Here is a 133,840-nt window from a genome sequence, read left to right on the forward strand (position 1 = left end):
AATTAATGAAATATTTACAAAAACAAGACGAATTATAAAAAAAACACTGTATAGTTTATTTTGTGCTTTTAAGTTATGTGACATGTTTTCTTTTCTTTCAGGTGATATATTTACACTTTTAGAAAATTAGTTAATTTGGTATATAAAAACACTTAACGTCTGTATCGTTCAGTACAATAAAACACCTAATGACTGGTTGTGCGGGTAATAGCAAGTTTGTTGTCCCTTCGCATACCAATTATTGCTCTCGGCTTTGCCTCGAGCAATAGTTGGTATCTCAGGGACAACAAACTTGCTATTACCCTCCCACCCAGTCAATAGGTGTATAATATTCGCGCATATATTTAAAGAACTGAAGTATAGTAACTTATTAATAGTATGGGTTTGGTTATCATATGCTAAAACCGTATTTTCGTTTGGTATACTTTAGCTAGCATTTATTATATGCCCAGATGTTTAACACAAGTATTTCTAGTCTTGATTGCAATTAATGCGATGCAGTGCAATAAGGTAGGCATGAAAATACGGATTTTTTGTCTTATTAAAATTTGCTGAAAATAAATGTTATACATTATTATTAATTAAGGAATGTATCTCCCTCATGCAAAGCTCTGATTCCTTCCATGGATTTGGCTATACTTTTTGGACCTTTTGGATTATAGCTCTTGATCTTTTAGATAAGCTTTGGATTTAAAATATTTTGGCAACGAGCATCAGTGAAGAGACATGTATTGTCAAAATGCGCATCTGGTGAAAGAAAATTGGTACCGTTAATGTTATTACTACCACTGGGTCGATGCCTCTGCTGAAGGAATATAAGTCCCCGAGGGTAACACCAACCCAGAAGCCAATACTTCGGTACAGACATGAAAATACGGATTTTTTGTGTTTTTAAAATTTGCTGTAAATAAATGTTATAAATTATTATAAATTAAGGAATGTATCTCCCTCATGCAAAGCTCTGATTCCTTTCATGGATTTAGCTATACTTTTTGGACCATTTGAATTATAGCTCTTCATCTTTTAGATAAGCTTTGGATTTCAAATATTGTGGCCACGAGCATCACTGAAGAGACATGTATTGTCGAAATGCGCATCTGGTGCAAGAAAATTTGTACTGTTAACTAGATTCCTTTTACGCAAGGACTTGCTTTTCTCCCGATTAACAAGCTTTAACGATCGGGCAGAGTCATTTCATACTTGGAAAGCAAGCTTCAAGAACGTGACTGATGAGTTACAAGTCTCTGACTCAGAACAGATCGATTTACTGATCAAGTGGCTCGGTCCAGAGTCTGCTAAACACGCCATTAGCATAAGAGCGTCGAACGCTAATAATCCTACCATAGGAATACAGAGATTATGGCAGAGGCTTGACGAGCGGTATGGTGCTCCAGAAATGTTGGAAGCCTCTCTCATGAGTAAACTCGTCAACTTCCCTACCTTGACGAACAAAGATAACGCACGTCTTTATGACTTGTCTGATATTCTTTCAGAAATCGAATATCACAAGGAAAACCCCAAGCTGGGATGTTTGCTTGCTTATTTCGACTCTTCGTCCGGAATAAATCCTATTGTAGAAAAACTGCCATACGGACTCCAAGAAAAGTGGATTACAAGGGCTTCAAGATACAAGTCTAAATATGAAGTTGCCTTTCCACCTTTCACAGAATTCTCTGCCTTCATCAGGGAAATTAGCAAAATTAAGAACGATCCTGGGTTCATCTTTGGCTCAAAAGTAACACCAAATACAAAAGAATCTATGCCAAGGTTCACATCTCAGACGTACTCTAAAGTCAACGTTCATAAGACAGCTGTTGAACAGCAAACTGAAGACACCACAACAAGATATGTGTATCCTACACAAGACAATGCATACCTTGAATGAATGCCGAGCATTCCGAGCCAAACCGATCGAGGAACGCAAGGAACTGTTAAGACAAAACAATGTGTGCTACAAGTGTTGTGAGTCAACCACACACAGAAGTCGATACTGCAACGCAAGTATCAGTTGTAACGAATGTGGAAGTGAACGACATACCACAGCACTTCACATCACTAGACCACAACAATCTGAAGGTTCCCAGTTTAGCTCACCCAGACCAGCCTACGGCGGGGAGCTTACACAAGTCTACGGCGGGGAGCAGACAGAGTCCGCTGAAACAAAGTTAACCTCTGTGAGTTCGATCTGCACAGAGATCTACAAAGATCATAAGAGCGAGAAATCTTATGCCAAGATATTACCTGTGGACGTGTACCACAAGGACAAGACAGACAAAATTATCAGAATGTACGCCATTATTGACGACCAAAGCAACCGGTCTCTTGCCTCGCCTGAATTCTTCAGTCTGTTCAACGTTCGGGAAAAACCTGAAAACTACTCACTTACAACATGCTCCGGCAGAATAGCTACCTCCGGGAAAAGAGGAAAAGATTTCGTCATAAAATCTGTACATAGTGACGTACAATTTGATCTGCCTACATTAATTGAATGTAATAATATTCCCAATAATCGAGACGAAATTCCTACTCCTGAAGTTGCAATGCATCATCCTCATCTGAAAGAACTCAGAGGAAGCATTCCACCAATAGAGGAAAGTTGTCAAATTCTACTCCTAATTGGAAGGGACCTTATAGAGGCACACCACGTCCTTGAACAACGCCTAGGACCATCCCGAACTCCATTTGCCCAAAAGTTGAGACTTGGTTGGGTCATAATTGGAAATACATACATTGACAAGCAAACTGTTCCTATTGAAGTCAACACAAAGATAACCAACGTTTCAATTACGGAATCAAAACAACGTCTTGCCTCAAGACCGGAAATAGCCATCATCAAGGACAATAATCCAATTGTTGTTCAGGCTAACGACCAATACGTTCATTCGAATGCCAAGCTTGCGAAGTCGTATTCCGTACAATTCATTGAATGTACAGAACCTAGTTCCAAGCCTGGTAAACGCACAAATTCCTCTAAAGGGACAGCACTCGTGTCACTAAAAGCAAAATCTGTGACTTCTATAGAAAAATCTATAGATAAAAAACGTTTCATTCCGAAATCAACAGAACCTCAAGTGCATGGAGAGGAAATCAATAGCATTCACAAACCTATTCCGATAGAAGGACATATTGCCAATATCAATCTGCCATTGCATGAGCAACGTCTACTACGAGGAGGAAGCAGTATTGTCAACTCTGACTTGAATTTTAGTGAAAAGGAACCAGTAGTCTTATCTGGACATCGTCACAGAGAAACACCTTTTCTTGGACATTACTACGACAAAATCAAATATAGAGGACGCAACACTACAGATAGAGCGACTAGATCTGCAGGATTGAACGTTATGACGAAACGCCTAATTTCGTCTGATACTCACAAAGATGTGTCATTTCGCCAAATCGGAAGACAACCAACTACGAAAACTTGTTATACTTACCGGAGGACCATCTTCGATCGTCATCGCCGTCTAACAACGGTGGAAAAAACAGTTCCCATTATCGATACAGCAGTAATGGAACATCCTACAGAACAAAACAATGCCGTCCGAGACACCCTTCTTCTAAAGGACAAGAAACTGTGCCTACCCAGTTTCCCGTGGAACGTACTTATTCAGGAACCTTTATAGTGAAAAGTCGCTGAGATCTGATATTTCTCACACGAAATAGTGGACATTTCACCTGTATATATTCAATTTATATTGGGATTAATTCATTTGTGTAAATCTTGTATTCATATTCGAAAAAATATGGAATAGTGATATCAGATAGACATCAGCCGGGGAGTATTCTGTTACACCGTTCCGTTATTTATATAGTTCGTTTGATTATATTCTTAATCTATTTATGTGTTCTAGTCTAGGAGGATTATTCATCCTTTACGTTAAAACATCGTATCATCGCTACCTTTCCCTCACTCTCACGTATCCGTTACAGGAAAACTGCAAGGTCATTACGATCACGTGGAACATTTCGTTGAGACGTCATCTTGGACACAATTCGTGGCTAACCACAGAGTGAGTTTATTATATAACATTGTATTTAAAGCCTTCAAATTGCCTTTCGTATAATTGAACCTTTTCTCCGTGAAATACTGGATATGTAACCGTTCTTGAAAGTACAACATTTTGTCGGATTCAACGGACTGTGCTATCAATTATTTTGGACATTTCATGCACTAGAAACATTAATTCAACACATTGTAAAATTGTATTTTATTTGTTTTTCAGCTTTTTACCATTTGTTAGATTGACTCTTGATTAAAGTATCAGCACCTGATAGTCTTTTCTGCTTGAGCCCTATCGTCGGTTATACTTAGTGGTGAGGCCATTACAGTAAAAAGTCTACAACTTGCCTGTTGTGTCTCACAGATAACGCCACTCCACATTAGTTCTACAGCTACAGAACAACCTACCCGTTTGAACCCTGCATTAACGCGTCATACCTTGACGTACAGTAAATTGACGACAACCTGTCTTTACATATCCAGACAAGGAACGACAACGCTACATATCTTGCGTATACTCGACAGCAACCTAACAACGTTGAGTCAACATGGATCCCAGTCATGAGGAACAACAAGAAGAGGTACAGCCCCAAGAAGGAGATGTCCCTGAACTTTTAGAAAATCCGTCTAATACATCTCAGTCAGATGAAATTGCCGAGGCTAGGCGAGTTCGTGACCTCACGGAAAAAGGACAAGGAGCTTTCACCGAAAAATGTGACAAGTTCTGTCAGGAACTAGAGGCTCTCTGGACAGACATTGAATCCCAGTTATTGGAAGTAACAACGCCTCCTAACGAGCTCCAGCAACTCCTTACAGCTCAGGACAAACTAGTTAAAGCCTGTAATAACTATCGTAGGCTCACAGATGAGTACCTTGACTTTCTGAAAAGGACCAGAACACTGGAGAGTCAAAAAGAAATAGACGCGTGTAAACTCTCTTTAGATTTTCGTCTGTCCAAAGTGGAACTGGTCATGGAAAAACTACACGAGCATCGCCTTGCTCTAACAAAGTCCAAATCCACTAAAACAAAGACCTCAAAAGGTAAGAAAACCTCACGCAGTGGTAGCTCTAACGTGTCAGACATGTCAAGCCTAGCACGGAGAAAGCGTGCCAAGGCAGAGGCTGCCAAGTCTAAAATAGCCTTTGTAGAGAAACATGCCATTATCCTACAACAGGAAGCAATGTTAGAGGAACAAGCCCTGTTCAGACAAATTGAAATGGAACAGGAAGCCACACGTAAAAAGGCAGAAATGGAGCAAGAAGTCGCTCAACGTAAAGTGCAATTAGAACAGGAGGCTGCTCACAGAAAAGTGCAATTAGAACAAGAGGCTATGCGCAGGAAGGCTCAAATGCAACAAGAAGCCGTACGGGTAAGCCGTGAAAAAGCCGAGCTGAAAGCCAGATTGAACCTTCTTGAAGCACAGAGAGAAGCTGCAGCCGCAGAAGCCGAGGCTCGTATCCTGGAATACGATGACAGCCAAGCGTTTAGCGAACTACCTGACGAAAAGGAAGACCCGCTCCAGCGTGTGCAAGATTTTGTCAACAAACTTCCTGTATCAACAGCTGTAAAGGAAGTAACAGCACCTCAAAAGAAAAAGCAATTTCCTGTTAAAATTGAGCTGAGCCACGAAGCACCAGCGTTCGTGCCGTCCGCGGCACTGAACTTGCTGTCACAGACATCTGCTGTCTTACCTTCCGATACTAAGTCACCGGAAGTTACCTTTATCCCAGATCTGGGATTAGTAACCGGCATACAAAAATTAGGTCTTTCAGATGAGAGCCCCACTGAACATCAAAAACAGGGTGTTAAAGAAGCGATCCCTGTCTTACGCATAAAACAAGACTTTATAGAAGAGATCCCTGTTTCACACCAAAAACAAGGCATAGTAGAAGAGATCCCTGTTGCACACCAGCAACAAATCAACTTTACATCAGAGATAACTAGATTCCTTTTACGCAAGGACTTGCTTTTCTCCCGATTAACAAGCTTTAACGATCGGGCAGAGTCATTTCATACTTGGAAAGCAAGCTTCAAGAACGTGACTGATGAGTTACAAGTCTCTGACTCAGAACAGATCGATTTACTGATCAAGTGGCTCGGTCCAGAGTCTGCTAAACACGCCATTAGCATAAGAGCGTCGAACGCTAATAATCCTACCATAGGAATACAGAGATTATGGCAGAGGCTTGACGAGCGGTATGGTGCTCCAGAAATGTTGGAAGCCTCTCTCATGAGTAAACTCGTCAACTTCCATACCTTGACGAACAAAGATAACGCACGTCGTTATGACTTGTCTGATATTCTTTCAGAAATCGAATATCACAAGGAAAACCCCAAGCTGGGATGTTTGCTTGCTTATTTCGACTCTTCGTCCGGAATAAATCCTATTGTAGAAAAACTGCCATACGGACTCCAAGAAAAGTGGATTACAAGGGCTTCAAGATACAAGTCTAAATATGAAGTTGCCTTTCCACCTTTCACAGAATTCTCTGCCTTCATCAGGGAAATTAGCAAAATTAAGAACGATCCTGGGTTCATCTTTGGCTCAAAAGTAACACCAAATACAAAAGAATCTATGCCAAGGTTCACATCTCAGACGTACTCTAAAGTCAACGTTCATAAGACAGCTGTTGAACAGCAAACTGAAGACACCAGTCAACAACAAGATCTGTGTATCCTACACAAGACAATGCATACCTTGAATGAATGCCGAGCATTCCGAGCCAAACCGATCGAGGAACGCAAGGAACTGTTAAGACAAAACAATGTGTGCTACAAGTGTTGTGAGTCAACCACACACAGAAGTCGGAACTGCAACGCAAGTATCAGTTGTAACGTATGTGGAAGTGAACGACATACCACAGCACTTCACATCACTAGACCACAACAATCTGAAGGTTCCCAGTTTAGCTCACCCAGACCAGCCTACGGCGGGGAGCTTACACAAGTCTACGGCGGGGAGCAGACAGAGTCCGCTGAAACAAAGTTAACCTCTGTGAGTTCGATCTGCACAGAGATCTACAAAGATCATAAGAGCGAGAAATCTTATGCCAAGATATTACCTGTGGACGTGTACCACAAGGACAAGACAGACAAAATTATCAGAATGTACGCCATTATTGACGACCAAAGCAACCGGTCTCTTGCCTCGCCTGAATTCTTCAGTCTGTTCAACGTTCGGGAAAAACCTGAAAACTACTCTCTTACAACATGCTCCGGCAGAATAGCTACCTCCGGGAAAAGAGGAAAAGATTTCGTCATAAAATCTGTACATAGTGACGTACAATTTGATCTGCCTACATTAATTGAATGTAATAATATTCCCAATAATCGAGACGAAATTCCTACTCCTGAAGTTGCAATGCATCATCCTCATCTGAAAGAACTCAGAGGAAGCATTCCACCAATAGAGGAAAGTTGTCAAATTCTACTCCTAATTGGAAGGGACCTTATAGAGGCACACCACGTCCTTGAACAACGCCTAGGACCATCCCGAACTCCATTTGCCCAAAAGTTGAGACTTGGTTGGGTCATAATTGGAAATACATACATTGACAAGCAAACTGTTCCTATTGAAGTCAACACAAAGATAACCAACGTTTCAATTACGGAATCAAAACAACGTCTTGCCTCAAGACCGGAAATAGCCATCATCAAGGACAATAATCCAATTGTTGTTCAGGCTAACGACCAATACGTTCATTCGAATGCCAAGCTTGCGAAGTCGTATTCCGTACAATTCATTGAATGTACAGAACCTAGTTCCAAGCCTGGTAAACGCACAAATTCCTCTAAAGGGACAGCACTCGTGTCACTAAAAGCAAAATCTGTGACTTCTATAGAAAAATCTATAGATAAAAAACGTTTCATTCCGAAATCAACAGAACCTCAAGTGCATGGAGAGGAAATCAATAGCATTCACAAACCTATTCCGATAGAAGGACATATTGCCAATATCAATCTGCCATTGCATGAGCAACGTCTACTACGAGGAGGAAGCAGTATTGTCAACTCTGACTTGAATTTTAGTGAAAAGGAACCAGTAGTCTTATCTGGACATCGTCACAGAGAAACACCTTTTCTTGGACATTACTACGACAAAATCAAATATAGAGGACGCAACACTACAGATAGAGCGACTAGATCTGCAGGATTGAACGTTATGACGAAACGCCTAATTTCGTCTGATACTCACAAAGATGTGTCATTTCGCCAAATCGGAAGACAACCAACTACGAAAACTTGTTATACTTACCGGAGGACCATCTTCGATCGTCATCGCCGTCTAACAACGGTGGAAAAAACAGTTCCCATTATCGATACAGCAGTAATGGAACATCCTACAGAACAAAACAATGCCGTCCGAGACACCCTTCTTCTAAAGGACAAGAAACTGTGCCTACCCAGTTTCCCGTGGAACGTACTTATTCAGGAACCTTTATAGTGAAAAGTCGCTGAGATCTGATATTTCTCACACGAAATAGTGGACATTTCACCTGTATATATTCAATTTATATTGGGATTAATTCATTTGTGTAAATCTTGTATTCATATTCGAAAAAATATGGAATAGTGATATCAGATAGACATCAGCCGGGGAGTATTCTGTTACACCGTTCCGTTATTTATATAGTTCGTTTGATTATATTCTTAATCTATTTATGTGTTCTAGTCTAGGAGGATTATTCATCCTTTACGTTAAAACATCGTATCATCGCTACCTTTCCCTCACTCTCACGTATCCGTTACAGGAAAACTGCAAGGTCATTACGATCACGTGGAACATTTCGTTGAGACGTCATCTTGGACACAATTCGTGGCTAACCACAGAGTGAGTTTATTATATAACATTGTATTTAAAGCCTTCAAATTGCCTTTCGTATAATTGAACCTTTTCTCCGTGAAATACTGGATATGTAACCGTTCTTGAAAGTACAACATTTTCTCGGATTCAACGGACTGTGCTATCAATTATTTTGGACATTTCATGCACTAGAAACATTAATTCAACACATTGTAAAATTGTATTTTATTTGTTTTTCAGCTTTTTACCATTTGTTAGATTGACTCTTGATTAAAGTATCAGCACCTGATAGTCTTTTCTGCTTGAGCCCTATCGTCGGTTATACTTAGTGGTCAGGCCATTACAACATTCTATATTGCAACTTCCAGTTTCTCCGTCCACATGGTAATGGAACCTTACGCATGATTTTTTTTTATAAATATTCCAATAAATGTGCTTTTAATATAACACAAAACTTCTCCATGATAATCTAGCATAAAAAATCTTTCAAAAAAAAAATGTGATGACTTATCAACATTAATACAATAGATCCAAGAAGTAAATGTAACTGGATGCTGTTTCGAAGTCTCTCAAACAAAGCTCCTATAACTAGTCATTCCCATGGTCACATATTTCATCACATTTGTTTTTATTATATCATACAAGCATATATAAGGCTTAGAGGTGGGGATCCCTACTGGTTACAATTTCAAACAGGCGGGTGTAGGGTCACAGACGTCCCCTATACTTGGTTTGATTTGTTTTATCGTCCCATACCAGATTATATACGGATCTCGACAGTTTACAAGTTTTCACTCAAGAGAGGGAGGGGTCAACCCAAAGGACTTCCCTTAATTTCAAATGTTTCGATTTGTTTTATTGTCCATTGCAAGAATATATATGGTTAAGGGATCGATGGAATCTCAATCGTTTATAAGTGCTTTAACAAAAGGGGATGAAGGTGACTCCCAGGAACTTCCCTTTTATTGTCTCATACAAGAATATATGGTTTAGGGATTGAGATCTGGACCGTTTACAAGATAATAGCTAATTCTTTATTCAAAAAGGTAGGGTTACCCTCAGTGAGTCATCCTATGTTTCATTTGATTTGTTTTATTATCCTGTTATCATTTCTGAAGACTGCATGTGTTTATCACTTACAGGTTTAAAGTTATAGTCATTCGATTTTTTTTTATATCCCATAGTTAACCCCTACTTTCTTTATGCCCCTCAAAATACCCCTTAACAGACTTAAATGCACAAACAAAAACTGGATGGCGCACCTCGACATGCTCTTCTAACAGATTATAAAATTTTTAGTAAATCTGACAAGCCGTTTAGGAGAACCGTTGCGGACAAGTTCATCTTTAGATTAGCGAAAGAGGAAGAAGAGGAAGAAGAAGAATAATAAAAACTAGATTTGTAATTGCTAGCAATAACGGATGGCACCCTTCCCCCATTGCCAGGTGAGCGGCAGCCAGTTTGAAAATTCCAAAGTCAAATAGTGCATCTACAGATGTCTAGTAACATTTTTGCAAAGTTTCAATAAGTTTGAAGCATTTTGATATTTGGATTTATTTGCTGTTTCCATGGTAACGGCGGCCATTTTGAAAATTCAATACTCAAAAGTCAAGTCTACATAAGCTAGGCAACATTTGTTATAAGTTTCATTAAATTTAAAGCATTTTGAAGTTTTTCATATTTTTGCTGTTTCCATGGTAACGGCGGCCATGTTGAATATTCCAAAGTCAACCCCCCGCTGCATTTTTTTCCCTCCACAATCATATACCATTTAATGTCTCTAGAATACATTTAACATTGATGTTCTGGAATGTTCTGTGAAAATTCAAAGTTTTGACCTTTTAGCATTGTTTCCATGGTAACAACAGATATTTTGGAAATTCCAACGCCAAATTCCACATCTTCCAATGTTGCTCATCATTACTGTGAAGTTTCCTGAAGTTTGGAGCATTTTGAGAATTTTGAAATTTTTGGTGTTGTTCCCATGGCAACATAGTAGTTCCAATGAGTGCCAAAATCATCCAACACCTGTATATAGTGGGCACCTACATTGTATTAAAATATAATGATTCTGAGTTCTAGCATATCCAAACAGTTCACCAAAACAAAAAACTGGAATTTTTCACATTTGTTCCGTTTCCATGGTAACGGCAGCCATCTTAAACCATTCCATGCTTCGTGCACAACTTGATCTGGGGGTCCTCACTATAGTAGAGTTCCATCAACATTGGTCCATTGGATTTCGAGAAATCGCCTGGACAAAAATGTGTGGAAGAAAAATAAGAAAAAAAAGAAACGTAGAATAACAATATGTCACCCCAACTCCGTTGAGGGTGCCATAATAATAAGAACTGACCAAAAACAATAAGTCTCCAAACTTAAATATTAAACTACAGAAATAAAGCAAGTGTCTGTTCCAGTTACAGAATATCATATTCTAAGCGATATTATCATTTGACCAACTTAATTACCTCTCTCTTTGTTTTCAGGTTGCATGACATTTTAATTAAAACATTTATTTTCTGAAGTTCTTATAAATATATCATGTAAACAGGATACAACTGACAATGAGAACTTGCATGTCACTGGGACTTAATAACAAAATAAATAAGAAACATATGGTGTTTATTTATATCCTTGTTTAGATCCGCAGCGTTTTTTGTACTCATGGCATCATTTGTTATTTGCAGGTTATAACAAATAAAGTACCCTAACAAATTAAGACGGTGTTTAATCGTTAGATACTGTATCAGTTGTTTTGTTTTAAATCTGCTCAATGGTATGGCATGTAACTTTTATTTGACACTATAAAAACATCGATTATTAAAGGAAAACGTAATGGTGCATTCCTGACACACATAGCTGTCGGTGGGAGTATGAATTAACATTATAATGCATCGCTTGTTTAAGTTTTGGTAAATGATAGTTCGAAAGAAATATTGCAATGTGTTTATTTTTGTTTAGATCCGAAGCGTTTTTGGTACTCCTGACATCATATGTTATATACAGGTTATAACAAATAAAGTTATCTACAAACAAAGGCGGTGTTGTATCAGTATGTTGTTTTGTTTTAAATCTGTTCAATGGTATGAAATGTAACTTTCATTTTGAAACTTTAAAAACGTCGATTATGAAAGGAAAACGTAACTGTGCATTCCGGACACACATAGTTGTCGGTGGGAGTATGAAATAACATTAAAACGCATTTCACATTTAAGTTTTGGTACATGATAGTTCGAAAAACAAAATGCCATGTTCACGTTTTTGTTGCTTACTTTTTAGCTATGTATTAATAATGAATTAAGCCCATGTCTTTTTTAATTTTCATAATTTGATGTAATAGAGACAAAGGAATAATGTATGAGCGCCAGTGAGACATCCAAGTCATAAGCTGTAAAAGTAAACAATTACAGTTCAAAGTACGGCCTTCAATACAGCACTGTAGCTCACAACGAACCACAAGCTGTAAAGGGCTATACAATACTATGTAACCGAGTAAAATTGGAAAAACTACAGTCTAATCTATATAAAAATAACTAAAAACGGAAAACACTTATAAAACACATCAACAAACGAATACAACTAAGCAACAGGTTCCTGACTAAGAACAGATGTAAACAAATACAGCGGGTTTAATCTCTTTAGATGGTGTTAACCTTTCCCCTTGCCTGAATAGCAACAATACAACATGAAGAGACACACTATAAAATATCAATTAAATTGGCTTCATTTAATCAATAAAGCATATTAACAAAAACATGCATTCACTAAAACAATATATCTGAAACATGACAAAATGTAAAAAGGTCAAAATAGGAAAACATAAACAAACAATGGTAAAAAAAAATATAATAGATATGGGAGAGATGTGGTGTGAGTGACAATGAGACAACTTTCCATCCAAATAACAATTTTACAAAAGTAAACCATTTTAGGTCAATGTACGGCCCTCAACACGGAGCCTTGTCTCACACAGAACAACAAGCTTTAAAGGGCCCCAAAATTTCCAGACTAAGTGTAAAACCATTAAAACGGGAAAAAATGTCCATGTCTTCTAGATAAAAGTCAATTGATAAATTACATGCATCCAAATCCGTCTAAGATTGGTCTTATATATCAGTTACAAATGTTACTTATGCAGTTTTCCTCAACGTTTCACATTGGACGCTTCGAACCAATAGTATTGCTGTCTTTGCTTTATTCGAATAGTAATAATTCATGGGGGCTTTAGTTTGTAATTATTTTACTACAGTTTGGCTCTTTGTGTTGATATATTACCCCTAGCTGTCGTTCATAGTAAAATATTTAGCATCAAGAGCCACCCCGTGATTTCAATCCCTAAGAATTATTTCGTAATTAGTATTCACGTCTGTTTGATACGTTTTATATGAAGGCCAGTAATTAATTTGTTTATTATTTTTATCGCCCATATCATCAACATGTGTCACAATTGCGTAATACAGTCCACTGTACATAACTTACATATTTTTCTGTTATGAACATATCAATTATGACATTGCCTTAGAATTACTTAAACACCTAATCTTATGACAATGTTTTGGATTGTTTTGCTTTGCGTACTTCAATATTCACATTCACAAGTAAGTTTTGTTAACTTCTTAATTTGTTTGAAAGTTACTCTTGTTTCTTTTGCCCCTCTGTTACATTGACATTGTTATTTAATGTTGAATATATAGATTCGTTAAAGTTACCAAAATTCTACTTTGGTACGCTAAATAGTGCCTAAACATTTTTAATTAAGCAAGATAAGAATCAACAAAAATGAGTCTCCATTTAAATTTACTTCACACAACTTATTTTGGTGATGTTTAAGATTCTAATTACCCTTATCTTTGCATAACTAATTAATTTGTAATTAAAATTTTTCGTTTCAACAAATTTCATAATGATTGCTGTTAATTTTACATTCATAATTTATATGAAACTATTAACAGCATCCTAACTTGTCTGGTGATGTTGATTATAGAGCCGTAAACTAAGAATGACAATATACACTCATTGATCCTTTGAATATACTAAATCTTAAAGGTTATCAATTCAACACAGTAGTGTGATCATACAAAATTGTTTTATCGGTACCAAAATGATTATACTTTTTTGATAAATTTAAACATATGTAGAATTGAGATATCACAATACAAATAAAGATATTAAAGTAAGTAGATGTAGTATGGTTGCAATTAAGATAACTCTACATCAAAGTCACAATTTGTAAACGTAAATCACTGATGAGTCTTTTGTAGACGAAACGCGGGTCTGGTGTTGATATAAAATTTCAATCCTGGTATCTATGATGAGTTTATTTACAACCAATGGGTCGATGCTACTGCTGGTGGAGTTTTAACTCCCCGAGGGTATCACCAGCCCCGTAGTCTGAACGTCTGTGTTGACTTGAGTTATCATTGATATGTTCATAATAATGAATTAACTGTAAACAAACAAAAAAATTATGATAAATATATAACAATCTATAAAAATGAAATTGTGATAAGATTGACCATTAAAAATCTCCACAAGAGACTAAATAACACAGAATTTAACAACTATAGGTTATACTAAATTGCAGGATCAATATGTTTGTTTTAAGCATTGACTTGTTTACATATAATTATAAACAGACAAGGGTTTTGAGATGTTTGTTATGCTGACATGGCATTTGAAAAAAAGTTGCAGACTGTGTTTATATTCTTAATAGGATGCAATTAATACTATAACATGTCCATTATGTGTGCCAGGAGCTAACTCACAATGTCCAGTGTGTGTCAACGTCAGGCATCAGTGTAGCACAGATACAGACTGTGGAATAGGTTAGTGAATTGCTGTATTACTGTATCTAGAATTGGCGTTTAACTCAATTCTGGAAACCACTCGATATTTCCAGCATGTTAATGGAATGTTTTTTTTAAATTAATTTCTACAAATTTTAAGCCATGAAATTTCACAGTAGTTGAGCGGATTTTTGGTTTGGTAAACGTCAAAAAAACACTATAATAATTTAAGCCTCAGTCAATTTAAGTTAGTCAGCTACCTCTCCCACGGAACGCAAAATCGAAAAGCAATTTTGTGAAAGCAAATTTATTAGGCCAGTGAAATAATCTTTCTTTTACCAGTTCTCTTTGTGTGTGACATGTGCTTATGATTTATACACCTAACTACACAAGAGCATCCATGTATCAAGTAAGGAGTTTAAAAGAAGTTAGTTATTCATTTTTTTTTTGTTTTTTATTAAACCATTTTATAGGGGACTTTTTTTTTTTTTTATTTTTTTAGAGTTTGGAGCTTACGTTTTTAATTGCTATTTTACTTTTTGCAAATATAAGGAACATAACCGTAATCTCATCAACAAATATTAAGTTATGAATTCTTAGAAAAATTCCTTCTTTTTTTTTATTATTTATGAAAACAACTTCGTCATACAGACACTTCAGCTACAACTTTGTTAACTCTTTAAATCGATACATATGTATAGTCTTACAATCGACTAGCGAATATATCATTGTTTAATACAACCTAGACGATTGAGTGGTCTTTGGTGCGGGACACGATACAGGTTGTTTTTCGACGATGTCACAAAATCAGGGGTTCGAATTATGTGCGTGAAAATCAAAAAGAGGTGCTTATATTTTCAGATCTAATATATGACTTCTTGGTAATGTGATTTTCCATGAAAACAAATTCAAATGTACCACACAATTTGGTGTACATTTATATATTTTTTCTGTATGCTTTTGAATACAAATACATATGTGTAATGTAGAAATGACAACTCTGATACATTATAGGTTATCTGTGCTGCTCGAACCCTTCATGTGGTAGATATTGTCTAAGACTTCCAGGTATGTGTGTAATGTAGTAATGACTGATACATTATAGGTTATCTGTGCTGCTAGAACCCTTCATGTGGCACATATTGTCTAAGACTTCCAGGTATGTGTGTAATGTAGTAATGACTGATACATTATAGGTTATCTGTGCTGCTAGAAACCTTCATGTGGCACATATTGTCTAAGACTTCCAGGTATGTGTGTAATGTAGTAATGACTGATACATTATAGGTTATCTGTGCTGCTAGAACCCTCCATGTGGTACATATTGTCTAAGACTTCCAGGTATGTGTGTAATGTAGTAATGACTGATACACTATAGATTACCTGTGCTGCTCGAACCCTTCATGTGGTAGATATTGTCTTAGACTTCCAGTTTTGTAAATCATTTTAATAACGAAAGTATGCAGTCATAGCTAGGCATCATTTGGATGATAGTTGACCTGAAGGATATATAGTTATATTTAATTGTTCTTCCTTAAGTAACGTTAACTAATGGGTACGATAAGAATATAATAAACAATTCATCATATACTTATCCATATTCACAAAAAAAACATAGTTTATAACATGAAAACACGACGGATGCAAATCCTGTTTACACTTCCAGAGCACCTGCGATCACACCATGTTTTGATGGGGTTCGTGTTGGTTACGTTTCTATGTTGTATCTTGTTTGCTTTTTTTTTAATTAAGAATGGAAATTTGTTTGTTTGTCTCTTTTTTTAGGCATTGGCGTTGTCAGTTTATATTCTATCTTTGAATTTGAATATCCCTTTTGCCCCTCTTTCTTATCGTCTTACACAAGGTAACATGACCTTCTTACTCTCCAGAAACATCTGATATCATCTCTAGTTCAATATGAGATTCGGTTAGGTTTGTTATGTTTCAGAGTGCGTTTGTCTTTTTGTGGTCTTTCGATTTTTCATGATGTTGTCAGCTTCTTTTTAACTTTTGAGTTTCCCTTGGTATCAATTTCCTCTTTATTTTTTTTAATTGATTTTTCATATTTTACAACACATACTCCTGGCTGAGTGTCATCCGTATGATTGTTGCTCAAAGACACATAAAGGACGTTTCATGTGTACCTATTATCACTGTTTGTTTTGCTCACACATCGTTGTCAATACAATATAATGAAATATTGTGCAACTGTCATACAAGTGAGAGGTTTAGCTATCTGAAAAACCATGGTAAATCCAATATTTTCTGCATAACAAAATGACCTTACCTGACCATTCGATTGATGTGTTTGGGCTTCTTCAATAGGCTGTTGGTTACAGACTTTCTGTTTTGAATCTATATCTGACGTCGGTATTTTTTTTGTTATTTAAATTTGTTAACATATAGCAAAAACATTGTACCAATGCTAACGACATTCAGCTTGCGACCAGAGCCAGATGGTTCCATGTCACATATCACCATGGATAAACCGAATAAACTGTCATATTAACAATCCCGCCTTTTCCCACCTTTTTCTGACAAAGTAGAAATATTGTCTTCTGTATCAGATTATGAAGATAAACTTCTAATACGCTTACGTCATGTTCTTTTATATACAAGTGTCCATGTATGCCTTTTTTATTCTAGTGTACATCCTTTCACTTGTTAGATATAAATAAAAGGATTTTTTTCTTTGTAGGACAGAGTCACTGTCTTACCTGTTGTGGACCTCCGCCATGTTGCAATACGTGTGGTTGTAAGTAATAAATCATTCAGTCTTTTAAGTCAGGTTAAAAATATACATTTTTGTTTTGTTTCAGAACAGTAAAGCATTTTATGTTGCTTAAATCTTGTGACACTATCAAAATAGTTAAATTGCCAATCAGTATCTAATTGCTCAACAACAGCAAATTTAAGCGGTTTCCGGATTTATTTATTTCTCTATAAAAAAAAAAGGTGCATTTAAAAAAAAAAATCTATAAATTCATAATTTCCAATCACAAATACTTGATTTCAAGAAGAGCAATTTACCTTTATATTATAAAAAAAAATTGAATCAGCTTTACATAGAGAGTAAATAGAATAAAGCTGTTATTTGATTATGTTTTAAGGATGCACTTAGGTGAGGTTTTGGAATTTGTGTCAAATGTTCGGACTCCTTGGTGTTTTTTCATACAATACAATGTAAAATATGTTGCCCCATAACACCCATTTATTTTTTCATATAAGACTTAATAGCTCATGAAAGGTCATTTACCAAAATTTTAGAAGATTCTTGATTTTCTTTCGTTTGTTTTGAGACCCAAATGATATCAATGCAAATATAAGGTAAAAGTCAGAGTCAGCCTTTTCCCGCCATATTTCCAATCTCAAATATCTCGAAAAGGAGGTCCATGACCTATCAATATTTTTAGCTTATCTTTATCCTTATTTGATGCTCTACCAGCTTAAAGTATCAATTTTAATTTCTTAATTTCTTAATTTTTACCTATCCTCACCTAAGTACATCCTTAAAGTACTAACAATAAATCAAGATAAATAAGAAACGTATATTTTGACGTAAATTGGAAAATAAATCCCTGTAATTGATATGAAAATAACTTTTAACCAAATTTTACCCGATTTTCAAACTTTGCTCTATATTCGTCGTTTACATTTGAAATACATGTTTACGATAATTTTAAATTCTCCTAATCCATCATTGTATGCAGTGACGGCACACACAGATTTCTACCCCATGCAATGAAATTGATCACGATTTGACATCAGTTGAATAACCATGGTAAAAGTCAGAGAGGAGTGTGAGGTAAAATTTTGTATTAGTTGTTTGAATCACATTAGTTCAAATTTTTGTAAGTGCTGATTTTACATATATAAACGTTATAGTATACCAATTCTTTTTTATCTTTGCAGTGGAAGGACCACAACCATCGTAAAATATATGGTTTACGCAAAGTTGTCGTCATAAATGTGTACATCCTGAGTATGTGCACAGAAAAGGCAGCAACGCATTGTTTTTTATATGATTACTTTTTTGTTAATAAATTAAAACAAGTTTTCTCTGCACAATTTTCCAAGTTCAATGGCGAGTCATAGTTACATTACCTCAAAGCCAAAATAAAACATACGGTATTTAACATTGATTCTATCTATTTTTATCGGTAGAATTATGTTATTTTTGGTTTGATTTTTTCTCTGATGTAACGCGGGCTTTTATTTTAGCAGCAGATCATTGTTTTTGTTGTTCCGTTGTTTTCCACAGTTCCATGATGTTTACCTTGGTTTTAAGTTCGTGCCCCTCATGTGTGTTTGCTCACTTGGTTTATTACTTTTTAACAGTGGCATATTTCTGTTGCTTTAATTTACGGTAAACTATTGTTTATAATCATTAACGTCATTTTATCTCTAATAGAGTATGGTCTCATTGGTTAGCATACAACATCTTTGTATTTATCTATAAATAGACCGTTTGTTTTCTTGTTTGAACGGTTTTACACTAGTCATTTTCGGAGCCCTTTGTAGCTTACTGTTCAGTTTAAGCCAAAGCTCTGTGTTGACCTATGATGTTTTTTCTTGGCAAATTGTGACTTGGATGAAATGTTGTCTCATTTGCAGTTATACTACATCTTCTCATATCTATATACTGTGAAAGTACTTAGTTTCGTGAGTAAACATTCTCGTGGTTTGAGCAATATTTTCATGTTCATATTTTTTTAAATTCGTGGAATTGAAAAACAAAAATTAATTGAAAAATTAAAGCCATTAGAAATGGAGGTTTCCATTTGTCTGGAAGTAAACATGGCCCGTGTAAATCGTAGTGCTCACACTAATTACCGGAGATACAGTGATTAACAGATTAAAGATCCCAGGCATAGATTATCTAAGCCGTATTTCGCACAACTTTTTGGAATTTTTTATCCTCAATGCTCTTCAACTTTATACTTGTTTGGCTTTATAACTATTTTGATATAAGCGTCACTGATGAGTCTTATCACGAAACGCGTGTCTGGCGTACTAAATTATAACTTGTATCTTTGATAACTATAAAGACACTGGAAGGTGTTAATTAGGCCATACACATGTCACCTAAAGATAACAGTAACATAAAAATATGCTATAAAGGTATCTTCATTTGTAAAAGCAACCTCAGCATGAAATTATTATTTCCCATACGTACGAAAACAACATGTTTGTGGATATCAAATGAACACTTTATCATAGCATATTAATACTGGAAATCTGACTTTCATCGATCAAATATATGTTTAATGAGAATGAAAAGATCAAAAGTTGTAGTTTAGATTTTTAAAGATTAAATGGGTATAATACTGCAAGCAGTTGTAGTTCATAGTTCGATTGCCCTGTGACTAATTATAAAAGACTTATAATAGTATTTTCATATTTTGTGATATTCAATACATTCTCTAGATTAAACGGTAGTAGTCAAGCCTACATGGGGATAAATCTGTGTCTTTATTTGGACAACAGTTGTTTTATTTCGTTGGAAACTTAAAGTCGTGGATAAAATCATCCACGAAAACCAAGAAAATTGGTTCCCCGATAAATACAAGTATTTTCACAGTATATGGTTAGTTTTGTATAATCTATTCATTGTTTTGAATAGTATGGAACAAAATATACTCTTGCTTTAACTGAGTCATGGAGAAAAGGTATATTGATCAAAAATTTGAACCAAACCTAACTAAGAAATTGGTTCTTTAATACACGTGTACAATGTACATGTATCCTCCTGTTGAACAAACATTGTTTACTAAATATCCAGCTCAAGCCCTTTCTAACCAACAGGAGATGACTTAAGTTTATGGCTTGCTTTGCATATGTTAAAGTTGTTATTTAACTTTTACTAATCAATATAATTAAAAAAAAATCTTTGTATGTCCATAACTATTTTTGTTCTTTATTTCTGTATCAGTACTAACAGAACGATGTTTGTCTAGGTACCATAGAGGACATAAAGGGAGGGTCTCTAACAAAGAAAACGTAATGGAATCTTGTGAAAAGAATCATTCCATAAGACAGCATGCGGCATTAACAAGGAACACACATATGACACTATGAGAATGAACAAGAAAGCCAGGAATACAAGTCGAATAAGGGTGTTCTCTTTTGATTTTTCATAGCTTTATCATTGACAAGTTGAAATTCTTAAAACAAAATATTGAAAAATAATTAAATTTTATAATACTTTTACAGATGGCTTATCATTATACATGTAAAAGATTTTTAAAGGAAAAATGGGGGCCAATGAGCGAATTGTTTTAAGGCATTCATTTCAAAAGTATAAACCAGAGGATTCCGAAAATCTGATAAAAATTCCAAAACATGACAAGCGAACATCTTTTAATATTTGTTAGCTCATTTTACTTTTATTTCCTTACTACATCATTTAACACTCATGGGTTACCAGAACACGGATCGAATATCCGGTTTACTAGAAAAAAAAAAAGTGTATCAAATCAATGAAGCTATTAATGTCAATGTATTATGTAACACATTTCACGAATATTTACACGTAAAGTACATATAATATAAAACAATTAATATATGTTCATCGAAACAACACAAATAATTCAAATATAACCAGCCATAAAACCAGATTTAATTCACCTTTGTGAGCAACGAGGAATTTAACCACAACACAAAATGAGTAACACATAGATAAACCCTGTGTATTACCTGCAATTGCAATATCAACTGAGGACAAGTAAAATGTATAATTTCATAAACTTAAATGCCCTTTTAAGGTGTTTGTTTTTCCTTTTCGAAACAATAAAATATTTATAATGTCAGATTATCTGTAAATGATAACTGAAAAAAATCCAGTCTACCAGTAAAATTGGAGATAATGCTTCAGAAATTATTTAATTATCGTTAAGAGGCTTTAGCTTCTACCAAAGCTTCAAAGAAATTCATAACATTCGCCAACGCTAAGTGAATAATGTGAATCCGAAATTGTATGGACTTTTAAACTGTATCTAACTGTTAACTGTGAAAAGAAGTTAAGTTCATATATCACTTAAATACTGGAAAATGAAAAATAAATATTTCAATAATCTCCTTCAAAATTTAATAAAATTTAATAACGATTGTTAAAACTCATTTATGTCTGAAAATGATTTACCACAAAGTAACCTAAAGGTTGACGACGACGGAAGCTAATGTGTGTATGATTCGCTTTCGACATAAATATTAATGGCTAGAATAAAATGATAAAGAATTTGATAGGTCTAAAATAAATGTATAAAAATGCAAAACACTAATTAATAAAATAAATTATAAACAAAGATCGATATTTTTCCATCAATGTTTAACGCTCTATTTAGTATATGCATTTATTGTTACGATAAGTACACTACATGGATACAGCTAATTATATAGAAACATACGTACATCAGGAGAACTTAATATATTTAATCATTTCATTAAACGTACCAGATGTATCCTTGTTGTTTTCAGATTACCCGACAATTAAAAAACATTTCTTCATTTAATTTAACTGTCATAACAGTTTTCGTTCGCAATGTGTATGTCCTTGTTTGCAAGTAATTCAGGTTAATGTACGATTTCACAACAATATCATCCTTTACAATGCGTAAACAGGATAATATGTGAACCTATCTGTCCTTTTAAAATAAATCGTCAGTACATACTATCACTATCTATCAGGGGTATGTTTTGATAAACAAATAATTGTCTGTTGAGGTTTAGCTTTTTCATCATTTCCATGATCACCCTTGTCTCTGTCTATCAACATAAGTGTACTTGCTTTGCAGACTGTTTTCTTTCAGCTTTAATTTTTAGTGGATGCCTGTCTCATTGACGTACATCCCACATCTTCTTTAAACCTACAGTATTAGCTGCTTCATTTGAATAACTTGAAAACATCTTCATGACAAATGATATATGTACTTTGTCTGTTGTACATGGTTTTGTATGATATTCTTCTTCAAAATAGTTTCATTGGTCCGGTATCAGGTTTTCTTGTTCGTTAAAAAAATCTGTTGTTAATAGTTATAAGATTTAATTAAGGAAAGGTTGAGCTGTAAAATATCCGGATTGTTTTCTTTTATGTCACATGCTGTAGTAGTTCATTAATCAGGTTAATATGATTTACTACGACATGTTATATGCATTCAAGTGTTATGCGCATTCAGAAATAATTACATTTTTTGTTATATAAATAATTTCACACTTATACCGTTTTTATTTCTACTAGTTATAAGTATAAGACGTTGTTTACATATACATTCGCGGCGATGATGTGGTCAGCTGTGATTTTGATACTTTGTGTTATTCATTTACATGTAAGTTATATAAATACTAATATCTGTTTTAATAAACGTAATGTTCTTCCTTTTATTACTGTACTGATGGATTTAATGTATCTATTTAGATCATTACGTTCTCATAATACGAATTAAAGTGTGTGTTCAAGTACCAAAACAGATGTACATGTACGTATCAATTCGAAAATGTTTCTTTAATAAAAAGAATCTACCAATTGAACAACGTATTCATTTACAATTATAAAATGGTGCTTTCTTTTTCTTAATCCTGCGTTTGCAGCGTATACGGAAATAAATAAACTCCTTTTACGTTAAGATAAATTAGTGAACTGGTCCAGTTTGAAAAGGTCATAAATTATGATGTGTCCCAAAATTAATACACTACATGGTAAAAATATTTTTTGAATCGAACAGGTGCTAATTTTTGTTAAAAGATTTTTGTTGTTTTCTGTTATAGATAAATTCACTACGTCATTACTAATTTATCGGACCTATATTTGTTTCATGTCGGTTTTGTTATATTACGTCATTTTTTGTCGGGCTGTTGAATATAGTTTTAATAGGATTTCTTCGACTGTTTTATAAATTGTGTATATTTTCCGTTATTGTAACTCTTAATTCAATGTTATGACTTTCGGCCTCATTTTTACTTCTCATAACCCTTTTAATAATCATGATTTACGAAATGGACAGAAATCACTAAACATCAATCTTTCAAGGATATTCATGTGCTCTAAAAACCTTATCCAAATATTAATTCAACCGCCGTCAATCGAAATTCCCCATCTAAATTTAGCAGTTTTTATAATTGTGTTAAAGGTGGCAATGCTGCTGCAGCCAGATTATTCAATAAAAATGCACGTGTATATCCACAAATATTTCCGTGCAATGCCAGAAAATGACAAACCTATTCTAGATTATCTTCTGATAATACTATAAGGTCAACAGTGAACGGGGAGAGTTTTTTCGCTTTCATTTTCCTGTGACATAACATGACAAACCCAAAGCCTCATTTATCTGTTTACATGAACAAAGCCAAAGTGTGGTATACAATATGTAGGACAAACAGGACGGGAGTTTTTTTAAACGAACACAGGAAAATCTATACCGCTTCCGAAAATTTAAGAAATTCAAAAGTATAATTTATCAACATTTAAGTAACACACAACCACAATATTAAATTTATTAGATTTCAACCGCTCGAACCAGTCCAAAAACAACAAGGGCAGTCGCATAAACAATTTGAAGATTCCCGTAAAATTATAGAACTGTCTTGGATTAAACGACTTCAAACAGTTTATCCCCTGGATCTAAATGACAATATATTTGGACAAGGGAACATATTTACTACTTCTTCTATTGATATCATGAATATTTTATAAAAAAACAAACGAAATAATAGGTCTCATGGGAAACGTATCAATCGAAATCAACGAGTTAAACATCGTATAAATTATACACTTGGTAATCTCCTATCTATATTAAAAAACAATGGTAGGCATCAATTATTATGTAAACTGGGTAAAATACCCATCAGTAAATTACACAATATTTTCAAAGAGTGTGCCACCATCTATTTCTTCAGTCCACTGTATGAATATTCTCGTATAATTACATCTTTTTGCCACCATAGGCTGTTCCCGCGTATCGACAAACCTGAAGATCATTAACGTCATTTTCTGAAAATTGAATATATTAGCAGAGGTATTGATTTTATCAACTTATCTAGTATATTTAATTACTCTACCACTGTCTATCGTTCAAAACTGTATACCTCCCTATTTTGATAACATAGAACCACCTATAATTTCATCCACATACAAAAAAAACAGCAGAAGTTTAATTTTTAATTATACGTCGGTTACATCAGACGTGAATATAGAAAATAATACTCCCTTAACTTGAAACTGTGAATCGTCGAAGTTTAGACATGTTCCCTATGGCCATGTTATTACAGGGGACCTCAATATCGCCCAGGACAGAGAGGTTAAAAACTTTTTGAAAAAGGACCAAAATATCGTCCTTCATGTAAAATAGATTGGAAAGAGTGTCGTCAAGTCACCTAAGATGCTCTTTCCTCGTTTTGTGAAAAGTGGTGTAAACGTGAAAATCTGATATAAAATCTCTTGATTCTTATTTAAATAAATGTATGAATAAGGTAGATAGAAAAATATCACATTTTAAAATAATTTAGAAGTACAAAAAATATGTAAATAATACAGTACATAATACACTTATTTCCAGAATAAGAAATAAACTTCAAGAACTTTCAAAGCGGTTTGTGTTTGTACCGGCTGACAAAATAGCCAACATTGTGGTGGTGGTATGCCATAAATACTACAGGAATTTTAAGAATGAAATTTTAAATTCATCTACATTCACGTCCACTCCACGGAGTGTCACATAGTTAACAAACATATCACAGATTTTTTTACTCTCTACATTACACTTCCACACTATCTAAACACAAGTTTTCCTATTCAATTAAATGGTCGTTTGGTAAAGCTGAATGCAAATATATTTGCTGCAACCCATTTAAATATCAATAATGTGGTCATTTTTATAAATTTCCTGTTTACAAAACTTAGAATTTTTCGAAAAAAATAGGAGTTTCTTTTCCCAGGCATATATTACCGTAGCTGTATTTGGCACAACTTTTTTGAATTTTTGATCCTCAATGCTCTTCACTGATGAGTCTTATGTAGACGAAACGCCCGTCTGGCGTACTAAATTATAAGTCTGGTACCTTCGATAATTATTTACACCACTGGGTCGATGCCACTGCTGGTAGACGTTTTGTCCCCGAGGGTTTCACCAGCCCAGTAAACAACATTTCGGTGTTGACATGAATACCAATAATGTGGTCATTTTTATAAATTTTCTGTTTACAAAAATTAGAATTTTTCGAAAAACTCAGGATTTTCTTACCCCAGGCATAGATTACCGTAGCTGTATTTGGCACAACTTTTTGGAATTTTGGATCTTCAATGCTCTTCAACTTTGTACTTGTTTGGCTGTATAAATATTTTCATATGAGCGTCACTGATCATATGCATTCTTGTGTAGACGAAACGTCTGCGTCTGGCGTACTTAATTATAATCCTGGTACCTTTGATAATTATTTACACCACTGGGTCAATGCCACTGCTAGTGGACGTTTCGTCCCCGAGGGTATCACCAGCCCAGTAGTCAACATTTCGTATGGCTTTATAAATATTTTCATATGAACGTCACTGATGAGTCTAATGAAAACGAAGCGCCCATCTGGCGTACTAAATTATAATCCTGGTACCTTTGATAATTATTTACACCACTGGGTCGATGCCTCTGCTGGTGGACGTTTCGTCTCCGAGGGTATCACCAGCCCAGTAGTTAACATTTCGTTTGGCTTTATAAATATTTTTATATGAGCGTCACTGATGAGTCTTATGTAGACGAAACGCCCGTCTGGCGTTCTAAATTATAATCCTGGTATTTACATCACTGGGTCGATGCCACTGCTGGTGGACGTTTCATACCCATGGGTATCACCAGCCCAGTAAACAACATCTCGGTGTTGACATGAATATCCAAAATGTGGTCATTTTTATAAATTTACTGTTTACAAAACTTTAAATTTTTCGAAAATCTAAGGATTTTCTTATCCCATGCATAGATTACCGTAGCAGTAATTTGCACACCTTTTTGGAATTTTGGATCCTCAATGCTCTTCAACTTCGTACTTGTTTGGCTTTATAAATATTTTGATATGAGCGTCACTGATGAGTGTAGTGTAGACGAAACGCGCGTCTGGCGTACTAAACTATTATCCTGGTACCTTTGATAATTATTTACACCACTGGGTCGATGCCACTGCTGGTGGACGTTTCGTCCTCGAGGGTATCACCAGCCCAGTAGTCAACATTTCGTTTGGCTTGATAAATATTTTCATATGAGCGTCACTGATAAGTCTTATGTAGATGAAACGCCCGTCTGGCGTACTAAATTATAATCCTGGTACCTTTGATAATTATTTACACCACTGGGTCCATGCCACTGTTGGTGAACGTTCCGCCCCCGAGGGTATCACCAGTCAGTAGTAAACATTTCGATGTTGACATAAATATCAATAATGTGGTCATTTTTATAAATTTCCTGTTTACAAAACTTTGAATATTTCGAAAAACTAAGGATTTTCTTTTCCCAGGCATAGATTACCGTAGCTGTATTTGGCCCAACTTTATGAATCTTACAAAGACGCCAAACAAAATCTTTTGAAAAAAAAGAAATACTAAATGATAGGTAAATCAGACATGAGCATTTCCCGTTTAACTTTAAATTGCTCTTATTGTATTTAAATAAAATATGAATCTCCAATTTTTGAGTTCCGTTATTTATATATTTATTTATTGATATCGAACTTTTTTAGTATTTCTTTATTTTTTATTTTCAAAAGGTATGCAAAAAAATTACAGGAATCTTATAGAATTCTAAAAAATGGGTTAATGACCCATAAACATAAAAAATTAACGGACAATCTTTTAAAAGCACTACGTTGATGAAACTAGAGAACTGGAATCCTCTAGTCTGATTTACCTATCATTAAGTATTTCTTTTTTTTTTAAAAGTTCTTAATCACATGGCAAAGTCAAAAGCTCAAACACATCAAGCGGACGTTTACAACTGTCGTATTCCTGACTTGGTCATCGTTTGCTCCCTAGTAAATAATGGTCTCTTTAGCAAACATACTACATCTTATTTTGTTTTTTATATAAACAGCCATCAAGGTACAATACATGGATATCAATTGCCTGAATTTAAGAAGTAAGTTAAAACCGCTGTATTTGCTAGAGCTCATTAAAATTCAAATATAATCAGACAATCGTTAGAAATAATCTCTGTTTATGCATAAGTTGGTCTACTACATGTGTTACCACTGCCGTTGACATAGTTCGGATCAATTATGAACGCTACAGTCAACGTGCATTTCATCGACAAAAGACTTATCATTGACACACTAATCAAAAAGATAAAAGGCCAAACAAAGTACGATTTCAAGAACATTAAGGATCATAATTTCCGAAAGTAGTTGACAATTAAAGCTATGCCCATCAAAGTGTTATCCATGTTTCAACTTACAAGATGTAAGCCTTTGCTCTGTAGTTTCAAATGAAAAATGTAGGATATATTTTATACATAGTTTTATAAGAATTGTGTTTAAAATTACGCTGATATTCCTAACAGCCGATGAATTTCAAAGAAAACTTGTCTTTTGTTGCATGACAATATTTCTTTCAACGAGTTGAACTACTTAGTGCTAGGATCTTTTATAGAGATGAAAACATAGTTTGATATATATGATTATGTGCTTTTTAAACGTCTGTTCTATAACCAGCTTGAAAATAGTTGGAGAAATAAACCCGTTTCCAATTCATGACCCTAAACGTGTCTTTTGGAGTTGTAAAAAGGACAGTGGTGCAAGCAAGTATTATTTCCAAAATTAAACAACTCATGAACTGTTAAAATATCATATAGTTATGGTGATGATAAAATAATTCTGATTGACAACGTGTGGGAAATGGGATGGCAAACATTCGCAGTTCATGTAGACTGGAATGAAAATGGCATCTTGCAAATAAAAATAACACTTTAAAAGTTAAGTTCGTCTGAAATGCTTTTTTTTAAATATTGACCTTTACCAGCGATGCGCAATCTTATAAAGTAAATGGCCAAGTATAGATAGACACATATAAAGAGTTAAATGACCATACTTTCTCATTAATATTGTGGTCGCAATTTCTGCATTTGTCGAAAAAGTGATATTTTTTTTGTGCTAAAAAGTATCCTTATTTACGTAAAACATTTATGATAGAAATATAACGCGATTCGATGTCATCTATTTGTTTTGTTCTCCTGAATGATCCCCTTATACGTCAAAAAAGTGCTCATATATTAACAACTTTAGAAATATATTATAATATTATAAAAAAAAACAACTTTTGAACTCAACCTTTGTTCTATGTCAGCATATTATCATGTGATCCTTTATCTGAAAACGAATAAACTGAGGAAAATGTATTGAATCAAAACGTAGAATATGATATCATATGATTGATGACGGATAAATGTCAGAAGTGTAATACAGTTATCTTGTCTTTTTTTATATACAGTAAGCAATCCATCTACCATGTTTTAATACACTAATCTTGTCTTTATTTATACAGTTAGCAATCAATCCACCATGTCCACAGATAAAACAAACAGGAAAATGTATCGGTTTACCCAAAACGGATAAATGTCAGACAGATAGCGAATGTGGACACGGTAAGATTAGAAATATATTTTAAATCTTTAGGATAAATTTGAATAATAAACCAATATAGTATGTAAATCATAAAAAAATGAAGATATGAAGATGTCGTTTTAAAGACTTTATTTTACATTCCGGTTTTGTCTCTTTGTGCACAATTCTGACAAATGTGTTTGTGATATATTTATTGTGAAATATAAATCCGATACTTTTGGAAAAATCAGCAATATGCTCCATTTAATTCTTAAGAATAAGAATAAAAACATTGACTATTAGTACTTGAAAAACATATTTCAATTTCCTTCGATTCTATTGTTTCTTGTTGTTCTTATATTTCTAGATTCGATGTGCTGCCCCAAAGAATGTGGAAAAGAATGTGTAAGTAGTGTTTGTTTAGGTAACAAAAAGTAAGGGTTATTGTCGCATTCGTTTTAAATGTTGGTCTTGACATATCGAAGTATAATAAAACATTCATGGAATAAATCGAAATCCATAATTTATCCCGCCCGTTTTCCCCGGATGTGATCTACCGAATTTGTAACATGTGAAACAGGATCTGCATCCCCATCCGGTGGAACTGAGATCACACTCAGGTTTCAATATGATTGTGTGGATCCTTTTTAGTTTTCTGTGTTGTTTTTTGCTTATAATTGTTTGTCTCTTTCATTTTAGCCATGGTGTTATCAGTTTATTTTCGACTTGTGAGTTTTGGTTACCTTTGGTTTCTTTCGTTTCTTTGTCAAAAACAAATAAAAAATGGCCCAAAAAAGGCAACAACAAAATTCCGAAGGATAAACAGGTTCATAATATCTAAATGATAAGTTTGCATAGATAAAGGCAACATAGTTTTCCGATGTTGAACTAACTACTGGTATTTATGTGTTATGTGGAAGACAAAAAAGAAGGCGCTGTTTCCGATGTGTCTTACGGAAAGAAAACAATTCTCGTCATAAAAATGACGCGTGAATCTTTTGAATGTAAAAGAAATATCACAAAAGTACTGAACTCCGATGGAACTTCAAACGGAAAGCTTCTAATAAAATGGCAAAATCAAAAGCTCAAAACGAATAGATAACAGTTGTCACATTCCTGAATTGGGACAGGCATTTTCTTATGCAGACAATGATGGATTAAACTTGGTTTTTAAAGCTAGCTTAACAACATACTTGTATGACATTCGCATCACATTCTATTTATATTGACAACGATACGTGAACAAAACTGTTAAAAAAGAAGCCTATACTTAGGAACCAAATGATCTTTCTTGCAATACAGAACACACTCGTAAAAAAAACGTTTTGCGGTGCTACTGTCGTTCTACTTTCAGTACAAGGTGGACATTTTGTTTTAACTTTTAAATATATATTTATTACTGCTGTAATGATCCCTATCCGTCATTGTTCAAAAAAATATTTCTAGGAGATCTGTGATTGGTATATTTTGTAAAAGATATTCGTGACTACATATCCGCTAATTTTAAAAAGTACAATTACAAAAATAGAAGAAGATGTGTTTCTTTAGATTTAGGAAAACCCTAATCACGTAAACAAATATGACAATAAACAATTCTACAAAACAAAACAAAACGCTGCTAAGGTCCAACTGACCTGTACTGTTCAATTTAATATATATAGATATATAGATATCCCTTTTTTCAATTATAATTTCAGACAGTAAAGCGCAAATGGGGATTGTGTCCCACCTTTACCGACAAACCAGCGTCTTATTGTGGGCGAGCATTCTTTATTTCTGATTGTAGAGGGAATGATGCAGACTGTTCAGGTATATACCTTGTTTCACAGTATTTACACAAAAGAAATGCAAATGCAAATGATGTATAATGAGGAAAATAAACAGGGTGTTCACAATGCATGAGACAACAATGTGCTATGTTGATCATTACAGTCAGCATCAATACCGTATTGCAGGTTATTTTCGCGGGTGTAAACTTTCGCGATTTTTATTTAAAAAGGAAAACGAAATATTTTGGCGGTTAATATTTTTGCGGATTCAATGTTTATCAATACTTTTGCATGAGCGTTTTTAGATTGTCGGAATTAATGTTGGCGATGTTGTTCTATAGTTATCAAAGGTACCAGTATTATAATGTAGTACGTCAGACGCGCGTTTCGTCTACACAAGACTCATCAGTGACGCTCATATCAAAATATTTATAAAGCCAAACAAGTACAAAGTTGAAGAGCATTGAGGATTCAAAATTCCAAAAAGTTGTGCCAAACACGGCTAAGGTAATCTATGCCTGGGATAAGAAAATCCTTAGTTTTTCGAAAAGTTCAAAGTTTTGTAACAGGAAATTTATTAAAATGACCACATTATTGATATTCATGTCAACACCGAAGTGTTGACTACTGGGCTGGTGATACCCTCGGGGAGGAAACGTCCACCAGCAGTGGCATCGACCCAGTGGTGTAAATAGTTATCAAAGGTACCAGGATTATAATTAAGTACGTCAGACGCGCGTTTCGTCTACACAAGACTCATCAGTGACGCTCATATCAAAATATTTATAAAGCCAAACAAGTACAAAGTTAAAGCGCATTGGGAATTCAAAATTCCAAAAAGTTGTGCCAAATACGGCTAAGGTAATCTATGCCTGGGAGAAGAAAATCCTTAGTTTTTCGAAAAATTCACAGTTTTGTAACAGGAAATTTATTAAAATGACCACATTATTGATATTCATGTCAACACCGAAGTGTTGACTACTGGGCTGGTGATACCCTCGGGGACGAAACGTCCACCAGCAGTGGCATCGACCCAGTGGTGTAAATAGTTATCAAAGGTACCAGGATTATAATTTAGTACGTCAGACGCGCGTTTCGTCTACACAAGACTCATCAGTGACGCTCATATCAACATATTTATAAAGCCAAACAAGTACAAAGTTAAAGAGCATTGAGGATTTAAAATTCCCAAAAGTTGTGCCAAATACGGCTAAGGTAATCTATGCCTTGGATAATAAAATCCTTAGTTTTTCGAAAAATTCAAAGTTTTGTAACAGGAAATTTATCAAAATGACCACATTATTGATATTCATGTCAACACCGAAGTGTTGACTACTGGGCTGATGATACCCTCGGGAACGAAACGTCCACCAGCAGTGGCATCGACCCAGTGGTGTAAATTATCGCGACAATTTAAACCCAGCGAAAATAATCCGCTATACGGTATGTTATGTTTTGCAGTTGTCATTCTTATAGCGTTCTTCAAGAAATTCATTTAAGAAAACATACCTTAAAAGTACTTTAAATGTTAAATACAATCACAAATTCATATGTTAACTAGATAAGCTTTAGTCTTACTTATGAACTTCAACCCACTACCTCAATTAAACGAGGACCGTGAAATACAACCCTTATGATATACTTACAAATTATTCACATTAAAAGTGAAATCCACACTGCATTCGTTTTACAGTCACCTTCACAAATTATTTGCTGGATACTATACGATGTTTCAGTATCGCTATTTAGAACCGATATGTTTTCGTGGTTAAAGATATATTTAAAAGATACCAGGAAAGTCTTTTGATCTGAAATTTTGATGTTAATGTGTTATATTCAAAGGTGACCTTTAGAATTAGGATGAATTTACATGGTGGGGGATGAAGCAAAGCAGGATATCCTCACATTCACACTTCGAGGGAGTTTATGCGAGACTATGTTCGGAACCAAGATTTGTGTTTTTACTAAATTATTTTTTCTTTGTAAATTCTTTAAATTCTGTTGCCTGAGAATTGTAAATGCAGTATAAGTCATCATTATATATATTTTTTTTAATACATAGAAAAAATGAAATGTGTATTATGTCTGCTTAGGTTCCCTTGAATTGTTTACATGTTGCAAAGGGCAAAGGCAAAGAGGCGAAGGACTTAAGAGCAACCACGGATCTTTACAAAATTTATTTTGTTATTATAAAAAAGAAGATGTGGTATGATTGCCAGTGAGACAACTGTCCACAAGAGACCAAAATAACACCGAAATTAACAACTATAGGTCACCGTACGGCCTTCAACAATGAGCAAAGCCCATACCGCATAATCAGCTATAAAAGGTCCCCATATGACAATGTAAAGCACTTCAAACGAGAAAACTAACGGCCTTATTTATATAAAAACATGAACAAAAAAATAAATATGTAACACATAAACAAACGACAATTACTGAATATGATGATTTGAAAATCATTGAATGTTCAATACAATTTGCCGTTTAGTTTTAATACACACAAAAAACAACTAAAAAGCCCAAAATTGGCGCGAAAATGTAGCATTAAAACACCAGCAATAAACCAATTTAATACAATTGTAATTCCTTTTCCAACAGGTACAAAGAAATGCTGCCCAAATATATGTGGATCGCGACGGTGTAAAGAACCCGCAACGGTGAGTAGCTTAAAACATTTGATTTGATAAGTTTAAGTTTTTGTGTTCATGTTATATTTTAATATCGTTAAATATCTGCTATAGAAGTTAAGAATTTTGAGTAACAAAAGCAAACTAAAGAACACAACAAATAGCGAAACAAATCAGTACAAATAGAGAATAGTTGGGTGTTGAATTATTATCGAAAGAATAGAGAATAATGTGGTGAAGAGGAAAAGTTGAAATAAGATTTAAAAATTTTACTCACTGAACGGATTTTAAGACCTTTGCAAATAAACTCATAATATCTAGGATTGAAATTTTGTATTTGCACCAGCCACGAGTTTCGTCTACAAAAGACTCATCGGTGACGCTCGAATCAACAAAAAAGGTCTAATAAAAAACAAAAATAAAGATAAGTTAAGGTAATCATATCTTTAGGTAAAAAAGCATTAGTATTTAAAAATCAATATTTTGTCCAGTTAATTTACGATTATGACTATATCTATGAAAACTCATGTAAAAACAGAAGTGCTGACTACTGGACTGGTGATACCCGCGGGAAATTACAATTATAATCTGCATCGACCTTGTAGTTGTAAATAAACTCATAGATACCAGCCCTTTGCAAACAATTAATAACTCTATTTCTCCTTTAGTATATGGTTATCAGCTCTTCAAATCAGTACACACTCTTTTGTCCTATAACTTGATAAAAAAGAAGTTGAATTGTTTGTTTACCAATGCAATTAATGTACCTTCATTTAAGGAGCATAAGGAATACTGATCCCTATATGAATACAAATTTTTAAAGAAAAAAGATTTCAGTCATGATACATCCTTCGATCAAAAGTTCTTGTACAATTCTTTAACATGATAGATAGAACAAAGTGTTGACGTTGTTTATGAATCCTTTAATGTTAAAGACGGGAAAAAATTGATATGATGTAAGTCCATCTGTACCGCAATGTGTTTCATACCTTGTACATGTTTCTTGAAAGCCTTAGTTTAAACAATAAATATATGCTTTGTTTTTTTTTGGAAACAAATACAATTTAGCATGCATGTTCTTAGATATTGTTTTTCATTATGAAGGCAAAACGACTGGTTGGTAAAGTAGATTTTCTTTTTTTGTGTTTCTTTTTTGGTCTCTTGTGGAGTGTTGTCTCATTGTCAATAATACCACATCTTCTTTTTTATATTTCTTATATTCTGATTTTCATCAAACTTAAAACATCATACTGTGAATTCATTATTATTCGTTGCTAGATATTTTGTGTATTTTGTAGAAACCGACATCAAATCACAACAGTCCAGATCTGAGGACATTTTAAAAGGGAAAGTCCATAATCAAACACATCAAACGAATGGTTTACAACTGTCATATTTTTGACTTGGTACAGAAATTTTCTTATGTAGAAATGGTGGATTAAACCTGGTTTTAAAGCTAGCTAGACTTTTTACTTGTATGACGAAATTAATCAATCTACAACAATATTGATAATTCAAATCAACCAATTGGCATTTTTTCTTTCTTTTAATCTATAAAAAATATATATTACAGAAGCCTCGACCACAGTGTTCTTCCTCTCAAAACAACATAAACAAGGCCGCCCGCTGTCACCTTCATCAATGTAGTCATGATAAAGAATGTACCCAAGGTAAGGACATTCAGCTATTAAATATAAGTTAGATATACACCAATGTAGCCACAACTATTGAGATAGAAATGCGAAACAACAAACAATTGAGAATTATGTATTTGATTGAAATCGATTCCTGTGTAGTTTTAAGGTTATCATTTGTGGAATGCAAAATAAAAAAAAAATACTCAACTCAAAGGAAAACTTAAAATGAGAAGTAGGGAATCAAATGGCAAAATAAAAATTTAAACACATCAAACGAATTGATAAATAGTTATCAAAGGCACCAGGATTATAATAATTTAATACGCCAGACGCGCGTCAAAACTGTCAAACATACCTGGTACAGACATTTTCTTATGCAGAAATTGGTGGAATAAACCTTGTTTTATAGCTAATAACACCTGTGAGTTCACTCGTTATGTTGATTAAACTCTATCGTTATGTATCCCGAATTTGGGGGAACCGAAAAGCATGCGTCCTGTCAGTGCATATAAAAAAAAGAATAAATAGTGCGTCTCATATCATGTAGGCATTCATCTTTATAGTCGGCATCATTATTCTTTTTTACGATGCCAATGACAGTATCTGTTTTATCATGCTTAGTTTTGGTGTCTTTTTTTGAAGATGTGATGAAGAATCCCATAGCTATAATCGTCCATGAGTATTAATCATATTGTTTCAGGTAAAATATGTTGCGATGTTACTTGTGGAATAGGATGTACAGAACCAAATGTAAGTTAACATAATCTAACGAATTCGTCCAATGTATCATCAATTTCCTTTAAAACCCTATAAATTGTTTTCTTGAAACTCGGTTATTAATTGTACCATGATTATTAAATTCATGGTAACGTATACGATTGCTCTATCGATAAGACAGTGGTGGCTTAATAAAATTTACATGACGGGGAATAAGATAAAAACATAAATTATCCCTGTTTTCACATTTGAAATAAATGATGTGTAAGTTCTGAAATCTGAAATTTACATTACTTTTGAATTGTGTATGCATAGTAAATGCAATGACGGTACATTTTATTTTTTTATCCAATGTAAACTATCAGTTAGTCGTTTTTGGTATCGGGTTGGCAACACTAACAAGAAGGGATGTATTGTCAGATTATGTATTTGATATTTGATTCACATCAATACACTTTGATGACGTATCTAAGCGATATAATTACTGTTTTGACATATTACATTTTAGAAGGTTTAAACGTAAGGAAAATTGTGATATAATTTTTTATCATACAACCAATCAGAGATAATGTATTTAAATAAACGGTTTTGCAGATTTGTGTTTTATCAGACCTTTTTTATTCCCTTTGCAGTGAGTGAAACAGAACGATAAGATACATTTTGCAGGAGGCTGAAACCAGCAGGCTATTCATAAAATATTGACAGTTAATTGCTCGTTTTGCACATCTTATATATAATTTTGAAAAATATCATTTGTATTATTCTTTAGAACACTTTATCAAGAAAACATAAGAATAAATGAAAATTAAATAAAATAACGTTTGTTTTTTTTTTGTATCCTGCATGCCTCGAATCTTGTGTACTTTATTGCGTTTTTTTATACATTCTTTCGATGTACAATCGGGAAAAACAAGATAGTGTATGAACATATGTATGAGAGAGACAAACCCTTTTAAATTCAAATATCTTACTGAACCAATCATTCGAATCGTGTTAGTCAGTTACTTGGGTCACGATTTTTAACTATTGGTTGTATGTTGGTGTTCTTTAACTGTTTAGCCATGGCGTTATAATAGATTCAATAAGATGTGATACGATATTCAATGAGACAACTTTCCATCATAATCACAATTTGCGTTTTTATTTACTTAATATGAGATTCGATGCCCCTGGTATTTTTGGCAAAACTTTATCAATGTCCAAAATTTCTAAAGCAGGACAAAGGCATAATGTGACAGGCTTTTATATCTAGTTTAAGACTTATTCACAATTCGTCTGACATCATATTGTTTACCATGTGAACGAATGGTTATACTAATGTCTTATGGCGGAAACAATCACAATAATTGAAAGAGTAAACTTTTTATACATTATGCTCCCAAAGTTGGATTAAAAAATCATTTAGACAACATAGTAATCATAAGATTTGATCGACACTAGCTTTGCATTTAAAAAAAAACAGCTGTTCAATGTACATTTTAAGAGTAATCATATATGCAGTGATCAGCGTAGTAATCATGTTTAATATTTACACAGCTGTATGCATTAGTATGCATATTTTTCTAGGACTAAAAAGTTGAAATCATCTCTTCATAAATTTTACGGACGCCATCACGAGTTGGTTGATATTTATGGAATATCCGTTTCACAAATGATATCGGATATGTTCTGCGTCGTATCTAAACTCCCCTTCCCGTTTATAAATGTGACTTACCGATTTAGACTTTTTACCTGATTTGTTACCTCATAAACAACACGACGAATGCCACATAAGGAACAGAATCTTACCCTTCCGGAGCACCTGATATCACCCCTAGTTTTTGATGGGGTTCGTGTTGTTTATTCTTTAGTTTTCTATGTTGTGTCACGTGTACTATTGTTTGTCTGTTTGTCTTTTTCATTTTAAGCCATGGTACTGTCAGTTTGTTTTCGATTTATGAGTTTCAAATAAAAAACAAACTTTTACATTCGGACATGTATTAGGATGTTATGTATCAACACTTACAGTGTTTCATTGGTTAAGTTAAGAGTATAATAATAATTCATAAGATGCAATCTGTTTTTAAACAATACCCCATATATGATATGTATTAAAATAAATGATATAAACTGAAATAAAATATGACATTTAAGATAAATATCAATCAAGATGACAGCAAAAAGACACGGTAAAATGACTGTTTTGTAAATAGCCAAGATTTACAATTCCAATTAACTTTAGACGTAAAGTAATCGATAGAACGTGCAATCAGTCAGCAACGGACCCCCTTTAATATTTTTTTTTTTATGCAAAACATTACGAGAGTGTGGCACTCTCTCTACATTACATATATATTGTTTTGTGATACTTTGCTATTTATATACAGGTTTGCAAATGCCAAATATTAAATAAAGTATATCGAATCAATGAATCTCTTTATGTCACTGCGTAATGTAACACATTTCAGGAATTTGTACCTAATGTAAACTGGGCGTTATTTACACAAAATATAATAATATAAAACAATTTATATATTTTTATCGAAAATAACACAAATAATTCACATTAAGCGGGCTATATAATCAGATTTAATTTATCATTTTCTGCATGGAAATGCATGTACGAAGTCAGGATTATGATAGTTATTTTCAATACGCCTGATGTGTTTGAACTTTCAAGTATGCCATTTGATTATAGACTTGCAGTGTTGAAGTTTTCTTGGAGTTAAGTATTTTTCTGTTATTTTACTTTTGCTTCTACAAAGGATGTAGAACAGTTACAGTATATACCATCAATTTACTATTAATCTTGTCTATAAAAATACAGCAATTATTAATAACTTTTTGAGACGCTTTTTAACTCTTTACAATCGAAAAAATGGTTTGGTTTTGATTTTCCTTAAGAGGTTTAGGCAGTGATTGGACCCACAATATAGGTCAACATAAAAAAAAACGACGTAATATATTATCAACATACCATATGTAGGAACCTGTCATAAAAAACCTGACAAGATGCATATCCTATGTATATGTACAAACACCATCAATTTAATTTAAAAGTTTAAGCTTTAAAAATGTAGTCCAATGCAATCAGCCGTATTAACCCTAAGTAGGCTAAGTGTGAGGCGGACTGTCGAAACGGACAAGTGTAAGTCCATATGTTGCCAGCATTATGAATAGGATCGTTATGTGTATGTCATGCAACATGAAACGATTTTGACAATAAGAAACGTTTGATTTCGGCAGACATGTTGGCTTGCAATATATCTTCTACAGACCCATTAACGTTGTAGCAAATATATTTTTTATCGTACATAGAACATGTTACTCACTCAATGCGAGGCACGGGATTAATATTCTCTATCCTTGTTGTTATCAGATACATGTAACCTGATAATTAAAAAAAGAAAATTCCCCATTTAGATAGGTGTACATGTCCGGTAACAATAGCAACATATTTTTTTATAAAATGTGTCTTTGCTTTCATTTATCGTCAATATATATGTAGTGTAATAATAGCACCATTGATCAGTCTATATTTAGGTCCTGATATCTATGATGAGTTTATTTGCAACCGCTGGGTCGATGCCACTGCTGGTGGAGATTTATTTCCCCGAGTGTATCACCAGCGCAGTAGTCAGAACTTCTGTGTTGACTTGAGTTATCATTGATATGTTCATAATGATAACTTAACTGTGAACAAAACTTTATTTTTTTGAAGAACTAAGGCGTTTCTACTTCAGAAATAGATTTCCTAAGCCGTATTTGGCATATCTTCGGAATTTTTGGTCCTCAATGCTCTTCAACTTCGTACTTTATTTGGCCTTTTAAACATTTTTTTATTCGAGCGTCACTGATGAGTCTTTTGTAGACGAAACACACATCTGGTGTAAATATAAAATGTATTATCGGTGGATGCATGTCTCGTTGTCTCATCCTATATCTTTTATAATCCTTCAATAATAGCTTCTCCGTTTAAGTTACTTGAATCCACAAAAATCTACTTTTGATTGTCTGAACATTTTATTACTGAAAGGTTAAGCTGCAAAAGACAGATTGTTTTATGACGGTAACATGCTGTAGAAGGTCTTTAATCAAATTAATATGATTTACTAAAACATGCACTATGCATTCGAGTGTTATGCGCATTATGAAAAAATGCCGAATGTCGTTATATAAATGATATCACACTTCGTTTTTCTTTTTGCTCGTAACAAGTATTTGTTGGAGTTTATATATCATTCGAGAATGTGGCCAGCCGTGATTTTTATACTTTGTGTAATTCATTCACATGTGCGTATTAATGTTCATTAATTAAAGTTTATGTAAGTGTTTATTTCCTTGCAGATGCCATTTGTTTACTTTATCTCTTATCTTGACTTATTTATGGAAGTCTGGGAATTGTCTGACCGCAACGTTAATAGTCTATCTTGTTTGATATAAGGCATGTCAATCTTAAGTAACTCCTCCCTTACTTTTCTAGGGTACATTAGAAATTTAGTTAAGTTGCAGTTGTAATTTTTATATGGATTAGATACACATGTTTATTTTTATGCAATATTTTTATTTTGTAATTATTTAAAATGGCTTCAAAGAAACGAAAATCCGCTAATGTTGTAAATTCAAATGATTCTAGCAAAAAATCAAAAGAGGAATTAATAGCAGAACTAATTGTGATTGGAGTTAATGCTCCTGCTTCATTTAGCCAAAAACAATTACAAGCTTTGTTACACTCTAATCGTCAACCTATGCCTGCTGCTAATGTGCAAACAAATGATGACACAGAAGTAGTCAATGATATCATATCAGAGAACACTATTCGTGAACTATCGGCCAATGTTAAATCGTTGACCGAAACAGTTAAAAGTCAAGGAGAAATTCTTAAAACAGTAGTGGATCTTCAAAAGAATGCTACCGGGAATGATGTATCGCATACTGGTACTCAAATTCAATCGTCATCTCAATTTATCGAAACACAGGGATATAGTGCTTCCGGGAAAGTGTCTGCTGGTATGTTTCCGCACATACAAACAGTGTCACAAATCCAGCGACAAAATATTAAAGAAGGCAAGTACATTAATTTAGTTTCTTTGCTTATTCCTGTAAATGAAAATCAAAGTGATACACAGCAAATAGAGGCAGATGGATCTATTCTCCTTCTTAAGCCAAAAGATCATCGCCTGCAGCGTGACCTATCTATCCAAGAATATATAGAGGCATTTAACATTTACAAAAACATTGTGTGCGAATTCGAAGATCGTCGGGTAGAACTTGACATGTTTTTGCAAGATGTCATAGAAATGGCAACGAAGTTCAAAGGTAACATTTTCTATGAATACCATAAGGCCTTCGCAAAGAAAGTTGCGGCAATTAAATTAACAAAAGGTTTGACCGTTGACTGGTCAATCAGAGATGAGAAACTGTATTCTTCAGTTTGCTTAGGGAGAGCTATCAATACATGTGGCGTATGTGGAAGTTCATTGCATAGCACTGAAATGTGTTATTTATCCGATACATCACAGGGCAAAAACAACCATTCCCAACAAAAGCGCAATCCTACAACACCGTATTCTAAACCACAATCAGCCGATATTGACCAGTACGGAAGACCAAAGCTATTCCACAAAGGGAGAGAAATCTGCAACTATTATCTCGCTGGTAATTGCTACAGGGGATCCGCGTGCCGCTATGTATTACTTTTACACTAGATTAGCATTTGGGTGTCGTTCCAGTCCTAAAATTTTTGACAATTTATCTATCGCTATGTGTTGGATTTTACACAATAATTATGGAATTAATACAGTTCTACATCTACTAGATGATTTCTTAACAATCGACAGACCGTCAGCAAATGCCGACGCTACTATGAAAACTTTAGTTTCCGTGTTTGCTTCACTTGAAATTCCGATCGCAAAACATAAAACTTTAGGACCGGTAACATGCATCGAATACTTAGGTATAATATTGGACACTATTCGTATGGAAGCTAGATTACCCGAAAATAAATTATGTCGAATTAAGGAATACCTATTGTTTTTCCTCAATCGCAAAACATGTACAAAACGTGAGATGTTAAGTTTATTGGGTCATTTAAATTTTGCTATGAGAGTCATTATTCCTGGGAGATCGTTTGTATCTTATCTACTTAACATAGCTCACTCTGTTAAAGAACTTCATCACCATGTCACTTTAAATTCTAGTTGTAGAAATGATTTATCACTCTAAGACATAAGCCCGGATTTCCTAATATTTTTCTATAAATTTATCTAACCATGTTATCAGTATCAGTTAGATATAAATATGTGGACACACTTTCTTAGTGATTCACTAATTATAACCAGATGTTGATCACAAAATGATAAGCTATAAATTTATATTTCTCTGTATCTTTCCTCCTAGCTTCATTGTATTTCTGAACAATAAATTTGAAAAGAAAAAAAAAATATCCTAAAGAAAAAATATATATCAAAAATAATAATATGCATAATATGCATGTTTAGTTTATTGCGATGTAATGGACAACTTTCCCTGCATTTATATGAAATAATTTTGTTCCTCAACTTTTATTCTATATTAAATAACTTTGATTTCTTTCAAAATGATGTGAAATCAGGGAAAATAAAAAAATTACCATAAACGATTAGCCTAACTTTGAAAAATGATCTGGTCTATGCCATAAATATTGGCTAAAAGACAAATTTTTTAGCCCTCCCCCTTTTATCTAAATCTGGTATTCTTCTAAGTTTTCTCTCAATTTCGATTAAATTCACGTTTTTTCTATACTATATCACAATAAACATGCCAAATTAAATTGTATTTGCTACTTGCTTTTAATTCTAAGTTAACTTTACACAGCTAGAAATTAACAGTAAAAAACTCCAGACTTTTTTAAAAAGGGGGAGGGCTTTAAAAACTCCTTGTCTTTAATTACTATGATCTATGCATGATAGAGCCATATTCCAAAATTAACAATGATTTCCAAAATTCAAGTGTAACTAGAGGCTGTCAGAGTGACGGCAAACCAGATTTCCTGCAGAGGTTGAAAGCGAAACAGCCGAGCAAGTATGGACACAACATTTAAGCTTAAAACAACTCTTAATTTTGATTGAATATTTGACACAGCATAGGTTTGTGACACAAAATAAATGTGGTCAAAAGAACTGATTTTTATTAAAAAAAAAAATCAATTTGATTACCAGAAAACGAAAAAATCAATTAAACCTCCAGATGACAATCCCCCTTTTTTCATCAAAACAATAGAATGTGTTAATCAATGTGTTCTCTTCTTTTCTATCATACCCATAATTGTTTGACAACATCAGATTTATGTCATCTTTTTTTTTTAAACGTGTGTAACATTTGCTACTGTGCCAAACAGTTAACGATATTACATACTATAAATTACAATAAAAACTTAATCACTTTAAATAGTTTTCTGTTTTTATTTCAACTTCCAGTCGTTATATAAGAACATCTGAAGTTGACATTCGTCAAGCTCTTTCGAAAATGTGTAAATAATTACGATTCAAACTTTGTTAGAACGGAAATTAGTGATTCGTTATTATAATTTTTTATTTTTTGTTTTGTATTTAAGTAGACTATCGATTTCTGCTTATTTTTGTAAAGTTTGCTCTAATTAGTCGAAAACATATAAATAAGTAACAATATTCAATTTGGCACAACCACTGTCTCGGAATAATTTTGGGGATACTCAATGCGTTAAAAGGGCAGCATGTGTAGCATTTCGTTTGGGCAATGTAATAATGAATTTCATCCATTCTTTACTTGTCACAAAATTATTATCTGAGTTCTCAGGCAGCCCTGAATAAAATGGATAACTAGGCAGCCCTCTCGTCGGGTGAACGAATCATTTGTTTGTCCATTTGACAGTTCTTTTGGATACATGTTTTAGTGTGCAAATGGTTTTTTCACTCGAGGTTATCCGTCTCAGGTTGCAAAGTGAGCCCATACCCTCTAAGCATGGGCTGGGCCAGCGCTCAACATGCAGGTATTAAAATTAATTAAATAAACTAAAAGAGTGGGTATACTTGAGTTACACATGTTTGACATGGGATGGGCCAGCGCTCAACATGTCACTCGTAGAGAGGTATTTTGAAGTAACATATAATTGTTCTTTGAATTATGCTTCGGGCTCTTGTAAATACTCTCTTTTAAAAGGCTCGCTTTGCTATTAGGTTCACATTGTTTGAGGTTTCATTCAATACTCTACGAGTTATGTTTCTGTTTGATGTATACTAAAGTGGCTCGTGACTTTCTCCTTAAAGTATATGGTGAAAGTTATTTGAAGTCACGGTACCACATCTACACTCTGTCGTCAAGTGCAAGTGCCGCGATAGATGCTCGAATAATGTGAATTTAATTGAGATATGTATTTTATTTTTTATTTTTTAAATACATATCAATTGCTAGCATGTTGCCCGTAACGCCAATTTTATATTTTGTATTTTTTATTATATTATGTTTTTATTACTTTTGTATATATATTATGTCTTGAATACAAGCCTGTGTAATTATATATAATAAATATTAGTCATTCTTAATTTATTTGATTACTTTAACTTAGGTGGCAATTTGCTATACTTCATCAGTCGTTCTAATTCTGCATCTATGACAGATCTTATCTGTACCGTTACACACATTTAAATCTTAAACAGCTGGAGAAAGTTCATCACTCGTTCAAATCTTTACCAATAGAAACACGGCTCATAAATGCGTATTAATGTTCATTAATTAAAGTTTATGTAAGTGTTTATTTCCTTGCAGATGCCATTTGTTTACTTTATCTCTTATCTTGACTTATTTATGGAAGTCTGGGAATTGTCTGACCGCAATGTTAATAGTCTATCTTGTTTGATATAAGGCATGTCAATCTTAAGTAACTCCTCCCTTACTTTTCTAGGGTACATTAGAAATTTAGTTAAGTTGCAGTTGTAATTTTTATATGGATTAGATACACATGTTTATTTTTATGCAATATTTTTATTTTGTAATTATTTACCCTCCATCCGCCCCTTACACCTCCGAGATTGTGGTTTGTGCTTTGGCAACATGTGCAGCAATTCGTTTGGGCAATGTAATAATGAATTTCATCCATTCTTTACTTGTCACAAAATTATTATCTGAGTTCTCAGGCAGCCCTGAATAAAATGGATAACTAGGCAGCCCTCTCGTCGGGTGAACGAATCATTTGTTTGTCCATTTGACAGTTCTTTTGGATACATGTTTTAGTGTGCAAATGGTTTTTTTCACTCGAGGTTATCCGTCTCAGTTTGCAAAGTGAGCCCATACCCTCTAAGCATGGGCTGGGCCAGCGCTCAACATGCAGGTATTAAAATTAATTAATATACTCTGTCGTCAAGTGCAAGTGCCGCGATAGATGCTCGAATAATGTGAATTTAATTGAGATATGTATTTTATTTTTTATTTTTTAAATACATATCAATTGCTAGCATGTTGCCCGTAACGCCAATTTTATATTTTGTATTTTTTATTATATTATGTTTTTATTACTTTTGTATATATATTATGTCTTGAATACAAGCCTGTGTAATTATATATAATAAATATTAGTCATTCTTAATTTATTTGATTACTTTAACTTAGGTGGCAATTTGCTATACTTCATCAGTCGTTCTAATTCTGCATCTATGACAGATCTTATCTGTACCGTTACACACATTTAAATCTTAAACAGCTGGAGAAAGTTCATCACTCGTTCAAATCTTTACCAATAGAAACACGGCTCATAAATAAGCTATATAAATACTTATATCTGTTTTTAAACGTAATGTTCTCCATTTATTACTGCACTTACTTATTTTTATTTAGATCATTACTTTGTATAATATGAGATATTGTGTTCATGTAACAATATATAATTATGTACGTATCAAATCAACATATCTACAAAACAAAATGTATTGATTTACAAGTATATACTGATGCGTTCTTTTTAAAACTTTCGTTTGTATCGTATACCATGAAAATGGAACATATTTTGATTGTAAAATCATTTTTTTTTCGCAATACATTAACTTCTCCTTCTCCTTTATATTTTTTTTATGAATTCACTTTTCGCAAACGCAAGACTTGTTCTACATACTAAGGTTTGTTCTTATTTAAGGAATAGTAAGCCTTAGTCGTTTTTGTCACAACTGTTTTGAACTTTTGGTCATCAATGCTTTTCAACTTTGTACTTGTTTGGCTTTCTTTACTATTTTGATCTAAAAGTCTCTGGTGAGCCCTATGTAGATAAAACGCAAGTATGGTGTATTTAATTAAAGAACTACTTTACAAATGAATCATAAAAATAAACACAAAATCATTGTTATTGACATTGTTTGAAACCTGATATAAGTGTGTCTTATTAGATCATATTAGCAAACACACAACACATTTTGTCTTATATAAACAGTCACCAATACACAATATAAAGAAATCATGGTCTGGATTAAATAAGAAAAGGAAAATGAAAATAAATGTATTTTCCGGAGGCCGTTAGAAATCTCATGAAATCAGACAATCGTTTGAAATTATCTCTTTTTAGTGCATACGTTGATCCACCAAAACGTGTTAGCACTGCTTTTAAATATTTATGATAATTATCCTTAAAAATGTATCAATTGAATATTCATGTTTAACTATTGAAAGCAGCAACAATAAAAGTACATTTCAGATTTTGATACTGATCATAACGCACTTTTATAAGATATAGGATTTATCGAATATTATATGATATACTTTACTCCCTGTAACGATATTTTCTTATATGTTAGTGAGGTTCGTGTTATTTATTCTTTAGTTTTATATGTTGTATCATGTGTACTATTGTTTTTCTGTTTGTCTTTTTCATTTTTAGCCATGGCGTTGTCAGTTTGTTTTAGATTTATGAGTTTGACTGTCCCTTTAGTATCTGTTTTCCCTCTTTAAGTAGGTGGAACAATTGTGTATCATTTCGTTTGAAGGAAAACACATTTTTGTTTAGCTACGAACAGTCGTTTTTAAAATATAGACTACAAATATGTGTTTTTTTATCACTTGTCAAACATTTTACACATATCGTCCAGGGTGGCTATATTTTATAACAAAGAATTTGAAGTAATACAGTAACAATTTGGTTTTGGAAGATTTTTCGAAGATGTCGGCAGTCTTTACGCGGCAGAAAGGTTATTATTGTCTTACTCATGGCTTAAGTGATATCTTATCATGACAACAATAAAAAAATATTCTTAAATATATTCACATAAAACAATTATGATAGAAATATAATAATCTGACATGAACTATGTATGTTTTCTACTACTTTATTCTAGTTTACGTAAAAACACTTCAAGTATTCAGATTTTAACAACTTTAAAAATCAATATCGAATTGATTGTACAAAGTTAATTAGTTGATAAATATCGACAATGGAGAGGCGAAAGATGCCAGAGACATTCAAACTAATAGATCGTTAATAACCTGAAAACGCAACTGCTAAAAACAACAAACAGTCAAATAATAGTATACAATACACAACATAGAGAAAGAAAGACAAAAACAAATCATAAAAGAATGTGTGTGGTTGAAGGATTTCACATGTACTTAAACATTGTTAACATTGTATACAATCGGCTTCAAAATTAAGCTGTTAAACCAGACTTTTTGCATAGTCTTCCTACTATACAGAAAGTGTCCGACAAACATATTGAAGCTGAGTCCAGACTTGTTGAGAAATTGCATACACCTTTAGAAATTCAAAATCAAAATCTGAGCTGAACAATCGACATGTGATTCAATTTTTTAAATCTTTGAACCTACAAAATTTTAAATCTTATAAAATGAACATCATGAAATAGAGATATAGGACTATTATCATGAGTCAAATTGCTGCAATCTATAATTGTCAAACACATTTAGAGTAGACGGACGGAACACAAAAATGTGTCCATAGTACATGGATGCATTATACGCACTGTCATTTCCATGTTTAGTTGAACGCGAAAATGGGATAAAAACTCTAATATGGCAATAGATTTAGAAAGATTATAGCATGTGAAAAATGCTATCAGTTTAAAACTGATTGTACTTCAAATTCTTTAAGACCTACTTCCTCCAAAAACTTGAACCTGAAGCGGGACAGTCAGACGAACGAACGGACGAACAAACGGACGCACAGACTAAAACACATGATGCCCAAAAAATAGGCCGAAAAAATTGTCGATAAGGAAATACTGCTGCAAACATTGACTATTACAAACTATACCTTTAACTTTTCAGCATCAAGTAGTGTGCATTCACGTCTGAACCAGTAACAACTCAAATACAGATTTTCACCATCAGATCACCAGTGATGATGATCCAAGGCTAGAAACACATTTTGGGTATATACTTCGTCTAAAAAACAGCAGGACAATGCTAGATCCGTAAATTTGCGGAAGAACATTTTTTTTCTTCCCTTGCTTGGATGCGAGATCAGGCTTCTATTATATATTGGCACCAACTAGCCTTTAACTATGCCCGACACGCACTATATATAAACTACAATTATAATATTATTTTTACATTAACAAGAAAAAAAAACAGTACGCCTAGGATCTCAATCGTAAGTTGTACCTCAGCACAATATTCTAAGATCTTTAAACTGGAAACGAATAAACTGATATTATTGTGATAGCACATATGTACAATATAGTGTAAACTAAGATATCATATGATTGATTTTTGTTACGTACGTTGTTAAACAGTAATTTTATCTTTATTTATACAGTCAGCAATCGATCCACCATGCCCAAAGATTAAACAGACAGGAAAATGTCTCGGTTTACCCAAAACAGATAAATGTCAGACAAATAGTGACTGTAACCACGGTAAGATTACAATTTGAAATTTAAATAAAAGTATTAACCGTACAAACAACTCATTCTTCACGATATTATCACCACATTTAGTGATAACAACGCGTAGGGTTGGGTTGTTTGTATCCTGCTCGGTATACCAATATTATATTTTTTTTAAAAGTATTACATAAAAAAAACATTGAAGAAGCTTATACAAATGACTGAGAAAAAGGTTTCACGTTATCGTCCTTATCAAACCATCGGAAACTATCAAGAATAAGACGGATATAAAATACATGTATAATAAATTGTTTTACCAATTCAAACAAAGAACTCAAAATGCTGATTTTCAAGTTTCGTATTTGGAGTTTAGTGGTTTGTGTATATACGTATTGACAGTAATATTTAAGTTTTAATGGTTTGTGTATTAACAGTGATATTGGAGTTCTAGTGGTTTCTGTATTAACTGTGATATGGGAGTTCTAGTGGTTTGTGTATTGACAGTGATATTGGAGTTCTAGTGGTTTGTGTATTAACAGTGATATGGGAGTTCTAGTGGTTTGTGTATTGACAGTGATATTGGAGTTCTAGTGGTTTGTGTATTGACAGTGATATTGGAGTTCTAGTAGTTTGTGTATTGACAGTGATATTGGAGTTCTAGTGGTTTGTGTATTAACAGTGATATGGGAGTTCTAGTGGTTTGCGTATTGAGAGTAATATTGGAGTTCTAGTGGTTTGTGTATTGACAGTGATATTGGAGTTCTAGTGGTTTGTGTATTGACAGTGATATTGGAGTTCTAGTCGTTTGTGTATTGACAGTGATATTGGAGTTATAGCGGTTTGTGTATTGACAGTGATATTGGAGTTCTAGTGGTTTGTGTATTGACAGTGATATTGGAGTTCTAGTCGTTTGTGTATTGACAGTGATATTGGAGTTCTAGGGGTTTGTGTATTGACAGTGATATTGGAGTTCTAGGGGTTTGTGTATTGATAGTGATATGGGAGTTCTAGTGGTTTGTGTATTGACAGTAATATTGGAGTTCTAGTGGTTTGTGTATTACCAGTGATGTTGGAGTTCTAGTGGTTTGTGTATTGACAGTGATATTGGAGTTCTAGTGGTTTGTGTATTGACAGTGATATTGGAGTTCTAGTGGTTTGTGTATTGACAGTGATATTGGAGTTCTAGTAGTTTGTGTATTATCAGTGATGTTGGAGTTTTAGTGGTTTGTGTATTGACAGTAATATTGGAGTTCTAGTGGTTTTCGTTTTGACAGTGATATTGGAGTTCTAGTGGTTTGTGTATTAACAGTGATATGGGAGTTCTAGTGGTTTGTGTATTTAAAGTGATATTGGAGTTCTAGTAGTTTGTGTATTGACAGTGATATGGGAGTTCTAGTGGTTTGTGTATTGACAGTGATATGGGAGTTCTAGTGGTTTGTGTATTGACAGTGATATTGGAGTTCTAGTGGTTTGTGTATTGACAGTGATATTGGAGTTCTAGGGGTTTGTGTATTGACAGTGATATTGGAGTTCTAGTGGTTTGTGTATTGACAGTTATATTGGAGTTCTAGTGGTTTGTGAATTAACAGTGATATTGGAGTTCTAGTGGTTTGTGTATTGACAGTGATATTGGAGTTCTAGTGGTTTGTGTATTGACAGTGATATTGGAGTTCTAGTGGTTTGTGTATTGACAGTAATATGGGAGTTATAGTGGTTTGTGTATTGACAGTGATATTGGAGTTCTACTGGTGTGTGTATTGACAGTGATATGGGAGTTCTAGCCGTTTCTGTATTGACAGTGATATTGGAGTTCTAGGGGTTTGTGTATTGACAGTGATATTGGAGTTCTAGTGGTTTGTGTATTGACAATGATATTGGAGTTCTAGTGGATTGCGTATTGACAGTGATATTGGAGTTCTAGTGGTTTGTGTATTGACAGTGATATTGGAGTTCTAGTGGTTTGTGTATTGACAGTGATATTGGAGTTCTAGTGGTTTGTGTATTGACAGTGATATGGGAGTTCTAGTAGTTTGTGTATTAACAGTGATATGGGAGTTTTAGTGGTTTGTGTATTGACAGTGATATTGGAGTTCTAGTGGTTTGTATATTGACAGTGATATTGGAGTTCTAGTAGTTTGTGTATTGACAGTGATATTGGAGTTCTAGTGGTTTGTGTATTAACAGTGATATGGGAGTTCTAGTGGTTTGTGTATTGAGAGTAATATTGGAGTTCTAGTGGTTTGTGTATTGATAGTGATATGGGAGTTCTAGTGGTTTGTGTATTGACAGTAATATTGGAGTTCTAGTGGTTTGTGTATTACCAGTGATGTTGGAGTTCTAGTGGTTTCTGTATTGACAGTGATATTGGAGTTCTAGTGGTTTGTGTATTGACAGTGATATTGGAGTTCTAGTGGTTTGTGTATTGACAGTGATATTGGAGTTCTAGTAGTTTGTGTATTACCAGTGATGTTGGAGTTCTAGTGGTTTTTGTATTGACAGTAATATTGGAGTTCTAGTGGTTTTCGTATTGACAGTGATATTGGAGTTCTAGTGGTTTGTGTATTAACAGTGATATGGGAGTTCTAGTGGTTTGTGTATTGACAGTAATATGGGAGTTCTAGTGGTTTATGTATTGACAGTGATATTGGAGTTCTAGTGGTTTGTGTATTGACAGTGATATTGGAGTTCTAGTGGTTTGTGTATTGACAGTGATATTGGAGTTCTAGTGGTTTGTGTATTGACAGTGATATTGGAGTTCTACTGGTTTGTGTATTGACAGTGATATTGGAGTTATAGTGGTTTGTGTATTGACAGTGATATTGGAGTTATAGTGGTTTGTGTATTGACAGTGATATTGGAGTTCTACTGGTTTGTGTATTGACAGTGATATTGGAGTTCTAGGGGTTTGTGTATTGACAGTGATATTGGAGTTCTAGTGGTTTGTGTATTGACAGTGATATTGGAGTTCTAGTCGTTTGTGTATTGACAGTGATATTGGAGTTCTAGGGGTTTGTGTATTGACAGTGATATTGGAGTTCTAGTGGTTTGTGTATTGACAATGATATTGGAGTTCTAGTGGTTTGCGTATTGACAGTGATATTGGAGTTCTAGTGGTTTGTGTATTGACAGTGATATTGGAGTTCTACTGGTTTGTGTATTGACAGTGATATTGGAGTTCTAGGGGTTTGTGTATTGACAGTGATATTGGAGTTCTAGTGGTTTGTGTATTGACAGTGATATTGGAGTTCTAGTCGTTTGTGTATTGACAGTGATATTGGAGTTCTAGGGGTTTGTGTATTGACAGTGATATTGGAGTTCTAGTGGTTTGTGTATTGACAATGATATTGGAGTTCTAGTGGTTTGCGTATTGACAGTGATATTGGAGTTCTAGGGGTTTGTGTATTGACAGTGATATTGGAGTTCTAGTGGTTTGTGTATTGACAGTGATATGGGAGTTCTAGTGGTTTGTGTATTGACAGTGAAATTGGAGTTCTAGTGGTTTGTGTATTGACAGTGATATTGGAGTTCTAGTGGTTTGTGTATTGACAGTGATATGGGAGTTCTAGTAGTTTGTGTATTAACAGTGATATGGGAGTTTTAGTGGTTTGTGTATTGACAGTGATATTGGAGTTTTAGTGGTTTGTATATTGACAGTGATATTGGAGTTCTAGTAGTTTGTGTATTGACAGTGATATTGGAGTTCTAGTGGTTTGTGTATTAACAGTGATATGGGAGTTCTAGTGGTTTGTGTATTGAGAGTAATATTGGAGTTCTAGTGGTTTGTGTATTGATAGTGATATGGGAGTTCTAGTGGTTTGTGTATTGACAGTAATATTGGAGTTCTAGTGGTTTGTGTATTACCAGTGATGTTGGAGTTCTAGTGGTTTCTGTATTGACAGTGATATTGGAGTTCTAGTGGTTTGTGTATTGACAGTGATATTGGAGTTCTAGTGGTTTGTGTATTGACAGTGATATTGGAGTTCTAGTAGTTTGTGTATTACCAGTGATGTTGGAGTTCTAGTGGTTTGTGTATTGACAGTAATATTGGAGTTCTAGTGGTTTTCGTATTGACAGTGATATTGGATTTCTATTGGTTTGTGTATTAACAGTGATATGGGAGTTCTAGTGGTTTGTGTATTGACAGTAATATGGGAGTTCTAGTGGTTTGTGTATTGACAGTGATATTGGAGTTCTAGTGGTTTGTGTATTGACAGTGATATTGGAGTTCTAGTGGTTTGTGTATTGACAGTGATATGGGAGTTCTAGTGGTTTGTGTATTGACAGTGATATGGGAGTTCTAGTGGTTTGTGTATTGACAGTGATATTGGAGTTCTAGTGGTATGTGTATTGACAGTGATATTGGAGTTATAGTGGTTTGTGTATTGACAGTGATATTGGAGTTCTAGTGGTTTGTGTATTGACAGTGATATTGGAGTTCTACTGGTTTGTGAATTAACAGTGATATTGGAGTTCTAGTGGTTTGCGTATTGACAGTGATATTGGAGTTCTAGTGGTTTGTGAATTAACAGTGATATTGGAGTTCTAGTGGTTTGTGTATTGACAGTGATATTGGAGTTCTAGTAGTTTGTGTATTGACAGTGATATGGGAGTTATAGTGGTTTGTGTATTGACAGTGATATTGGAGTTCTAGTAGTTTGTGAATTAACAGTGATATTGGAGTTCTAGTGGTTTGTGAATTAACAGTGATATTGGAGTTCTAGTGGTTTGTGTATTGACAGTGATATTGGAGTTCTAGTAGTTTGTGTATTGACAGTGATATGGGAGTTATAGTGGTTTGTGTATTGACACTGATATTGGAGTTCTAGTGGTTTGTGAATTAACAGTGATATTGGAGTTCTAGTGGTTTGTGAATTAACAGTGATATTGGAGTTCTAGTGGTTTGTGTATTGACAGTGATATTGGAGTTCTAGTAGTTTGTGTATTGACAGTGATATGGGAGTTATAGTGGTTTGTGTATTGACAGTGATATTGGAGTTCTAGTGGTTTGTGTATTGACAGTGATATTGGAGTTCTAGCCGTTTGTGTATTGACAGTGATATTGGAGTTCTAGGGGTTTGTGTATTGACAGTGATATTGGAGTTCTAGTGGTTTGTGTATTGACAGTGATATTGGAGTTCTAGTGGTTTGTGTATTGACAGTGATATTGGAGTTCTAGTGGTTTGTGTATTAACATTGATATGGGAGTTCTAGTGGTTTGTGTATTGACAGTGATATTGGAGTTCTAGTGGTTTGTGTATTAACAGTGATATGGGAGTTCTAGTGGTTTGTGTATTGAAAGTGATATTGGAGTTCTAGTGGTGTGTGTATTGACAGTGATATGGGAGTTCTAGCGGTTTGTGTATTGACAGTGATATTGGAGTTCTAGTAGTTTGTGTATTGACAGTAATATGGGAGTTCTAGTGGTTTGTGTATTGACAGTGATATTGGAGTTCTAGTGGTTTGTGTATTGACAGTGATATTGGAGTTCTAGTAGTTTGTGTATTGACAGTAATATGGGAGTTCTAGTGGTTTGTGTATTGACAGTGATATTGGATATCTAGTGGTGTGTGTATTTACAGTGATATGGGAGTTCTAGCGGTTTGTGTATTGGCAGTGATATGGGAGTTCTAGTGGTTTGTGTATTGACAGTGATATTGGAGTTCTAGTAGTTTGTGTATTGACAGTAATATGGGAGTTCTAGTGGTTTGTGTATTGACAGTGATATTGGAGTTCTAGTGGTTTGTGTATTGACAGTGATATTGGAGTTCTAGTAGTTTGTGTATTGACAGTAATATGGGAGTTCTAGTGGTTTGTGTATTGACAGTGATATTGGATATCTAGTGGTGTGTGTATTTACAGTGATATGGGAGTTTTAGCGGTTTGTGTATTGGCAGTGATATGGGAGTTCTAGTGGTTTGTGTATTGACAGTGATATTGGAGTTCTAGTGGTTTGTGTATTGACAGTGATATTGGAGTTCTAGTAGTTTGTGTATTGACAGTAATATGGGAGTTCTAGTGGTTTGTGTATTGACAGTGATATTGGAGTTCTAGCCGTTTGTGTATTGACAGTGATATTGGAGTTCTAGTGGTTTGTGTATTGACAGTGATATTGGAGTTCTACTGGTTTGTGAATTAACAGTGATATTGGAGTTCTAGTGGTTTGCGTATTGACAGTGATATTGGAGTTCTAGTGGTTTGTGAATTAACAGTGATATTGGAGTTCTAGTGGTTTGTGTATTGACAGTGATATTGGAGTTCTAGTAGTTTGTGTATTGACAGTGATATGGGAGTTATAGTGGTTTGTGTATTGACAGTGATATTGGAGTTCTAGTAGTTTGTGAATTAACAGTGATATTGGAGTTCTAGTGGTTTGTGAATTAACAGTGATATTGGAGTTCTAGTGGTTTGTGTATTGACAGTGATATTGGAGTTCTAGTAGTTTGTGTATTGACAGTGATATGGGAGTTATAGTGGTTTGTGTATTGACACTGATATTGGAGTTCTAGTGGTTTGTGAATTAACAGTGATATTGGAGTTCTAGAGGTTTGTGAATTAACAGTGATATTGGAGTTCTAGTGGTTTGTGTATTGACAGTGATATTGGAGTTCTAGTAGTTTGTGTATTGACAGTGATATGGGAGTTATAGTGGTTTGTGTATTGACAGTGATATTGGAGTTCTAGTGGTTTGTGTATTGACAGTGATATTGGAGTTCTAGCCGTTTGTGTATTGACAGTGATATTGGAGTTCTAGGGGTTTGTGTATTGACAGTGATATTGGAGTTCTAGTGGTTTGTGTATTGACAGTGATATTGGAGTTCTAGTGGTTTGTGTATTGACAGTGATATTGGAGTTCTAGTGGTTTGTGTATTAACATTGATATGGGAGTTCTAGTGGTTTGTGTATTGACAGTGATATTGGAGTTCTAGTGGTTTGTGTATTAACAGTGATATGGGAGTTCTAGTGGTTTGTGTATTGAAAGTGATATTGGAGTTCTAGTGGTGTGTGTATTGACAGTGATATGGGAGTTCTAGCGGTTTGTGTATTGACAGTGATATTGGAGTTCTAGTAGTTTGTGTATTGACAGTAATATGGGAGTTCTAGTGGTTTGTGTATTGACAGTGATATTGGAGTTCTAGTGGTTTGTGTATTGACAGTGATATTGGAGTTCTAGTAGTTTGTGTATTGACAGTAATATGGGAGTTCTAGTGGTTTGTGTATTGACAGTGATATTGGATATCTAGTGGTGTGTGTATTTACAGTGATATGGGAGTTCTAGCGGTTTGTGTATTGGCAGTGATATGGGAGTTCTAGTGGTTTGTGTATTGACAGTGATATTGGAGTTCTAGTGGTGTGTGTATTGACAGTGATATGGGAGTTCTAGCGGTTTGTGTATTGACAGTGATATTGGAGTTCTAGGGGTTTGTGTATTGACAGTGATATTAGAGTTCTAGGGGTTTGTGTATTGACAGTGATATTGGAGTTTTAGTGGTTTGTGTATTGACAGTGATATTGGAGTTCTAGTGGTTTGCGTATTGACAGTGATATTGGAGTTCTAGTGGTTTGTGTATTGACAGTGATATTGGAGTTCTAGTGGTTTGTGTATTGACAGTGATATTGGAGTTCTAGTGGTTTGTGTATTGACAGTGATATTGGAGTTCTAGTAGTTTGTGTATTGACAGTGATATGGGAGTTCTAGTAGTTTGTGTAGTAACAGTGATATGGGAGTTTTAGTGGTTTGTGTATTGCCAGTAATATTGGAGTTCTAGTAGTTTGTGTATTGACAGTGATATGGGAGTTCTAGTGGTTTGTGTATTGACAGTAATATGGAAGTTCTAGTGGTTTGTGCATTGACAGTGATAAGGGAGTTCTAGTGGTTTGTGTATTGATAGTGATATTGGAGTTCTAGTGGTTTGTGTATTGACAGTGATAATGGAGTTCTAGTGGGTTGTGTATTGACAGTGATATTGGAGTTGTAGTGGTTTGTGTATTGACAGTGATATTGGAGTTCTAGTGGTTTGTGTATTGACAGTTATATTGGAGTTCTAGGGGTTTGTGTATTGACAGTGATATTGGAGTTCTAGGGGTTTGTGTATTAACAGTGATATGGGAGTTCTAGTGGTTTGTGTATTGACAGTGATATTGGAGTTCTAGTGGTTTGTGTATTGACAGTGATTTTGGAGTTCTAGTAGTTTGTGTATTGACAGTAATATGGGAGTTCTAGTGGTGTGTGTATTGACAGTGATATTGGAGTTCTAGTGGTGTGTGTATTGACAGTGATATGGGAGTTCTAGTGGTTTGTGTATTGACAGTGATATTGGAGTTCTAGTGGTTTGTGTATTGACAGTGATATTGGAGTTCTAGGGGTTTGTGTATTGACAGTGATATTGGAGTTCTAGTGGTTTGTGTATTGACAGTGATATTTGAGTTCTAGTGGTTTGTGTATTAACAGTGATATGGGAGTTCTAGTGGTTTGTGTATTGACAGTGATATTGGAGTTCTAGTGGTTTGTGTATTGACAGTGATTTTGGAGTTCTAGTAGTTTGTGTATTGACAGTAATATGGGAGTTCTAGTGGTTTGTGTATTGACAGTGATATTGGAGTTCTAGTGGTGTGTGTATTGACAGTGATATGGGAGTTCTAGCGGTTTGTGTATTGACAGTGATATTGGAATTCTAGTAGTTTGTGTATTGACAGTAATATGGGAGTTCTAGTGGTTTGTGTATTGACAGTGATATTGGAGTTCTACTGGTTTGTGTATTGACAGTGATATTGGAGTTCTAGTAGTTTGTGTATTGACAGTAATATGGGAGTTCTAGTGGTTTGTGTATTGACAGTGATATTGGAGTTCTAGTGGTGTGTGTATTGACAGTGATATGGGAGTTCTAGCGGTTTGTGTATTGGCAGTGATATGGGAGTTCTAGTGGTTTGTGTATTGACAGTGATATTGGAGTTCTAGTGGTGTGTGTATTGACAGTGATATGGGAGTTCTAGCGGTTTGTGTATTGACAGTGATATTGGAGTTCTAGGGGTTTGTGTATTGACAGTGATATTGGAGTTCTAGGGGTTTGTGTATTGACAGTGATATTGGAGTTCTAGTGGTTTGTGTATTGACAGTGATATTGGAGTTCTAGTGGTTTGCGTATTGACAGTGATATTGGAGTTCTAGTGGTTTGTGTATTGACAGTGATATTGGAGTTCTAGTGGTTTGTGTATTGACAGTGATATTGGAGTTCTAGTAGTTTGTGTATTGACAGTGATATGGGAGTTCTAGTAGTTTGTGTAGTAACAGTGATATGGGAGTTTTAGTGGTTTGTGTATTGCCAGTAATATTGGAGTTCTAGTAGTTTGTGTATTGACAGTGATATGGGAGTTCTAGTGGTTTGTGTATTGACAGTAATATGGGAGTTCTAGTGGTTTGTGCATTGACAGTGATAAGGGAGTTCTAGTGGTTTGTGTATTGACAGTGATATTGGAGTTCTAGTGGTTTGTGTATTGACAGTGATATGGGAGTTTAAGTGGTTTGTGTATTGACAGTGATATTGGAGTTCTAGTGGTTTGTGTATTACCAGTGATGTTTGAGTGTAATGGTTTGTGTATTGCCAGTGATATTGGAGTTCTAGTGGTTTTTGTATTACCAGTGATGTTTGAGTGTAATGGTTTGTGTATTGCCAGTGATATTGGAGTTCTAGTGGTTTGTGTATTACCAGTGATGTTTGAGTGTAATGGTTTGTGTATTGCCAGTGATATTGGAGTTCTAGTGGTTTATGTATTACCAGTGATGTTTGAGTGTAATGGTTTGTGTATTGCCAGTGATATTGGAGTTCTAGTGGTTTGTGTATTACCAGTGATGTTTGAGTGTAATGGTTTGTGTATTGCCAGTGATATTGGAGTTCTTGTGGTTTGTGTATTACCAGTGATGTTTGAGTGTAATGGTTTGTGTATTGACAGTAATATTGGAGTTCTAGTGGTTTTCGTATTGAAGTTCTAGTGGTTTGTGTATTAACAGTGATATGGGAGTTCTAGTGGTTTGTGTATTGACAGTGATATTGGAGTTCTAGTGGTTTGTGTATTGACAGTGATATTGGAGTTCTAGTGGTTTGTGTATTACCAGTGATGTTTGAGTGTAATGGTTTGTGTATTGCCAGTGATATTGGAGTTCTAGTGGTTTGTGTATTACCAGTGATGTTTGAGTGTAGTGGTTTGTGTATTGCCAGTGATATTGGGGTTTTAGTGGTTTGTTTATTGACAGTGATAACACCTAACCAATGTAACGTTTATATAAAAAAAAACAGAATCAAGATGAAGTTGTGATATGAGTGATTATGAGAAAACTTTCCATCAAAGTCACAGTTTGAAAAAGTAAACCATTACAGGCCAAAGTACGGTCTCCAACACGGGGCGTTGGCTCAAACCGAACAAGCCTCAAAAAATTACTAGTGTAAACTAATCAAACTAAAAAACGAATCTATAATATCTATTGAAACAGTAGTTTAAATTCACAACATATATATCATTTAGTCTACATTCCGGTTTTGTCTCTTTATGACAATTCTGACAAATGTTTTGGTTATATATCTATAGCAATACCTATTAGACCCTGTTATATGAGTTCGTATTTGACATATCCGCCCTATAATACAGGATGAATTAGTGCAATTAATTAATATGGAGAAAAAAAATGTGCATGTATCAAGTTATCAAGGCAATAAATTATGACTTCATTATGACACCTTTTGTAAAATTTCGTGATTTTGCTTGCTTTTGTCAAATTGTTAAATAAATGTCATTATGATATATTTCTATTATGAATTTCTATATACGTTGAACCACAAACGTCAAAATCATTCAATCGCGTAGTGGAATTATCTATTTTTGGATTCTCATAAATTCTACCTATAACTTTTAGACTAGTTTAAATCTCGGTCTATTTCTGTAATTTGTTCTTACATACTTTTGATTTTTTAACCCTGTATGCTTACATTGCCTATGTAAATTTTAAAACTGTTTGTATGCACATTGAACGACAAATTTATGTGACGTATGCAAATTTTATGACGTCAGACACTCAAGTCAATCCATGTGTTCGTAGATAGATGTTTTTATGTTCTGTTAAATTGTCCCTTTTAAAATTGTTATGCGATGATGACTGATGTACCCATATTTTTACTATTTTATTAATTGTGACTGTTTATTTAACGCATCATGTAAATATAACGGAATTTGATGAGACTGTTATTAAAGAGAGAGGGTTAGTGCTATAGAACCAGGTTTAATCCGCCATTTTCTACATTTGAAAATGCCTGTACCAAGTCAGGAATATGACAGTTCTTGTCTATTCGTTTTAAATGCGTTTTGTTATTTGATTTTGCCATGTGATAATGGACTTTCCGTATTGATTTTCCTCTGAGTTCAGCATTTTTGTGATTTTACTTTTTAAGACTCAAAAAGAACGTGCACACCCAAGAACAAACTTGAAATTGGATGATATTATGTCAATAGTTATAATAAAGTTTCTGTTAAATTTTTTTGTTATTTCTTAGCTGCGCTTGATGTTTTCTCAACTGAAATAAAGATAAATATTCTGTATTTGTCATCATTTGTGAAAATAGCACATATTATGACGTAATTGGGACGTCATCAGATAAAAATCATTATGTTTTTCATTTCTATTGTTGACCCTGTGCATTTATAAACATTATTTGTCAATTTGATATAGTCCTTAATTCCCCTTCTCATTTCAATTACATTTGAATGCAGTAATCTTATCTTTACTTTTAACAGTAAGCAATCAATTCACTGCCGTCATTTTTTGCCAATGATAATGGAGAAATAGCCAATATGAAAATGGGGGAAAATTTACATGTTTAAGTGTGTATAACACAGTTAATGACTGCAATTTTCACAGCCAAATTAACTTTCATTATTTTTAACATTGTCATATAGAAAATAAATTCAATAAACATTTTGTTTATCAGCAATAAGCAACATCAAATTCTAATCAATCAGTATTTGAACTATAAATAGGTATTCCTTCGATTCTGTAATATTCTATTGTTTCGTGTTGGTTTTATATTTTCTAGACTCGATGTGCTGCCCTAGAGAATGTTGAAAAGAATGTATAAGTAAAGTTTGTTTGGGTAACAAAAAATAAAAAATGTAAGATTTATTGTCTCATTCGTTTTGAATTTTTTATGACAAGCTAAAAATGTATTACAACATTAAAATCGAAATGCATAGTTTATCTCCTAATGTGACTTACACAATATAACTTATCGCCAAAAACATACAGTCGGTTAAACGTTGATCCTTCTTAGTTTTCTGTTTTGTGTTTTGTTTTTAATTGTTTGTCTGTTTTAATTTAAGCCATTAAGTGTAATGTTTAAAAACGAATCACTCACTTAGGAACCAAATTATATTTCTTTAAATACAGAAAACACTCGTGAATTTACTAAAAACGTTTGCTGTTCTAGTGATAACCTAATTTGTGTAAATCGTGAGAAAAAAAAAGTTGTCCGTTGATGTACTGACCAGATAAAACGGACGCGTATCGAATGCATAACGGACACACAACAGATATGCAACGTACAAAATCCGAAACATAACGGACAGAACGGATGTCGGACGTACATCAAACGGACGAGTAACGCATAAAACGTGCACCTAATTAAAGCGTACCGGATAAAACGGATGAACTAATGAACCTTTAAAAATTTAATTGTCATTTCTGACGCGAAAATTTTCATTGACAGTTATCCGTTTCAGATCCGTTCATCATCCGTTTTATCCGTTAAACGTCAGGTAGAAGCCCGTTTCCCATTCGTTCAACATCCGTTTTATCCGTTAGGCGTCCGTTACACGTCCGTTAGAAGTCCGTTGGTGAACTTATCTGTCGACCTCCAACGGATATAAAACGGACACGTAACGGATATAAAACGAAAACGAAACGGACGAGTACAGTACAAAACGGACGTCTACTGGACGTTCAACGGACATTTCATCCGTTGGACTTCCGTTCAAAGTTTTGTAAATGCTCAAAATTTTCCATCGGACAAAACGGACGTCGACGGATAAAACGTACTCTTAACGGACTTGCAACGGATATGGACGGGCGGGGTAAAAACGGACATGAACGGATTGAGAGAAAACATTCGTTATGCATACGTTCGAGCTATCCGTTAAAGTGTGATCGAGGCTTTAGGCATCCGTTCGAGCTATCCGTTAAGGTAATACTGAGACCTTAGGCATCCGTTCGAGCTATCTGTTCAGATGTGACCGAGGCTTAAAGATATCCCTTTTTTAATTATGATTTCAGACAGTAAAGCGTAAATACGGACTATGTCCGACTTTTACCGAAAAACCATTGAGCTATTGTATGGTAGCATTCGTCATTTCTAATTGTGGAGGTAATGATGCAGACTGTTCAGGTATGTACCTTTTGTTTAAAGTGTTTTCAAAACAGAATTATAATGCAACAACGTTTGTAAAAGAGGGACGAAAGATACCAAAGGGACAGTCAAACTCATAAATCTAAAACAAACTGACAACGCCATGGCTAAAATTGAAAAAGACAAACAGAAAAACAGAAAAACAATAGTACACATGACACAACATAGAAAACTAAAGAATAAACAATACGAACCCCACCAAAAACTAGGGGTGATCTCAGGTGCTCCGGAAGGGTTAGCAGATCCTGCTCCACATGCGGCATCCGTCGTGTTGCTTATGTGATTACAAATCCGGTAAATAGTCTAATTCGGTAGGTCAAATTCATGAAAGGGAAGGGGATTGTAGTTACGACGTAAGGAACATATCCGATATCATTTGTGAAATGTTTATTCCATAACGGTCAACCAACTCGTGATGGCGTCCGTAAAATTTACGAAGGGATGATTTCAACTTCACCATTTGAAACTCTTGATTTAATAGCTTCCTTGTGAGCAGTAACCCTCTATCAAAAAAATCATGATAGGAAATGCAAGCACGGGAATATCGTATCAATTGAGAGATATATACCCCGCATGCAGGTGCTGCTGGAATGTTGCTACTTAGAAATGGAAAGTTCACAATTGGAAACGATCATTTTGATTGGATAACGTACCTTATTCACATGGTATCAATTGATAGTGCAAAAAATGAAAACAAACTAGGAGATAACTGTATTGTAATTTTAGCTCAATTGACATCAATTGGTAATTTATTGGTAAATTGATAACGCAAGTTAAGTTTACTTGCAATGAGTCAGCAGATACAGTAGACGGGTTTTTGCGACCATCAAATCATCTAGTGATGCCGTCATAGGTTAGAATACAATGTTGTTATCTTTATTATAATGAAACTGACAGAAAACAACGTCAATTGATACATTACAAATCTGCCAAACGCGGTCTGTGCTTGTCCCAAAGTTTTGATATCATTAATTGTAAATCAATGCCATAAATAGTTATGGCGTAATCCACTCATTTTAAACAATGTTGCAATGTGCGAAGGGTAAAAGTCAAAGGACTCAGGATCACAGGTCAAAACAAAACAAATTTTGAATATGATAGATGAACGGTGATCCCAGTCAAATCAGAACTTAGCCTACACAGTGGCGTAGAAACACCAACAACATGAACAATCAATCATACAATTGTAATTCCGTTTTCTTTAGGTACTAAAACATGCTGTCCAAATATATGTGGATCTCGACAGTGTAAAGAACCCTCAACAGCAAGTAGCTTAAATATAATTATATAGTTTATGTTTTGATATTCAAGTTTCATTTTCAAATAGCTGTTACAGACATTAATATTTATCATAGGTACTAGGATGATAATTCAGTACGTCAGACGCGCGTTTAGTAAACATAAGACTCATCTGTGACGCTCAGATCAAATATTTATTAAGGATTAACGGTAAAAAGGGCAAAATAAAGAGCAAAAAATTGGAGAGAATTTTTTTTTTTTTATTTTAGTTCATCTGCAATACAAATATAAAAAAGAAGATGTGATATGATTGCCAATGAGACAACTATCCACAAAAGACAAAAATGACACAGACATTAACAACTATAGGTAACCGTACGGCCTTCAACAATGAACAAAGCCCATACCGCATAGTCAGCTATAAAAGGCCCCTATACGACAATGTAAAACAATTCAAACTAGAAACCTAACGGCCTTATTTATGTAAAAAAATGAACGCAAAACAAATGTGTAACACATAAACAAACGAGAACCAATGAATTACAGGCTCCTGACTTGGGACAGGTACATACATAAAGAATGTGGCGGGGTTAAACATGTTAGAGGAATCCCAACCTCCCCCCTTACCTGGGACAGTGGTATAACAGTACAACATAAGAACGAACTATAAAAATCAGTTGAAAAAGGCTTTACTCATCACATGGACAAAAATACAAGTTGACGTGGCCGGGTACTTATACATCCCGACACAAAAAGACACAATGAACAGATCTGAGGGTACTCGCAGTTGTCTGACAGCTAGTTCAAAGACACTCACAATGTAACAACTATTAAAAAAACAAACATCTACGAAATTAATTCATTCACAATAATATCAATAATCCAAATCAGCCAACTGACATTTTTCTTTTTTGATTTTTCTAATATTTAAAAACAAATATTATAGAAGCTTCGACCAGAGTGTCCTTCTACAACTTCTCAAAACAAGGCCGCTGCCTGTCACACGCATCAATGTAGTCACGATAAGGAATGAACTGAAGGTAAGGACATTCAGCTATTTTTAAATACAAGTCAGATATACACCAATGTAGTCACGATTACGAATTTACCCAAGTTAAGGACATTCAGCTATTTAATACAAGTAAGATATACATCAATGTAGTCAGGATAAGAAGTGTACTCAAGGTAAGGACATTAATAAAACGCATCAAAGATAGTAAGTTTACATATCTCGATCTTTCAGATTAATCCGACCTAAACTCTCCTAACACCATCACCTAAAAACAAACATGATGCTACGTCATTGTAAAACATAAATACATGTAGTATTGCTGTGTGATTTTTTATTTCTACATTGGCTAGAAATAAAGAGGGCGGGCTGTCATCTAAACAAAATTGTTTAACCTCGTAAAATGTTTGCGCTTCTCCCAAGTAACGAAATATAAATGCACCCAAATTACATAATCTTGTAAGATTATTAAAACTCATTACTTGTATATATTTATAAATAGAAGGTGTCCTCCAATAATATGGTTTTATAGAATAAGACCCAAGACCTTGATAAGAATGACATTTTAACACAAAATGCATCTCATCGTCTATGTTATTTCTACAAAAACAACATAGTCTATTACTTCTTGGAATTGCAATATAAACCATTACAAACACAATAACTGTTTTTACGTTTGACAGTCTCTATAACTACGTATGTAACTCGTCTTATATTTTATTTTAAGGAAATAAGAAATGTTGTGACACGCCATGTGGAGGACGCACATGCACTAAGCCCTCAACTGTATGTTATTTTTTTTATAGTGTATCAATATTAATTGATAATACAAACTGTACATTGTATAAACACTTTGGAAAAAGTCAAGTGTACATATTTCACACATATTAGAATTCCATTTATTGAAAAAAAAATGCTATTCGCAAGTTACAATAGAGTGTTCATGAACAGAAAGAAACATAATCTTTCTGATTTACTCATCACATGGACAAAAATACAAGTTGACGTGGCCGGGTACTTATACATCCCGACACAAAAAGACACAATGAACAGATCTGAGGGTACTCGCAGTTGTCTGACAGCTAGTTCAAAGACACTCACAATGTAACAACTATTAAAAAAACAAACATCTACGAAATTAATTCATTCACAATAATATCAATAATCCAAATCAGCCAACTGACATTTTTCTTTTTTGATTTTTCTAATATTTAAAAACAAATATTATAGAAGCTTCGACCAGAGTGTCCTTCTACAACTTCTCAAAACAAGGCCGCTGCCTGTCACACGCATCAATGTAGTCACGATAAGGAATGAACTGAAGGTAAGGACATTCAGCTATTTTTAAATACAAGTCAGATATACACCAATGTAGTCACGATTACGAATTTACCCAAGTTAAGGACATTCAGCTATTTAATACAAGTAAGATATACATCAATGTAGTCAGGATAAGAAGTGTACTCAAGGTAAGGACATTAATAAAACGCATCATAGATACCAGGATTAAATTTGTCAAAGATACAACAACCACAAAAAAACAGCAGAAAACAGCCGAAAGCTAACAATAGACACAACTCATGCTACAGATTATAGATAACAAGAACAAATACGTATCATATATAGCATGTAATCATTTATCTTAATATTTGACATCAATTGTTTTGCGATGAACAAGACGGTATGTGTTTTATTTTGCTTCTATCTTAACATCTACGTCGTAATGACGAAGTCTATCAGTTTCTACCATAGATACCAGGATTAAATTTGTCAAAGATACAACAACCACAAAAAAACAGCAGAAAACAGCCGAAAGCTAACAATAGACACAACTCATGCTACAGATTATAGATAACAAGAACAAATACGTATCATATATAGCATGTAATCATTTATCTTAATACTGTGAAAGTACTTTTATTCGTGGGGTACCAATTTTCGTGGTTTTCGTGGATGACTTTATCCACGAATTTAAGTGTCCAACGAAATAAAACAACCATTGTCCAAATCAAGACATGGAAAGATTCCCATCGGGTAGGTTTGACTACTGATTTGATCTAGAGAATATATTGAATAACGCCAAATCTGATATTACTTCAATAGCAGTCACAGAACTACAACCGCATGCAGGATTATACCTATTTAATCTTTAATAACCTAAACGGAACAATTTTTGATCTTTTAATTCTCATAAAAAATATTTTTGATCGATGAAAGTTAGATTTCCGGTATTGATATGCCAATATGATAAAGTGTTTATTTTATATCCTCATAATTATCTTACATATGGGAAATAATAATTTCATGCTGGGCTTGATTTTGACAAGAACTATTTGACAATTCAAGATACGTTTAAAGCATATGTTTATGTTACTTTTTTCTTTAGGTGACATGTTTATGGCCTAATGAACACCTTTGATGGTCTTTAATCTGTTGATCACTTTATCATGGGTTAATAAGTGTTATCACTACGATTTACACGGGTCAATGTTTACTTTGCAATTTCCTTCAATCAAGACTATTTGTAACCTTTCGTTTCTAAAGGCTTTTATTTTTCAATTATTTTTTTTTATAAGAAAACTAAAATCCACGAATTTAAAAACCCACGAACATGTTAATATTTCCCAAACCACGAAAATTGATACCCACGAATTAAAGTACTTTCACAGTATTTGACATCAATTGTTTTGCGATGAACAAGACGGTATGTGTTTTATTTTGCTTCTATCTTAACATCTACGTTGTAATGACGAAGTCTATCAGTTTAATCGTCTTTGAAACAATGGTATTTATGATATTGTTTCAGGTAAAATATGTTGTGGCGTATTTTGTGGAATAGGATGCACAGAACCCGTAAAACCGGATGTAAGTTAACATGACATTGAATGCTTTTGGTTTTAAAACTCTTATGAAGGATGAACGTTCTTACAAAAATCTTCTAATAGAATTGGAAGGCTTTTTTTTTTGGTTTCTTCTAAAAAAAATCTTTTTCTTTCAAAATGAGTTGTATGCTTCAAAAAGCTTTCAATATGAGTTATTCACTACATATAGTCACTGTAGAAAGTTATGAAGCAGCATACAGATAAAGATATTTGCCTCATTCGTCTTACTTTAACACAGGTTTCTAACTGTGTGATTCAGGAGTTCAGAAGAAATGTACCTCAGTTCCGTTGATTTATATTGTAAGAATACATACAATATCCCGTAACACATGATACTCTTTCATCTGTCAAAACTATAACAATATATACATAGAGTTTGCATATCTAATTAAACTGTTGTAGCCACCAAAACCAAGACCTGGTGTTTGCCCGTCATTTCCTAACTTGGAAGATCCAAACTCTTGTGTTCTTGACTGTGACGTGGACTCAGATTGTAAAGATAGTAAGTTTACATATCTCGATCTTTCAGATTAATCCGACCTAAACTCTCCTAACACCATCACCTAAAAACAAACATGATGCTACGTCATTGTAAAACATAAATACATGTAGTATTGCTGTGTGATTTTTTATTTCTACATTGGCTAGAAATAAAGAGGGCGGGCTGTCATCTAAAAAAAATTGTTTAACCTCGTAAAATGTTTGCGCTTCTCCCAAGTAACGAAATATAAATGCACCCAAATTACATAATCTTGTAAGATTATTAAAACTCATTACTTGTATATATTTATAAATAGAAGGTGTCCTCCAATAATATGGTTTTATAGAATAAGACCCAAGACCTTGATAAGAATGACATTTTAACACAAAATGCATCTCATCGTCTATGTTATTTCTACAAAAACAACATAGTCTATTACTTCTTGGAATTGCAATATAAACCATTACAAACACAATAACTGTTTTTACGTTTGACAGTCTCTATAACTACGTATGTAACTCGTCTTATATTTTATTTTAAGGAAATAAGAAATGTTGTGACACGCCATGTGGAGGACGCACATGCACTAAGCCCTCAACTGTATGTTATTTTTTTTTATAGTGTATCAATATTAATTGATAATACAAACTGTACATTGTATAAACACTTTGGAAAAAGTCAAGTGTACATATTTCACACATATTAGAATTCCATTTATTGAAAAAAAATGCTATTCGCAAGTTACAATAGAGTGTTCATGAACAGAAAGAAACATAATCTTTCTGATTTTCAAAGCTACAATCGACTTACCATATCTGTGAAAAAAGTATATATAAAAAAGTAAGAAAATGTGGTATGATCGCTTATTAGACAAATGTTCAAATGATCTTGAAATAATTATTCATTGGCAACCGTTCGGTCGACATAGATGGTAAAAGAAAGCATACGACTAATGGTGTAGAGTCTGCTATGAAAGGCCCTGAATAGGAAAAACAACACGAAACAATTCAATTTAGAAAACTACCAACCTATAGTGTCCATAAGACTTATCCTAGCCTATAGTTGGGACAGTAGTTAAACTGTTATAACATATAAACTAATTTAGAAATTCATTAGAAAACGTTATAACTAAATAGATAGATACAATGCTAAACAAACAAGTACCACCAAAAGAAGCTAACCGGATGAAGCAGGGTATGTGTACATTTCCACAGCAAAATAAAAAGACAGTAAGTACATATTTGAGAGTACTTGTGGTCCCTAACAACTAGTTTTATGCAAACAAAGTGATAATCAAATGTGTAAGAGAATAAAATATCAATCAGTGCATATCCAATACTTTATAGATATAGTGTAAAGACGTCATTAACAGCCAGAGATGCTTACGAACATAATCTTTTGAAAATGATAATCAACTTTAAGGAAGTTTCATTATATTGATAAAGGTAAATTAATGCAAATGAAAGAAAGATGAATAGATCGATTCATAAATGAACAGATAAATAGACAGATATATAAGTAGATAGATGGAAAGGTAGATGGATACTAATACAATAGTTGGGGAAAACAAACGCAGTTCAATATTTAAAATGAAGTACAAGATAAATCATTCCTAAATAATGTTTATTTTTTAAATTAAAAATAGGGTGATCGTCCTGGATGTCCAGAGTGTTCTAACAGGCAATCGGGTCCAGATTGTCCGGTGTGCATTCAATATCAGCAGCTGTGCAACTCAGACAAGGAGTGTAATCGGGGTCAGTAAATTGTAGCAAAAATCCAGGACATCTACATTGTATCAACTTGTAAATGAGCAAGTCTGTAACGTTTTGCACTTATTTGGCTCTATAACTATTTTAATCTGGGTGTCCCAGAGGGTATCACCAGCCCAGTAGTCAACATTTCGATGTTGACATGAATATCAATCATATGGTCATTTTTATAAATTTCCTGTTTACAAAACTTAGAATTTTTCGAAAAACTAAGAATTTTCTTGTTCCAGGCATAGATTACCTTAGGCTTAGCTTACCATAGATGACTGTTTATTTAACGCATCATGTAAATGTACCGGAATTTGATGAAACTGTTATTAAAGTGAGAGGGTTAGCGCTATAGAACCAGGTTTAATCCACCATTTTCTACATTTGAAAATGCCTGTACCAAGTCAGGAATATGAAAGTTCTTGTCCATTCGTTTTTGATGCGTTTTGTTTTTTGATTTTGCCATGTGATTTTGGACTTTCCAAATTGATTTTCCTCTGAGTTCAGTATTTTTGTGATTTTACTTTTTAGCCATATTTGACACATTTTTTTTGGAATTTTGGATCCTCAATGCTCTTCAATTTTGTACTTGTTTGGCTTTATAAATATTTCGATTTGAGCGTCACTGATGAGTATTATGTAGACGAAACGCGCGTCTCGCGACCTCAATTATAATCCTGTTACTTTTGACCAACTGGGTTGATGTCACTGCTGGTGGACGTTTCTTCCCCGAGGGTATCAGCAGCCCAGCAGACAAAATTTCGCTGTTGACATGAAAATCAATCATGTGGTCATTTTTATAGATTTTCTGTTTACAAAACATATTTTTTTTTCGAAAAACTAAGAATTTTCTTATTCCAGGCTATACATCTTATGAAGACGAGATGCGCGCATGGTACATTATATTTTACTCATTGTGCCTTTGAAAATTAATCAGCTTGAAAAAAATAAATAAAGAGATATCTATCTTAAATTAAGAAAAACTGTTACGTTCACCCAACGGACAATTCTGATACAATACAATGTATACAATGTTTTGAGTAAATTAAGTATGAAAAGACAAGACAAAAGAGACATATATTTGAACCGTTTTGGGCGATGAACGTTGCATGTGAATTATTTCTTGCCTATTCCAAAAGTTGTAAATAATTGCATTGCACGTCTTTGTATTTGAATCGAACAAAAACAAGGAATCCAAATGCAATAGTACATGTTCTTAAGGGTCTGACTTATTTCTATACTGTAATTTTTTAGGTCAGTTTTGTTGTTACAAACCTTCCTGTGGAACATCGTGTAAAAGAATATATGCTCGCTGAATCATTAATTTAGTAGCCAAAGAACCCATGAAGAACCTCACAACGATTATGATGAGTGTCTATTTGCTTAATTATGTCATTTATTTAGATCATTTATACCAATAAAGAATGAATAAACAAGAATATGCAATTTATTAATATTTTACAGTTAACACCATTCTCCATATATAAACACTTTATAATAACACCCTGCACAATAAACCATACATTATTATACATATACAACATACTTTGTACATTACACCATTAACCATAGCCTCACTCCAGTACACCATATTTACCTTATACAATTATACCATACACCATATACCATTCTCTAGTACACCATATTTACCTTATACATTACACCATACACCATATACCATTCTCCATATACCATATATGTTATACATTATACCATACACCATAACCTTAAACATGTACGCCATAAACAACATGCACCTTATAAAATAACACCATCTGGGTTTCGCACATTATCAAATGAAGTGCCCTATTGTTTCTAACCTTCTACAATGGTTGGTATATGATGGAGAGTTGTCTCATTTGCAAACAACCACATCTTCATATTTGGATATCAACTGGAATAGGTCGTACGCAGATATCAGGAGCACTCACCTAAAGATTAGCTTTAATTGATTTATATTTATTATTCGGGACATTATGATCTGGGTTTTGCTCATTATCAAATGAACTGCACTATTGTTTCAAACCTTCTACAATGTTTGGTATATAAGGGACAGTTGTCTAATTGGCAAACAACCACATCTTTATAATTGTATATAAACAAAATAAGATTCACAAGTTAGGGATGTTGGTAGATAACGCGAATTGACACATAAAAAAGACTTTTATCTATAAATGGCAAACTTCTTGCATTGATTGCAGTAACTCAAGTAGAAATAGAGATTCGATCATCGACCAGCTATATATTTAAACATATTTTATTTTATCTTCATCATGTACCTTATAAAGATTTAAAGCTGTTTTTGTACATAGATTATGCCGTTATTTTTCTCATTTTATTTATTTTACATTTTTCATTTCTTGGACTTTAATAGCTGACAATACTGTTTCTGCATTGCTCATTGTTGAAAGCCGTAGAATGACCTCAAGCTGGTAATTGTTGTGTCATTTTGTTTATTGTAGAGAGTTCCTCGTTGGCTATTATAATACATTTTCTTTTTTATATTGACAACACTATGGCTAAAATTCGGTCTGGTTGGTTGTTAGTTACGATTTGTATGTGTCAGAGTTTCCTTATTAAACAATGCAATACCCATTTCTGATATTTCTTGCTGTGAGCCAGTGACAGACATTTCTGCATTTCAAGATCATTTGTTCTCGTCGTGATATGGTATGGTAACGTCAAAGTTCATTTGCTGAAAACCAGTCTCATTGGCAAAAGTTTATGTGTTAAGATTTCATACTTTCTTATTCGGTCATGTATACGGATATGGTGTTTTATATTCAAATAACTTAAAAATCAAACTGTTAAAGAAGTCCGTTGTTCTCTCCAACCCGCAGCATATTGATATCTATAGTTAAAATATCTATTGTTAAAGTATACTATCAAGTTGTAGTTATACCCTTTGTCTAGTACCTATATTGTATTGATTGCGATAAAAACTTTTTTTAAATATCAACTTGAACAGGTTTGACACAGATGTCAGGATCACCTAAAATTCGAAAGATTGAACGGCTCTCGGGGCAGTAAGGAACAATGCACTCTTTTATTCAAGTCACAGTTGTACCAATAAATCAATAATTTTGATAAATATCAGCATGTCGTAATGTCTTATGTAATGTTGTTTTATTATTTGTGTATTAGTATTTCTTTGTCCTGCATGTTTTTACATTTATTTGTACTGTAGTCCTGTTATGTAATGTTGTCATTGTGTACAAATAGAGAATGTCCTGTGGGTGTCCAACCTAGAAATGCGTGTTATGTAGATAAAGAGATAAAGATTGTCAAAAAGGTTAGTGTATTGTTGAATCTGGTAATTATAGAATATCTAAGAAAAAAAATCAAAATTGCACGTACAAGGAAATGACACATATATCTTTAGGAACGATTTGTTAATGTTTTTAAAATTATATATGAATGTTGTATTTTTTCCTGTATGGTTTACTGCACTGATCACAGCTCACAACACAACACACTTCTATGACAAAACCCAGATGAATTGAACGCTTAATTGGCTGCCATGAACGTGTCTAGAAAAGAACCTGCTTGGATTTTTCCAGAAAGTACTGACCTGGTGACAATTAAGTCAACGTGGATCAAGGCTAAGGACCTAAAGGAATCCTGCAGTAGATCCAAACGGCCCTGCAAAAGAGCAAATCACCATCCACCAGGGAAAATGACGCCAAGCATAACGACCAGAGGTTGCAGGCCAGAAGCTCTGCTCTAACCTCCACTGAAGTTATACAATCAACCGCAACAGTAGATCAGAACCTTCAAACAGAAGCTTTTGGGAATCAGAGAAATAACACCTACGAAATACCAAGGTGAAACTGAGGTGATTGTCATAACGACGGACATTGTCATCAGTCTATTTAACTCCAGAAAGGCATGGCTTCGCTAATATCATTTTTACCCAACCAACCTCAGAGACAAGCGATGTCGGATTGACTTTGACGAGGGATTTGATCTACATACATCACCATTAATAATGCCATCTCCAAAGGCAGTAACTACGGCAATATCAATTGTGGAACGACCAGATACACTATACCAGACTATGTTATGCTAAATGAAAGCAAAACGGTCTACAGATCTGTAACAGTTACGTTAGGAATCTGACAGTCCGCAATATTCTCTCGGATAGTATGACTAAAAACCCAAAGATTATAATTTTATGTATGGCAATTGGAATTACATCATTATCAGTGAATGTTTTCTTGTACCCGAAAACGAAAATTTAATCACTTCATTGGATACTTGATTGTCTGTTATACATCTTGAGATATTTCTCGTCACATTTCCACTCACTTAAATTCAGTTGAAATATCCCATACGTAATACTAAATAAAATCAATTAACAGCATAGATATGTTTATCCTGACGATACTATTTGTTATTGTAGTACCAGCAACATCCTTTCTTTCCAAGGGAATGTTTTCATAATCACTTCTTGTAAAAAGAAAAAAAAGGTCTTTCGTCTTAAATTATTGCCCAGATCATATTTCAAGATAACAAGAACAAAATCGAAATGGCCTGTGGTGAACCCTACGCAACTAATAAAATACCGTGTAACGGTGTTTGTACACGGTTCAACACTTTCATGGATTCATAATTAACTCATTACAAGCCGTAAAAACTTACCTTTGTTTGTTAATCAAGACTTCAGTAAACGTGATTGGTATGAGATATACATCTAAATTGATTTATTTACTCTATATTTAAAACTAAACTATAATTGTTTAATATACAATTGAAAGTTATGCGAAAGTACAAGAGTGACATTCGAACCCAAAAGTCGAGAATAAACTGACAACGTCATTGCAAACAAAAAAGAACATCAGACAAACGATAGTGCAAAATAACAGAACACAGAAAAAGTAAGACTGAGCAACATAAAAAAGCACATGTCCAATATTGTTGTTGACAAATTAATAGACAAGTCGTATTATAAAAAGTATCAACTCCTCAGGAACAGATGATACATTTATTGTCTACTTTGTCGGACTTTATATGCAAACATTTTTGATTTTATTAGAATTTCATTCACGAATTCGTAACAAAACAATAATTGCCATTATGATAGGTGATTTGTAGAAACGGCGGTCGGTAATTCATTTTTTAATTGACACAAAAAAAAACAGAGGATCAAGCTATGTTTGTAGTACGTTTAATTTGTCTTTCGTTAATATGTTAATAAAGGTAAAAACAAAATACTGCATCTCCGCTAAAATCTTAACTTTTCAATAGACGTTTATGATTTCTCAGATTACTCGATAGTACTCGAGTGAGTGCAATTCTTATTTTTTTTACATAATTTCACAGTATAGTTTTTTACTAATGCTTTTTTATCTAGTATTATAGAGTAACGTGTTTTTGAATAGTACTGTTATACTCTAAACATTGTACTTTACTCTCTTGTTGTATGTTTTTTGATAATTATTTAATTCTCAAATCAATGTCTTTTTCTGATACATTGACTGAGACCAAAGTAACTAGTGGGAACTATCTCAAAGGGGAAGAAGGTATGTTTGATATAATGTATAGAAAAGTAACTTTTTGTTGACCATTGGTTAAGATGAAAAATTTGGTTATTTTGGATTTGCAGCCTTCTAAATACTGTAAATAAATTATACATTCATGTTTACCAGACTTTAAAACGTGCCGAATTTCGGTTCATGCCTTATAAGTTAAGTGTTTATCAATATAAACATCAGGAACTGCATTTAAAAGTTTACTGACATAACTTTTGAATCGGCTATAAGATTGCAGTGAACAGATATGAGACCACCATAGAAAACCAAGCGCGTTGTGTGTAAAACGTGAACTCATTTTAACTTGTTGACACAATAACAAAAATGTTGTTTACATTCTGTATTTAGCCATATAATTTTGACACACTTGTTTTTACAAAATAGAGCTCTGTACTTGTGTGTAAATTAAAAATAATCAGGATCAATAAATGTATGCAAGTCGATAGTAATCAGGAAGATTATCTTTAACTATAGTCCATTTTTTTTTAAATCAGACGCAACATAGAATATGATATGGGAAATAGCAAATGCTAGTACTGGTACTCATAAAATGAGATGCGTGTGTATGTTTTTGTCATGAAGTGAATGAGTTAGTCGATTTATCGCCACCAAAATATTGAATGAATAGATTTGTCAATTATCAAGTACACATTAACGAAGATACTCTCATACAAAGACCATTTTCCAACCAAAAGTAGACGTTCTATCAAGGTTCTCCATCCTTCTCCAACAATAAACACTGGCCATCATCATATGGGAAATTAAGGTTCATACTTAATTTAAGACAAACAAGCAATCAAACACAAGGGAGGTTGTATTGAAACAGAAACGCCTGGGATTTTTCATGTTCCTGACATTTACCTTTATTTTATATTTAAAAATCATTTTATGAATATTTCTAAAAATTCCACTATTTTTATTGACAGATAAATAATTCATAAGAATTCCATATTTTATTTCTTTCGAAAAAAAAAAGTTTCAGGGATATTTGTACAACTTCTAGATATAAGTCAACAGTATTTCTTATATAGGGCGCAAAATTGATATGAGAACTATTCTGTATACATTAAATGAACTAAATATACGTCTGAAATATACATTCAAAGCAGCAGTACTACAATAAAAAATGTAAGTATCTTTAGATATTTCGGATATTATATAATTAATCAGTATGATAATAATATTCATTTCATGATGTGAAATGAATCATATCCATATATTCTGATTTGACTTAGACAATCCTTACACAATTCAAAATCATTCAATATATGTGGTAGTTTTGATACTGCTCCAATTATTTCTTCATTACACTTTCGCATGTTGATATCTCATGAAGGTCTTGTCCTGTTGTATGCAAATGTTTCATCTTTTCAGCCATGGATTTTTGACCTGCTGCAATTAAGGCTGCAATAAAATTTTCTACTTTTTTATTATGCGGTTGCTGGTCAAGTGCAGTTTTCAATAATGCTATATTTCCTCTTGTACCAACCCCATACTTCTGTTGAATTGTGTCATAAGTCGCTGTTAACATATCCATATTTATACAGACATCCAGCATTGTTTCAGGACTTATTAGTTTTGTTAGGGCCAAAAGTCCCTTTTCTGTGAAAAAATCTGAAAATAAGAGAATATAGGTAGTTTTATTGAATAAAATACCCTTTTAGGTAGTATGAGTGTCTTTCACCGTCAACAACATAATAAATATATGGCTAGCTGGTTAATGTATATACATTAAAAGAATGCACTTGAATTTCTCATCATAATGATGTACCCTAAAATAAAAAAGGTTAAACAAGAATGTGTTCAAATTACACGGATGCCCGATCCGCACTTTCATTTTCTATGTACAATGGAACGTGAAATGTAGAAAGTCTCTTTTTTCACATTAAAATTAAAAAGATCATATCATGGTGAACATATGTACTGAGTTTCATCTAGATTAGACTTCAACTTCATCAAAAACTACCTCGACCAAAACTTTAACTTCACGCGGGATAGACAGACGGAAAAACGAATAGAGGAACGGACGAACGAACGGACGGAAACATAATTCCAATTAAAGGGCATAACAAGTTCAAAGAAAGATTTGGGTTGGAAAATTGATTAAAAAATTTATATTACAATTGGAATTCATTATCCTCATTTCAATCTCTAAAAAGCCCGTACATCAAGGTACGCTCCATGTTAAATAACTGATATATCTGATAAGATTTTTCCATACAGTTTAATCAATTAATATCGCTGTAAGATGTTTGGATATTTTTTTAATCTGTACTAACATTGATGAATCGTTTACAAAGAAATATGAAAGCGTATGGGAAAAAAAGTAAAATCACAAAATTACTGAACTAAGAGGAAATCGTAAAGTCCCTAATCACATGGCAAAATCAAATGACAAATACATCAAAAACAAATGGACAACAACTGTCATATTCGTGCCTTGGTACACCTACTTCATGTAAATACTATAGTTTTTTTCATTTTAGCATTGCGCAAGATCAGGCATTTCATTGACTGTATTTATGTTAAATCCGTTGTATGTGAACTTACTGATCTGTTAATCAAGGAGATTTTTTTTCAGTAACTGCTTGTAACTTATTCTTTTTTTATTTAAGATGCTTTTAGTTCTTCTTGCCAATCATTTCAGAGAATACATCTCCAACTCATTTGTGAAAATGATTTCTTTATACTGTGCTGTTACATAACTGCGCAGAGCTACGTTCACGACAACATGGACAAAGACACTGGGATTAAGTAGTTGTGGTGGTCACTGTCTGTTTTCGATTTTTATTTGGTTTGTTTTAAGCCGTTAAGTTAAGTTTAGTTTAGTTTAAACTTATTTATTTATAGTGGATTGGGAAACAAGTTTTGCAACTTATATTAATCCCTTTCCATTTTGCGGGTGCGAGTGCTACCTTGTAGCGGCATTAGCCTGCTCTTTTTCGAAATCTACAAGGGTGTCTTTAACGTGCAAGAGATATGGCTCTCTCTTAACACGGGTCAGCCATTTATTGTCCCCTTCCGACGGACTATCATCGTTTCCTCGAGACCATACTCGCAAATGGTGTCTAGGGAGAGCCAAAAATTCAGTTCCTGAAATTTTCAATCAGACGGGAATCGAACCAGGAACCCTTGCTTTAGTAGTCCGATGCACTAACCACTACACTACGGCTCTCTTAAGTTTTAAGCCGTGTCATTAAGTTTTCAAGATATTTTGAGTTACTTCATGGTTGAAGTTCATTCATTAAATGCTTGTTTTTTCGGACTCTGGTGAATAGTTTGCTATCATGTCACATCACATTGTTTTTATATTAAGCATTTATATGATATATATAGTATCAAAAATACGAATTTGCGTAATTTTTCAGAAAACCATAAGTATCAAAAAGATTGCAGATGGTTCTCGAAAAGCATACCAAGTCATAGAATGCATTAAAACCAACTTTCACTCTCCGAATAATTGATAGTTATATAAATGTTGACGTCACACATATCAATACTAAGAAATTAAAACAGGTTAATACAAGAATACAGAACAAAGACATGGGAGGGTTTTAAAAGTTTAAGATGACAAGGAACAATTTGTTTTCACAGTCAAATCTTTAATGATATAAAAAAATCTCCTTACACATGCAACAAAAACAGTTACTAAAATGTTTACCATCTTGTTTCAAACTCTAAATTTTAAACTGTTCTAGGTCCCAATAAATCTTCCTTATCTGATGTTGTGCGCTTCAAAACGCTTTATAACGCAATCAATATACTGATTTTATTAATAATAAATGACTCGTTTGGAATTGTATGCCTGTATTGTATGTATCGTATGTGTATATCTATAACTCATTCAAAACTTTCGCTTCCGTATGTCATATTCGACTGATTCTTGATTTACTATTGATAATAGTTACCAGAAAATTCATAAAAAAAATGTCAAAGGATTTGAAAAGGAATTCCATAAAGACATTGAAGACATGAAGATAGAAAATTTTGAACGTCTGTTACGTATTTCGTCAAAAAAATATCATCCATAAAGCTTAAAAGATGTTACAAAGGCGAAATGAAATTGTAATCAATAATCATTGAAGATCAAACATTCTGTTACGTGCTTCTCATTAATGATTATGGGCGATTTTTGTTAAATTAGTAGTTTAAGAAGAATATGTTTGTAAACGTTTACGACGACGGACGCCAAGTGAAGAGAAAGCTCACTGTGCCCATCGGGCCAGGTGAACCAAAAATGAAGATGTCAATATGCTCAACATGTTTAGCTCCTGTTAACGTTTTTTTTTCATTTTTGTCAGTTTGCAAGGTAATTAACAAAAAATTATAAAGCACTTGCATTGTATTATTATGTTATATTTACCATGTGTGTTAGCCGACAATGCCTTTGTACACGTTTTGTTAAACCATATACCCCAACGATAATAGTTGCCGAGTTTATTAAGGTAGGTCTACTAGTTCAGTAGGCGAATATTTTAATTTATCATAATACGACGGAAGACGGGCACAGGCGGTAAGAAAATTTTGATGCTTTGGGTAACGTGAATGAAAAGGAAAAAAATGTTTAGTTTCTTACTTGGCGTTATGTTTACTTGCATCCCTTTGTTTTCTTCTTCTCCTTTCTTCTTGGTAGACGATCCTTTGACAACAGTTTCTTTATAACCGTACGGTTGATTTTGAAATTAGAAATACATAATATACATCAACCCAAACAAATTCGACAAGACAAACTGTTTCAGACTTACTCTATTGTTCTTAAAATTATGAATTAGTGTTGCATGTGTACTAAAGTATTTTAATATGTAACACTCTAATGAAAAAATGTATTGTCTATTTTTTATCAGGAGCCAAATGCTGCAGTTATTAAGTATGCATAATTCATTTCAAGAAAAATAAAATACGTCATTAAAATTTTCTTGGCGGACTTAGTCAAATTGGTTTAAAAAAATCTAAGAAGTGTCAAAAAAATCAAAAAAACTTTGTAATAACCTAAAAGACATTACTGTTTAGAAATGCATTTTACTTTCTGCCATCATAACGAAGATATAAAAACATGGCATATTCAAAGAAGACAGTGAGATTTTAAGGTAATTTTGTTATGATACATGTACATGTATTTTGATGAAAGTATTTTGAAACTGTAAATAATTTTATCCTTTTTTTCGATTCTAGGGGAAAAGCTTCTTCGTCAAATTTGACAGAGTACAAAATACAATATACTCAATACCTGACAATTCTGGTTTCCAAACTAATAAATTTGCTCAGCTACTAAAACATTTCTTTTCACCTTGGTTTTCTGTGTGTTTTTTCTTATTCATAGTCATAGTGTTATCAGTTTATGTTAGACTTATGAGTTTGAATATCTTTTTGTCTCTCTTTGAATACAGATGATACGATTTAAGACCAATGTGTGAAAATGCACCTTGGTCCAATTAACTGCATGTCCGTAACTTTTATTTTCAAATCACTCTCTGAGTCTGTTTTATCAGAAGACTCGATTATTATTGTTATTCATAGAACAGATGCTCTAACATACTTGATCTGAGAAAGCTAAAAAAAGAAAAAGTAATAGTTTCTTAAATAGCATGCACACATTCTCATATTACCTTTTACTATTGGAGTTCGACCTTTTTTCATAGGATTGACAGCTTGTTTATACCTGTCAGGATCATGATAAATATCATACAGAACGTTCCTGCCTACACGAAAGGATAATATGCCATAAGGTACTCCACTTCCTCTCCATTCAACTAAGAAATGGAAAAAGTTGTCCCTCGCAACAGGGATAAACGACAGCCTTGGAAGTCTTATGCTACTCTCTTTTGGTATTTTGAACCTTCCTTTTACTTCTACTGAAATAATAGTACTGTAGGGAGTAAAGTGAAGGTCTTTGCTGATCCAATCTGAGACAAAATGGTACCCAATTTTTATCCTTTTTTCGCAAACCTCTGCAACACGGTGTTTTTCTACACATTCGAGCATGATTGGGACATTGTTATTTGAGGTTTTCCCAACAAAAAACAAAATTTGACACCACTTCTTTAACTCATAAATCTCTTGAACAGTAGATTCTAAGCTTGAGGAATCTTGTTGTGTAGTTGTTCCTACACAACTATATCTGAAAGATAAACAATAGAAAAACACATTTAGAGATGGACGAAAGATACTAGAGGGGCGGTTGAACTCATAAATCGAAAATAAACTGACAACGCCATGGCTCAAACTGAAAAAGACAAACAGACAAACAATAGTACACATGACACAATATATAAAATTACAGAATCAACTTATTTCATACTTTGTTGTACTAACAATAACGTATTGAAAGTTCAAAAAGTAATCAACACCTATAGTCATGAACTGTTTAACAGAATGCATAATCAAATGCAAATGTGCAAGCTACATAACATATAGTATATTACAAATATTGGAATTGACCTTTATCAATTATTTGAAAAGATGAATTAATCGTTGGAATAATGCATAATTTGTTTGTTGTTAAAATTGAATAATGAGTCGACCTTTAAAGTCGAGTACATTTTTTTATTTTTTAAAAGTGCCTTCTCAACCAAATCCATTTTGGTGCAATATATCTACATATCTACATATCAATGACACCTATATATTGTTAAACCCTCAATTGTAATTGAATAAAGAATATCCATCCATGGGATATATATTTTCAAATTTTCTTTTATAAAATTGAATGCTTTTGTGTAGTATTTTAGAGCATAAAACTATTGACCTAAGTACATTTTAATTGAAAACCGTACAACTAAAATGTTCGCACGTTGAACAGTTTTAATACAATTAAATTAATAATCTACTTATTGATATTGAAAAGAAGATGATACCAAGCAGATTTAGAATCATTCCTATAAATCTCATAGCAGCACTCCTCACTTATTAAAACTTCATTTGTGTGATGAAGTTATGTTAAAATACTTTCAAATATTCAATACGTGTATTATACCGAGACACACGGTTCGTCCAAGCAAGAAATATAGTGCCGTGCTTAAAAAAAAGTCTTTACCTGGGAGCATACATAAATGATATATTCCCCATTTCAATTCTTAGTTTTAAATGCATAAAATTCAAAATAAAAAAATAAAAGTAAAAAACAATTTTGGCCTAAAATCAAATAATATTAACAAACGAATGCGTTCACTATAGATAAATTACAAGCATAAACTTCTATTTTGCTTTAATAAAAAATGTTCATCAACCAATTTCATTTCTTTCAAATTTAAACTTCTGTCTGTAATAAATATTGAAACATTCTTACCCACTAAACGAATTTGTTTCAAAGAAAACTAAACCGTTGTTTACCACAGGCTGTATATCAGTTAATTCAAACGATCCATCGTCATTCCACTTAAAGATATAGTATATGTAATCTTTAATTGTATCACACAGTTCGGGGATGAAGAGGAGAGGAAGTTGAACCTTGAACATCTCCTTGAATTTTATATGCCTTGTTGATATACCAGGAGTGATTGCATAGACTTGGTCATTTGTTGGTTCGGTTGTTCTTTCTAATATGCACTTGAAGTTTACTGGGTGTATCTTTTCAAAGAAAAAAAATCCCAAATTTGTAAATTATTGTCACATATTAGTTTTGACTGATCGATTTCTATCCTTTATATTTTTGTTTTGTTTTTACTCATTTCATTTTGTGAAGAATGATATCTCTTTTGCTATTTGTGTCAGTGATTTGATTGCTTTATTGATTTGTGTTTAATGATACATTCGGTTCTGTATTGGCACTCTGTTTTAATTGGTGGAGGAAGCTTTGAACCTTGAGTCCACAAATCCAGTTGATAAACTGGCAATTAAAATCAATTAACATTTATGACGATATATTTTATTATGGAATCAACCATCAACCCTGTTAGCACAGCACACAAAAAAGTCATTTCAATAAACAAGCGGTAATATGGCAGCACCTTTTAAGTTCTGTCATGTAATCAAAAAGTCATAACATAAAAGTAGAATGACAAGTGTACACCGGTATTCGTATTACATGAATAATTTTGTCAAAGGCGCATCATATGGAAAGAGCTATTGTGGTATAGACTATTGTAGACGCTCTTTAATTACCAATCATATCGATGGTTATGGGGGGAAAATTTAAAGAACATAAAACGTATATTTTGAGAAGATAACTTGTATTTTAGAGTTACCTTGAACGATAACTGTTCTTCTTTACTGACAGCATAAGGGGGAAATGTGACTTGTATCCGGTTGTCTATTTCACTAATGAACTGGCTACCGGTTGGTAAAACGGTACTTTTCTCTTGACGTACAAAGGATAAAACACAAAAAGATTCAACTTCTTTAATTTCAAAAACCATACAACTATCCTACAAGTGAAAAAATACATATCACATATATCAAATCCTTTGAAATAAAGAGGCAATGTTTTAGTTTCTTTGTTTGACTTTTAGTGGCTTTCGATAATATATATCTCTAAACACTTTCAAAAATCAAACATTCAACGTTAACAGTATGGAAAAAAAACAGCTGTCATATACCTCACTTGGTGCAGGCCAGTAGACAATGGTTGATTACTGACAGCATTATGGTAAAATATGATTTGTATTCGGCGGTATATTTCAACGAATGACTTAACTATCGGTTGAATATCTCTTAAGCGAATTTATGTCTGATTCATAATACATGTTGAGAAATCATAACATTTTCAAACATTTTCCTACCAACTCTTGAAATTCATTCCAGTAAAAGAACTCTCATTGGGTTAGCCTTGGTATATGAATTACCTGACAAATGCAGTCGATAAGCCTCCAAGCGTTTCCAAATTTAACTGCTCCTTTGTATTCGTAATATGAATTATTTTCCATTGGGTGCAATACTTTCAGCAACACATCATTCACGACTTTCTTTTCATTGCCATGAAAATTTCCAGCTGTAGATTCCTTTATGTAGAAGATATCGGTGTCTAACTTAAAACCATCAGGGAAAACTTTACTCTCTACCACTTTCAACCGTTCATCTGAATCCCATACTTCTACGTCATAAGACAAATCCGTTTGAGACATGCTTTCAATGATTATCTGATAATCATTGTCAAATCTTTAAAAAAAAATGACAAATAGGGATCAATATACTTTTATGATCCAACACCTTGCAAATTCAAAATGTATTTCTATTTCTTAAAGTGTTTTGACATTTTTGATTTCAAGTTAAGATTGAACAGTAAATGGTCTATGTCACAGATTTTGCTAAACAAATGTTGTATACAACCTTGGCTTTTTGAACTAAAGCTGAAAATTGAACCTGTAATGCATTTATCAAATTATTATTTGACATATTACTGATTGAATTCTTTCAAAAACGTTTAACATTTTAAAGAAAACACATACATCGGCAAAATATTCTTTACATTTGTTTGAAAAGTTTGTACGATAAAAACTTTTTTTTTTAATATGTGGTGATACATAATTTTCCGTGTTCGATAATATAAAACAATCATGCAATCATTGACCTTTGTGTCTTATAATCCATCTTTAATCTGATTGGACGCTAAAACGTCAAAAATTAACATTTTACGACCTGCAAGCCATGATGTTATAATTATTTCGAAGTTAAGAAGTATTTTTTTCACAACCAACACCACTCAGAATGAGATATACCGTAAAGACGAGGTCAGGTACCCTATCATTCTTTCATTTCATCAAGTCGTTTTGTGGATGATTCCATCAATCAAATATTGCTGATGGGTGTCACGCAATTGTAGTTGTAAACCATTATCAAATATTTATATATATAAACAGAACATGTTTGATAATAGCATGCATACGATGTCCTTTTATGGATTTACCGTCATTAGGAACGTTCAGTTCCAAATGTTCGAAAGCTGAGGATATGTAAGTACCGAAGAAGTTGAAGAGCTTTATATATAGCTGGTGGACGTTTCGTCTCTGAGGGTATCACCAGCTAAGTTGTCGGCACTTCGGGGTTGACATGAATAACAATTAGATGGTCATTTCATAAATTTCCCGTAAAACAACTTTGAACTTTTCGATAAACTGATGATGTTCTTATTCCAGGAATAGATTACCGTAGCCGTCATTGGCAGAGCCTTATAGAATTCTGGGTCCTCAATGCCCTTCAACTTTGTAATTGTTTGGCTTTATAACTATTTTGATCTGAACGTCACTAATGAGTCGTATGTCGACGAAACGTGCAACTGGCGTATTAAATTATAATCCTAGACCTCTGATAACTGTTTGACATAAACACCTTAAAGAAAGCCAAATTCCATCTAAGACCAACTTTTTAATGAAGTTTATATGACGACTCTAAGAAATGCGTTATATAGATATAATAAGATGCACGTATAACGACTTATCCCCGGCTTAGTATATATCTAGGATTTTGATTGGTTAACGCACGTCGTTACAAAACCCATAGCTCCTGGGTGTTGCTAACCCATATCCCCGGACGTTGCTAACCATTATCCCGGGGAACTTCACGCAAGTTTTCCTTAGTTCCATGATGGCTACTTGTGAAATATTGAATTCTGTAGATTATCCATGATGTTTGTAATTAAATATTTAATTCATTAACGATTGAGTCCTATTATGCCGATCTTTTATACTCGTTTCATTAAATGCATCACTTGGCCGCCACATTTTCAAGGGACTACTGACACCACCCTACTACTGACCTAGCTATGCAAATTACCCACGTTGACGTCACACCATCTATGGCGTAACGCTGACAACATTGAGCTCCAAATTTGACTCAATACAGTTTCTCTCTCTCCGTATTAAAAACGTCTTATATTTGACTACCTGTAGGGTTCTACCACAGGTAGTACCCTACACCCCGTAAAAAATATGTAAAATTTCCAAATTTCAATAAAAAAATTTCAGATAATGAAAAAAACGTTGTTTTCGCGTTACACTTTGTACCCGAATTTCCTTAAAACTCACCCGATTCGGACTAAGACCGGGGATAAATTCGTTATCTACGTTCATATCCGTAGATATGGATATTTTAACACCCTTCAGTACCCTGTATACCCTTCGGCTACGCCTCAGGATGTACTGGGGTACTTCAGGGTGTTAAAATATCCATATCTACGGATATGAACGTAGATAACTTATAGTATCTTCTTGAGTTTTTTTATGACTTAAAGCGGTAGGCGTGTATCCCAAATGCATCGGCTTATTAATATCGGAGGGAAACATATAATTTCCTTACATGCATAGTAAGAATTTATATTATATAAACATTAAGAGTGGTGGATATGATTCATATACAAAGCAATATTGGAATGATTTTCACAGAGAAGAAAATATAGAAAAGCTTTAATTATAGTTGAGACTGAATAAAAGAAAGATTTAACACATAGAGCATATAGATGTCATTTTTTTTTGTGTTTTGATCAATTCTTTACAGCCATTAGAATTTTCGTTAATTGGTCTTACTTTTCTTTTTTGTCGAATTCATGTTCTGTGTCATTATCATTTGTTTTTGTAGTAATAATTTCGTTATCGGGAAGTAATTGCGGTAGCTGGACTTCTGGATCATTATCATTGTATGCCTGTGAAATTGTATCTTCTAGATCTGGATCTTCATTGCTTTCATTCACTGTTTCGCTGTTGGTTAAACTATAATAAAATGACACACATGTTGTTAACATATTTGTTATGAGATCCTTATATATCAGATATAGCGTTTTGTACGCCAACTTCTTCAATGAGCAATTTGTAATATGAAATATGAAATCTGGTTTGTTTGGTAAACTTCCTGTGAAACCTGATTCTTATATTATTGAATATCAAACCGCTGAAAAGCGGAAATCAAATGTTTTCTGATTGACTGAAATAAAAGTAGCAATACATTGAATCGATGATATTTAAAAGACAAAACCATTTCCGGAAACGTCAGTTCTTTAGATGTTAGTACACTGTACGTGTCAATCAACTACATTCATACATATTAGATATAAATAAAAGACAATAATATTCATACATGTCATAGGTTTAAAAAAAATCATTGCCAATGCAACATATAATCATCGACAACAACAATTGAAGAATAACACAACTGAAAAGAAATACATATTAATCATTTTTCTTTCTTGTTTCACATTATAATGTAAGCAGCCGGTATATTTTTCAAAGATCTTACGTATTTGTTAAAATGATAACCGTTAATGATTTGTTCATTCATAAGATTATTTTACATAGGATTGGCAATCAAATAAACTAATCAAAAATTTACCAACAAAAACATGAAAATTTGAGAATGTATTAAAGATATTTCCTTAATGCTCATTGTTTGTCTTATATGAGATATTCGAATAGCTCCTGACGGGACACATCACTTATTTTTGTACTGATTATTTTTTATGTTAAATTATCAATTTTTAAACATTCATAGCTCGTTCGTTCTACATACAGCGACAACTTGTTTTTTTTTTTATTTAAAGCACCACTTTTGCTTGTGTAAAATTATAATCCTGGTACTTTTGATAACTAATTATTCTGGAACAATTAAGATACTCATCAAAATGCGTGATAAGGCGTTTTGGTTCTCTGTAATATACTTGACGGTATATACTGTTCTTCCCTTACTATGATATATTCGGCTTTGAGCGTTCCTAATGAAGGAAAATCCAGAAAACATTGTGGTTTTATATTGCGTGTTGTTTCGTTTGTTACAGTACTGAGTCGTCGCCCCTGTTGGTAGACTATCACCAGGTCAGTCGTCAGTACTAAATGATATAAATCAAAATATCTACAATTGTCCGTTTAAAAATTTGAAATTATACAAAAACTCAAATTGCAACTCTCTAAGGCAAAATTGGCCTTTGAAGGATTTGATCATTTCTAATGTCTTGTCTAGCTTGTAGCTCTTTAACTAAACGTCCTTGACCAGCAAAGATTCTGTTTTTGAGCGTTCTTGAAAATGATAAATTAAAAAAAAAGCGTGTTAGACGTATGAAATATATTAAAGGCATGACTGTAATATTTCTTCTGTCTATACAAAAATAACATAAAAAATGTGGTGCACACTAAAAAACCGGCGTAGAGGGTCGTTTACAGTGTCACCACATTTGTTATGTTATTTCGAATAGGCAGAACAAATATAACAGTCATTTCTTATAATTTAATTCTTAAATCCATTTTAAACTGGAGTAAATCAGGAAAAAACGTTGATGACGTCACAGTCACAAGACAAAATTATATATATTGGCTGATAAACAAACCGATTTCAGCCAATCAGAAGACGCGTAACATCCGATATTAAATTATATCGTGTTTTTTTACATTTCTATTAATCCTTAACCTGTTTATTACATAGTATATTAACGAATCTCTAAACAGAGAACAGTATATAAACTATCGATGTATAAAATGCAGGTTAAAGATAGTCATATAACATTAGCATTCACGATAAACAATGAGCAGGTATCTATGTCGTAATCATTATGCATGCTATAATTAATAGGACACCAATTGTCCTGAATTTTGTGGTGCTAGCTGAACAACGAATTTCTATGCAAAAAAGTAATTCCTCCACTAAGCTTTAGTTTAGATTTTGGAAAACATGAAATATTGCGTATCCACAACTTTACTTTTATTCTCAATTCACAAAATAAAAACTGTTCATATGTTGTTAATTACCTTACAAAAAACAGCATGCTGAAAAGCAGGAGAAGCTACTGAAAAAATATTGAATTGGTGCAAGAAAATGTATAAAGAGTACTTAATTTTTTCAAAGTTTCAAAGTATAATTTCAAAGTATCTGAAAAATAATTGTATGTGTAACACATACTTTTCTTACATTTACCTTTTTAAGTTTGTGTTTAGATCCAAATTATCATTACGACTTAAACTGATGTACCATGGTGAAAACCAACGAAAATTTATGAAATGGTGACATACGTAATATAAATAACAATCGGTATAACGTCAGTGGAGGTAATCCCTCAAAAGTTCAATCTATATCATGTATATCTGAATTCTGTGTAATTTAGAATGAATTCAGTACGTGCAGTCATGATTGTCTCGCACACGTCGCAAAAGTGAAGCAGGTTAACGAAACTTTGTGAAAGCATTGTCGAGTGATATAATGATTTAAGAGCATTCAAGAGCATTTGCATCTTTTTCTTTTTATCATCATACCATAATGACCATATAACTATAGCTAGATTTTAATTAAGTCTGATTGTTTTCACTTTTCCCATACCTTAGTTGTGCTGTTTTGACATTATCATATTTCTTTGGTACATCTTCTAGACTTCTGTCCACTTCAATCTGATTTTCTTCTTTTAATTTAACTACTTTCAATTTTTTTTTACCATCGTACTTTTCTGTGTCCTTAACACGTTCACTTTCGTTTATATGTATGGTCGAATGGTCTCTTGGCTCTTCTTTCTTGTAGTTATGAGGACAACTTTCAGTCTTGTCGTCGTTAAACCTGAATGATAGAAAACACAATTTTTTATCATATTTATAGAGAATAACCTTCAGAAATGACCACTAGTAAGAACGGCAAACCAACAATAGTCGATGTAGCTCTTGTGATGACAAATAATCGCTTTTATATATAAAAATTTTCAAATTGAGTTGGAATATTACACATTAGATTTATATGCAGCAAATGAAAACAATACAATAATGTAAAAAGTAATATTTCTAATATGTTCAGTTGTTGTGGCTAACTAATAACTATAATTCATCGTGTTTTCTTTTCTACATAAATTGTATGTAATAAAAAGATTAAAACATGTCCTTTCCATATTGACTCGAGTATCATCCTTTGACTCATATCAACCCTCGTCTAAAGCCTCGAGCATATATAGAAGTATTAGGATAATACCGTGGCCAATATTATGGAAAAGGGCTATTATGATCTATAATTATATAATTATATAATGATAAAAAGTTCATGGTCAGTACTATCAATGTCTATTATTTCTAATAGATGGTTTTTAATCTGTGTCCTGTGAAAATTGTGATTTTGATAAGACGTTCTTATTTTTTTCGACAATGTTGTTGGTGTATTTACACCCAGCTTGTTAAAAGATTATTGTACCACGCTCGTAAGGCAATCCTACGGAGAATAAATACAAAATTTGAAGTACTCACCTCAGCCGTAATTTGATAACCTCTAAGAAGGAAAAATGGTTTAATAAATATCGTTTATAAATTCACGGGCCATGTTAGCAAGATGACTTTAGGAATACGGATGACATTAACAGTTTTTATTCAGACGTCTTCTATACTTTTTTGTAACCAATAATTTTCTATGTAATTTACATATTTAAACCTACATGCTTGCATTCAATTTGGAAAGAATAGAACTAGAAGTAAGAACATTTTTTAATTCTTTTTGATAATCTTCGTCTAGATTTTCAATTTCCTCTTCCTTTTTTTCTTTTTGCTATCAAACAAAGACAAAAATGCATGTGACACATTTGTTTCATGTAAACAATAAGAATGATGCATACCAATGTTTGGTAAGATCGAAAACAACGCTACAGAATTTTTAAAACTGCACATGTTCCAAAATGAATAAAATTTGATAACGGAACATGACAAATCCAAAAGAGTATTTAACAATAACTAATAAGAAAATTAAGACAAAAGGTAGTTTTTTAGATAAAAAATGTTTAGCACTGTATAAAATTGATCAAATCGCCCAACTTTTATCCCAACTATATGGTATAGGTGTAAGGAAATATTGTTCTGCACTAAGCATTGTTCGAGCTCCTGACACTAAGACATCCTTAAAATATCGCTGACCTACTACGCTCTTTGAGAAGTTCGAAACAAAGTACATATGATTTATTCATTATGAACTGTACTGTATTAAATATATATTTCCTGTCTGAACAGGTAGATGGGTTGGTACAACCATGGAGAACAGGGTTTGTCATTTGTGAAACTTGAATGAAATAGTAACAAATACCACTATTTTTTGTACGTAACCATACTAAAGTAATATCTCTTCGAAATATGTACATATGTTTGCACCTGTCCTAAGTCAGGAATCTGATGTACAGTAGTTGAAGTTTGTTTTTGTAATTTATACGTGTTTCTTGATTCTCGATGTTTTATATAGATTAGAACAATGGTTTTCCCGTTGGAATGGTTTTACACTAGTCTAGTAATGTTGGGGCCCTATATAGCTTGTTGTCCGGTGTGAGTCAAGGCTCCGTGTTGAAGGTCGTACATTGACCTATAATGGTTTACTTTTTTTAAATTGTTATTTGTATGGAGAGTTGTCTTTTTGGCATTCATGATGCGTTTTGTTATTTGATTTTGCAATGTTTTTATGGACTTTCCGAATTGATTTTCATCTAAGTTCAGTTTTTTTGTGATTTTACTTTTCACACCACATCTTCCTATATCTAATTAAGACATATTATACACATTATCCATCTGAAATGTTTGGGCGATACTCACTATATTATTTAAAGGTGTTAAAGAATATAGCTTTATATATATATTTAATAAAATAATATTGTAAGTAGCTTCATTGCACATAATTAATTTTATGATTCGCATCTGTTTATTGTAGTTGCCACTTCAAATTGATTATATATTGTAAACTGAGAGATAACTATACAGAATATGCACTTTGAACAATATAGAATTAAAACTTCCGAAAAATGAAACACAGCTAATAAAACAGATTAAACCTGTATATGCTCGTCCCAACTATATAATGATTAAACAAATAAACAACACATTATTAATTAAATATGTCCGAATTCTTTATCTGAATTTTTCTTCCCCAGGAACGCTCACAAGCTAAAAAAATTGAATGCCGAGAATGTATAATAATCGAATCAGTTAAAAAGCCAATAAAGACCTTACAAATAACCACATATTTCAACTAAGAACTAGACTTGCATTTATGTCTTGGTAAAATAAGTCTCATATTTTGACTATTTTATTTATTGGGTCTGTTTATTTAAAATTGTTTAACGCATCAATGTAAATATAACGGAATTTGATGAGACTTTCATTAAAGTGAGAGGGTAAGGGCTATAGAACCAGGTTAAATCCACAATGTTCTACATCTGAAAATGCCTGTACCAAGTCAGGAATATGACAGTTCTTTTCAATTCGTTTTTGATGCGTTTTGTTATTTGATTTTGCCATGTGATTATGGACTTTCCGAATTGATTTTCCTCTAAGTTCAGTATTTTTGTGATTTTACTTTTTGTAATAAAAAAACCTTTTCTCTGTCCTTAACACGTTCACTTTCGTTTATATGTATGGTCGAATGGTCTCTTGGCTCTTCTTTCTTGCAGTTATGAGGACAACTTCCAGTCTTGTCGTCGTTAAACCTGAATGATAGAAAACACACTTTTTTATCAAATTTATAGAGAATAACCTTCAGCAATGAATGTGTTATAAACGTGAATATTTCTAATGATAAAATAGAGAAAAAGATAATATGTACGCTCTTTTTATGGTATTTTTTTTAAAACTGTATATCATCACATTTTTGGGGGGTTTTCGTGTGTAAAAACCTCAAAGTTGTCCTACACATGTTTCTCGGGGCAAAAAAATGTCTTTTGGTTGTTGTACCTCGATACAAATGACGTGACGGCATTGTGTTCTTAACGACAGTGGTAAACAATGACGTATTTGTATTGAAAAGTATGAGAAGTTTCCTTCAACAGTTGCTGTTAAAAATGTGCAACTATCAATTATCGATTTAGCCTCAGATATGCCAAATCCCTCCGTTTGTGTAGTACCATATATTTTCATACATAAGAGAAATGTTACAATAAATTTGTATGCAGTAATTGAGGATATTAAAAAAAGAAAAAAAGGATGTTGAATCTTTTTTGCGATTATTTTTCATAACAAGAGCTACATCGACAATTGTTGGTTTGACGTTTTTTACTAGAAGTCATTGTAGCAGAATTCCATCAAGTTTATATACAAACACCGTCATTATCGCTAAGGACCCATGAAAATACGTTCTTTTGAATCGGGGAAAATAAACCAAACTGGTTCTGCTACAATGACCACTAGTAAGAATGTCAAACCAACAATTGTCGATGCAGCTCTTGTGATGACAAATAATCGCTTTTATATATAAAAAATTTAAAATTGAGTTGGAATATTACACATTAGATTTATACCCAGCAAATGAAAACAATACAATAATGTAAAAAGTGATATTTCTAATAGATTCAGTTGTTGTGGCTAACTAATAACTATAATTCATCGTGTTTTCTTTTCTACATAAATTGTATGTAATAAAAAGATTAAAACATGTCTTTTCCATATTGACTCGAGTATCATCCTTTGACTCATATCAACCCTCGTCTAAAGCCTCGAGCATATATGGAAGTATTAGGATAATACCGTGGCCAATATTATGGAAAAGGGCTATTATGATCTATAATTATATAATTATATAAGGATAAAAAGTTCATGGTCATTACTATTAATGTCTATTATTTCTAATAGATGGTTTTTAATCTGTGTCCTGTGAAAATTGGGATTTTATATAAGACGTTCTTAATTTTTTCGACAATGTTGTTTGTGTATTTACGCCCAGCTTGTTTAAAGATTATTGTACCACGCTCGTAAGGCAATCATACGGATAATAAATACAAAATTTGAAGTACTCACCTCAGCGTTAATTTGATAACCTCTAAGAAGGAACAATGGTTTAATAAATATCGTTTCTAAATTCACGGGGCATATTAGCAAGATAACTTTAGGAATACGGATGACACTAACAGTTTTTATTCAGACGTCTTCTACACTTTTTCTGTAACCAATAATTTTCTATGTAATTTTCATATTTAAACCTACATGCTTGCATTCAATTTGGAAAGAATAAATCTAAATGTAAGAACATTTTTTAATTCTTTTTGATAATCTTCGTCTAGATTTTCAATTTCCTTTTCAATTTCCTCCTCCTTTTTTTCTTTTTGCTATAAAAAAAAATGCATGTGACACATTTGTTTCATGTAAACAATAAGAATGTTGCAAACAAATGTTTGATAAGATCGAAAGATACAGAATTTTTAAAGCTGCACATGTTCCAAAATGAATAAAATTGATAACGGAACATAACAAATTCAAAAGAGTATTTAACAATAACTAATAAGAAAATCAAGATAAATGGTAGTTTTTAGATAAAAAATGTTTAGCTCTGTATACATTTGATCAAATCGCCCAACTTTTATCCCAGCTATATGGTATAGGTGTAAGGAAATATTGTTCTGCACTAAGCATTGTTCGAGCTCCTGACACTAAGACATCATTAAAATATCGCTGAACTACTACGCTCTTTGAGAAGTTCGAAACAAAGTACATATGATTTATTCATTATGAACTGTACTGTATTATTTAAATATATATTTCCTGTCTGAACAGGTAGATGGGTTGATACAACCATGGAGAACAGGGTTTGTCATTTGTGAAACTTGAATGAAATAGTAACAAATACCAATATTTTTTGTACGTAACCATACCAAAGTAATATCTCTGAGAAATATGTACATATGTTTGCACCTGTTCTAAGTCAGGAATCTGATGTACAGTAGTTGTCGTGTGTTTATGTAATTTAAACGTGTTTCTCGATTCTCGATGTTTTATATAGATTAGAACAATGGTTTTCCCGTTTGAATGGTTTTACACTAGTCTAGTAATGTTTGGGCCCTTTATAGCTTGTTGTTCGGTGTGAGCCAAGGCTCCGTGTTGAAGGTCGTACATTGATCTATAATGGTTTACTTTTTTTTTAAATTGTTATTTGGATGGAGAGTTGTCTTTTTGGCACTCATGATGCGTTTTGTTATTTGGTTTTGTCATGTTTTTATGGACTTTCCGAATTGATTTTCATCTAAGTTCAGTATTTTTGTGATTTTACTTTTCACACCACATTTTCCTATATCTAATTACGACATATTATACACATTATCCATCTGAAATGTTTGGGCGATACTCACTTTCTTATTTAAAGGTGTTAAAAAATATAGCTTTAACTACTATGACAGTAAAACAATATTGTAAGTAGCTTTATTGTACATAATTATTTTATGATACGCATCTGTTTATTGTAGTTGCCACTTCCAATTGAATATATATTGTAAAGCTATATGTATCTGAGAGATAACTAAACAGAATATGCACTTTGAACAATATAGAATTAGAACTTTCGACAAATGAAACACAGCTAATAAAACAGATTAAACCTGTATATGCTCGTCCCAACTATATAATGATTAAACAAATAATCAATACATTATTAATTACATATGTCCGAATTCTTTATCTGAATTTTTCGTCACCAGGAACGCTCACAAGCTAAAAATTGAATGCCGAGAATGTATAATAATCGAATCAGTTAAAAAGCCAATAAAGACCTTACAAATAACCACATATTTCAACTAAGAACTAGACTTGCATTTATGTCTTGGTAAAATATGTCTCATATTTTGACTATTTTATTTATTGTGTCTGTTTATTTAAAATTGTTTAACGCATCAGTGTAAATATAACAGACTTTGATGAGACTGTCATTACAGTGAGAGGGTAAGCGCTATAGAACCAGGTTAAATCCACAATTTTCTCCATTTGAAAATGCCTGTACCAAGTCAGGAATATGACAGTTCTTGTCCATTCGTTTTTGATGCGTTTTGTTATTTGTTGTTGCCATGTGATTATGGACTTTCCGAATTGATTTTCCTCTAAGTTGAACAGTATTTTTGTGATTTTACTTTTTGTAATAAAATAAGAGCTTACAAAATTCGTGGAAACTTGATTAAGATAATGAATCCGATCCTTTAAAATCATAGCTGTGCTGCAGCCTACTTTTTCTAACATGTAGAAAAATCAAAGTTATGTTATGTTCAACCACTATCTCAAACGTTGATTATTTTGAACTATAAATGTGTGTTTTTTTAGAACCTTTATATGTTATTCATTATTTATTTTATTTTATGTTCGTGCAATTCATATTTATCAGTTTGAATAATGTCTTAAATCAATTAGATAATTAATCACAAAATTAACCTTCATTTTCGAACTCCAACTTGTTATCTCTGAAAGTAGATGCTCCTTCTTCTTTTCAGCAAAATTCCATTGACATCCTACACATGCTACACTATGGTTGTAAAAAGAATATTTGTATAGATATCATAAGCAAATTCATAACATAAATAACAAAAGGCTTCAAAGAGTCTGAATCATCCACCTGTAGTTTTTTTCTTAAATTCATCACAAACCAGCATGGATAGTAGGATCAATTTTGAGTTGTGTAAGCATCGGTAAAAAGTGTACCATACCCAAACCCTGTCTATAACATGGTACTGTGGTGGTACAATATTAGAACTAGCATATTCTTTTTTAAATAGACTACGTCATGTATCAGTGTTAATTTATTCAACATTAACTAGAAGTAATGCTGTTTTGGTGATATGTTTATATCTCACAAAACAGGTTTAACATGCTGTATTGTTGCGCATGTCATAAATCAGGAACATCTAGATAGCTTTTGTTAGTCTAGTTTGTTCTGTTTTTCCTTATCTCGGGTTCATATATAAAATTGAGAATGGAAAAGGGGAATGTATAAAAGAGACTACAACCCGTATGTTTTGAAGTGTAGTGATTTCCATTTTGTTGTATTTGTATACATTAAAAAGGAAAAAAGTAAAATCACAAAAATACTGAACTTAGAGGAAAATCAATCCGGAAAGTCCATAATCACATGGCAAAATCAAAGAACAAAACGCATCATGAAAGAAGACCCTGTTTAAGCCTGTTTTTGCGTGTTGTATTATGGATTCGGTTGAAGGTGTTTCGCTGGCCTTAGGCTATTTTCTGTTTTAGTTTAAGGTTGATGTCTCTGTGATACTTTCGCAGTTTGTTTTCATATTGAGTAAAATTGCATTTGAAGGAAATTTGTAAATGTTGGATCTTACTTTGCTGACAATTTTAAGACTGTAACTTCTAAACCTAAAGATCCAGTTACCCTCATATTATATTTGCTCGAAATAATTTCGTTTTTAAGATTTTACCCAAAGATAACAACAAATAGAAGTTTTAAACGACTATGACTGGCTATCAAGCCCTTGCACGGACGGTTGCATTGTACATCTACGCTCTTTTTATTCCATGGGAAACAGCAAACACAAACAAAACGTTAGCTAATTTACGATTAGCTTAAGTTTGATTGTTATTGGTTCAGAGTAGAAGATCTTTGATATTGTTAACATCGGACGGACGACCGACGAAGGACGACAGACGACGACGGACGCCAAGTGATTTCAGAAGCTCACATTTAAATTTAGGAAAGATAAGCTTTAAAAGATTAATTTTGAATTCAAAGATGTCATTAAAGAAGTTTTATCATGAATTTATATGCGTAACATATCACCAAATGGTTGATTGTTTGATTTATAGAAAATATGTAGCGACATACAAAAAAAATATTCATGTGTGTTGAACGACTAAAAACTGTTTCTAATTTTAGTTCATCAATAAAATTGTTTTTGTGCATCTGTAATATTTTATCAAAATAAAACGACTTTGTTAGATACCCCATTTCCTAGACCACATCTATAATTCTACATTCTTGTACCTAAATCAAAATGCAAAAATATTAAATTTGAACTTTGGAACTGTTGATCATGACATAATATTAACAAAACCACTTAAATATTCAAATGACCGTTCTAGAATAATCTGAATAATACGAATTATAAAAGAAAATAAACAAACAAACAAAAACGACATATGACAGAAAATTCAAAACTAACAAACCCCGAAAAGGAAGAAACACGTACCACTGAGGGAGAGTTAGTTGAACAAGTTATTAGTTTTTTTCTCCACAAAGTTTTTACAAGTATAACTTGGACAAAGTTTTTTGTAGAAGTAATAACTTGAACAAAATAATAATATGTTTGCGGTATATACATTGTATGTTACAGGCATTTTCTAAATTTAGGCATTTTGTAAAATGACTGAATTTTTAGGCATGTTCTAAAATGCCTAATGTTGACAGGCATTTTAGAAGATGCCAAAATAAACCTAGTCAAATTGTAAAATGAGTGAAATTTTTTATAAAAATTTTACAAAATGCCTGGTCTGTTTCAGGCAAACTATTTAAATATGAAATACATAAAATAGATGGTAGAAATGTATTGTAAAGCTACAAATAAGGGTTGATTTAAATAAATTTCATATTATTCTTTATGCATATGCAGAAGAAATATACAGAAGAAATATAATGAGAGCACATTTGAACACTGGACATGGTGGAAGAGATAAAATGTTAAAAGAGGTCAATAAAAAATACGTAAATGTGACAAGGCATGCTCTGAATTTGTTTAAAGAAAAATGTGCATAGAATGTTAACAAAAAAAAGAACAAGAATGTGTCCACAGTACACGGATGCCTCACTCGCATTATCATTTTCTAAGTTCTGCTGATCGTGAAATTTGGGTCAGAACTCTAATTTGACATTAAAATTAGAAAGATCATATAATAAGAAACATATATACTAAGTTCAGGTTGAATGAATTTCAACTTCCTCAAAAACAACCTCAACCAAAACTTTAACCTGAAACTGGACAGACGAACGAACGAACGAACGAACGAACGGACGGACAGACGGACGGACGGACGGACAGACGAACGGACGCACAGACCAGAACACATAATGCCCCTCTACCGTAGGTGGGGCATAAAAATTGCTAGCAAAGGTCTAGTTATCTAGCCGTTGAGGTAGTAAGGACTTTAGCAGTAGGGCTCATGTTGATCTAGTAGAAATGCAGTCTAGGCTTGATGGTGATTTCAGATTTGTCATGCATTATCAAGTTCATCTGACCAAGTTTGCTATATAGCCAGTACTTACATCAAAGCATGCCGAAGTCGCATATCAGCTACTGAATATATTTTTACTATGTGTTGACCCAGATATCCTACAGTCGAATAACAGACGTGAATTAACGGCCAATATTATCAACGAACTGAAAGACATGAGGGCAGATTGTACAAAATATCATGAAAACCTCGAAATCCCCAATCACAAGGAAGTGTCGAAAGAGAAAATGCAGATATCAAAGACATGCTAGTTATCTGGATTAGAGAGGAGAGCAGTTAAAAATATAGGAATATAGGGTTGAAATTTTTCCAGTTTGAAAAAAAAAACACAGTCATCATTCTAGTATAAACAAATCACCATACAAGACAATGTTTGGCTGTGATGCTAAGATAGAACTATCGTCATCATCACTACCTCAAGAAATTCTTGGTTCTTTACAGACTGAGGAAGATCTATCACAGCATTTTCAAAGCTCTGATAAGCCAGATGAGATAAGCAATGACAAGCCAAATGATGTAAGCTCTGATAAGCCAAATGAACCTGACGAGGTAAACCAGCGTAATGCAGCATTAAATCTATCCGAAACTCAGAAAACTTAATTACATGTTCATGAGAGTGCCGTTTGTGAAAATCCATGTTGTGCACAATACAGATCAGTACATACATGCATGAGCTGTGTTCAAAAGGAAACATATCTGATTCTATTACTTGTCATCTGTGTTCAAATGAAGAGGGCATCAGAAATGAAAGAAGGCAAGCATCAGACTCAATGACAAAACAAGCTGTCATGATGAGGAATTTATCGGAAAGAGTTTTAACAGCGGTGGATTTTGGAGCAAATGTATCAGTTGCAATTCCCCATGCGGCTGATATTTCGGGAAAGAAAAAGCATGGTTATAAACTTGGAACTAAGGATGGAATACTACGTGGACTTTACACTAGGAATCAGTATGAACTTTCTGACGATAACTTTATCGCTTTTCAATCGTTAAATTATGATAATGAAATATCCTTTAGAAAAGCTATCAGTAAATTGTCTTTGTGTGATGGTCAGGGTTTCACAAAATGTGGTTGCAGTGCTAGTTGTAAGACTACATGTAACACTACACGTTGTCGTTGCAAAAAGTCAGGACAAATATGTAACAGTCGCTGTCACCCAAACACTACATGTAGCAACAATTAGTTGTCAACTTCAGTGTTAATGTAAATGATTTAATTACAGTTATAAAACTGTAATTGTTAAAATTCCATGCTATATTTAATGATAGAATAAAATTATCTTTTTGATATTTCTAGTCGTTAAATTTTGGGTACATTCCATTCAGTTTTAGTCTTTATAATATTCTTTATAAAGCACAAAAGTGTCAGTATTCACCTCAGACACTAACAAAACATTTTTAAGACTTATTAAGAAGGGATATAGTTACGATACTGTTGTCAGGTCATTAAAGATTGCATATTTTGGCGTTAATATTGATTCATTTATAGGGTATTTGCATCGGAACTTAACACATTTATTCAAAAACCAGGTGTTGGCATGACACGGGTTATGTTCTTCTCATATATGTTATGATGGTATGAAACTCAACTGATAACGGGAAGGATTGTGCTTGATGTTCATATGATGAAATCATGATCTTTCAGTCAGTTTAATTTAAGTCTGGCGCTAGCATGTCAGTTACATTGTGTAACTGCTAATAGTCTGTTGTTATTTATTTATTATTGTTATTTTGTTTATTTTCTTTGGTTACATCTTCTGACATCAGACTCGGACTTCTCGTTAACTGAATTTTAATGTGCGTATTGTTATGCGTTTATTTTTCTACATTAGCTAGAGGTATAGGGGGAGGGTAGAGATCTCACAAACATGTTTAACCCCGCCGCATTTTTTGCGCCTGACCCAAGTCAGGAGCCTCTGGCCATTGTTAGTCTTGTATTATTTTAATTTTAGTTTCTTGTGTACAATTTGGAAATTAGTATGGCGTTCATTATCACTGAACTAGTATATATTTGTTAAGGGGCCAGCTGAAGGATGCCCCCGGGTGCGGGAATTTCTTGCTACATTGAAGACCTGTTGGTGACCTTCTGCGGTTGTTTTTTCTATGGTCGGGTTGTTGTCTCTTTGACACTTTCCCCATTTCTCAATTTTTTTAAGGCATTTTGTAAATTGCCTTACATTTTTTTAGGCATTTTATAAATTGCCTGAAAAAAAAGTCAATTTGTAAAATGCCTAAAACCTTCAGGCATTTTAGAAAATGCCTAAAAATTTCAGTCATTTTACAAAATGCCTTAATTTAAAAAATGCCTGTAACTTATTTATATATATATATTTGAATTGAATAATACAAGGAGAGGAAAGTTTACTTTCCACCTCAAATTAACAATACCACTTCTATATTGGAGTGATTAATACATTTACACACAAAAATTACCTTTTATTATCACTTCCAGGTTTAATGATATTTGAGAAGCTCACAATTATAGATTTTGTTTTGATTTTTGACGAAATAGTTTCACTCTTCTCCTCCAAATCCATATTTTTAATTTCATGCTAAAAATAGATTTAAGTCTATAATGCCTTGATTTACTGTTTATATATATGCCTATGTCTTTGATCAGAAAGACATGCTGTTAATTTACTGTATGAACGGCTGACACCGGAATGCAACATTTAACATGTTTTAACATTGGCTTATTTGTTTGCTTTTTGGCCTGGAATGTTTGTCCCTAATAATGAAGACGGTTTGGTACCATAAACATGTTTAATCCAGTTGCAAATGTTTGCATTTATCCAGGATTCTGATATTCAGTAGTTGTCGTTTGTTTATGTAATTTATACGTGTTTTTCGTCCTCTTTTTTTTATATACAATGGAGATAAGACCGTTGGTTTTTCCGTTTGAATAGTTTTACATTAGTAATTTTGGGGCTCTTTTTAACTTGGTATTTGGTTTACGCTAAGGCTCCGTGTTTAATGCCGTACACTGACCTATAATGGTTTACTTTTAGTAATTGTTATTTGGATGGAGAGTTATCTCATTGGAAATAATGCCACATCTTCCTATGTCAAGCTTTTTGAAGTTTAGTGATATTATGGTCTGGCAAACTTGAGATAGATTTATTTGATCAATTATCAACATAAAACACTACAGAAGTAATGTTAAACAATATCACACATGCTAAAATACTTAAATCATAATATCTTAACACAATTGCTGATACCTTATCAGAATTGTCTATGAAAACCTCATTGATTTTTCAGTGATAATATATTAACCTTTGAAAGCATAACGTGATCGAAAGAAAATCTTGTTCAGCTGTGTTTGTATATTTTTAGGCAACTGTATGCATATAAAACATTATAAAGTTATTTTATTGAAATTTGTTAGGTCTGTCCATGTGAAGCATCAATTGCACTGATAGATATGGGTTACTTATATGTGTATATCAATTTGATAAAAAATATTTAAAAAGGAAATGAACAATCTAATGATTAATGGTAGCAAATGTAAACTACAAACCTGTTTCAAAACTGCTTTGATTTCATCTAACGAACTTTCTAAACGGTTCTTCTCTATGTTGCAATAATGCCGTATCCTTTTTAAACTGTAAACATGGTAAATATTATAAACATACGTAATAGTTATACACAGCGAGAAAGGGGTGTCTGGATGAGAAACCACGTCCGCCGGAGGCCGGAGGGATTTCTTATCCAGACACACCGTATCCCGAGATGTATAACTAGCTTATACCCCATTATTAACCCAATGTTGTAAACATTAATTATAAAATGAAAAGAAAATACAATATCAAACCATGATTTATAAGACTTTTATTTTTCTTATTACATGAAACCCCACTAGTAACCTTTTTGGGTTATCTTCGTTCAAACTTTGACAAATGAATATGTTTTACCAATGTCAAGGTTGATTGGCATATTCCAATTAAATTCATGGGTTGATATGGATCGGCATGTCAAGGTGACTGTATCGTGTATTCCTTTTACAAAAAAAATACGTCATGCTCCTTGTATGCAGTTATCAATATGGAAAGGAGCATGACGTATTTTTTGGCAAGCGTTTTATTTGGTAGAAGAGACAAGAGATAAAGGCAATATTATAACCTAAAGTGCTTACGTGTATCAGTTTGATAAGGGTAATCATATATATATTTTGTATCTTTCGGTTTTGTAGAAAGAAATTTTTTTTTCTCGAGAATAGATAAACATTCATATTTGGACCTACAAAGGCATAAGTGTGTCTGCAATAGAAACCCGACTACCAGACACGCTCAGTATACAAAGATACAGATTTTATATTTCTTAAATCTCTTTTTGGGACAGGGGATAATAAAGTTGGAGGTTTCCTACTCAACCGAAAAGGAGTGGGGTTCAAATACATTGATCTTTTAAATCGGGTCCAACCTGCGGAGCCCCTACCCCGACCGGCCATTGGATAACGACTGCATAAATTATAAAGGTCGGAAATGTGATCCATACTATAAACGGGTGGATACTGGATCAATATACCTATAATTCGGGTGAATATTGGATCAATATACCTATAATTTATGGAGACAAATGACTGGGATAATAAATATAACTTTTAGAAAACGTTCAAAATAGATGCTTAAATTTTTTTCGCTTTTGGAGTTCCTTAAATGGATTTTTTTTAATATCTTGCAACAATTTGTAGTGAACACTATAAGCAATTTCTTATGTTCATGCTATTTAAAGAATAATCAATGTCTATTGTACGAAAAACAATGGACTTTGTTTGCGGGATGTAGATCTAGTAGAAGGGGTTTCAAAAAAACCCGCTCGTCACACCCTGAGGTCAAAATCTATTGTTATTCGTAACAATAGATCTAGTCAATTTACACTTGTTTCAAACATAGAAACTATGAAGTATAACAATATAACTGGGGTGTAAGTATCTAAGATATATACACTAGTTAACTTTTTTATTGTCCGTGTTGTGCTTCGTGTACTGCTGTTTGTCTGTTGGTATTTTATTTAAGCCGTGCATTGTCTGTTTAATTTCGATTTATGAATTTGAATGTCCCTCTTGTATCTTTCGCCTACATTTTATCAAGGTTCTTGATTCAAATTCCATAAAGAAAAATTCATAATCTGACAAAGAACATCCATACATATAATTCATAGAAAAGAAATATTTATTTGCCCTTGCCTTATTGCTGACATTTTTTTTTAATTTGTCATACTGACCATTCTTGCTATTGAATTTTTACTAGATATAAGCATGAACGCAAATGAAATTCATAAACATAGGCATTTTTTTTATAATAATTGGTAAAGGTACAAAAACGGGCAAGAAAAGTTTAAATCCCTTGGAAGTATCCAATCATTTCGGCTGTTTTTCATGTTTGTAAACCTTGCTTTTCTGATTTAGTTTGCTTTTTGCAGTTACTGTTTACTGTCTAAATAACAGGCAATGCCAAAAAATAAGTCAATTGTTATTTGGAAGGATAAAAGGCTTTAAAAGAAGTCATCTGGTAAAGTAAGGTTAATCTATGTATGCATTTAAAGGTCCATTGATGATATCAGTTCAAGTTTCAGATCATTCATTAAGGTTCGGAAGTATGTTTAATGATCCTTTTTAACTTGTCCTATAATTATCGGTGAGCTAGTTTTAAAAAACTACCTGTCTTTGTATTTGTGGTCTTCAATTTGTTTCATGTTCACAATAATTAAAGAACAATTTTCATATATTCACAAAAGTTTGTCATTTAAATAATAAGGGATCAGGTCAAAAATGGGAGCATAACGTTTCAGACTTTACCTTGCATCACTAAATACTTCTTTCGATAATAACATCTGTGCCTCTCTTTCCCGATCCGACATTGAGGCGATTTGTATTTCTAACTCATTAATCTCTTTATCAAAGAAATTACTCTTGTTTTTCTAAAGATGAAAAAAAAAAAATTATTTGAATAAAATAAGTATACAATAAAAGTAAAATCACAAAAATACTGAACTCCGAAGAAAATTCAAAACGGAAAGTCCCTAATCAAATGGCAAAATCAGATAAATCACATCAAACGAATGGACAACAACTGTCATATTCCTGACTTGGTACAGGCATTTTCAAATGTAGAAAATGGTGCGTTGAACCTGGTTTGACAGCGCTCAACCTCTCATTTTTATGACAGTCGCATCAAATTAGACTCCGTTATTTTTACAAAGATGCGTGAAAAAAAGACGTAATCGGTAAAAATATATGCATTTGGTTACAGCATTCATCACTGTGTTACAATCTCAAGACAAAAACAACCATTTAAAAAAACACAGAAAAACACATCTATAAAATTTTAAAACACATTCTTTGTAAGGCTCACTAGATAAACTATGTTTTTTTTCGAAAGTGTTCAATAAAAATATAGGTTTAACACGCAATGATCTTTGCTTAAAAATTGTGGTTAAAGTGACGAGCAAAACCCTTTGTTAAAAATATAATAACTCAATATTTCAATTTAAAATCAGTTTTGGAACTTTAATTTAATGAATAGTGAAGGTAGTGGTTGTGCAGCTTCAATTTAAACAAAATTTACAGAAAAAGATGTATTCAATAAAGGGACAATCAAGGAATTTGTCAATGACAGTCGAGTATATATTGAATTCGAATTCCATTTGATAAATATGTCGGTGCAAATTCAGTCTCTTAGAAATGTTATAATTCCAGATTCCGGGTTTAGAATGAGATAAACACCTATCCGATGAGACAGCAATTGGTCAGATATTGGTACATAAAAGGCATCAGGTTCATTAGTGATATTGTAAATGATAAAAGGCGTTTTTTTTTGTCTCATGACGCTTTTAACAAAAAATATAATCTGAATGGTACTTTTGTAGACATTCTATCTATTAAACTTGCTGTTACACGTGACTAGAAAGATTTGTTACTAAATATGTCACCTAACCACAACTTATTTGTATTCGGTTTTTAGCATGAGAATAAAAAAAATGCCAATCAATAAATAATTCGCTAAAGATGTATATTCACTTCTTATCGATCGGGTAAATGTTTCTCCTATTTCACAACAAACGTGGAAAGAATGTTTTAATATAGAAATAAGGGACGAAAGTTAAACAATATGCATTCACTAGCTTTTGAATGTTCTATAGAAACCAAACTACAAGCTTTCCAATATAAAATGTTAAACAGAATAGTCTTACATATTTATCTCCCTGAAAAATATAAACTTTCCTTAACTAATGAATGTGCCAGTTGTAAAGAAATAGAAACCATAGAGAATAAGTTTTTTGAATGTACTGAAATAAAAGAATTTTGGAGAGAATTTTCTTATTGTTGGTACTAAATAGTTAGTTTTTGGAGTAAACATATTTTTGAATAAAGACAGTGTCATTTTTGGTGTACTGATTCGGATGACTTAGTTTTAAATTATTTTATTCCACAGGCAAAGTATTACATCAATTATGTAAAGAACACACAATTAGACAGACTGCTAATATATGTTCAAGCATTCCTTAAATTTTTAATAGACGTCTGGATATTAGAATATCTATATATTTCTAAAGACAGACACGAGTCATTTTTTTGGGGGGGAGGGGGGGGGGGGGTGTTATAGAAGTTTGTTAATTAAATTTATTTTTGATATGATCATATATATATAATTTCTCTAATTCGTCGTCAATTTATCCCTTTCTGCACCCATTGTATTAAAAACAAATAATCCACTTGTGGTTCGTTTGATCTCAGTACTTCATTGGTCAAAATCCGATTATGACGACAATTGTTCTTGTTTTCCTCTGAAATTCCTATTGTGACGGCATTAAAAGGCGACCAGAACTAATGACGTCAAATAGAAAGAACACATCTTTTTGCAATTCAGTCGCAAAGAAGGAATAAGTTTGCCTGAATATTGTTTGAAAATCATTAAAGAAACATATTCCACCACCAAATATCGTGTAATACGATATCTATCCACTCTCAACAATTAAATTTTAAATTTTTAAACACTCGGCAAGTCTCGCGTTTAACATTTAAAAATTTAACTGTCTCGGGTGGATAAATATCGAATCAAACTCGATGCAGTGATAGAATCTATATGTATTCCAAAATATCCTTTTGACGTATCTTATACTCAGTATTCACATCATTTTTTGTAAATGGTTATTATGTCTTATTCGTAAAATATCAATAGTTTAACAATGCCATCACTGTTATGTTTTTCACTTATGTATTGTTAAAATGTATCTATATACTATAGTTGGAACACTTAAAAGATCAATAAAAAAAGATATAAGGAGATCTTGTAGGAGTGTCATGGAGACAACTCTCCATCCAAGTCACAATTTGTAAAGGTAAATCATAATGAGTCAAAAGACTATTTTCAACAGGACGCTTTGGCTCACACCAAACAGCAAGCTATACAAGACCCAAAAAATGACTCGTCTAAACCAATTCAATTGGGAATAATCAACGGTCTATTCTTTTTTAAAAATCAAAACATAACAAACATTAATTGTTGTGACTACAATCTAGTCCTTCGTCGAATAGGACCTATGGATTTAGACTGAATCCTGGGTTTTTACAAACACGAACAACTGGACGTTTGACACATGTGAAGCTGGATCTACATATCCTTTCAGGGCAGTTGAGAATACCCCCCTTTCTGGATTTTGGTTACGTTTATGTTGGTCAGTCTTTAGTTTTCTATGGTGTGTTTTCTTTTTAAACCATGGCTTTGTCTGTTTATTTGATTCCATTAGTATTTTATTTCATCATGTTCATTAAACGATAAGACTGACAAAGAACTGCTAGTCATTTAACCTATAATAGTACTTCAACAGTTAGTTTTTTTACATATTTCTTCTGTATTTAAACGTATGTTACCTTTTTATATTTTAACTTCACTCGTAAAGTTTCCAGCTCCATCGTAATATCTTCCCATGTTCTTAAAACTCTGTAAAATATAATATGTTGGTAAAAAAGAGCTACATTGATAAAAAAAAACAAAAACAACAACACTTAACCAAACCAAGAGTAAATATGTTTGAAATTACACCCACTGAAGTGGACTTTTTATGTGTTTTCTCATTCTACTTCATTTATTTGTTTAGTGGGAATTATTTCACCTGTTTGCTTAAGGGTCATCTGAAGTCTACCTCTGATTGCGGTATTCTTTGCAATGTGTTGAAACCCATTGGTGGACTTGTCTCGTTTTCTGCTCTTCGGTTGATTTCTATCGATTTCACATATTCCCAATTTCAATTCGAAGATCAAGCGTAATGTTTTGTGTTTCAATTATTCATTGAAACCAGGTTTTATTAAAACGACATTGTAATTTTCATGATACATTTGATTATCGTGACATGGATAATGTTTTTGTTTGCAAGTATGAAACTCACATTTAGAGATTTATATATTAAGTACCTATATATATAACACGATGTGAAAGTTTGATTTGGGCTTTCAAACAAGTTGGCAAAGATGTTTCATATTTGACAACGGAACTTGAATCAAATCAGATTTAAAGTCAAGTTGAACCTAATTTCGAAATCGCGACACATTTTAAGCATAAATTCTAACAAAATAAACCAGAACTTTTCTTATGAACAATCATTGTAATGCTTTTGACTTATTCCTCAAAATACTGTTGGACAATTTAAATCATAACTTCCTGTCACATGTTTCATAGGCACAAACGATGTTGTCTTATTAGCAAAGCTTTTTTGAATATACCCTTTTGATCCATTTCTTGTTCACCAACATATCATCATTGCTTTACTGTTTACTTACTTATCAGTAGTATTAATCAAATATTTTCGTCATTTGACTATAACTGCGTTCGAAGGGAATTAAAGGGCATACGATACAGTTACAGGGGAAGTATTGACGTTACTTAATACGTAAATTGTTATTTAGCTACGTCAAACATAGACAAAACGAGAAAAAATGCAGTTATGCCCTGATTTTGAAACTTGAAAATGAGTTCAGGTACACTTATTTTATAAATGACATTTAGTTTGAATACGTATGAAGATAATGTGTACCAATGTTGAAAAAAAGGCAATAATGCAAATATTCAAAATTTGACAAATATACAATGTATTCATGAACATTTGATAGAGTAATTCGTAAAATATAAAATGCACAAATTTATAATGAATTCATATCAAACAGAATTTACAAATGGATTAAGAAAAATCTTATAAAACAGAAAAAGAAAGGAAAAATACGATATCAAATCCGAATTTTAAGCAAATATCTAAAATTTCGACCTATATTTATTCAAAAGGTAAGGGTAAATTTTGTATTACATATTTCATTTAATCATGTTAAAAATAGCCTACATGTACATGCAAATTTTCTTAAAAATGTCATTACCGGATCAAAACTGTATCGTATGCCCTTAACCTGCAAACTCATTTGGTATAAATGTTTCAATTTTTCTGTGCATTTTTCTTAACAATATATACAACCATCAACCGTGTAGAATTTATGAATCTTATGCAGGCGGAATACGTTTATAAGATACATGAGTTATACTACATTATGGTTGTGCCATTCTTATACTTATTATCACGCCTTTTATATATTCTAAAACTGTTGGGTGTGTACTGATTAATAAAAAGGTCTCTCCTATAACAAGTGTTTGGTAAGTGAGAGTGCTCTTAAATGGTTATTGTTTGTGTTTTGTTCTTTTTTGTCTGCTTCACGGTGAGATGATAAAAATATCTAGCTTACGCTTTGTTCAAAGATCGAGCATATACACTTATTTTCAGGCATAGTAGTGGTATATACGCTAAAGCATATACACAATCTAACAACGGTTAGATACATTCGTATAATATCGTCCTAATTGTATAACTAGTTCCGATTTATATAGGAATCCATAACATATAACGGAATATTTTGTCCAACATATTTGAATATGTAAAGAATATTAGGATTTGATCAGAACTGTTACCGCCAAGTAGCTCAGTGTTTCAATATGTGATTAAAAAGAAATCTATTGAAAAACTTAGATAAGCATTTAAAATTTGAACGATCATATCACAGGTTTGAGGATGTTTGCTCCTCTACTTATTGAATTTTTGCCAGATTTTCGGAATCCTCTAGTTTTATCCATATATTAACATTAAAAAGATTTGCCCACTAATCCCTTCTTTTCTTTACATATTTTAATTGCATATTATCTAAAAGGCCATATTTCAAAATCTTATAAAATCCTTGTTATTTTTTTATAGTTTTTAAAACAAACAGGTGCCAATGTTAAGTGAAAGAACAATCTAGAGAGAGTTATATCCCGCCAAATTTTCAATGGCTTATCTCTTGAAAACAAGCACATGGACTTTTCATTTTTTTTCTTTTTTTTTAATTCTTTATCCCTATACTTTTTAATTTATAACAGTCTTTTAAAAAGTTTGTTATTTTTAAAAAGAGTAGCGAACATCCTTAACATTACGCAAGTTATTGTTGATGTCAATTTATAAGTAAATGAAATGTAGTCATAACACAAAATAGAAGATTTCCAAAAAAGCACAGTATTTGATTTAATTTAAGATTATACACAGCGTTAAATTGGCCGTTTCAGAATCTAAAGAAATATGGGTAATTGCATTGTTCGCACCCAAAATGAAAAAAACGTCATGTCATTGGTTGAATTTTCATTGATTATGACATTTTAACCAATAACAATGAGTTGGTTTACACTTTTAAAAATATTACCCAGGATGCATTCGATTCTAAAACGACGATTTGAGCACTACTCAGACAATTTTATGTATAGTCAATTCCGTACTGTGCAAAAGCTTATCAACAACTCAGTTAGTTGTTAGAATGTATATCTTTATCATAACTACTGAACAATCTGGATATAAAATAAACACATTTTAATCGACTGCTAGCAAATTGTCAATAACCTTAGACTGGCAGCATTGTCTACGCCTTAAAATTGACTGTAAAATGTATTGATTTGCGTTTAAGAGACACACCATACTAATAAATGTTACTATTCCTTAAATGTGTTTTGAATCCAATAAATGACAACCATTTATTACGAAATCTTTTCTGTGTAAACTTACTCTAGATTCGAAGCTTCCATCTTTTCGCAAACGAAGGTTTTGTTCTAAAAAATAAAAGTTCTTAAATAGTTTGACTTGATACAAATTCTTGCTAGAGTGCATAAAAATTATTTGATGTTCTATAAAAACAAGTAAGAGGTACTATGGTATACGGATGCTTACATTTATAAATGTTACAATAGTCAATGCATTTAAATGTAAATTCCGAACTGACTGCTTGAAATTCAAATGGGCCAAGGACAGATACTTCGACTGGATAATTAGTTACCCCAATGTTATGATCTTTTTTCCATGTAAAACCAAACCCAGTATTCATATTACTGAGGGGGAAATATATATTTAATGAATGTATAGCTCGTCCATCCTTAAGTTTTAAAATCAAATTCACAAACAATGTCTACAGTAAGATCAAATACAAAACCATCATATTGGTCAACAAAAAATGACGATGTCCAAAATATATATAAAGGTAGGGTTTAAATGTGAACCTTATCACCTCATATGTTTTTGAATTCTGCATTACGGTAAAACCGTTACGTTGTAAGTGAATGTGTTTTTTTAAGTGCTAACTGATTTTTTTTTGGAAAACTTGGATCAAGTACATTCTTGGCCAAAGGTAAAACAAATCAAAAACATAAAAGGGTAAATACAATGGAAAAAAATAAACACATACTTAATTAACTAAAGTATCAATTTTAAAGCAACCTGATTTGAATGTTTGGTATAAAAAATGTAAAACAAAGGTAAATGACTTTATTCTTGATATCATTATAATGACACATGAGAATATAAATTTCTTATCGGTTCATTTTGTAATTATAGGGTTAACTTCTGTTAGAATAACGTTCATAAGGAAAACTTATTACCTCACATTTCAGCTTTGAATAAAAGTAAACCTTATGGAGATAAACTCATCATAGATACCAGGATAATTTTGTAAATACGCCAGACGCGCGGTTGATAATAAAATAGACAACAAGACCATAATGTCTCTATAAAAAATAAAATGAGGTGGTCAATTAAAAATTATACACAAGAAACCAAACGACTCAAATTTAAAAAAAGGCAAATGTACAACAATGTTCCTGTTATATTCGAAGCCAAAATCGATCAACAAATATATCAAATAACAGAAAACAGAAAAAACACTGACTTATAGAATGTCGAAAAGCAAATGAAGGTGTATGCAATGTAATACGAGGTTGAACATGTTTTCCAGCGATCGATTTAGTCATAAACAGTTTAACTTTTTCAAAATTGCCATTTTCATAATATATTACGTTTCTGTGTGTGTTACATTTTAATGTTGTGTTTCTATTTTGTCCTAGTTCTCTTATATTTGATACGTTTCCCTCAGTTTTAGTTTGTGACCCGGATTTGTTATTTTCTCTACATGCTCTATATATTTATGAATTTCGAACAGTGGTAAACTACTGTTCCCTTTATTTACATCAACAATATAATATAAATTAAAAATAGCGCAGACTTGACAATTTTTATGAATCACTCAATAACAACAAAAAAGTTCAATCTGTTATAAAGTATATGGTCATGTACTTATATTTTTTTGGTAAAAACAACCTTTCGGAAATTTAAAATTTTCAAATCCTTCAACGAGGTAGTGACGCTATATTTGTTTTATTGTTTATAAGTGGGTGTTTTTCATTATCAAAAAAATATGACTCCCCTTCTTTCGGTACCACAATTTTGTTTTGCAACTTTCATTTTGTTTGTCAACCTTCTTCCTAATAAAAAAAACAAAAATAAATTTCGTTTTGCAGCAAAGTCGTCTCATTAACAATTTCGACATATTTAATTTCTAATTGTCGATATTATTATAGAGGAGCACTTAATACTAATATGTCTGGCTATCTATATATCATTTTGCATAGACACTTCATCGCAATACAAAATATATCTTTAAAAAACTCGTTTAAAAAAATAGAAAAATGTATATACTCGGCAATGTTCAGTCCATTTTTTGTTTGTTTGTTTATTTATTTAAAAATCACTATCTTGATATATTTGATATATCTTGTTTTAAATAACAACTGAGTGCAGTTACTGCAGACAATATACACAAAAAATGTTTTTTTTCATTATAAAATTATTTTTACATAAAGTTCTCAAATATTTGTAGAATAGCTACAGATGCAAAGATTAACGTTTTGGAAAAAATAAGCTTCTATTAGACAAGTTAGAGGTTTAACGGCCGTTTGATCCACCGTTTTCTACATAGGAGAATGCATGTGCAAAGTAACGGCTGTTGTTCCTTCGTTTAAAAAGATTTATATTTTGATTTTGCCATTTGAATACAGACTTTCCGTGTTGAATTTTCCTAGGAGTACAGTATTTCTGTTATTTAACATTTAAAAAAACCCGAGTGGACAAAATATGGTAATCCAGATTACAAAACTTCCTGCAACGTTACAAATCGCTTAATGAAAATAGTAATGTTGCTATGATAAGTTGATATTTATCTTATTCACTCATGTAATTGCAGTTTAATTCTACTATATCTCTTTTCAAACATTCAATGTTTCGAACAAAGAAAAAGTTAAATACTTTGTATATATTCAGCTATCTGTATTTGTGTACATTGACAGTCATGCTTAACTAGTCATACTATTTTTCAAACAATTTTTAAATGTCGTTTTTACAAGGATATTATAATTATGTTGTCATCTTAAGACCTCGGGCATATTTCGTGTTTTAATGTGCCATTTCAAAACCTATTTCAAATCTCATATCACAATGAAAAAAATCAGGCATTTAAATATTTAAATAATATATTAATGTACAAATATTGTACCATTCATATATGAACAAACAAAAAGGAAATTAACTTTAAAAGTATCTGTTTTGTAAATTGTGGTTCTTTTTAAATCGTCTAAAGTCTACCCCTTAGCCATATCAAAAAATACAAAATGGTTTCAACGTTTGACTACTATTTATTCTGACATTGGTATTAAAATAATAACATTTATGTTAAGTTGGCAATTTTAAATGTTTAAGATATATTATGCAAAAAAGGAGATATGCGAAAAAGGGACTAGACATACAAACAAATCAAAATGCACAATTATTAAACATCTTTATAACTTGGAAGGGAATTTAGTCTACACCCTCGACCGACACCTGTTTTATTTTACAATTTTCAAGCTGTAAATCCTCCTACATATCATTAATGTTCTATACATATAACGGAAATCCGCCATATCAACTGTACTTCATCAAGGACAAATACAGAAAGATAAATTCAAAGGATTCAGGGTCATAGATAAATAAATTCAGGGTTATTTTAGTTGTTGAGCGTGATTTTGTTCATTTCTTTTATTAAAGTTGTCGTTCATTTAGAATACAGCAATTGTTTACTAGCGTCTAGTTAAGAACTGTATGGTGTCGGTCAAAACAGTGGTAATAGAACCTATAACTAACAATGGTAGAATGTTAAAAAAAAATTACGCTCTTTTAGAAAAGTTATTCCAAATATAACTATATTTTCCCAAATTTAGTTAAAACAAAGTTGTTGTTTTTTCTTCAACAGAGAGAGGATATCACCCATTTGGGGTATTGTTCCTAACCTGTTTATCTTAGCGATCGTTTGCGGGCCTTTTCCGTTGTTTTGATATTTTGTTTTTCAATTTCAATACAACTGTCCGTTTTAGTTGATTTATTTGGATAAGAATTTTCGTAATCACCTATTCCAAATTCCCCGATGAATGAAAGAAAACATTGAAATTTGACGATCGGACAATTTTGTCAATGAAAACAATCAGCTATGAAAGTGGTCGGCTTTTAAAAGAAAAGATGTTGGCACATCCGGCTTAAATTCCGAATGGAAAACGCTGCTGCTAACATATTGAAACCAATTATTCCAAAAAAAGAAGAACGGGATACAAACTAAAACCAAAGAGATTACATCAACTATAAGAGAAAATCAAAAGAACAACTGAAAAAAGGGAAGGACAATAAAAAACAAACGTCAACATACTTAGAAACGGACTATTTGGTAACAACTGCCATATTGGCATATGCTTGACATGGTAAAGTATATTAAAAGAAAAATGGTGGGTTGAACTTAGTTTTATCAGCTACCCCCCTTTTCTCCGCTAATATGTTAATGTTAAAAAAATAACTCTATAATGACAACACTCCGTGACAGAAATAGGTACAAACAAACTCTAAAACACACACAATAAACAATATAATAGTACATTACGATATTTAAATTGCAGAAAAACAATGGAAAGCATCCATTAACGACAGCACTGGACAACAAAATCCGTGACGTATATTTGTGAAATATATATAATCTAGAGACTCATACAAAAATTCACAATTATTTTCACAATACTAAACAAAATGATTATGATGAATATGACGATCTTAACAGGCAATTTAAAATCAAAACTGGGACGACGTCATAATTATTTGGACGATCACGATACTTTATCCATGGAGAATATAGACTATACTGACAAAGACAACATACTTGAAATGTATTGAACATAAGAATTCAAACCACAAACATCAACACATAACACAATAGTCACTTGAACCTACAAAAGACATATATTTCGCCGATATAGGAAAAACTACTTATTGTCTATAGTCCTATGAAACACAAAGCGTGGCAAAACTTTACCTTTGCGTTTTCGATAAAAGTCCATGTTTTAGTCTGTACATGTATCTGCGTATCTCTCTTTTTCAAGTTTTATTTTGTATATGCCATTAGATATTTGTTAATACCCTGAACTGCTATGCGAAATGTGACGCAAACATATCATTAATTAGTATTACTGTCAATCAGCTTAGAAAAAAATTGCATTTGTCTTTCCAAGAACTGTTTGAATATGCATCTTGAGCAGCCTAACTACTCATAAATCTTTTTTTAAATGTAACTAAAACTCACCTTAATTTCAATCACGAAATACAGTTTAACCAAAGAATCATCACTGTAAAAGTGCTAAGTTTGAAAACGAATGAACAAGATAATTCTAACTCTAATCCATTTCAGCTTTTAAACCGTTTCGTTTCAGTCAGGTAAATGTTTATAACTACAGTATACACAAGGTTACAAATCAATTAAATATACGACTTTTCAGTTGTTCTAAAAGTTTAAAGGACATTTGTATAGGTAGAAAAATCTATTCCGCTGAATGAGGTAAAGATGTTAATGTTTGTTATAAATAAAGGAATTATTAACGATTTAAAATAATGATTGCTTGCAATTAAGAACAAGAAAGTCATACGTATCTGAATAAAAATATCGAGCAGGATTAGAAAAGGTCATAATTGTTTAGGTTTATGAAATTAGAAGTATGTGATATGTTTTCCATGTGCCTAATGGAACCTATAATCTTTTTACACCATCATTTCCTTCGAACGTACCATATATTTATACATCTCGACATTTAATCTGGAATGCTTAATACATTCGTGTTTTTCGTAACAGAATTAGCATACGGTGAGTGTTAAATATGAGTCAATTAAATTCAAATTATTTATGAAATCTAAGGAAATGGCTTCTGTTTCAAGTATAGAAATGATTCAAAAACTAATAAACAGAGTTTGGTATTATCAAAAGCTTTACTTTAATCAATAACTTCAGTTTGGAAGGTTGATATTTACAGTTAGTGTTCAAATGGGTACCGACTGTGTGATTCTTCTGGCCGATGGGGTTGTGTATTCATATGTCAGAATTAGGATCTAACCTTCTCGAATACCAAAAAACAAATACATCTTAATGAATTATTTTAATTCAATTTCACATAATTAATGTTGTCCTTCCGTCAGTAACCATCATTTCTGCGAGTGCTAGTATCTTATCTTTTTTCACTGAATTTATAATACTATAAAGTATCGAAACTAGAATGACTTCTCCATATATATATTAATGACTTGAACTTGTTAAAGAAAATACGACAAATGTGACGATTGCAATTGTCCAATCATTCCATTTAAATTTCTCGGTGTAACAGATATACCTTAGGTTTGTATCACGTGTACATATTCCAATTAATACGTAACGCTGGTTTATGAAACCCTATATCGACGTCTTTAGCTGTGTTTGCCCATTGTACTCCTTACACGTGAATTTTGCTCCAAAATGGTGACGAGGAAGTATAACTAGAACAGATCATGCATAAACGGTCATCACCAGGAATTGGTTGACGATACGATATGTTTGTGTTTCACGGCTCATCTCGATAAGTTTTACCTGTGGTAAATCTTAAGATATCAGAACTGTTGTCTGATCTTTAATTTTACGGATGCTGTCCTATTACCGTGGGTGATATTTTGATCGAGGGGAATTTTTATTACAAAAAGTACATAAAATAAGACGTCTACCTTGTCGACGCATGCTGCATGGATCCTTGTATAGTCCATGCGGTTTGTTTCCTATATCTAATCTAAGTATTTTATTTCAGAAATAATTTAGAAATGAAAACTAATTATTATGCTCCTTCCCTACGCCTTTATCACCCTGCTCTGTTGCTCTGCAATTCTCGTATCAAGGCTTCAAAAAAGAACAGGCATTATCAGCCATGTCACAATGTGAGAGGAGAAGTTATCAGCCACGTCACAATGCGAGAGGAAACGTTATCAAGCTTGCTTTCGTCAATCGTAAAACTGTATTAGGGAGAGGTAACTAGTAAACTAGTAATAGAACGATACACAGAAAATCGGTCTTTCTTCGTATACATATCGTAAAATATCAGTCGCTCGACACATTAATGTGAAATTTGTTAGCTCGTTCGCTACGCCCGCTCGCCAAAAAGGTCCACATTGTGGCTCGCGGCTGGTTTTTAACGATATCAACGTGTAGAAAACCCGATAATCTATACTTCTCAAGCTGAAACATAAGTTTTGTCCCTTACTGCATAATCAAATTGATGTTTAAAAATATGTTATAAATAGTTTAAATAATGTAATGCACACATTTACCTTTAACATACCACTGACTTATTGTTGCATGAAATTGAAAACTATCAGAACCAGAAGAACGAAAATTTGGATCGTTTTTGTGCAAGATGAATTCCAGTCATTTCAGAAAACGGAGAAGGTTTGATACTATTAAAACGTTTAATCCCGCTGTTTGCACCTGTCCTAAGTCAAGAATCTTATGTACAGTAGTTGTCGCATGTTTATGTAATTTATACGTGTTTCTCCTTTCTTGTTTTTTTATATAGATTAGACCGTTGATTTTCCCGTTTGAATGGTTTTACACTAGTAATTTTGGGGCCCGTTATAGCTTGTTGTTCGGTGTGAGCCAAGGCTCCATGTTGAAGGCCGTACATTGACCTAAAAGGATTTACTTTTTTAAATTGTAATTTGGATGGAGAGTTGTCTCATTGGCACTCACACCACATCTTCCTATATCTATTTTGGTGGAAACCCGTTGATTTAAGCAGGTTTTCTATCTTTAAATACCTTAATGAATTAACATTTAAGAATATCCTAACCGTTTTCTTATTTGTACAATCAAAATTGAGATTGATCAAGAAAATGCATATGGACGTTTAAAAAACAGTCACTGCAAAGAAAGATGTCTACATTATTATAACTATCGAAGCAAACATGTAAAAGAAACTGCTGTTTTAAATTTAACTTCAAACAATTAGCTAAAATTATTTCAATCCTGTTAATGTAAATGTTGTATACAAGTGATAAGTATTTCATGAACCACTTATACAAATTGATGATGCAAGCACACAGTCTTTTGTTTCGCATATTTTTGTCATATTTCCATAACTATAATATGAAACATTTCTAATAGTGAGCATTGATACAAAAACATTATAATTGTAAGAATACGAAATCAATGATATATATTATAATTATTAAACTAATTACAAACAATAACAACAAACAAACAACATAACAAACCAAAAAGCAAAGTCACAAGTACTTTCGCCTCATTCCAGGCCTGTTATGAAGAATAGTTATTAAACAAATAGTTATTGTCAATAAATGTTATCGTTAAGATATGTATATTAAATGATTACTATTACCTTCTACATATGAAAGATGACATGCACGTTATAATTATATTTAAGGATGTGTTATCTTGTTTAAATTGAAATATGGAGTCACGGTATTTGTCACATATAATAAATGTGTGTAATCACAGTACAAAATGTTTGTAGATTTGCTTTAAAATGAATTGTGTCTACTAGTTTTAATTACTTTTAAATTAATGAAAACATACTAATTATCTTTGCGCATCACTTGTTGTCGTTATTCACGACTGAAGGTCATGATGGGTTCTCTTTTGGGTTGTATTGACAGCTCTACCAGTTCGCCTCTCGGGACTTTAAAATTTTAAACAAGACTGTACAATATATAAATACAAATTATTATGTTGTGCTCTTGTTTGGCTCCGTTACTTATTTGATGCTAAAATTGTAATTGAAATGGAAAAAGTTATATGAACCTGATACATGGAATTAAAAAAAAATATTTACCAAATACCAAAAATAAGTATAATTATGATATATATTTGAGTGCTTTTGCAAAGCGTTACTTTGCACTTTGCTGATTACTGTAATTCATGGTTGTGTTAAACATGAACATGTTATATCTGATAAAGAAATCATATGTATTTTTAAAGGCATATATATTTCGATTATTGGATTCAGCAAATTAAATATAAAAACTACTTTAAAATCGGGCCATGTTAACATCAAATAGAACTTTAAATGTTCTGATATACATTGCAAACATTACTGTTTGCGTATTAACAAAATTAACACAAATGTCGTAATATTATCAATAAAAAAATTGTGCTAGTGACCTAATACGATTTATTAGGTTAGTAAATTCCATTGTGTTGAGAGCGAGGCTCGAATCACCATCTGGAATTTCATGAACCTTTATATATCGAATTAGGTCACTAGTACACTGTGCAACAAATTAATCCTATCGATTTTAACATATGGTTTGTCAACTAATGGCCGATCAAAGTGATCAAGTCTGCAATACTTGTATGAAGAGCCTACTAATATTTGTCTATACAAAACCAAATGTTAATATGCTAAATAGAAGACACAGTGAGGAACAAATATGTAATGCAAACCTCAAATTATCATATATTTGAACAGTTTCTATACGAACAAAAGCAACAGTAGTATACCAAAGGCGGTAATTGAAGTGTAAGATGTTTAAAAGAATAGGAGAAGGGAATAATTGCAGGGTTTATTTTTACAAAGACTACATCACGGGAAGTAGCGTATTCACTGGTGAATCTTTCGTAGATGAAACACGCGTCTGTCGCAGGTACAAACAGAACAAGTGTGTGTAGTTCATATAAAATGCAATCTAATCCAGTAAAATACGATTTCGCTTTAAAATGTCAGAACAAGCAATTCATATCAACACAAGACCAAAAACGGCCTGACCAGTTATCAAAAAAAATAAATAGAAGGGAACGAGAGACCAATTGGTTCCTCACATAATCAGCCATTTTTTAGAAATAATCCTTTTCTATGCATAAGTGTGTCTATCCCTTATGTTACCAATGACGGTAAAAGATCAGGATAATTTCGTACTTACAATTCAGCATTCTTATGTTTAAGTTCTATTGTCGATTTTTATAATGTTTATAAAACTGTTGTTGGTAAATAAAAGAAGATATCATTTCTACGAGAAAAAAATTGCCCAGTTCAGATTTGATACTGATCATAACAAACTGTTGTAATGAGAGGAGACTTTTTTTGACAAATTCTAATAATAACGTCTAAAACGGAACAGGCAATTTTGGATGTAACACAACATCATAAAATCCTAATTATATATAAAACTTGGAGCTAAAACAACAAGCATTTCGTACCGGCACACAAAGTTGATTTGTAATTGGCGACATACACATGTCACATATAGGGAGCATGTATTGTGTACTACCTTAGTCTAGTATATAGTCGATGCATTAGCTTCACACTAATGTCCTTTCGTTGCTAATACATTTGTTATCTTATTTCTATTTTACATAGTTAGCAACCAATCCACCAAGTCCAAAGATGAAACAGACAGGACAATGCCTCGGTTTACCTAAAACAGATAAATGTCAAACATATGGATCATGTGGATTTTGTAAGATTATGATAATAGTTATCAAAGGTACCAGGATTATAATTTAGTACGCCAGACGCGCGTTTCGTCTACACAAGACTCATCAATGACGCTCAAGCCAAACAAGTACAAAGTTGAAGAGCATTGATGATCCAAAATTCCAAAAAGTTATGCGATATTTGTAACAGTGTCAACCTGTTGTGAGTGCTGAAGAGACAACTTTCGATTCAAGGCTGTGCTGATTTGGAAAAAAAACCAGTACCCATATAATAAAAGTGTAACACTATGGAGTTTTGATGTGTTAAGAAAATACTGTATTTCAAGATGTGAAAAACGAACAGCAGTTAAAAACACAATTCATTTCAAAAAAATAATAAATAACGCGAATCGAATTCAAAATTTAAGTTTTGAAGAATATTTATTTGCTTTATAACATCTAAGGGATTTTTGAAGGAACTGAAACAAATGAACCCCTTGGAATTTATTTAAGTATTTAGCAAAAGGAGAATAGCTCAGACAACTCAACCAAAGTTATGTTGTGAAACTAATTACAAATTTAGCAAATCGGAAGAAGGATTTGTGTATAGGCTGGTATAATTATTGACGAGTTACACAGGAAAATCTCATTAACGCGAACTTCGCGTAATTTGAATGCGCATATGTATTCACCTGAAATGACCCTAAACGACAAATTCAACTGAACTGATTCCACGTCAGCCCGACTTTACTCTCAAATGAATTCATGAGAATTCAATTTACTGAAATTTGAGTGTGAATTACAAGTATTATCGCTATATTGTGCATTTTTCCTTTGATCTTTTATTTTGATAATTTTAAATATCATGCTACTCGCTTGAGATGGTAAATTATGGCTAGAAACTTAGCAGGTAAGCGGCGTTGCTAATGAAATTGCCATGAAATTGACAACGTCGTCATAGGTAAAATAGCGATTAATAGATTATCATTGGTCATCTCAACTCGATTGCTTTTCTGGCTTTCGACTTACCGTCCCAAGCGAAAAAATCAATTTCGTTGAGATAATCAATGATAATCTATAATAACACGTTGATATTTACACAATCTCCACAGTGTTTTTATGTTTTATTTTGTAGATTCCTGTCCACATTACATCTATCCTCCACCATGGGTTTGTACTGACGGTTTATCTACAATATCCTATAAGGAAGGACTGAAATGTTATGGACCACCTAGGATTATTCCATGCAAAGGTAAATACCAGCTTAAGAAAGAGGGGTGTAAGATATCGAAGTGTTATTGAAACTCATTAGTCGAAAATAAACTGACAAAGCCCTGGAAAACAGAAAAAGAAAAACAAGTTTCACAAAACAGAACAGGAAAAAATCAAGACTGAGTAACGCGTCTGCCCTATATGATAAATCTTGGTAATTATGATTAGTATAATGAGAACACGTTTAGGCGGTTTTACCTGTCTTTATAAACAGTGAAGAGCATACATAATGATACTTTCAAAATAGCATTTAAGTATACCAAAATCATTATCTTTCCTGTAAACTGTCACTGAAAAGACATTTATTGATAAGATGTGCATTTATTAAAACACCTATGTCACTCTTAATAAAAAAAAAGTGAACAGCATGGTGGAGATTGGAACAATACATATGTTTACCCAAAGACAAGTGTTGATTGCTATTTGAAAAAAAATTAATGACAAAATTACCACGCTCCAAGGGAAATGATAACGGAAAATCTCTTCATTAACTGACAAAATGAAAGAACAACTGTTATTATTCTAACTTGCTACAGCATTTTCCTAATGTAGATCATGGTGGATCAAACCTCGTTAAATAGCTAGCTAACATATTCACGTTTTTGACAGTTGCATTGAATTCCGATTTATTGAACAATATGTGAGCAAAACAAACACCGTCCGGCAGATAATACTTCACCGGTGTCAACGTGATGATCGCAGCTGCAGTTACAATCATCCCAATATGGCGGACACAATTTTTTGGAAATTTTAGAAGGATGATTTCTCTCCTTTTACAGCTTATTTCCAGCTTTGTATAATATAAAGAAATATCTTAATAGTCATTGCCATCGTTCATGATGGAAAAGCAATAAAAAAATTAAAATCGAGATACAAATAATCACGATGATGATCGTAACTTTAATCTATTATTATAAACGATGATCGTAACTTTTATCATCTGAGATGATCGTTACTGTCTGTAACAACGAAGCATTTTCTGATAAATAAAGCTGTTTCGTATTTCGAAAAATTGTACATTTATCAGCTAATATTGTGACAATAATGATGAAAGATCACTGAGTAGAGGGTAACGTCCTATTGGTAAGTGCAAAAGTGGTGACGATTTCGCGAGATTTCGGATTTTTTTCTATCTAGTTCAATATTAAAATGCATTGGGGTTAAGAACTTTATATTGAATGCACATATTTTATATAAATAATGTATGGAACATTTCATATTAATGGCCAGTTTGATAAAATTAGAGATGTTTCCTTACACTTTGTAGGGACAAAAGTACCTTTCGAGAACCTCATATTTTTGGGGAATTCAGACTTTATAGTCTTTTTATTAACAGATATAGGCTTTTTTAAGGAGACATTGAAAAAAATATAGCATTAAGAAGTGAAAACATATCTGTTGAATGAAAAAAAACCAATGAAACCATCAATAATAAATCATACTTCATTGATTCTCTATATAATAAACCAAATTTTTCCCACAAAAAGGGCATGCAGAAACCCTAGCCCTCCCTCTTAATCCTCTCTGTAGTCTACCAATGTTGAAAAGTTATAGTTTGATTAAGAAAATACAAGACCAGGCAACAAGTTAAAACCGATAGAAACACATCAAAATAATGTAACTTCATGCCTACCATTACATACTATTTTCAGATATACCAATATATCGTGAATACTAAATAGGATGTTCATTTAAAAAGAAAAACACATCGTAAATTTTGAGTTACGATCATCTGTTTATAAAAACAAGTTTAAGTCACGATCATCCTTAGACGTAGTTTTTTTATCTCGATTTTCGTTCTTCTGATTGTTTTTCTATCATGAACAAAAAAATATTTCAATGGCAATACATATTAAGATTTTTCTTTATATACAACAAAGATGAAAATAAGCTATTAAAGTGGAGAAATCGGCCTTCTAAAATGTCTCTAAATTTGTGTCGACCATATTAGGATGATCGCAATTGCAGTTACAATCATCACGTTGACACCAGTGATGCTTATAAAGAATGTTTACTAACGATTTTTGCGTTTGGTATCTGAAATTGTATTTTTTTTTATAAGTATTTATGTTTTGATCTATGCAATTGTATACTAAAATTTTTTTTATCAATCCTTTCCACTTTTACAGGGTGATGTCCAAAAGGATCAGATGCAGGTTAGTGACTATTTGAATGAATCAGCATGCCCTTTTAGCAAAGGAATGTTGAAGACAGCCTGTTGTTGCTGTTAGTCAGAACTGCAAAATAGACATCATCATATTGTCAATAATTGTTTTTAGAAATAAAGAAAACCTCTATTTCACCGCTTTGACTATTTATTTTGCAAGAACTTTTAAAAATCTAAGATGCTCCACAACACATTATATATAATCTAGAGAATTTCAAATGACTCTGTTTCAAAGTGGCGTAACAGATTTATATAGAGAATACGATTTCTCATTTACACATTATCATTATTTTTTTTTAAGTCATATCTACTAGCACTAGATACATCAGCTTAATTACATATTGTAACATACGGTTGATAGATATACTGTATATCTAGTTTCAAATTGCTAAATATAGAGAAGTTTGAGGAAGGCAGTTCTAATGTGTTTAAAATTGTCATAATGCATAGATTTTTTCCACAACACGTCCATATATTTTATCGTAGTACTCAATTTTGATCAAAGGTGAGACATGTTCAAAATATTAAAATAGAAAAGAATTCTTATCCTATTAAATAATTTAATCATTTACTAGTCCAAATAAAGTATTGTAACGTATACTTGAAGAGAAGTCCAAATTATTATTTAGATCAAGACACTGGTTACCTCATCTGCAAACCAAGTTCATATTCCTGACGCTTTGACATAACTTTAAATATGTTTGTAGTATCCGTCAGCCTTTCTCAAATTCTTTATTATTGTTTTCCAAATGTTTTGTTAGCATGAAACGTTTATCTGCAAGATCGTTTTAGCTTGCCTATCTGTGTAAACTACCGAACTCCAAAGCATATTTAAAACAGAAAGAATCTTATCATTGACAACATATGTAGCTCAAACACATCAAACGAAAGTAAACCGACTGTCATATTTCTGACTGAAAACAGGCAATTTCTTCTGTAAAGAAGTGGTGTAAAATGAGGCAGGCATTACCTGTGAAAGGGGACGAAGTCTGTTTGATATTTTTTAAATTCTAACATGTTAAAAAAAGAAACGGAAATACCGTAACGTTTCCGATTTTGGTTCTTTTTTTTTCGTTGATTTTAGTTGTGACGTTATTTAAGTTATGACGTCATATTCAATGTAAACAAAGAAGCGCTGTCATCAGGTAACGTTTTTTGTCATATCAAACAATTATTTAAAATCATCGACATTGGTATTGTGTTCCTTCCTAATCCTATATTCTACTAGACTGATAAATATATATTTTATTCAAAGTCTTATGCAAACAAGACCGCAAAAGGGAAGTTGATTTATGCGCAGATGCGGGGATTTAAAAACGTCTGAAAAAAAGGTCACGATTTTGGGTTCATAAGTAGAATGAAAATTTACAAAATTATGTTTCAAGAGATATTATTGAATGGCGTTCGCTGAAGAAAGTATTCTGTAAATTTGATTAATTTCTTTTAGAAACCCTCATACATATTGTATTCACATATAAATCTAAATAGATAGAAGCATAAGTGTGCGATATCGCGAAAACAGGATGTCGTACATTATCTTATTTGATTGAGAATTCTATATCCGTGTTTTGTTTATCAGATAGCCTGACAATTATAGAAAAACATTTCCTCATTTTGTTTAATGTTCATACCTTTTCTCGTTGACAATGCGCATGGTACAGTTTGCACCTTTGACTAACATAATTATATATAGATACAAATATCATTGTATATATCCATTTTAAGTACACATTCATATCATCATCTAGCAAGTGCGCAAATAAGTTACCTGTATATGAAAACATATAGATGAAAACATCAATCAGTTACAATTGACACGATAATTAACAGCTATAGGTCAGTGTACAGACTTTTTTATGTTATGTTTGTAGACTCCGACAAGCATGTTCAACCAAAATTGTTCTTGACATATCCTGTTTCACGTAAGAAATATGATAGTTGCTGTCTTCAGTCCGTTTCTCTGTATGCAAGCGTTTGCTTTTGTTGTAGTTCTGTGTTTGTATTGTTCCGTTAATTTCCTATTACAATTAATATGTTTCCCTCGATTTTAGTTTGTTTACTTTATAAGTTTTCACATAGTCCAATATATCTAATAAATAGCGGAATCCTATTGTATTATTTAAATAAATACAAAAAACTAATTATCGAGATGATGATTTGTTTTCTGATTGGCGTAATCCACATATCTCCTGTTATCCCTACAGTTTAACTTCCGTTTGAGACAAACAACAACTTTAAGTTTTAACCCCTCCATCTAAAACTATAGAAGTGACCAATGTTGTAGCTATGCTACATGTAAACGAAATCTAAAGACCTGCATTATAGATATTGTGTTGTTACGGCACATGCTGAAAATATATTTTATTATAACATCACCAAAACAGAACAAGATAAATAAATGAATAATAAATAAAATCAAACACAAAACTAATCCAGTTTGAATGACTTTACACTTAAGTCTAGTATCATTTTAAAGGACTATTTAAAGTTTGCTGTTCAAGGTGAGCTCCTTTGTCGAAGAACATACGCTGACCTATAATGGTTTACATTTGCAAAATGAGACTTGGTAGGATAGTTGTCTCATTGACACTTATATCACATCTCCAATCCAAAAGATAAAGTTAAAGTCATTCATGCGTAAATTTTACGAACGCCATCACGAGTTGGTTGTGGACTTACCATTTTATAGGTGATGTCCAATATCTACCTTATATCGTAATTACAATCCCCTTCCCTTTTCGAGTAAGTGACCTACCGAAGTAGACTATTTACCAGGTTTGCAAACAGATGGACAACACGAAGGATGCCACATGTGTTTATCCTTCCAGAGCACTTGAAATATTCCCTGTTTGTGTTGGGGTCCGTGTTGCTTAGACTTTAGTTTTAAATGTTTTGTCTTGTGTACTTCTAATTGTCTGTATGTCTATTTCCTTTTTAGCCACGGCGTTGTCGGTTTATTTTCGATCTATGAGTTAGGCTGTTCTTCTGTTTCGCCATTCTTTTCTTATACATGTTATGTCTTTATGATAATATTTTTTGTATTTTTAGATAGCAGAAGTCGACAAACGATTTTTGCCATATAGCTTGTATGTAAATCTTGTACCAACGATATTTTTGCAGATTCTGCAAATCGTTATTATTTTACAATTTACTGAAAATCAAGAACCAGAGGTCAACTTAACTTATCTAAATATTGCGTTCTTGAAACATTTTCATACTTTTACGAATTTTCGAGAAACAAAAAATACTGTGTATATAAAAAAAGAAAGGTGGACGAAAGACAGTCAAACTCATAAATCAAACATAAACTGACAACGCCATGGCTAAAAATAAAAATGACAAACAGACAAACAGACAAACCATAGTTCACATGACACAACATAGAAAAATAAAGAATAAACAGCACGAACCCCACCACAAACTAGTGATGATCTCAGGTGCTCCGGAAGGGTAAGATCCTGATCCACATGTGGCACCCGTCGTGTTGTTTATGTGATAACAAATCCGATAAATAGTCTAATTGGTAGGTCACATTCATGAAAGGGAAGGGGATTGTAGTTACGACGTAAGGAACATATCCGATATCATTTGTGAAACGGTTATTACATAACGGTCAACCAACTCGTGATGGCGTCCGTAAATTTTACGAAGGGTTATGATTACCCTTGAGTCAACTCTTTGAAACAGACTAAGTGATACAGTAGATAACAATATAGGTCACCATACAGCCTACCACAATGAGCAAAGCCCTTTCTACAAAATTAATTTTGAAAGCCCCCACACCCATTCAAACGAAAAAACTAGCGTACTGGTGTATGTACGTAGACGAAATCTTGTACATTCCAAAACACAAAAATAAACTTGTAGTTACTGACAGCTAGTTCAAAGTCAATAACAACTAATATAACAAATCGTAGATCTAGTCTATTTTTTTTTTTTTGGTTTTGCAATGGAGGGTTTTAATTTTCTTTTCTCAGTATCTCCCTTAATGAAAGATTATTAACGATTGTATAGGACAACTTATTACAATGTAAATGAATTTGCACAACATGGTACATCAACAAAAGATGATGAATTTAATAGTATAGAAATTGTAACACTCGGATCTTGTTGTTTTTGTTTAAGTTATAAGTTAAAAGGCGTTATGTTGGGATAATTCATTTACGTTAAACTATTCATATAACCATGTGGCAAACTTGGCTTGTAATCCTTTGTATAGTGAGTTTTACAGACGTAAGTATTTTGAATTACCAAAGTATTGCTAAACTAATTAACATATATTGATTATTTTTAATGAACGTATTTTAATGTGTATATGTTACAGTGAATTTGTATAATCAGTGATTATGTAGAATCCCTGAAATTTTCAGGGATTATGTAGAATCACTGGCTAGTTTAGTGATTATGTAGAATCCCTGAAATTTTCAGAGATTATGTATAATCATTAGAAAAAACTTCAGGGATTCTACATAGTAATTGAAATTAAGAAATAGTTGTATTTAAAAAGAAAGTTGATAAAAATAAAATAATTTATTCTTTAAAAACACATATTAAAAACATCATAATAAAGTAACAAAAATTGTAACAATATATCAAAATGACAAACCCATTTTTTTTAAAAGTAAGGCACACTATATTAAAATGTTAAACACAATATATTAGAATAATATGCTTCACATCTGTTTTACCACAATATCCACATTTTCAAAATCCTTTTCCTGCAAAGATCGAATCAGATTTTAACAACACACCTAAGAGAAATAAAAAGTTCAGTAAAAACATACGAAGGTACCCCACCCCCAAAATTTAAAAAAAAATAAAAAAAAATGGGAATATGCAACCTTGAACTGGTTCGAGCAAGAAAGATTAAAATAACAATATTTTTGATGTTGAAGTCTTCAACTATATCTCGAAACCTTGTGTTGGTTATATCTTTTAGATCATCCTCTGTGTTTAAAAGCTAAATTATTTCATCTAGCAAGGGAAATGAAAGAAACTTAGAATAATAATTTGTCTATATTAAATTATCGCCTTTTTAAGGAACTTTTCGGATTCGAAAAGTATTTAGACATTTTGGAACCCCAAGATAAATTTATACTTTATGTCAATTTAGACTCATTAACCACAGATTACCTGTAGAAATTGGAAGACGGAAAAAAAATTCAGAGAGATAAAAGAATATGCCAATTATGTGATTTAAAAGATCTTGGAGATGAATTCCACTATGTAATGAAGTGTAAATCAATGGCTATAGAAAGACAAAAGTATATTGCTAAAAAGTATATTGAATTAAAATTAAGGAAGTAATGAATATGACAAAACAATCATATTTAAAAAAGCTATGTACATTTATAAGGCATATTAATTCATATGTGTGTTCTCCTGGCTAAATTCAACATATTTGTAAATAGTGTACATAATATGTTTTTCTGTAATTTATAATTGTGCTATTTATTACATGTAACTTCTGTATATTATTGTATTGACGAAGATTTGTCAGAATAAAGATACATACTAAACAAAGGACCATAAAATTATTCATAATCCCTGAAATCATATTAGGGAATTTGTAGAATAATTATTAAAATGTTCAGTGATTATGTAAAATCACTGGTCATTTTCAGGGATTATATATAATTACTAATGATTTTAGTGATTCTACATAATCCCTGAAAAATCAGGAATTCTACATAATCCCTGATTATACAAATTCACTGTAACATATACACAAATTACCCTCTTGTCAATATTATATATTGAAAAAAATGTATATCTAGAGACGATTTATTTCAATTGAATGTTTAACAATTCGAAATAATTATTTTAATTTGAGTAAAGTATTGTAATTGGAAATTTTCTACTGAAACATTATTTTTTGTTAACGCCACAGTATACTTTTTACGAATTTAGAATAGATATTTACAAATTTGTTTGTTTTTTTGTTTGTCATTTTTATACAGATAACATGTATAAGATGCAGACAAAACATTCTAAAAGTGAATTTTTAGCCATATTTCGTAGTGGATGTCCAGTGTGTGTTGAGGGAGCTAAACCAAAATGTCCTGTGTGTGTTCAATTTTGACATGAGTGTAAGAAAGACGAAGATTGTTTTTTAGGTCAGTTTGTTGTTGAATATTAATCCAGTTAGTAAGGTTCTGCAAAACACATTCCCCGCGGAACGCAACAAGGCGTGCACTATTTGAATCAACACTGTATGCCGCGGTGCTTGGACATTATTGTTTTGTTATCCAAGTTCTCCTCGTGTACTGAAACCAAGACAATTAAATGATTTGGTAAAGTTAAGGAATACAAACTAGACACGTTTTCACTTCTACAAACAATTACATTCTTTATTTCTATTCTTTGGAATGTGTGGTGTCGACAAATTCTCTTTAAAGACAAATCCCTCTATTGTTTATGCGCATATACAAGCGCAACAGTACTATGCCGTCAGTGGTTTATGACGTCGCGGTTTCCGCGAACTGGAAACGTGTATTAGAGTTATTCCTCTTTGAGCCGATGGAGAGAGTGACAATCGTTTTGATAGGTTACTTTGCCGAGAAAAAAATGAAAATTGTTTTTAAATAATAGACATGTTCCAGAATTGGATAAAATATGAGAATGAAAAGAGAGTCAACTATACAGCAATCTAACAACAAAAAATACACAAAAATGACCGCAAAGAAACGAAATAGAATCTGGATACTCGACAACAAGATGAGCCAATCAAATTATAATATAATACTTTTTTCCTTAATTTTCTACATGTATAGACTTTTGTAGGTTCTGAATTACATCGATATTTTACAAATCATTAAGAAAGTACGAAAATCATCAATCTTTCTGATCATGTCCTCAAAATTCACTGTATCTTTAGCAATCGGTATGGATATGGCAAATTGCACTGACGTACGTATTTTGAATGTGTACTGCACTTACATTTTTACATGAATATGATAATTAGATTTCAAATAAACACCAACAATACAAAACAGTAACCTAATGACGCATACATGTAAAACAAAGTACATCTAGAGAAGTTAACATATAATCTTCTAACATTGTAGGTTTTTTTATATGACCATTCCGAGTTTGTCCCGATTGTTTGATATTTATGTATAAGGTGCGAATTTTTTGTTTAAAAAAACATAATCGTGTCTGTGTTAAAAAGATGTCGGAATGAAGAATTACAGAGGAACGCATATGGGAAAAAAATAATTAAAAAGGAGATTTGAGAAAAGAGGTCGGACTAGGTTTTATTCATACTCACGGTATGACAGCTGTATGAGTATACTTAGGCTGAGTTTCTAGCAACATTGCGGAATATTTCGATATTCATAGATGCCTAAGGATGATTGATCAAAACAGAAATGGTGTTAATTAGACTCCGTTAACACTTGCACGGAATTGAAATAAAATCGATCTCTGAAGAGCATCTCGCGTTTTCGATCTTTTTAAAAGAACTTGTGCGTTTACATTTAGTATACATTGCATATCTAAAAGAATCAGCCTAACCATTTCGTTGACAAAAAATCTTAAAAAATTGAATAAGGAAATATTTGGTTCATTAGATAATTATATGCTTCTGCATTTATTAATATTATATTTGATTAACATGTCATAAGTAATTAAAAAAAAGAATTGTCAGAAAAAAATTACTTATAACGCTCATTTCGTTTGAAGATGAGTAATCTACAGAAAACAAAAATACTGAATGAATACAATTGAAAAGATATTGTTTTAAAAAGGTGCACCGAATAACACACGTATAGTAAGAGAATATGGAACGAATAAGTAACAGGCCATCAGTCGAGCACTGAAACGAGTATTTACGCCTTAGAATAGGGTTATTTTATCTCTTAGAACCAATATATAGCATCAGAGATAAGAACAAAAAAAGGTGCGACCTATAACAAGCATATTGTAAGCGAATAAGTAGCAGGTCATCGGTCTAACGCTAAAACTGGAACATACGCGCTAATAGGTATATTTCACTTTTAAGAACCTATAGCTAACACCAGAGACAAGAAAACAATTGAAAAGATTTGTTTCGTAATAGGTGCAATGTGTTTCAACGTATAAGGAACGAATAAGTAACGGTATCAGTCGAGCGCTGTAACGGGTCCTGTCTCAACTCAGGAGTATGTAATTTAAAGTGGTTGTTGTTTGCAAAAGAGTCACACATTTGTTTTTTATTAATTATTTTTTTTTATTATTTTCTAGTTTGAATTGTGTTACATTTGTCCTTTAGGGACCTTTTATAGTTGTGTATGCGGTATGGGATTTGCTCATTGTTGTAGGCAGTACGGTGACCCATAGTTAATAATTTCCAGTGTCAATTGGTCATTTGTGGAGCATTGTGTTATTTGCAATCATACCACATTTTCTTTTTTTATTAATATATTTTCAGAAGAATGACGCAAAAAACGTCGAATATATTAATTTGGTTTTTTATTATCTCCATGGCACGTTTTGTCAAATCATTTGAGAATAAATACTGAAAACATGTTAAACTGACCATGCCCAGATTTATTTTCATATCTACATAAAACACTTGGAATTTTATATCGATTGATTGATTGAAAAGTCGATCGCGATGTATCTAAAGCGTTTTCACTTGAAGAAAAATCGGTCATAAAAAAATCGTTCTTTTAAAACTACGTCTGGGATGGAATGTTTACGTCCGATTGAAGATCGATCTTTCTCATTTTTGCAATACTAACGATCGGCGATCTCATAAACGATCGATCTTTATTGTTATTGGAAACGGAGTCTTAGATTTCTAATGATTTTAAGTAATTATCATCAAAATAAAAAGGAACAACATTCTTAAACGAAATTAAAATGGCACTGGCTACGGTTACATGGAAATGTAACAATAATAAAAATATTATTGTTACATTGGAGACTAATTGCCGGAATGCAAAGTTGGGTGAGGAACCGATTAATTACAAATGTAACAATAATTACTGAGGCTACGGTTACATTACGTTATTGTTACATGAAAAACAGCAATGTACACTAGATTGATTAAACTTAAATCTTCTATAGTTGTATTGCTTCATTCTTTCATATGTACTAAACAATACTTGTAATTTAATACTGATTATTAAATAATAAAATATTATTATTCAACAAATGGTGTTCAACTTGAATAGTTTTACTTCGTATTAATGGTTTTGATGTTCTTAAAGATACTACTCAAGATTAGGAGTGTGACTGTCAAAGGCGAAAAATATAATTCAATGGTTTCACTTTTTTAAAGTATTCAGCTGCACACCTACTCTTATTACTATCATTATACTTTGGACCAATTTTGTTGAAACAATATCAAGACATACATTTCATACAGCCTTATAAC

General features: G+C 32.8%; 2 protein-coding genes and 3 long non-coding RNA genes across 6 annotated transcripts; 4 read left to right on the forward strand and 1 right to left on the reverse strand.

Annotated features, from left to right (window-relative positions):
• Nucleotides 1-13,357: 13,357 nt before the first annotated feature.
• LOC139494751 (uncharacterized) lies at nucleotides 13,358-18,651 on the forward strand. The gene is made up of 5 exons (XR_011657137.1): nucleotides 13,358-13,406; nucleotides 14,522-14,633; nucleotides 15,609-15,662; nucleotides 17,293-17,349; nucleotides 18,507-18,651. It is a non-coding gene; the product is annotated as an uncharacterized lncRNA (long non-coding RNA).
• Nucleotides 18,652-22,812: 4,161 nt separating this feature from the next.
• On the forward strand, nucleotides 22,813-36,730 carry LOC139494752 (WAP four-disulfide core domain protein 5-like). The gene is made up of 8 exons (XM_071282950.1): nucleotides 22,813-22,918; nucleotides 29,104-29,203; nucleotides 29,530-29,567; nucleotides 30,860-30,971; nucleotides 33,533-33,591; nucleotides 35,135-35,231; nucleotides 35,899-35,948; nucleotides 36,548-36,730. The coding sequence occupies exons 1-8, from the start codon at nucleotides 22,871-22,873 to the stop codon at nucleotides 36,548-36,550; spliced, it is 507 nt and encodes a 168-aa protein (XP_071139051.1). The 5' UTR covers nucleotides 22,813-22,870; the 3' UTR covers nucleotides 36,551-36,730.
• A 3,321-nt stretch (nucleotides 36,731-40,051) lies between these two features.
• Nucleotides 40,052-60,852, forward strand: LOC139495090 (uncharacterized). The gene is made up of 3 exons (XR_011657256.1): nucleotides 40,052-40,187; nucleotides 48,664-48,763; nucleotides 60,814-60,852. It is a non-coding gene; the product is annotated as an uncharacterized lncRNA (long non-coding RNA).
• Nucleotides 60,853-67,710: 6,858 nt separating this feature from the next.
• LOC139495123 (uncharacterized) lies at nucleotides 67,711-69,549 on the forward strand. The gene is made up of 3 exons (XR_011657263.1): nucleotides 67,711-67,810; nucleotides 68,331-68,389; nucleotides 69,435-69,549. It is a non-coding gene; the product is annotated as an uncharacterized lncRNA (long non-coding RNA).
• Nucleotides 69,550-76,169: 6,620 nt separating this feature from the next.
• On the reverse strand, nucleotides 76,170-116,053 carry LOC139494753 (uncharacterized protein PF3D7_1120000-like). Of its 2 annotated transcripts, XM_071282952.1 has the most exons (18): nucleotides 115,905-116,053; nucleotides 110,990-111,033; nucleotides 107,796-107,865; nucleotides 104,721-104,842; nucleotides 102,441-102,525; nucleotides 101,354-101,472; nucleotides 96,110-96,200; nucleotides 93,905-94,026; nucleotides 92,304-92,415; nucleotides 90,391-90,500; nucleotides 89,304-89,534; nucleotides 86,534-86,716; nucleotides 83,858-84,170; nucleotides 83,261-83,440; nucleotides 82,363-82,643; nucleotides 80,684-81,195; nucleotides 79,654-79,731; nucleotides 76,170-76,691 (listed from the first exon to the last, which is right to left on the reverse strand). In XM_071282952.1, exons 2-18 carry the CDS (start codon nucleotides 111,007-111,009, stop codon nucleotides 76,372-76,374), a joined length of 2,949 nt encoding a protein of 982 aa, XP_071139053.1. In that variant the 5' UTR covers nucleotides 111,010-111,033; nucleotides 115,905-116,053; the 3' UTR covers nucleotides 76,170-76,371. The 2 variants fall into 2 exon arrangements, with proteins under 2 accessions (XP_071139053.1, XP_071139054.1); XM_071282953.1 differs by lacking the exon at nucleotides 110,990-111,033 and having other exon boundaries at nucleotides 115,905-116,044.
• Between the last annotated feature and the right edge of the window lie 17,787 nt (nucleotides 116,054-133,840).

The sequence above is a fragment of the Mytilus edulis genome, chromosome 11 (assembly GCF_963676685.1).
Source record: "Mytilus edulis chromosome 11, xbMytEdul2.2, whole genome shotgun sequence".
NCBI classification, from domain to species: Eukaryota; Metazoa; Mollusca; class Bivalvia; order Mytilida; family Mytilidae; genus Mytilus; species Mytilus edulis.

Coding starts and splice junctions, on each gene's coding strand:
- LOC139494752 (XM_071282950.1), top strand. CDS start 22,871: ATGATGTGGTCAGCTGTGATTTTGATACTTTGTGTTATTCATTTACAT. Junction 29,204..29,529: donor AGATAGCGAATGTGGACACG/GTAAGATTAGAA, acceptor TTATATTTCTAG/ATTCGATGTGCTGCCCCAAA. Junction 29,568..30,859: donor AAGAATGTGGAAAAGAATGT/GTAAGTAGTGTT, acceptor TTATAATTTCAG/ACAGTAAAGCGCAAATGGGG.
- LOC139494753 (XM_071282952.1), bottom strand. CDS start 111,009: ATGGAAGCTTCGAATCTAGA. Junction 96,201..101,353: donor CCTGGAAGTGATAATAAAAG/GTAATTTTTGTG, acceptor TTACAACCATAG/TGTAGCATGTGTAGGATGTC. Junction 94,027..96,109: donor GTTGGAGTTCGAAAATGAAG/GTTAATTTTGTG, acceptor TTTTTTTTATAG/CAAAAAGAAAAAAAGGAGGA.